This window comes from Pongo pygmaeus, chromosome 15 (genome assembly GCF_028885625.2).
Source record: "Pongo pygmaeus isolate AG05252 chromosome 15, NHGRI_mPonPyg2-v2.0_pri, whole genome shotgun sequence".
NCBI lineage: Eukaryota > Metazoa > Chordata > Mammalia > Primates > Hominidae > Pongo > Pongo pygmaeus.
This window is the reverse complement of record NC_072388.2, coordinates 55700816-55844994: the sequence shown is the minus strand read 5'-3', so window position 1 is coordinate 55844994 and position 144179 is coordinate 55700816. Positions and strand designations below refer to the sequence as shown.

The window sequence follows — 144179 nt, the reverse complement described above, 5'->3', positions numbered from 1 at the left end:
CAGTTCTACTTAACACAGGAAGAATAGAAACTTTTGATGCTGTGGCGCTTTCCAGGAAGATTGTCAGCAACATCAGAGAGCACCCATTCCAGGAATGGCCTGTTTAAGTCAGCCCCACTTTTCCCATCTGGAAACATCCCACCCATCACTGCTTCCCCACCCTCTCCTCATGCCCTCAGCTGCAGGTAACATACTAGACATTCCGCCATGAAGACTCTGCTGGCCCATATGCGAGACTCTCTGTATTCACAGCTTATCACATAATATCATTTCCTGCTCTTCACAATCTTCCTTTCAAATGCTTTAAGGCAGTACTTCATTCTTTTTTCAGACATCTTCTTACTGAACCATGTAAGATTAGCATCTCAGTGAACCTAAATTCTCTTTTCTGCCCAGGCAGGCACTAGTCTGTGACATTGGGCAAGCGATTTATCCCTTGTATGCGACAGTGTCCTACTCAGTGAACTAGAGGCATGTGTGAGAGACCTTTTTGCAATATGGTATTTAGTACCAACAAATGGAATAAAAACACCACAAAATAATTTGGAAGATAGAAATTCACATGTAAGTGTGCCTATGATAATAAGATAAGGCTCGTAATTTTGTTGCCCGTATTGAAGGAGTGGCCTAGTTTGTTGACCAAGCTGATTTTAGCATTTTCTTCAGCTCTGAACACTGACTTTATTTTGTAGTGTAACCTTAGAATAAGGTAGACAGTGAGAAGGGGGTTGAAGAAGAGAAGCAGCCAGCAGGTAATGACTGAAGAAACCTGAAGCATATTCTGCCTATCAGGTGTGTTGATGGTTTTGGCCAAGAATTCACATACAAGGAAGCCAGGTACAAAATACCACAATTTCTTTAGCTGCAGGCGGAGAGTTTGTGTCAGTTCCTTTTTTCCCCTGCGTTCATCCGTATGCAAGCAAGTGATAACATGTACTAAGTTAAATAATGCATGGTACTTCAACTATTCTTACTTTCTATCCTTTGGTTATTGTAATTACATGTAATTTTGTGACGGATTTTCTATTTTTTAAGAAATCGCACTTTTGTACTTGATCCAGCTAACAGGATTTTCTTACATTACTTCATAAAGAGACCATCTTTTAAACTTCTAATGTTATTTCTTATTCATTAGTACATTTGCCTGTGGGGTATGTTCATAAATGGGTTAAAGTTACAAAGTTATGCTTATAAAAGCTCATGGTAATTTGGAGTATCAGGAGGATTTATTAATTTTGAAATCTTAAAAGAGCAAAAGCTAAAATGAGATTGGATTAAATATATTCTTGCATGCAGTTATTCTAAACACCCTTAAGGACCAAAGACTAACTTACAGAGGACATTATGCAAATGTGAATATATCTCTAAGTGCCTCGTAGGCTTGCTGATGTAATATTTTACATGGTTAGTTAAGTACATCAAGTAAAAGGTTTGACCTTGATAGAGTATAAAGGTGCTTATTTCAAAACAACTCAGTGATTTTCCAGGCCATTGCAGAATAATCAACATAAGGTGAATGAAATCAAGAATCTCATCATCAGCATTTTAGTCGGCCAAGCATCTGATCCACAGGAAACCAAATATATTCTTTATAACATGTCCATATCTTTCATTTTGTATTTGTCATCCAAATATCACACGTGTTTGAATGTTTGCTAGGGGCCACACTGTTGCAATGTGAAGAAACAATTCCCAGGCATGGCAGATCAGAAGAATTATCTGGGGAAGTTTTAAAAAATATAGGTCTCTAGGTTTCATGAAGACTCACTTTATCAGATTTTTGAAGAGAGTCCCAAGAACTATGAGTTGTTGTTGTTGTTTTTTGTTATTATTATTTAAAAAAAAAAAAGCTTCCCCACATGAATTGACCAGCTGGTTTAGGAACCATCAGAGGCCTCACTCATTGCGATTTGAGAACCTGATGTGATATGATTGCATGTTTCCTGTTGGCCCCATCATCATGTCAATAGGGTAAGGAGTAGATACGCTTTTCTGAGATTTATAATTTCTATGTTAATATGAGAAGAACAAAGTGTTAATGTGAGTATTATGATGACTTAGATTCTAGAAACTCAAAACAGGGAGGCCATTCTGGTAATCATCAGCTCATCCATTATTAATCGGCATCTACTTGTGGGACCCATGTTTAGGGTTGGCAGAAAGTAGGGAAAGAGTTTAGGTAGGAGGAGACAGGAAATCTAAACATTCCCTACCTTACCTCTGCCTCAAATGGAATATCTTCCCTCTCAAAAAGAACATAAATAAATCCATTAATTAATCCGTAATCATTAATTGATCACTAATGCATGTAATCATTCACTTTAAAAATATTTACTCAATGCATATTTATGGAGCATTTATAAGGAACAGAGTCCTGTGTTTGCCAAGGGGTCAGTGGTTTTAGCAACTTTCTCTGTCCTACTCATTAGCAACAGGGTGAGGAGAAAGCAGAACATAAATCTGATAGGAAAACTTATTTTAGAAGAAATTATTCTGAGTGTGGGGGCCAGGAGGGATGCAAATTCCTCATTTTGAGCCCACTGCATTCTTCCCCATCTTAATAGCAAATGTTGGTATTTCTTTGTGATCATTTTAAGCATTACTAATGCCCCAGCAGACTGAAGTGGGGACCTTTGGCAGGTGGAGAAAACTGATGATGGTGGAAATGAAATGTCATTTCTTCCACTGTAAGTCTCCACAAGCTGTGTAAACTCTCCGCAGTTAAATAAACACTTTTAAAGACAAAGAGTTTACATTTTCATCCAAACACTGCTGGTAACAACTGCTCACTTTCACTCTTTTGGAGCTTTCCCAAACAGCCAGGTGATTTGCATTTTCTCTAATAGTCTCAGCAGTATGCTTCCTTCCAAAAAGAGAGAGAAAATGAAAACCTTGCATTTCCCTGAATGCTGAGTAAAATCACACAACTATATTCCAGGTGGCCTAGTGGATAAATACGCAATTACTATTATTATTTATTGATTTATATGGCAAACTTCCCAAGCATTTGAACTTCATACATTACCGGGTAAAATGACGTCATTGCCTGCGTACCAATAGGACAGACCTTAAGTCGATTTTTCACAATAGCCAGGGGACCACTGAACATTTCCTTAAATTGGAGTCAATGGGGGAAAATCCTACACCTAGAGCCAGTGAAAATGTGAAAGAAATGCACACGCACAGAACGTGGACTTTCATTTCTGGAGGGCTGTAGTTTTCTAAGCTTTACAATTGTGTTAGGGAAATAGAACATCTGAAGAGAATAAATGTGGATATTTAATTTCTACTCAATCACATTCCTAAAATGAAGCCCTAAAGTGAGCAAAATGTAAAGGAGATATATGGATTATGAGTGACAGTGAATCTGCTGGCATCTTAATCTCGGGATTTCCAACCTCCAGAACTGTAAAAAATAAATATTTGTGGTTTAAGCCACATAGTCTATGACATATTTGCTATAGCAACCTGAGCCAACTAAGACAAGTTTGATTACAAGGCATCATGGTGGCTGAAAGGAAGAACTCAGCAAGTCTGCTTTGGGGAACGGCGTTGGCAGGCACACCAAACAGCAAACAGTTGAAAAACATCTCACGGAGGGAAGGACATTCAGGTAGAAATGGCTGTGCAAAGCACAGAAAATTGACATAGGGACTTCTAGGTCATTTGGTGCCCAGAGCATGGGGCAGAGAGGAAGGAGGAGAACCTATCTGGAGAGTTTATTCTCCAGGCAGTCCTGATGAAGGATTCTGATCATGGCCCAACACTATCTGATTGGCAATTGTGAAGAATGCATTGGAGTGTGTTGCAGTCTGAGGCAGAACAGGGAAAGATCAGCTAAGATCTGATTATCTGACATGAAAACAAATTGTGTAACCCAGGGTGGAAGGAGAATAGTGGCCATCAAACTTTGCTGCATGTTGTGTAGGTGATCTGTAAGTCTACAGTTTTAATGTAGTAAATCTTAGCATTTACTATGGTCTTATTCAGGGCTTTATCTCTGGTCTGAGCAGCTGATGAGTTCTCAAGTGTGTGAGTGATCCCTTTAAGACCCACCTCCAGAGCCACCTCTTCCTCCATAAAGCCTGCCTTGGGTGGAATTGATTTCCACCTCCACTGTGTCTCCCCCCATGCCTCAGGTACACCTCGCTTACAGCACTTGCCTTGCTAGACTGTAAGTGCTTCTCTCCATGCCTGGCTTCTCTGCTAGCAGGCAAGCTCCATGAGATCAGGGGCTACAACTTATCTCTGCATACCCAAAGCTAGACAGTGGTATCCAGGACATAGCAGGGACATGGAGGCTTACTGATGGAATGAAAGCAGCCCCAATTAATCAGCAATGTATAACCACGTGTCTGTGTACTCATCAGGGAAGGACAGGGTGAAGAACCACAGAAAGGACCTCTGTTTCTCCAGCTTTATTTGCTATATTGATGAGGGGGAGGTGAAGTGAAGGAAAAGTTTTATGTGCAGAAGATGAGAAACAAGCAGACTTGCAAAGAAAGAAAACATGTTTTCAAGCATTTCAGATTCAATTACTAGCCTCCAGTTGAGTTAAACAAGAGAAACAACTAGGGGAGAACCAAAAAACAGGTACTTGACAGATTTCCTTTAATGCTTTTCCTGTCCCTTGATGTATTGTCTTCTTGTGGAAGTATCAATATTGTGTGTATACAGGAGGAAAAGCATCATCTTCAAACTGTAATGAATCTAAAATGAAAACAATCCACACAGTTGGCCAACACTGCTTTAAAATTGCACATTAAGAACACTCCCAGTGACAAACACTTTCAAGGCAAACAAACCAAACAGAAATTAAAAAATCTCTGTGGGGTATAAATATGTAATTACACTCACACAGGGAGCATTTTATCAGGTAAACCATCCCACTTTGTTAATTGAAATGCTCTAGCACTGGGCTTTTTTGACAAAGCGTCTGAATATATATGTGTATGGTGTAGACACGCTGTTTCACCGCAGCTCTTCCTAGCTGGGGTGAACTGCCTCAAAGCCATTTTTCCATGCAGCTGGGAGGTCAGTTCTGTAAGCCTTCCTTTTGTTTGTTTGCTTCTATTTCCATCCAGCTGAATGTCACCAGGATGCAAACAGGTTTGGAATTCTAAATATCAGTCCAAAACACAGCTATTTTTAAAATTAGGACTAATACTTGACTTTTATATAACTCATTTAAAATACACAGATAAGCAATTCTCTTTGGTAATTTAAAAGTGTTAGAACAACCAAAAAGAGAGATGTTCTAAGAATGTACATTAGTATGGCATAGTGGAAGAATGTCCTGAATTCGACTTCAGACTCCGCCTCTGACTACGACCATAGGTCACATTAAAACATTGCTGCCTTCGTTTTCTCATCTAAAATGAAAGTTATTTTATGATTACTAAAAATTCCTTTTTACTCCAGCAAATCCTGCGTTATCTAATAATACTGCATTTGCTTGAGAGTTTTTTGAGCAGTTGGATCATGAATTCAAGGACATCTTTGTTAGATGTTTGGAAAGTTGCTCAAATGAGGCTCCATCTCCCTCCTCTGGTGTGTTTGGGGCTGTGGCCTTCTCCAGGCCCTGGAATAGCCAGTGCTGAGCACAAGCCCCAGAGTCACTACTGCAGACTTCTGGATGATCTCAATGTCCTACCTATGAACATACTGCAGAGGTCTGTTCTGCAATGGGAGAGGCACAGTGGTGACTGGGGGGTGTCAGAGTAGAAATCCAAGTCCCAATATATGGATTCTCGTAGTATAGGTGGAACTCATTCCGTGGATTCTCTAGCTCTCCAGACCTAATGTTTCCTAGAGCTTCTGTGTAAATGACCACAAATTGGATGGTATAGAAACTTATTCTTTCTCACAGAAACATTCTTTCTCAATTCTGGAGGCTAGATGTCTGAAATCAAGGGGGCAGCAGGGCTGTGCTTTCTTTAAAAGCTCTAGGTGAGATTGTGTTCCTTGCCTCTCCCAGCTTCCATGGCTCCAGGCATTCTGTGGCATACAGCTGTATCACTCCCATCTCTGTTGACGTGGTCACTCACTGCCTGCTCTTCTGCCTTTCTGTGTTTTCTCTTCCATTTCTTACAAGAATGCTTATTGGATTTAGGGCCCACTTTGGTAATCTAGTATGATCTCCTCTCAAGATCTTTAGCTTAATTACACCTGCAAAGATCTCTTTTTCAATCTTAGTAAGGTAAGAGTCACAGGTGCCAGGGATTTGGATGTGGACATATCTGTTTAGGGACACCATTCAGCTCAGTACACCTGATCTCTGTCCCAATACTTCTAAACAGTAGCATAGAAAGTCTGGGTCTAGTTATTAAAGGCATATATAAATTATTCTGACATAATCTACTACCAAATCACCTTAGCCTCTACCTTGTTTATGAGGAACTGATGGAAAGTGGCAGGAATAAGACATGAATACCTTTGGAATTTAGTGAGGTGAGAGGGCACATGGGTACTGAGTCTGATGTTGAGCACTTCTGATCTCTGCTAGCCACCATGGGTACTACAAAGATGTGTAAGAGATGCCCCTGTCCTTCAACAACTCACAAAACAATAGAATGAACAGCCATCAGAACCAGAGATACGGAGAAAAAGCAAAGTGAGATCTATTTCTAACGGGATAAGCCAGCAACTAGGTCCCCCCTTCCTACCCCAGTTGTCAAATATTCTAAGACCCACTCTTCCCAGGTTGGGGGAGTGGAGAGGCAGCTAAAACATATCTTCTATAAAGATAATTCGATCAGATCCTGTCACAAGTAAGGTCCTCTGAGGGCAGACTCTGAAATGGAGATGAACACACGGCATGTTTATTAGGAGTGCTTTGGGGATCAACAATGGTGGAAAGGGGAGGGTGAGGACTGGGCAAGCGGGAGAAGTTAGGCTGTGATACAGTCTCCATCAATGTCTCAGGTGACCTCCTAGGAGCTCTGGAGTGAAGATGGTTCTTCAGAGTGGTGCTTAGATGGGCCAGGACCTATGAACCACACATCAATCAATTTGATATGAGGTGTCCTGTGTGGAGAAGCTCTCTTCAGCCAGGATCTTCCCAGAGAGGCTGACAGCCAAGGGCACTGTGCCAACAACACCCCCAGCAGCTGGGAGAAGAGGTTCTTCAGTGCTGAAGGAGAATCTGGGCTGGCATGTCACAGCATCCAATTCAGATCCTTGTTCAGGCTGAACAAAACTCCATGTCGCTATTCCACAAACTTCACATTTTTTGAAGATGAATCCTACCCAAAAGGTTGAGCCTATCTAGATAGGTTCCTCTGTCTGGTTACATTCATGAATTTATTAAATGAGAAGAGAGCATGACCTGTGCTGTAGAACAGGGCTATGACCAGCCAAAGGGATTCAAGTCAAAAAGAAGCCTGGTCTTTAAAAATTCTCATTGCACACATCCAAGGCATTGCCAGTTCTGCTAGGTGGGGTGATGGGACAATGCCTCCAGGTACCTCCACAATTGGACATCACTTTCATTGTGTGTTACTCTCTCTAGACAAATGCACACACAACTGGAAAATTCCCTTAACTAGGAGAGAAGGAGGGAAATTTGAGTAAGTAGTTCTATCTCTGTGTCAGTTTAGCAGAAGGAACATGGGGTGTAAGGTCAGGTGGACATGCAGTAAACGTTCATCTCTTTTACCCACTACCTCTTATCCTCATTTTGTGGAAGCAGCTTTTCCTGCTTCTCTCAGTTTTTCAATATAAGCCCCGAGGGCTTGACGTTTCTAGTTTGTTTGTTTGCTTAGAGATGAGGTCCACCTCTGTCTCCCAGAGCTGGAGTGCAGTGGCACATTCACAGCTCACTGCAGCCTCAAACCCTTGGGCTCAAGCAATCCTCCAACCTCAGCCTCCCAAGTAGCTGGGATTATAGAAATGAGCCACCATGACCTGCTAGATTTTTATTTTGTGACGTATCTGGCTACAGAGTCTGTACTCTTCCAGGACAATCTGTGTACTCATTGTCTACCAGACTATCAGGCTCCATATCCTGGCTGGAGGATTTATCCACCAAGTGCTCCTAGGCAAATTACCTCATCCCTCTGTGACATGGTTTGTTCTTGTAAAATGGTCATAATAATAACTGTGTATAATATATATAACTGACATATATTATACATGATATATCTATAATGTATATTGATATATACACACATGAAATTATATATATATATAGTTATAATATATATTAATGGAAGTTAATATGTTGATAAACACTTAGCACTATTCTCGGCTCAAAGTAAGTGCCCAATGGTAGCCATTGTCAATATCATTTCATTTTCATAATCACCAGGGTGTCCTCAGGTGTCTTCCTCTATGAGGCTGACAGTGAGGATTCCAGTCTTCTCATCTTTGCTCACTCTTTGTCATGACCTCTTCTTGTGCTCTCTCTTCCACCCTCCTTAGTGGAGACTCCCTGACCCCACTACCATACAGCCATCTTTCCCATCTCTGCAGTCCTATAGGACTTTTCTCATGGATGCCAGAGCTTGCCTCCTGTGTTGCATCATTAGTCATCATGCCACATGTGTGTTTTTGATGTATCCAGTATAAGGTAAGTTGCTTATCATCAGGTTGAAAATTGAGATCAAATATTGTCAATGATGAGCTGAGGCCCATAATACTGAGATGAGTATAAAAGAATAGGTGGCTGTTTGCAGTAAGTTCAAGTCCCCCAGCCTAGATGAATTCTATGTCAATTGCTCTGTTTTCTAAGTCGTTTCCTTCCTTGTTTTTCCCACCATAGTGCCCTACCTGCTGGACAAAATTCCCAGAAACTCTGTTATTTCCCTCCTTCCCTCCTTCTTTCTTTAGGTTCCTTTCCCCTCCTGCTCCTCCATCCCTCCTTCATTTCTTTCTTTTGTAAATATTTATTGTTCAACTTTCATGTGCAGAGCACTGGAGATCCTTTGGTGAGTAGGCTGAGTAGGGTCCTCATCCTCCTGGTATTTACAGTTCAACAGGGAAGACAAAAGTAGGTAAGTGTGGTATGACGTGGATGTTGATAAGGAAGTTTGGGAAGCCATAGAAGTACACAACTGGGACACTTACTGCTCCTCCCAGGGGAGGGAGAATTTCTCAGGAAAAACCTCAGGCTGTATAATGAAAACAAGAAATGTGAAAAACTAGAGGCATTGTAGGTAGAGATAAAAGACTCCTCCAACATCTTCCCCAGAATCTGTTTTCCTATTGTTGACCTTTTTTCCCACAGCTTTGAACTAAGTGGTACCTGCCTTTAGCTCATTCAACAAATATCCATTGAGTGACTATTGTGTGTCAGACACTACATGAGGAGCAGAGACACAGCAGTGAATAAGACAGAAACAGCTCCCTGCCCTCATGGAGCTGACAGTTCTATCCTAGGCTGGCCTGAATTTGGTGATGTGTAGGACAGTGTATGAGTTCTAAGCATTTCACCTGTATTATGTCATCTAATCCTTGTGATAGCCCTATGTGGTAAGTACTATCATTATCTTTGTTTTATTGATAAGAAAAATGTAGCGTGGAGAGGACAAATAACTTACTCAAGGTTCAATAGCTAGTTTGAACCTGGACTGTGCCACTAATAGCCATGCAACCTTGGCCAAGTTACTTAATCTTTACAACAACCTGAGTTGTCTCACCTATAAAATGTGGATGATAAGAATAGCCCCTACCTTATAAGGTTGTTGAGAGAGATTAATCCATCAGAACAGTTAGCATCGTGCCCAATGATGGGTGCTATTATTATTATGGAGGAAAAATGTAGGAGAATGGATAGGTTCCAGAAGCCTGGAGATGAGCAAATTTGGTTCCATTTTTAGTAAGAGTATGATTCTACCAACTGTAATCTGATGACCTGACATAGGCACTGGGTAAGATTCTATTACAGGTGGTTGAAAGAATTATTTGTGAGTCATTAAAAAGGTAGTGTTGAGCACTTGCATTCACAAAGAGCAAGTCTCTCCTCTCTAACTCTTTCTCACATTGCATTAAATATGTTACGTAGACATGTCTTAACAGCAGCATATAAAGTAAAACCTAGGGATTTTGTTTGACAATAGGCACAATGTATTTAGTCTGCTTGGCTTGTCGTAAAAAATCACGGACTGGGTGACTTAAATGACAGACATTTATTTTCTCACAGTTCTAGAAGTCTACCATCAAGGTGTTGGAGAGTTTGGTTTCTGGCAAGGGCTATTCTCTTGGCTTGCAGATAGCCAACTTCTTGTTGCATCTTCACGTGGCCTTTCCTTTGTGCACATGTAGAGAGAAAGAGAAAAAGAGAGCTTCTTTTTATAAGAATAGCAATCCTATTGGATTATGGCCCAACTCTAATGGCTTTATTTAATCTTAATTACCTTTGTGTAGAACCTATCCCAAAATATAGTCACATTGGGGGATAGGACCTCAACCTATGAATTTTGGGGGGACATAATTTAGTTCATAATATTCCACTTCTAGTCCCACAGAATTCATGTCCTGTCCCCATGCAAAATACAGCCACCTCATCCCAACAGCCCCCAAAGTTTTAATCCATTCTGACATCAATTCCAAGTCCAAAATGTTATCCAGAGATCATCTAAATCAGGTATGGGTGAGACTTGAGGTATGATCAATCCTGAGGCACTATTTCTATCCAGATGTAAACCTGTGAAACCAGGTAAGTACTATCATTATCTTTGCTGTCTCAAAACAAGCAAAACCAGGTAAGTACTATCATTATCATTGCTGTCTCAAAACAAGCAAAACAAAACAAAACCCAAATAGCTTTATTGTCTCATCCTGTAGAATTCCAGAAGTGCAACAGCCTTCCTTCATTCCATCCTTTTTTTCTCTCTGTCTGCTTTAGTCTCAGCTTGCAGTGTTTCTGCTGGTATCACCCCATCTACATCTCTGGCTTTTGCTGCGTTGACTGATTAAATCTGTGCTTCACATCCAAACCAATTTCCTATCAAAGGGTTGCTCAGCCTCACTTACAATGTTCTCTTCAAAAGTTATCGTCTCTTCAGAAGTTCTCCATTTTTTTTTTTTTTTTTTGTAATATGGGGAGGCCGAGAATTTTCCAGATCTCCAAGCCTGATTTATTTTTGCTTAACAATTCCTTCAATGTATCTCTCCCCTCTCATATTTTACTATAAGTGATAAGGGGAAACCATGCTGCTCCTTTAACACTTTGCTTAGACATTTTAGTTAAATATCAGTTTCATCAACCACAAGTTCTACCTCCCGCAAAACCCTAGAACAACAGTCCCCGACATTTTTGGCACCAGGAACCAGATTCATGAAGACACTTTTTCCACAGACTGAGGGGCTGGGGAGGGTTTGGGATGAAACTGTTTCACCTCAAATCATCAGGCACTCATTAGATTCTCATAAGGAGTGTACAACCTAGACCCCTCACATGCGCAGGTCACAATAGGGTCTGTGCTCCTATGAGAATCTAATACCACCGCTGATCTGGCAAGAGGCAGAGCTCAGGTAGCAAAGCTTACTTGCCTGCCACTCAGCTCCTGCTGTGCGGCCTGGTTCCTAACAGGCCACGGACTGGTACAGTCTGCAGCCCAGGGATTGGGGACCCCTACTCTAGAACACATTTCAGCCAAGTTCTTTAAAACGTTATAACAACAATCACCTTTTCTCAGTTTCCAATAACCTATTTTTCATTTTGGTCTGAGACCTCACCAGAATGGCCTTTAACATCCATATTTCTATCAACATCCTGTTCACAGTGATATATGTAAAGTTGACTGAACCTTGAACAATGCAGGGGTTGGGGCACTGACCCCCACCCCCCACCATGTTGTCAAAACTCTGTATAACTTTTCACTCTCCCAAAACTTTACTAATAGCCTACTGTTGACCAGAAGCCTTACCAATAACATAAACAGTTGATTGACACATATTTAAGTTAATAATAAGTTAAATGTATTATATACTTGTATTCTTACAATAAAGTGATGTAGAGAAAACAAAATGTTATTAAGAAAATCATAAGGAAGAGAAGCTATATTTACTATTCATTAAGTGGAAGTGGATCATCATAAAGGTTTTCATCCTCATCATCTTCACACTGAGCAGGCTGTGGAGGAGGAGGAAGAGGAGGGGTTGGTCTTACTGTCTCAGGAGCGGCAGAGGCAGAAGAACATCTGCATAGAAGTGGACACAAACAAATAAAACCTGTTATTTGGGGGTCAGCTGTACTTTCTAAGATAATAGAGGATTTTCCTATAGCTCTTCTCTTTTCTTTCTGAGGCCTCATCGGAGGCCTGTAATATCACCTTTAGTATCTATCTATCTATCTATCTATCTATCTATCTATCTATCTATCTATCCATCTATATATATATTTTTTTTACCAATAATCCCTTCAAGGCAATCTAGCCTTTTTCTAACACCACCTCAAAACTCTTTGGTATATTCCCATAACCCAGTTCCAAAACCACTACCATATTTTTAGGTTTTTGTTATAGCAGTCCCCATACTTCACAGTACCACACTCTGAATCAGCCTGCTCACTCTGCCATAACCAAATACCACAGACTAGATGCCTTAAACAGCAGACACTTATTTTCTCACAGTTCTGGAGGCTAGAAGTCTATAATCAGGGGGCCAGAAAATTTGGTTTCTGGTAGTCGCTCTCTTCCTGGCTTGCAGAGGGCCACACCTTCTTCCTGAGTGCATTATGCACATGTAGAGAGAGAGAAAGCTCTGGTCTCTCTTCCTCTCCTTATAAAGGCACCAATCCTATTAAGGTAGGGCCCTACCCTTATGACCTCATTTAAACTTAATCATCCTCATAGGTCCTATCTCAAAATCAGTCACATTGGGTGTTAGAGCTTCGACAAGGGTATACCCTTGGAAGGGGACACAATTCCATTTGTAACACACAACATTATAGTCATCAGTGTGACATAACTACAGAAAACAAAAACTCACATTTAAAACATTGATACATTATTATGTTAATAGAAGGATGGTGCTCTGAACACTATATCTTATCTCATTTGGCTATGGGTGCCTCACTTTAAAATGGGAAGGGAAAATAAACATTGAGCATATCCTACCTATGATACCTTATTTAATCCTCATGATAACCCTGTACATTGTTGGTATTAGAGGTCCCACTTGAAAAACTTAGTGAGCAATCTGTTACCTAAAATTGCCCTGGGTATCTTGCCAGGTTAGCCAGCTAAGTGAGTGGAGAAGCTGGGGTTTGAACCCCAAAAAAAGAATGATGGGAATACGGGGTCTTCTTGAAAAGAGAAACTATGAGGAAAGGTTGAAGATATTGGATGATTATTCTGGGAAAAGGGAATTTCAATAGGCTCATTTACTATGATTCCAGAAGACAGTGCGTAGATGAATTGGTGGAAATTACAGGGAAGAAGGTTTGGAATTAATATATACAGTTGACCCTTCATATCTGCAGGTTCCTCACAGAGGGATGACGATGTGAAGGCAGCCATGAAATGATGGAGGCAGAGACTGGACCAATGCAGCAGCAGGTCAAGGAGCAATGAGGATTGACAGCCACCGCCAGAAGCTAGGGAGGGGCAAGGAAGGATTTGGCCCAGATCTCAGAGGAAGCATGGCCCAGATCTCAGAGGAAGCATGGCCCTGCCAGCACTTTGATTTTGGACTTGTAGCCTCCAGAACTGTGAGACAATACATTTCTTCTGTTGTCAGTCACACAGCTTGTGGCACTTTTGTTTTTGTTTTTTTGGTTTTGTTTTGTTTCGTTTTGTTGTCATTACACAAACTTTTCTTTTTTTTTATTATTATACTTTAAGTTTTAGGGTACATGTGCACTATTAGGAGATATACTTAATGCTAAGTGGCACTTTGTTATAGCAGCCCCAGGAAACTAATATGCGGTTGGTCCTTTGTATCCATGGGTTGCACATCTGGGAATTCAACCAACCATGGATCAAAAATATTGGGGGGAGGCTGGGTGTGGTGGCTCACGCCTGTAATCCCAGCACTTTGGGAGGCCGAGATGGGCGGATCACGAGGTCAGGAGATCGAGACCATCCTGGCTAACACGATGAAACCTCGTCTCTACTAAAAATCAAAAACAAAAACAAAAACGAAAAATTAGCCGGATGTGGTGGGACATGCCTGTAGCCCCAGCTCTAGGGAGGCTGAGGCAGGAGAATCGCTTGAACCCGGGAGGCAGACATTGCAGTGAGCCAAGATCACGCCACTGCACTCCAGCCTGGGCGACAAAGTGAGACTCCGTCTCAAAAAAAAAAAAAAAAATATTGGGGTAAAGTCAATGAAAAATAACAATACCCTGCAGATACTGAGGGATGCCCATGTAAAAATTTGCTAAAATTTCCAACTCTCCAAAATAGAGCAGATCTTTCAGGCAGTGTATTATGGTGCTCATTGTTGCAAGTGTTCAAAATTTTGTTGGGGGAGACAACGCAGTGAAAACAAGCATCAAATGAACTGAAACGGAGAGTGGGCTTAAATATTCTCCACTCTTCCAAATTTTATGAAAGTTTCTGTTATTATAGAAGGAATTTCACAAGAGCAAGTTTTGGAACATGAAATTCTGAATATTTTAACTTCTGGGCAGTGGAGTAGTTCAAAAAAATTATCTGACACATAATTGTTGCTAATTGCCTTCTAAATATTTTCTTATGTGAAGATGGAGTCAATTTAGTGGGAATCTATTTGAATTAAGTTATTAGAATAAAAAACTCATAAGAGCCATTTCTATTTATGACAGCTGGAAACTATCTCCCAAGTATGCCCTTGTAATTACATTTAGAGTTGCTTATCTAGGGCACATCAAATAATTAGATGCAAGTGGTCATTGCACTAATGAAATGCTTATCTTCCTCTGCTCATCATGCTGAAGAGCTTTTAGAAATGTCTATTTGGACTCTTCTTCCACAATTAATTAATTGAATGGATATCAGGGCTCCCAACCTCTGTTAAATGAAAAGGAGACCTAGATTAATTCTGTTGCTATGTAATAAGTATGTTTGAAAGCAGAGAAAACAGTTTCCAACATACTGATAAATAGATCCAGGTTGAGATGTGTGAAGGAATAACACTCCTTCTTCCAGAGATACCTATTTTATAAATAAGAAAGCAAAAATAAGGCCTTTAAATCTTCTTTTCTGGGGAACCTAAAATTAAACTTGCATCATTGTTCTTCCAATAAGTATTTTCTATAAATTTAAGATATGTGGATTATGACAATTCTCCAGATGTGCTTGCACTCCATTGTTTGGATTTTGAATGTGTTTGAGCCTGACAGCTCTTGGTTAAAATCTCTTGTGAGCCAAAAATACTTTTGGCTGCCATGCCCATCCCACCCATCCAAATGTTTCTGGCAAATACGCTCAATGGGCAAAAGTTAAAATCCCCCAAGAGCTCCTGGCCTGGGGAAACTTTTGCCAATATTTTATTTATCCTTAGTATCAAAATAAATGCTGGCTTTAAAAAAAAGGATCACAGCAAGCTTCCCCAGTTGGAGAATACTAGCAAATAAAACAAATTTTTTTAATGAAAATTGAAGGTGATTGGACCACTAAAAGACATTCAGATGGAGTGAAAACATTTTAATTATTCAGAGGAACTTTTGACTTCCTATGGCCTATCAGGGTGCCTGGGACCTTGAGGCCACCTTTTGCTTTTCTTAGCCCTGCTCTATGTCTGAAAATTCCAGCTTCCTTTCTTGCCTTGTATCTCAAGCCTCCTCTCCCTGCCCATCAGCCCATTTCTTTATCTAAAAGAAGGCTTCAAGCAACTAGTCTAGGAAAACACTCTGCAGGGATTGCTCTGCATGGGTACTAATTATTTTAAGCCACATTCGTTTGTTATGTTTTACCTGCTGGGGTGAGCCTCACTTCCCATGCAAGCTGCCACAGGCCAGCTTTTGCTCGGAACCCAAACACGTGTTGATTCCACCATGACATGAAGACTTAGTGAGAGGAGCATGTTGGGCTGTTTAGTGTTGCCATTGCATTACAAACCAAATATGATGTCAGCTTTCGACAATTTCCTTTGAAGAACTTAGCCTTTGACTGAATGTGGAGGGAAAAATGTATACACGATTGAGTAACTCAATGCTGGCTAGAGTGCTGAGAATATCATTGACATGTGAAGAATGATGCTGGAGGGCTCTATGTTTTACTTTCAGAAATTCTCAGGTTGGGTCAAGTGTACAAGATGATAACTACCCAGACAGCAGGCCAGGAAACCTCATATATATACATGTCTGCAATTTGGTAGGGAGACTCCAGGCATAATCTCTACAAGCAAATTGCTTCTTCAGAACTGTTGTGTGAAATGGCTTTTGTCTACTTTTCTTTTGGGATGATGGGCTGAGTGATAAATCAATAATCATGCTGTTCTGTTTGTGGATGATGTCTGTGAAGTAAGCGGCTGTGTTGTGACTTTTGAGGGGCTCTGAAACTTCGTTTTGGTTCCCAGTCCCCGCAAAACATCTTCCTTGCTAATCCTGTGAGGCTCTGAAATACTTCGACTGACAACTCTCAGTGTTGGAAGGAACCTCCGAGGTCATGTACTTCTACTTTCTTCTCAGGGAAGGGAATCTCCTCTACAACAGTTTCATGCAGTTACCCAAATTTCTTACACTGTAATTATCTAAAAGATGAATCATATAAGGATGTCAAATATTCCAAACAATCGCTGTTACTGTCCCCTAATTTGCTCATGACAGACATTATCAGTGTATCTTAATCCTCTTTCCAGCAGAGCCCAGCCCCAGGGCCTTAGAAACCTTTCTCAGACTGTTCTCTATGCTGCCACCATTTATCCTTTAGTGCTGGGCAAGAGAAGAGATCCATTTTCCACTCCTGTTTTAAGGCATCAAGTCCTTCACCTACACCAATTCAATTAGCCATGCATCTAGTAGGCCTAGAAAGAAGATTTACAGGACATGTGGATTTTCCTCTCAGTATTTTTTCCGACTAAAGTTTTTGTTTCTGTTTTACATAGTTGTGGTATGTATGCACTGATTTTAATTTAACATGAGAAGTATATTTCAATATTATAAGCACTTGATACACATAACATTAAAGGCATGTATAATATTACATATACTTTGATTATTATTTACTTAACTATTTCCTCATTTTGAATATTTAGTTTCCTTTAGATTTTTTCTGTTATAAATAATATAAATATGAGGAAATTAAATTTTACATATTGAGATTTTTTTTTCATATTTGGGATTATTTCCTTAGGCTAGATTATGAGAAGTGGATTTATTGGGTCATGAGCATTTTAAGACTCTTAATAGATTACCCAGCTGTTTTCCAATGGATTATATCAATTTACACTCTAATTGTGTATTAAATTACCTGTTTCATCTGCCCCTTGCCAATTTCGCATATATCTTAAAATGTATAGGCAACAATTGAAGTTGAAGTTGCTTTTCTGGGATTTTTGACATCTGTGATTTGGTGTAGTGTGCTCACCCCTCTGCTCCATGCTGCCTTCTGCTAGGGGGCTATCAGGTCTCTGGGGCATTTAGAACCTTTCCCTAATTTTCTAGGAATTGGCCTGTGAATTTCCCTGTTATTAAGTCAGAGATTACAGTTCTCTTTGCCCTCTTTATAAATTAATAGCTTGATTCTCTGCTTCCAACATCTTCTGTCCTCACCACTAATAGTAAGAACAACAACTACTACTGCTGCTACAACTACTACTGATTGAGCTGTAGTTCTGTAGTGAGTGTGATTCTAAGTACTCCACGGGTAATATTTCATTTAGATCTTACTGTAACCCATTGAAATAAGTGTTATCATCCCCAGTCCACAAATGAGTATAGTTAAGTGAAACTTCGAGAAGCTCAGTAACTTTCCCAAGGATATTCAACTGCTAAGTAGTAGAGCTCAGAAATGAATGGGGGCTCTACCTTATTTCCTGTCCCAGGCTTTAAACTACTCTGTGTTATGCCTCAACATCTCTGAGCTACCCACCTCTAACTCAGTCTGTCCTTTGGCTCTGGAACCAATCCAATTCTGAGTTAAGGAAAATTAAGGCACTCTAGCCCAGCATCTGAAATCACTGTTGTTGCTAGACCAGCTCTGATTTTGTGTTCGATCCACACTAAATGGACTTTTGCCCAGTAATGTTGCTGAGAAGACACTAGGAGGACTAGGGTTGATGAGAACATTCACTAGAAGGCAGCCCTTGTAAACATTGAAAGAAGGTTATCCCAGGGTGGTAACACAGTTTGTGTTTCCTCTCTCAATAGTAAAATCTAGCTATACTTCAGCTTCTGCTTCTACCTCTTTCTTATGAACACATCCCGACCTTATTCCCAATTCCAGTGACTGTGCTTTCTCCTTAGTCTTGACAACTCCCTGGTAGCTTAGTTCCTATAAGATCAGCAGAGGAATCATAAGATCTGGCTATTATATGGTGGCAGGAAAGGGGGAGAGGGGAACACAAGTAGAAAAAACCTTGAGAGCTTGTGATTATAAGGTGAAACATAAGGCTACATTCATTCACATGGTGATACTCACCCATGGATCTGGGCTCAATATTGTGTCAAGTACTTATGGAGCTAGTCTAAGAGTTTACTGGGATAGTTCTTTTTTCTTTTTTTTTTTTTTTTTGAGACGGAGTCTTGCTCTGTCACCCAGGCTGGAGTGCAGTGGCGCGATCTCCGCTCACTGCAGGCTCCACTTCCCGGGTTCACGCCATTCTCCTGCCTCAGCCTTTCGAGTAGCTGGACCTACAGGCGCCCGCCACCTCGCCTGGCTAATTTTTTTGTATTTTTAGTAGAGATGGGGTTTCACCGTGTTAGCCAGGATGGTCTCGATCTCCTGACCTTGTGATCCGCCTGCCTCGGCCTCCCAAAGTGCTGGGATTACAGGCGTGAGCCACCGCGCCAGACCCGGGATAATTCTTTTACACCTGAATTTCAAGATGGCTTCTGAAATAATGTGAAGATATCAGAACTCCCTTGGCATGCAAGAAGGAGTCAGAAAGCTCAAAGGTGTGAAAATGTTAGAATAGATTTATGATGTATAAACTCACAGCCTGTCACCTGACTGTATACCCTAGCAGAGTCCAGAGAACACTTTTCATTTTGGTAAAAATAAATGCACTGGTTAGTGGGACAGTCACATCTTTGACAAACTTGATAGTAGCTGTGTTGTGTAAGCTGAGGCTCAGACTGGGGAATACTGCCATGACATTGAATTCTTTACTGTCAAATAGGGATAATGGGACTGGGCAATGGCAGAGACCAAGTAGTAACTCTGAACTGGGTATAATGGGTACCCTGGTGCTCTGCCCAGATCCTTTGTCCAGGGCCAATGCACCTTGCTATTGAGAATATTGGTTAACAGCCCACAGATGTGTCTTTCCCTGGAAAATGCCTCATACAGTTCACTAGGCATTGGTCTGAGGCTGATAACTGGAAGATGTGGATGTACAAAGGCCTGTCCCCCTTGCCTTAATTTTGTGCAACTCTGAAGTGCCATATTGGTTCTAGAGCTCTCTGTTGAATTAACTGAGGCCTCAGTGACAACTGCATTGTGAGTCAGCGTCATCCTCACCAACTCTGCCCTCTTAATCTCCCTCAGGTGCATCTCCTGAAAGCACTCCCAACAGGTCTTCCACATGCAGCTTTTCATCACAGACTGTGTTTCCAGGGAACACAATGGAAGACAATTGGTTCCACATGTGTCCTAAGAACCAGATTCTAATATGAGATTTGGGGGCTGGATCATTCGCCAGCCACCTGGCAATGAGAGTACCATCATTGATAATAGGTGAAGTATGGTTAGCCCCTAGCAAGCTGTCACAATGTGATTTTAAAACATTTCGCCAGTGGTGAACTGGGAAGGGAGACAGTGGGTGGGGATGCACTGTCGGGTGTAGTATCTCTATTGCCTAGAAGGCATGAGAGAAATTATCCTTGGAGGACAATGGAGTTGTGTGGCGACTGTGGAGTGTTATTGATTAGTTGAAGAGAAAATGTCAGGCTTGAGCAATTAATGACCAATTCAAAGCAAAATATGAAATCCAGAGGGCCTGCTTGGTAGCATTTAAGGGGACCCTAATGTCTTGCAGCCAAAGCCCAGACAGAATGGAGGACCATGTTCAAGACTTAATCATAAAAGCAGTGAAACTTCCAGTCAAAGTCAGTGTGGAGCCCCATGGTTTGGGACGGGACGGTCTGGGTGTATGTATATGAAAACCTTGAACTCCCAAATTCCCTGAAACCACTGGATCGACAGAAGGGATCCCTCCTTTTTGTCAGAAGATAATGGAACCCCTTTATTGAAGGGCATGATGAAAACTTAGATCATGTAGGTGCCTTTAAAGACCAAGCTTATCTCTCTCTTACCTGCCCACCTACCCCTCCCCCAGCCTCCCCTCCTATAACCATCTATAACCATACCAATAATAAAGATCAAATCTCAGCATAGAATCACTTAGACCCAGGAGGTGGAGGTTGCAGTGAGCTAGGCCAGCTAAGGAAGGGAGACTAAATACAGAAGGTGATACGGCCTGGAGAGTACACTTGGGATTGGTTCCTGAGAGTGCTAAATCAAGGAGATAGAACACAAAGTTGAAAAATAGATAGTTTATTGAAACGGTAGTAATCTTTTTGTGATTCAGGATTTAATAGCCTGTCAAGAACCCCAGAGCTGGTGCTAATGAGAGCTCCTGGAAGCTTCTTGGAAGCTTGATGGCCACACTAAGTGAAGAAGTACCAGAGCTGCCATGGTAGGTAGTAGAGGAAAGAACCGAAGGACATAAACAAGGGAGAATGCTGAAATGGATACACTACATAAGTTTAAACACTCCCACTAACATATTTATGTTACCTTCCGCAGGAAGGTAAGGGGCACCAGCATCCTTGAGATACTCAGTAGTGACTATCCTCTTACCCGGCTTGGGTCAGGGATGATGGTGGAGATGCTACTACAGAACTGGGCTCTCTGCAAGCAATGCAGTTTTGGTTAGCAGTGCTTAAACATCAGAAGCAAGGGAGATGCACTCACTGAAATTAGCAGTAAGGCCAGAGTTGTGCCAAGGGAGGTCTAACTTGCAGGAAGCTATGAGATAGCTAATTAGCAGGAGCAGGTAGCACTGTTGCACACAATGGGGCAAGGGAAGAATATGGTTGGTGTTCAGTATAACCACTGGTGTGGCTCTGGATTTTTTTTTTTTTCTGAGGTGGGGTCTCACTCCGTCACCCAAGCTAGAATGCAATGGCATGATCTCAGCATGATCAGGTGCTCCTCCCACTTTAGCCTCCCAAGTAGCCGAGACCACAGGCGTGCACCACCATGCCCAGCTAATTTTTTTGTAGAGATGGTTGGCGGCGGGGGTCACCCAATGTTGCCCAGGCTGGTCTTGAATTCCTGGGCTCAAGTGGTATACCCACCTTGGCCTCCCATAGTGCTGGATTATAGGCATGAGCCACCTGCCTGGCCCTGGCTCTGGATGCTTCTGTGCCTAATTTTAACAATAAATGGACAAATACAGTAGTTATAGCCTTAAAGATGAGAGTAGGGATCACCTCACCAGACAGGCTGCCTAGGCCAGCAGAATTGGTGAGGGGTGAGGCGTGCCTAGATCAACAGAAAGGTGAAGGGAATTCGAAATGGGTGGTAGAAGAAGGGGATGATGAGTATTAGTTATGGCCTCCTAATTACACTGTGTGTCAGGGGAGGAGTAACCTGACATATATTCAGGGTATGTACATAGGCTCGCGGGCCATGGAAAATAGTTTGATTGGCTAGTGAGTGTGGTCAAGAAGGAACAGGACTGGAAGACTGGCAATAGGTCAGTCTGGGTAAGAGGCATGTGAAAACCCTGTGGGAGTGGCACAAAGTGTGTGTACCTTTGAGTCCTTGTGAATATCATCCAAAGGGCACCTACCATGGAGGAGGCTCTTCACGAACAGGTGAGGAGTCTACCCATCCAGTAGAGGCCAACTAGCCTTTTCCCCTAGCCATCTTCATGCTTGCTTAGTGTCCCCATGAATTCAGTGGCCATCGTAGAAGGGATTGAAGTTGTACCTGGGCCCAATAACATGGGTATCTCTCGTTAAAGCTCATCTAGCTGCTGCCACTGCTGAGTCCAAACTGCCAGCAACGGAGACAGACACTGAGCCCTCCGTCTGCCACTATTCCTCAGAGAAACCAGCCAGCCACTTGGTGGTAGGTTATCTGCATTTGCCCTCTTTACCTGGGAGGGGTGGAATTCAGCCTTATTGTAATGAGTACATACTTTGAATGTTGATCTGCCTCGCCTGCCTGCAGGGCCTCCACTATCACCACCATCTGATCCATCCATATCATTTCTCCCACAAATGGTCTTAGGCCAAGTGACCCATTTTCTGGCAAAAGGGATACAAAAATAGACTCATGACCAAAGAATTATGGTGTGTTTCATCACCCAGAAATACAGAAGTAGCCTGTGATTAAATAGTAGATGAGTTTTTGGAAGGTTCATCTAAGGTGTGGGTTGAACTGGGGATACTTTTCATGGTTGCGGCACTGTCTTCTGGGAAATGGTATACGTATTGAACCATGGGATGGTATATGGTACTTTATCTCCAATAGCTAGAATATTTGAGAAGTAAGGGTGGAGGTTAGGGCATTTCCATTATCACACTTAATGACCCTCTTATGGAATTTGTGCTTCTTGTTACCAGAACATATGTCATAAAGCTGTCCCTCAGTTCCTGGACACCCAAGGATACCAAAATCCACGGGTGTTCATCCCTTATACAAAATGGCATAGCATTTGTATATAACCTACTCACATCTTCCTGTATACTTTAAGTCATGCCTAGCTTACTTACAATGTCTAATACTATGTAAATGCGATGTAAGTAGTTGTTATACTGTATTTTAAAATTTATACTATTTCATTGTTCTAATTGTTATGTTTTTTTGCTTTTTCTGAACACTTTTGAACCAGAGTTGGTTGAATCTGCAGATGTGGAACCTGCGGATACAGAGGACTGACTGTATTATATATTATATATAATTTATACATGTAATATGTATATGTGTATGTTTTTTATATATATATATACATATATGATGGCTGTGCTGTAAAGCATGAATTCAAGACCCTAAAGATTTCAAATATGCCTTTCATTTAAAGCAATGTGTTAGGTTTATGCCAATTTAATCTTTAACATTGATAAGAGGCCAATTATACTCTTCAAGAGTAAGATGTTTTATGAGAAAACGACAAAAAGATACATGTAATCATTGCAATGCCAGTTTACCATCAGATAGGACGTGCAATAATCCTTTTAGCAAGCTTAAGCTTTTACATATTAATGGCAACATTGGAGAGTGGGAAGATGCCTTTTACAGCATCACCGAGGTCCTTACAATGCAGAAATGTCTCTGCTGCTTGGCCTGATTACTAGCATGTGCTGGGGAGAATAATGCTGTTTTGTGGGCTCTTCCCTCCTCACTACTGAGGCCTGGGGTGGTTTTTTAAATGCAATGCTGTACAGAGATTAATAATGAGGAGGGGAAAATTCATTTAGACGTTTGACAACATCTCTGTGACACTCAGTATGGGTCTCATATGGAGTAGATTTGCCCTGCAGAGAAATGCTGGCAACACTTTATTCTTAAACATACGATTAACCAGCTGCCAGAGACAACAGAACATTTAAAACTCCTATTCCAATCGCCAAGTTACCATCTATAGGTCTCAGAGCTACTAAAATGTATTTAAAAGTGAGCCACAAGACAACATGGGTTTCCTCATGTGTAAGACACAGGGCGTGGACCAGATGAGAGCCTTGATGATCCCTTTCTGAACTACAGCTTCACCATGTAACCGTGTAAGGCAAATAAAGTAACAGAGAAAAGCAAGCTGTTGACTAAGGGAAGTGAATAAGAAACAAAATACATCAATGGTAAGTCCAAACACAAATTCTTTTCATGGCGAAACAATTAAGGCTGTTCTCATCATTTCTGAAAGCTGAGCTGAGGAGCCATCTGAAGATATTCATTCCTGGATATCTGCTGGAGGAAACATCTGCCTTTCTTTTAAGCTTGAAAATTACAGAGCAATCAACTCAAATGTCAATGAAGAGTGGCAAGGATAACTAAATGTGAAAATCTATTTGGCAATGAAAATGAGCAAGGAACAATGCAGATAACTCTCACAAATACAATGTTGAGCAAAAGAAAGACACAAAAGAATACACACATACACACCATATGGGCTGGGCACAGTGGCTCCTGCCTGTAATCCCAGAACTTTGGGAGCCTGAGGAGGGTGGATCGCTTGAGCCCGTGAGTTCAAGACCAACCTGGGGAACATGGTGAAACCCCATTTCCGCAAAAAAATACAAAGTTAGTTGGGGACGGTGGTGTGCATCTGCAGTTCCAGATACTCAGGAGGCTGAGATGGGAGGATCAACTGAGCTCGGGTAGTTGAGACTGCAGTGAGCTGTGTTCACCTCACTGCACTCCAGCCTGGGTGACAGACCCTGTCTCAAAAAAACAACACAAAGAATACACACATGCATATTACATGGGCTGCCTTTGGTGGCTCATGCTTGTAATTCCAGCACTTTGAGAGGTCAAGGTGGGTGAATTGCTTGAGCCTAGGAGTTCAAGACCAGCTTAGGCAACACAGCAAGATGCCGTCTCTACAAAAAAATTTAAAAATTAGCTGGACCTGGGGGCAGGTGCCCATGTTCCCAGCTTCTCAGGAGGCTGAAGTAGGAGGATCACTCGAGGCCAGGAGTTCAAGCTTGCAGTGAGCTGTGACAGTGCCACTGCACTCCAGCCTGGGCAACAGAGAAAGACCCTGTCTCAAAAAAATATTTTTTAAGTATACATACTATAAGATCCTACTCATTACAGTTCAGGAATTGGGACAACTGGACTATATTGTTTAGGATGAAGACATAAGGGATGGAATTCTAGGGAGAAACGAGACAATGAGCATCACAGAACTCAGGATGGCGCTTGCATGCTTGCTTCTGGGTGGCGCAGAAGGAGGTTACGACTGGGGAAGGGCCCCCACTCACGTTCTCTTTCTTGACCTGGATGGTGGTTACATTCTGTTTGTTTAATAACTGTTTTATAAATATTACAAATATATTGTATCTCTTTTCCTGTATGGGTATTATGTTTTACAATTTAAAAAAAGAGAGGTATAGAGAAAAATATACTTAAAAACAGTGTATTGTGTTACGCAGAACTATCTCATTTTAACATGTCCTTTTAAAAATAAAATAAATGGAGCCAGGCGCAGTGGCTCATGCCTGTAATCCCAGCACTTTGGGAGGCCAAGGCAGGCGAATCAGCTGAGATCAGGAGTTTGAGACCAGCCTGGCCAACATGGTGAAACTCTGTCTCTACTAAAGATACAAAAATGAGCCGGGCATGGTGGTGAGTGCCTGTAATCCCAGCTACTCAGGAGGCTGAGGCAGGAGAATCACTTGGACCCAGGAGTTGGAGGTTGCAATGAGCTGAGATTGTGCCACTGCACTCCAGTCTGGGTGACAGAGTGAGACTCCATCTCAAACAAACAAACAAACAAAAACCAAACAAACAAAAAATAAATAAAATAAATGGGCTTCTACAGATGCAATGAGTTCTTCTCCGTGCTTTCCCTTGACCCATCCTCCTTCCCCCTCATTTGAAGCAACTACAGCATGAACTTGGTGTGTATTCTTCCTGTCCTTGTTTTTATAATTTTACTATACATGGATAACATATTTTCTTGTGGATTTTTGGAATTTACATTAATTCTGTGACACATGTATTACTCTGGTAACATGTTTGTGAGACCTACCCATGTTGTACACATCAAAGGGCTCGGCTTCTCTGTGTCTCAGTTTCTTCATCAACAAATATGATGAAAATAATGGTGTCTACCACACTGAGCTGTTGAGAGGTTGAAATGAGTTAATATTTATGAAGTTTCTCATAAATAGTAAGGGATATATGTGCCTAAGTAAATGGTCTAGCTGACTAACTTCACCTGCTTTATAGAGTGCCATCAAATAAATATTTCCTCATCCATTTCTTCACTGATGAACATTCACGGGTTTCCAATATTTAGAATTATAAACAAGACTGTAATAAATAGCTGTATATTCCTGCCTTTTGAAAACATTTATTTGGCATCTTCTGCAGACCTACAGGGGCCAGCATATTTTTTGGCTCTGACTTTGATAAGAACCAGAACCGGAAGGAGCCCCAGACAAGGACCATTTCAAGTGTCCATCACATGCTGAACGTGAGCAGGGCCTCATGTCTTTGAGAGCTCAAGGGCAGTAGTTAAAGCCTGGGGCTTTTAAGGATGAAGCTCAAGAGGAGACAGGGGAGGCAGGGAATCATCAACATATACTGGGCACTTAGTGTTAAGTATTTTGTCTACTTTGTCTCATTGCTATAGATGGCACATATTGTCTTCATTTTTCAGATGAGAAAATTGAGGCTTGAAAAGCTAAAATATAGGCCAGCCATCGTGGTTCACACCTCCTAGCACTTAGGGAGGCAGAGGTGGGAGGATGGCTTGAGTCTAGGATTTTGAGACCTCCCTAATGTCGCGAGACCTTGTTCTCCACAAAAAGGCGGGGGGGGGGGGGGGGAAGACACACACAGAAAAAAGTTAAAGAATATGATTAAGAGCACACAGATTATAAGGGGAGGAGCTGGAATTCAAAATTACTAATGAAAAATTGAAGGATTTAAGGTCAGGAAAAAAATGGGTTAACAGTTTACCTCAGAGGTAATACATGGTTAATTAGCTTCATTTAGCCATCCCACGATATAGACGTATTTTGAAACATCACATACACCATAAACATATGCAATTTATCTTTGTCAAACAAAATAATAGTAAAAACTTAACCCCTCTGCAAGAAAAAAAGAGTAGAACACAGATATAAATATCCTGGGTGCATGTCATAAATATAGATGATGAAGATGAGGATGATGATGATGGTTAATACAGTTTCCACAAGGTGAAAATCTGCATCACCAACAGATAGTGTTTGGCTGCAAAATAAACCTCAAGGAATATTGGCTTAATTAAAAAAATAAAAAGCAAAACCAAACAACAAAACCAGTTTACCTCAAAAGGGGGAGTAAAAAAGAATAATTGGATCAACCCCAAAGGCCTGCATCTTGTAGCAATCCCAGCCACACTTAGGCTGGGGCCCAGGCAGGGCTTCTCTCTCCAGATCATGTTGAGCCTTGATCAGCATCTTTGCCTAACTCTGCCCTTTGCAAAGGCCCAAATGGTGCTGGGGTTTTTAAGAGGGTGGGGAGTGAGGGAAGAACTGGGGTGAGAGAACAGAAAGGGATATGCTACAGAGATGATTATTGAAAGTTGACAGCTGCCAAACACACTGTGTCCCTGGCAACACCTGTTGAGTGTGCCGCGGTGGTGGGGAGAGTGAGATGAAGAAAGACAGCTGTCTACATGCCAACAGCAGCAGGATGCTGTGCTGGGCTCGTGCTCTGCCAGCAGAAGAGGAGCCAAACTGGCTGGCCCAGATTCAAATGGCTGGGTGTCCACTGAGTTTGCCAGTGAATAAGCCCAGGGAATACATTTGCATTAACACCGCTCAGCCACCTCCCTTGCTCCTACCTCCCATCCCTCCCCCTCCACATGCAACATCGTTCTTCTTCCCAGAATGTCATCTTCAGGCTGCTTTTCAGAACCTGTATTTCAGTGAAACATGAGGTTAGGCAGATGCTGTCTTGAATTGCCTCGAAGGAAGCCAGCATCAGTAGTCGAGAGCAAGACAAAAAGCTTCATCTCAGATTTTTGGCAGTTGGCTAGAAAAATATGCTAGGTAATTTTAATTTTTTTGTGTATGTGAAAAGAAAGAATAGATGGGGTTTTACATTTTATCTCATGCGAACATTATTCTCACCCAGACCTTTCCTTTATTTGAACAACTTGAAATCTGGGGAATTCTCAGCTAAGCTGGGAGAGTTTTACAATGGCAGTGGAATGTTACTGGGAAAGTTTGGTTCTGCCTGCAAAATTGCTTCCTAAGATGGAGAAGTGTCAGATATGTCTAATTTCTTCTTATCTTTTTTCAGGGCTCAGGGAGACCCTTGAGGAATAAGAAGTCTCATATCTGGATGAGGAAGTGTTTCTCTGCACAGACCACTGTTTGTGATTTGGAAAAGAAATCTCTCTATATATGTATTATAGCATATATCATTTCAGCCACTTCATGCCAGCATGCATTAGAGGTGGTGAGAGAGATAAAACCTTAGGAAGAAAGAAGCTTTGTGGATTACTGTTCTGATAGCCTTTCTCCCAGACGTCTTAATGAGTGAGTAGGCCTCAAATGACCTTCCAACATCGCCCATGAAAAAACCCCCAAAACCAAACAACTACATTTCTTGGAAAAGGCTTTCATTTCTATGCCGTCCTTGTGAAGGAAGATAATCAACACTTACTCCTCATTCCTCTCTTTCTGAATGTAAATCTTTTTGGAGTAGCTTTTAGTTGAAATAATTAAGTACTGTTAGAAATTGTCAGATAAACAACATGCTTTGAGTAAAATATTTATTTTAGGAATTTATCTTACGAATATATATGTATATAAAGACACATGTTGAAGCATATTCACTACAGTATTTTTTTCAAATTCACTACAGCAAAAGTCTGAAGAATAAACTATGGCCCATCCATAGAGCATATTTTTTTTTATTGATAGTGCAGCCATACAAATACTACTATGCAACTGGTTAAAAAGAGTGAGTTGGTTTCATATGTATAGACATGGGCTAACCTCCAAGACATATTAAGGGCAAAATGCAAGATGTAGAATAATGTGTACAGCATGCTATCATATTTGTGTAAATAAAAAGAAAATATACATCTATGCATATGATTCATTCTCGAAGAATGAACAAGAAGCACCTAACAGGCAGTTACCTCTGGGAATGGGAGCCCAGTGATGGGAGGTGGGAGACCAAGATGTTACTGTGTATATTTTTGTACTGTTTGAATTTTTTCTATTACCATGTAATGTGTCACATTTTCAAAATAATTTTAAAAAGTAAACTAATAAAATTTATTCCTAAGCTCTAAATTGAATATTATAATTTTTAATTTCTAAGTTCTTTTGTTTTTAAACTAGTTGTGTATGATGTCACACACCATTGGCTATTACTACGTATTAGTAACTTGATTCATTGAATTTGCCTGGTTAGTGACTGATTAGAAAATATGAGCCAATGTAGTCAAAATATACATTATAAGTATAAATTGAGATGATTTTTTTCCTCAGTCACATAAATCAGCTCAGATACATTGTTGCTCACTGTCAATGAAATAAGATGGCTTTTAAGGACTTAATTGCCATAATTCTGCAATAGCATTTGAGCGCTGTGTTAGTCCATTCTCACACTGCTATACATACATACCTGAGACTGGGTAATTTGTAAGAAAAGAGATTTTAATTAGCTCATGGTTCTGTGGGCTGTACAGGCTTCTGCTTCTGGGGAGGCCTCAGAAAACTTACAATCATGGTGGAAAGCAAAGGGGAAGCAGGCACATCTTCATATGGCTGGCAGGAGAGAGAGAGAGTGAAGAGGAAGTGCTACACACTTTCAAACAACCACATCTTGTGAGAACTCACTCACTATTATGAGAACAGAAAAGGGGAACTCCACCCCCATGATCCCATCACCTCCCACCAGATTCTTCCCCCAACATTGGGGATTAGAATTCAACATGAAATTTGGGTGGAGACATGAAGCCAAACCACACCAGGCCTCCAAGTCTTTATATTGAATTTTGAAAACATTTTGATGCTTTCAGCTTGCCTTATTCTTGTATATACATACCCACCTGACTCCATTTCTAATAAATAATGGGAGGAACTGGTGAAAATTTTCATGGACTTAGGAACACACTTGTCATATTTATCTACATTCCCAGCAAAATGCTCTCTTTCGTCTCCTTCTCCCTTCCACCTTTCACTCCACAGAAAGCAAGTCAAATAAATACATTGAGAGAGGGGAAGTTTTGCCCATAGAGTTAACAAGATATCAAAATTATAATACTGTTCTTGAATCAAAGTATGTGGAACTTTAAATCAGACGTGAGCTTGTTCCCTTTGGGGGATTTGGGGTCAGAAAATCTGAGTTTCTGTCAAATTAACCTCCTTCTTCTCCTAATTTCAGTTTGTAATATAATGGTGTCCATCCATCTGATGGGAGGATCAAATGAGCTAATGGCTAATGATAGAGCCCTTTGGAACTGTAATGCTCTATTAGTTATTTTTATTAAATATCACAAACATTTTGGGTAAAAAAATAGATTGTTTCAAAGTTCTTCTGCTGAATTCAATTCCTGTATAATGCTTAGAATGAAAGGTTTCAGTATTTTCAAGGGTCTGTCTTTGACAAGGGTCTTCTCCTAAGAGAACTGGTACTGCGGCAACATCCAATCAGAGTGAGCCTGAAAAACGAAACACGATGCTTGATGGAGACAACACTTAGAAAACTGGACTGAGCTCATTGTGGTAAGTTTACGTATGCACAAGGGTACAATCCTGGAAAGTACAAATAAATTTGATGAGGTGACAATTTTACGCTTTCATATTCTTAAATTCATTCAAACAATTTTGATTTAGTCAAATTAAGTTGTAAGTGGAGTCCCTTGATTGCCTTTCTTCTTTTTCAGAAATAAAGATTAAGATTTATGACCCACTAAACACCACCCTTTAATTTCATTTGTTTTGCATTTTACTTGATAAACCACCAATTCCTAATTTATATTGCTCTCATTTCATATACAGTATTTTTCTGCCTAACTTTTTTTTTTTTTTTTTTTTTTTTTGAGACAGAGTCTTGCTCTGTTGCCTGGGCTGGAATGCAGTGGCTTGATCTCGGCACACTGCAGCCTCAACCTTCTGGGCTCAAGCGATCCTCCTGCCTCAGCCTCCCAAGTAGCTGGGACTATACGCATGCACCACTACACCTGGCTAATTTTTGTATTTTTAGTAGAGATGAGGTTTCGCCATATTGCCCAGGCTGGTCTTGAGCTCCTGGACTCAAGTGATCTGCCCACCTCAGCCTCCCAAAGTGCTGGAATTACAGGTGTGAGCCACCATTCCCAGCCACATTTGACTTGAAATGCAGTGGTTTTAAGTTAGGATGCTTCTAAGTCATTATACCCCATCTTTCAGAGCAATGGTTTTAAAAAATATTTTCTTGGCCAGGTGCAGTGGCACATGCCTGTAATCCCAGTAATTTGGGAGGTTGAAGTGGGTGGATCACCTAAGGTCAGGAGTTCAAGATCAGTCGACCAACATGGTGAAACCCTGTCTCTACTAAATAAAACAAATTAGCCGGGTGTGGTGGCACATGCCTGTAATTCCAGCTATCTGGGAGGCTGAGCAGGAGAATTGCTTGAACCCAGGAGGCAGAGGTTGCAGTGAGCCAAGATCACACCATTGCACTCCAGCCTGGGCAACAAGAGCGAAACTTTGTCTAACATATACACACACACACACACACACATATATATATATATATATATACACACACACACACAAACAAATATATATGTCTAAAATATATACATATATATCTGTCTAAAATATATATATTTATATATATCTGTTCTAAAATATATATTTTATATATATCTGTCTAAAATATATATATGTGTCTAAAATATGTATCGGACTAAAATATATATATTTATATATATCTGTCTAAAATACATATATCTGTCTAAAATATATATATTTATATATATCTGTCTAAAATATATATGTCTGTCTAAAGTATATATATTTATATATCTGTCTAAAATATATATATTTTTATATATGCCTAAAAATATATATATTTATACATATATCTGTCTAAAAAATATATGTATTTATATATCTGTCTAAAATATATATATTTATATATATCTGTCTAAAACATATATATTTATATATATCTGCCTAAAATATATATTGATATATGTCTAAAAATACATATTTGTATATCTGTCTAAAATATATATATTTATATATGTCTAAAATATTTATATATATCTGTCATATATATATATATATATCCTTAAGTGGTGGAATACTTTATTCACAGGAAGTAGTACACAAATATCCAATATGTTAAAAGGGCAAAAGTGGAGCTGGAGTGAGGGAGGGATGGCGTGTGTGTGTGTGTGTGTGTGTGTGTGTGTGTGTGTTTCTTTAAAGGGTGTGGAGGTCAGCTTACACCCTTGGGTTGACCCTTCTCCACTGCTCACTTGTGGCTGTTTCCATTAATGGCCAGTGGAATCAGATGAGTATTCTCATGACATGAGATCCTTACGCTGAGGCTGCACTGTAATAATGAGTTAGATCCACCTCTCTATCTTGCACAGACATTAAAAAAAAGAGCTGAGTGGAAATTCAGGAGACAGAAATGTATCCTGTGGGATTTCTTTTACAGCTATCTGGTCATTATGAGTCATGCCAGGATTACAAAGTTTGGGATTTGAAGACATTCATAATAGAAAATATAACAGAATTTGCAATGACTGGGCTGAGAGACAGGCTCACAGCAAAAAAAAAAAAAAAAAGCAGGTGGCTGTTACAGTAGTTAATTTCTGAACTTCTATGTACAAAGATGAAGTGAAAGCCACTCTATATTGAAAAACATTATGATATGTTCAGTTTCTTCTGCAGTTAAAGGAACTTATTTTATATTATAAGTTTCCATTTTATTTGTGTGTCATTATGTAATGACATTTCCATCTCTGGCCATAAGTCAGCCAACTTCTTATTTGATGTAATATAATAGAATTAATAGCTATTTATCCTAAAACGCATATTAAATTAAGATTTTTTATGTCCGTGCTCCTCTGCTCAAGTAAATTCAAATGTGTATAGAATGAAAGGCAATTTACATATGGCATTGTTAGTCTGCAATGTCTAAGAAAAGCATTGGAATATTTATTTCACAAAGAGAAACCAAGAACTATTGAAAGTCTTTTCTGCTTGCTAAAGGAAAAAGTAGAGTTCACTTTGTAACTCCTCTGATAGAGGACCATGTATGTCTCTTGGCATATTTAACATGAAAAAAAAATCAAGTGGCAATCTTTATTTAACTTAGACTAGGTGTTAGGAATTATCTTTCGTAAGCTTTTCATCTTAGGAAGGTGTCATATAAAGTTGATTCAAAAATCTTCGCCTACTAGTTATATCTTCGTTCTAATCATTCTATGCTTTGCATATACTTAAAGATTTTGTGCTTATATTTCATATTTTATCTTTTTTTCTTTTTCTTAATATGTTGCCTCAAAAATGTAAGGTATTTTATATGTGCATATTCTGTCTCTATAACTAGACCATTAATTCCATGAGGGCTGGGACTTTTTCAGTGTCCTCAAAGAATACCAAGTCCAGTCTTCTGCACTAACTAATCTCTGCAGGAAGTATGTGTTTATTGTCACTCTGCACATTCGTACTTCTGAATGTTCAAACACTCCCCGACTTGCTCCATCGGTTTGCACTCAGGGCAAACAAACTGATTCACTAGTTTGAATAAGCAACAGTCAATAGGAAGGTAAATCTGTTGCTACAAAAATAACAAAATGTACATTAAAGGAAATACAAGTGTTTTTTGCATTATCCATTATCTGCTGTTCTAGAATAGAAATCATTACATTCATTATGAAGATGCAATATTTCCCAATAGATTCCAAACATCCATGACTTTAGAAATGTTAAATAGATTACTTGAGCCCAGGACTTCAAGGCTATAGTGAGCCATGATTGTGCCACTGCACTCCAGCCTGGGTGACAGAATGAGACCCTGTCTCAAAGAAAAAAAAGAAAGTCAATTGTCTTGTCTCACAGGAGAAATTGGTTGGTTTGATATAGCTTTATGCATTTTTATAAAGTGCTTTAATTCTTTTCACTGTAGTCTGGCAAATCCAGAGGGACTTTTGTCATTGTTGTTTTTGAGATGGAGTGTCCGTCTGTCTCCCAAGCTGGAGTACAGTGGCTTGATCTCGGCTCACTGCAACCTCCGCCTCCTGGGTTCAAGTGATTCTCCTGCCTCAGTCCCCTGAGTAGCTGGGACTACAGGCATGCACCACCATACCTGTCCAATTTTTGTGTTTTTAGTAGAGATGGGGTTTTGCCATGTTGGCCAGGCTGGTCTCGAACTCCTGACCTCAGGTGATTTGCCCGCCTTGGCCTCCCAAAGTGCTGAGATTACAGGCGTGAGCCACCGTGCCTGGCCTAGAGGGTTTGAAGGTGGCTAGATGCAGTTTTATAATAGGCATTATTTTTATTGTTATTTTCAATTTATGTTTCACTTTTAGTATTGTTACTTTTGGCTATAATATATAAGGAAGTTGTCCTGCCTTCCTTTATTGAAGTTTGTCAGATCTTGTGGTTTCTTCCCAGCCCGTCTTCCAGCAGCAGGTTTCAACAAGAATGTACAATGTACCGGAGGGTCAGACCTGGGTTTGAGTCCTTTGCTACCCAGCTATGTGACCACGTAACACTGGGCAAGTTTCTTAACTTATTATTCTTCAATTTCCTCATCTATAAAATGAAGATAATAGAGATCATGAGGATTAAGTAAGATAATGAGTGTTAAATACTTAGTACACTTCCAGATGCACAGGAGGTACTTGAAAAATACTTGATAAACGTTAGCTGGGCTGGTTGTGGTGGCTCAGGCCTGTAATCCTAGCATGTTGGGAGGGTAACGAAGGAGGATCACTTGATGCCAGGAGTTTGAGACCAGCCTGAGTAAAATAGCAAGACCTCATCTCTACAAAATAATCATAATAATAAATTAGCTGGTCCTGATGGTGTGTGCCTGTAGTCCCAGCCACTCAGGAGGCTGAGGCAGGAGGAGAACTTTTGCCCAGGAGTTCAAGGCTGCAGTGAGCTATGATGGCACTGCTGCGCTCCAGCCTGGGTCATAAAGTGCAACCCTGTCTCTAATTTTAAAAATATAATAATAATAGGCCGGGTGCAGTGGATCACGCCTATAATCTCAGCAGTTTGGGAGGCCGAGGCAGGTGGATAACTTGAGGTCAGGAGTTCGAGACCATCCTGGCCAACATGGTGAAACCCTGTCTCTACTAAAAATACACAAATTAGCTGGGCATGTTGGTGCAAGCCTGTAGTCCCAGCTACTAGGGAGGCTGAGGCAGGAGAATCGCTTGAACCCAGGAGACGGAGGTTGCAGTGAGCTGAGATCGTTTCACTGCACTCCAGCCTGGCAACAGAGTGAGATTCTGACTTAATAATAATAATAATAATAATAATAATAATAATAATAAATGTTAGCTGTTCTGATTAGCAGATGCTCTGAAAAGTCGTAGCTTGATTCCCAGAAAGGATGGCTCTGCTCTCCAACTCCAGCTGCTTCTCTGGATACAGATCATGGAAAGTGTGCCTGTGATTCTCTCTACCTTCATTTGGTGGAAGAACCCACACAAATCTGTCAGTGAATGTAAACCAATGGTAAGGTAGGATCTTTGGAAGTACACTCATCCCTCTGTATGGGGGATTGATTCTAGGACCCCAGTGGACACTAGAACCTGTGGATGCTCAAGTCTCTGATATAAAATGGTGTAGTGTTTGCATATAACCTATTGCACATCCTCCCATGTACTTTAAATTACTCTAGATTGCTTTTTTTTTTTTTTTTTGAAACAGGGTTTTACTCTGTCACCCAGGCTAGAGTGCAATGGCATGATCTTGGCTCACTGCAACCTCTGCTTCCCAGGTTCAAGCAATTCTCATGCCTCAGCCTCCCAAGCAGCTGGGATTACAAGTATGCACCACCATGCCTGACTAATTTTTTGTATTTTTTGGTAGAGACGGGGTTTCACCATGTTGGTCAGGCTTCTAGATTACTTATAATACCCAATACAATGTAAATGCTGTGTAAATAGTTGTTATACTGTATTCTTTTAAAATTTGTATTATTTTTTGTTGTTGTATTTTTAAATCATTTTTCCCCAATATTTTTGATCCACTGTTGGTTGAATCTGCAGTTGCGGGGCTGGCAGATGCAAGCAGCCAACTGTACTTGCAAGAAATCCAACAGTGGGTTGTGTTTGAGTAGCAACAGCATTTAGCAGGAGGCTCATTGTAATGTGATGCTTGGGTTTCAAGCCATGGACGTTCTTAGAAATCAGAGAATTTTGTTCCCCACCCTGTGTCCAAGTGTTCTCATTGTTCAGTTCCCACCTATGAGTGAGAACATGCAGTGTTTGGTTTTCTGTCCTTGTGATAGTTTGCTCAGAATGATGGTTTCCAGCTTCATGCATGTCCCTACAAAGGACATGAACTCATCCTTTCTTATGGCTGTATAGTATTCCATGGTGTTTTTGTGCCACATTTTCTGTCGTGGGGTGGGGGGAGGGGGGAGGGATAGCATTAGGAGATACACCTAATGTAAATGATGAGTTACTGGGTGCAGCACATCAACATGGCACATGTATACATATGTAACAAATCTGCACGTTGTGCACCTGTGCCCTAGAACTTAAAGTATAATAATAAGAAAAAAGGAATCAGAGCATTTTACACCAAGGGGCTTTGATGCCTACTCCCCTTAGGTGATGTCCGAGGTAAATTTTCTTGCTCTGAATCCTACTCTCAAATCATTTTTCTGTAGTAAGATCTCCATGATATTTTCAGCTTTTCCACATCTTCTTGCTCATCTCCCAATTCTGGAGGGACTTCCATTTGGATGGGAGATCAGCCCAGTCCTTCTCCAGGGCATGAAGCAATACCATGTGAACCGAAGCACTCACAGATACGCCTCAAATCAGTAAGGTTGAAAAAGTCTCCAGCACCACATTGCTTGTTGAAAATCCACATCATTGAGATGGCAGTCACATGGTCAATCTCTCAGCATGAAGGTCTGACTACTGAGAAATGAAAAATGTTAAGTGATTTGGAGCAGTGCAGAGAAAAAAAACTAAAAATGGGTCCCAGAGCTTCTTCATCTTCTTGTCCTTCTCAGTCATCGTTCCTTAGCCTTAATTTCAATGTTAAATTTTAGATATTGTAAATCTTCCATTGCTGTTCACTTCCTTCTCATCTTTTTAAAAACTAAAATAGTATTTAATTTATTTTTGAAAATTAAAAAATACTGAAGTACCAAAAAGAAAAAAATTATAAATTCACTGCCTAGAAATAACAATTGTTGACTTAGTGGCATATTTGCTATTAATATTTTTAAATAAGAAAAAAATGCTGAATATATAAAAATCACCCTAAATTTGATCACCCAAGAATAGTAGTGTTAAGATTACATTGGATAAATATTTTCAGATATCTTTCTGTCTATACACAAAACATAGAGAGAGGAAGAGAGAGAGAGAGTGAAATGCTTTCAGATAACTGGGACTATATCTAGAATTTATTTTTAATAAAATAAAAACAAACTACATGTAATTTTCCCTTTATTTAATGGAAGAAAAAAGAGACTTTAGGAATTATTGAACCTGTTTTTTCACTTTAAGATTTAATATTTTGCAGCCGGGTGCAGTGGCTCATGCCTGTAATACCAGCACTTTGGGAGGCTGAGGCAGATGGATCACCTGAGGTCAGGAGTTCAAGACCAGCCTGGCCAACATGGTGAAACCTCATCTCTACTAAAAATACAAAAATTAGCTGGGCGCGGTGGTGCACACCTGTAGTCTCAGCTACTCTGAAGGCTGAGGCAGGAGAACTACTTGAACCTGGGACGGTTGCAGTGAGCTGAGATCGCACCACTATGCTCCAGCCTAGGCAACAGAGCAAGACTCTGCCTCCAAAAAAAAAAAAAGGGTTTAATATTTTCAGAAATGGTTGTAACAAACTTTGAATTGGAGTTATATATGTTTTAGTTTCAGATATTATCAATTAAGCTTTTGCTGTGAAATAAGAGGATATTAGCACTCTTATATGTGCTCTCATCTCCTGTCACCTCCCAATTTTTATGTTATTATTGGTACAAAGCCTATGTTTATAATATTGAGATTCTAATCCTTGAAAATGCATCATATTAATTCATTTAATACATGCAAATAAATATTATGCTTACTTCAGTCCTTTTACAACAGCTTCTCCAGTCTAAGTTATACATTTTGATTAATCTCATAATATGATAGATTTAATTCTCAAGTAGTTTTTTTCTAACAAGGGTATATGAATGCTGCATTTCTGAGGGTTTTTTTGTAGTTTGAGAATATCTACTGGTAGCTTTCATACAAGAACAACATTTGGCTCCTTAGAGATGACTTTCTTAGATTGCATTTTCTTTTCTTCAGAACTTTGATCTGTACGTACAGATTTGTGAAACCACCGCCATATAGATATAGAACTACATCGTCATCAAAGATCCCCTTTGTACTGGCTCTTCATGATCATATCCACCTTTCTTTTCCACCTCCATCCCTAACCCCTGACAGCCACTAGTCTATTGTCCATCTCTATAATTTTGTCATTTTGAGAATAAATTTCAAAAATTTATGTAAATGGAATCACACAGTATGCAAGCTTTCAGGCTTTTTTTTTTTTCATTCAGTATAGTGCCTTTGAGATCCAGTTAGGATCTTTTCTTTATTGCGCAATGTAGACATTCACTGGTTTTCCTTCTCCTTCTGATAAGAGCATCCTAATTTTCCTCTGGAGGATTCCTCTTCCTCCATTCTCAGTCGGCTCACGAACATACCAACCCCATTCTCCTGGGATGGTCACATGACCAAGACCTGTTCTCAATTTCCTCTCCATATGAGAGTGCAGAGGCAGGAGTGGAGTCGGGTATTATACTCACTACAATATACTGTGTTAAGTCTTCTAGTGGTGACAGTATAAAGAATGAGAGTGAAAATAATAAGATTCTGACAAGGAATTTGGAAAGCCTTCCTGAGAAAGTGATATTTAGGTTGACTCCTGAAGGCTGAGTAATTTCTTCTAGCAGAGAAAGTGGATCGGACAGTAAGTCATTATTACCGCCAGTGAAAGATTAAGAACAGAAACCCACACCCATATGTTAAAAAACATATGGAAAAACACAAAGATTACATGTGCTGTGGTCTGAAATTACCCTGCAGGTCAGAAAAATCCGTAAAGTAACCATCTAGTGCTACTCAATTTACAAAGATAATTATTTGGCCAGGCACAGTGGCTCACGCCTGTAATCCCAGCACTTTGGGAGGCCAAGGCAGGTGGATCACCTGAGGTCAGGAGTTCGAGACCAGCCTGGCCAACATGGTGAAACCTTGTCTCTACTAATAACACAAAAATTAGCCAGGCGTGGTGGCGTACACCTGTAATCCCAGCTACTTGAGTGGCTGAGGCAGGAGAATCGCTTGAACCTGGGAGGCGGAGGTTGCAGTGAGCTGAGATTGTGCCATTGAACTCCAACCAGGGTGACAGAGTAAAACTCTGTCTCCAAAAAATAAAAATTAAAAAAAAAATTTTAAACAGAAAGATAATTATTTAGCTAAGAATACTCACTTTGATTAAAGGCTATTAACAAATGAAATTATGTGTGAATTTGAAAAGAATGTTCAAATTTTATGAAATATACATATTGTATTAAGGAGCTTAAATTACTTTTGAAAACTCATTAAAAATTAAAGATTTATATAAACAAGCTGAAGTATAAAGAGAAGGATAATTAGTGAATTTATCAACTCTTCTTTTTGACCTGTTTGGTCTTTAGACATATGTGGTCCCCCATGTTTCTTTCCCTCTGTTAGCCTTGGCATGTGAATAGAAACTCTGCAGAAAGGGCTTACAATAGTCAGTTGGCAAAATAATAATAAGAATCTCTCAAAACGTTAAGTAACATTCTCCTCACTTGCAGAAGCATATACTTTGAATTGGGCCACTCAATCTTCAACCTCCTTCTTGTGTGTTTTCCTGCATCACAGAAACTAAACATCTGAAAACTATACATTTCCTAGACTCTCTGTAAGCTAGAGACTGAAATGTAATTTGGTTCCATCAGTCAGATGTGTTTGCAAAAGACATTAATATAGAACTGAATTAAGAAGAAATAAGAGCTCTGCCGCTTTGGTTCTGTCCCTAGGAATTCCATCTAGAATCTGTTTTCTTAGCAATTCTATTCTATAGGCCATTCTTTACAGTGTAATAAATCCTTTTCTACCTCAATGAACCAGAGTAGATTCTGTTCTCTGTAATTGAACTCTTACCAACATAGCTACTTTTGGACAAAGTTTCTGGATTTTATTTTTTCAATATAATAATATCACTTAAGTATGAATTAATGTGGTAAAAATAGAATTGGGTACTAAGCACTCAAAAATAAAATGTATTACTTTTTTCTTTGTTCAAAATGGAAATAGTTTTATAGCTTTTGTTTTGAAAATGAAATAAACTTGGGCTCATAATAAAAATGTCAATAAAAGGAATAAGAAAGAAGGCAAAAGTTTATTTGTAAACCATTTACCTGAGATAATCTCCATTCTTTTTCTATGCCTGGACATGTATAATGCACATATTTTAGAAAATAAAAGAAAATAAAAATATTGCTCTGCAATATGCTTTTCACCTGATATTATGAATATATCATATTTATATTTATGGCTTATCCCCTATATTGAATATGCAAGTTGTTTTAATTTTCAGCTGGTATGGACAAAGCCAAAATAAACATTTTTATAAATATCCATGCTTTTTTCGATTTATTTTGTTAGTGTGAATGTATAGTAGCAGAATTTCTAAGTCCACTTTAAAGGTTTTTAGTATGTATTGCCAGATTGTCCTTGGCAAAGATTGTATGTGTGTTCAAGGTCACCAGCAGCCATGCTAGTGCCCCTTATGTTGCATGTCACCAACTCTGTATGTAAAATGGTCCCAATAATCTGATGGGGAAACCCAGTATCTCATTTTGTGGTGGTGTTCTCTTCCTCTCCTCTTCCTTATCATTGACGCAGTATCTCATTTTGTGGTGTTGTTCTCTTCCTCTCCTCTTCCTTATCATTAAAATAACTAAACAAACTGCTATGGTTTGAATGTTTGCCCCCTCCAAAACTCATGTTAAAATTTAATTGCCATTATAACAGTATGAAGGTGGCTCAACCCTATGGATGGGATTAATGCCATTATTAAGGGAGGAGTTTGGCCCTCTCTCCCTCTCTCCCACCCTTTCACCTCCTACCACGGGATGACACAGCAAGAAGGCCCTCACCAAATTTTGGCTCCTTGATCTCAGATTTTCCAGTCTCCAAAACAATGAGCCAGTAAATTTCTGTTTAATATAAATTACCCAGTCTCAGGTATTCTGTTACAACAACAAAAATGAGATAACGAAAATGAACTAAGACACAAATAAAACAAAAAAAAACAAGAAAACAAAAAAAAGCTTCCCCAAACTATTGTTTTAGTTGTCTATATATATTTTATCTTCTCCCAAAAGATTACTATTTTATTCTTTTGGTTTCTTTAGTTCAGGATTATTATCCACACCTGTTCCTTATCACGATGTTAAATGTAAATATGGGTTTAAAGCTGCAGTTAGCCTTAAAAGGAACAAAATCATGTCCTTTGCAGCAATATGGATGCAGCTGGAGGCCATTATCCTAAGTGAACTAACAGAAAAAATATACCGCATGTTCTCACTTATAAGTGGAAAGTAAACACTGGCTACGCACAGATACAAAGATGAAAACAATAGACACCGGGGATTCCAAAAGAAGTGGGGAAAAACTACCTCCTGGGTACTATGTTCACTATTTGGGTGATGAGATCAATAGAAGCCTGAACCTCAGCATCATGCAATGTATCCATGTAACAAACCTGCACATGTACCCCCGAATCTAAAAAAAAAACAAATTGAAGCTGTAGTTATTCTTCAAGTGTTTTGAAATGTTTCTGAGGCTGAAACTGAATCAGATGGAATGTTTCACGTGTGTTTTGACTAATTTCTGTAGCATTTGCTATAGTGACACTCTTAGAAACAGAAGGGGCCAGTGTCATACCCTTAAACATGGCGCATGGATGGCTGCTCCCTGGCAATCTGTATATGGTCTGTGTCTGTGCTGTAAGTTATCAGAGCTTATTTGATTGCTACATCTGGATACACGAAGTCTCTCTTCAAACAACCACAGGGCTCATTGCTATTATTAATCTGTCTCTGTTGCCAGATTCGATTCATAGCTCCAGAGTAAGAAAATATTATCTAAGCAAATATTTAAGCAGAATTCTCTACACTGTTATGCTTCATTAAAAAAGAGTTTTCATTCAGTTTGTTCTGGAGTAAAGTGAAATGCTCCAAATAAATGTACTCTCCAGTTTTCCCCGGCATTTTTTTTTCCACAGTAGGAAGACAAGAGCTTCTCAGGAAGAAAGGTTTTATGATGATAAGTTCTCATGTCTTATCCATGCCCGTCTATCAGAATTTGGTCTGTGGCAGTAAAACACTGCGACTGAAATGTAATATAACAGAATAGTTTGTGTACACACTTACACAAAATTAAGCCCCTCCCACCATATTTTATATTACAGCTTTGTGGAATAAAGGCCATGGAGTCCTGTTCTTTGTGTAAATATGAGTGGCATTATTCTACCAATTGCCAAAGCATATGCTTTGGATTGGCCACTCAACATTCAACTTCCACCTTATGTGCTTTCTTATGCTGCAGACATATTTAGCTATTTGGCTGGATTAGGAAGCATAAAAGTATAGTACATCTGTGCAGTATTCTGTGGCAATATGGTGCCAAGACTCTGATACTAAGTCATAGAGTCTTTCCTTCTTTCTTCTACCTTGGGAGTTCCTACTTACGCCTTGGTTGAATGTACATGGTACATGTACATGGTATACAGAGCACCAGGTGTAAAAAGACTGTCAAAAAAGTTGGCTATTGAAATTATTGATATGAATAAGCTGTGTTGGTCTAATACAATGGTGTGAATTAATGCAAAAACTCTAGGAAGAAGTGTTCCTAAAGTATTTAATCATTAACTTTTTTTTTAACCTTTATTTTAAGTTCAGGGGTACAAGTGCAGGTTTGTTACATAGGTAAACACGTGTCATGGCGGTTTGTTGTACAGATTATTTCATCATCCAGGTATTAAGCCTAGTACCCATTAGTTGTTTTTCTTAATCCTCTCCCTTCTCCCACCCTCCACCCTCCAAAAGGCCCCAGTGTGTGTTGTTCGCCTGTATGTATCCATGTGTTCTCATCATTTAGCTCCCACTTATAAGTAAGAATATGTGATATTTGGTTTTCTGTTCCTGCTAAGGATGATGGCCTCAGCTCCATCCATGTCCCTGCAAAGGACATGATCGCATTCTTTTTCATGGCTTCATAGTATTCCATGGTATATACATTTTCTTTATCCAGGCTATCACTGATGGGCATTTAGGTTGAGTCCATGTCTTTGCTATTGTGAATAGTGCTGCAGTGAACACATGCGTGCATGGTACTTAATCACTAATATTTTTAAGGGTATTGGATAACTTGTCTTTCTGATGTGTTTGACATTGACATAGATGATGTTTTTTCTTTTTTTCACAGACTTTTCAGAGGTGAATAATGTTTTTCTTAAAAGCAGTTGTTTGAGCAGCAGTGTCTTTCAGCTGGTCTTGTTTGTGTCAATAAATGCCTGTTGTTCATGTTACTATTGGTAATAATCTGATCAGTGGAAGAAATGTTAATCAGTAAATGGAGAGTCCTGGAACGGTAAGCCTTTCAACGTCTGATTTGGTTCCTCTCAGGTAAGGAAAATTTGGAGGCAATAAACCAGATTCCTTCTCTCTTAATAATTTTCTTCCTTATATTTTTACATCCATGCTAAGTGTAAAAATGACTGTTGCTAGCCCCTCCCACCATATTTTATATTACAGCTTTGTGGAATAAAGGCCATGGAGTCCTGTTCTAAGTCTCCAGAAAAGCTACACTGTCAGTGTCTTCAGGCAGATGAATCAGTCCTATCATTTAGCAACTTCAATGAAAGTCGCCACATGTTTTTGTCATGGATTTCTTGAGAATCTGTTGGAGGCGAGTCGCATGTATTTTTTTTTTCAACACACATATTAAAGGAAAGCTACAGTTTATTATTTTGGATCAAAAACTCGTGTTTAGAACTACAGATAAAAATACCAAACTTTTATCTTATATTTTAAAATAGACATTTTATTATATTAAGAAAAAACATCCAGCTCTATCTTGTTATTTCTTTATCACAAAGAAACGAGAAGTGAAATCCATATTTAAAAGGCTGTGGAACATTGTGCATTTAAAGTACTCAGCAAGTTATTCCCTAAAGCACTCCATATGATATGTAAATCTTTTGATCTTTCACATAATACATGACTACTATAAAGAATAATGAGTACAAGCTTGGAAAATACAATATTGACTGTCATGTAGTGCAGTTAGCCACAATTATTATTTGCATGCCTTTGCAACATGACTAGAGGGGATACTTCTATGAATATGTTAAGAATATGCCAGTCTCTGCTAAAGAAAGATTTAATTGTATAAGAAAGACTTTTTCACCCCCTTTTCCCTTCCTCTAGTTATTTTTTTTTCAAAAACCATTTTCTCAAGATAGAAAAAAACTCTTTGGGAAGGGGTAGAATTGACTAGAATTTAAAAAGAGAAGCCCTGCTACCCCTTTGTTATTAATTACCATGGGATGAGTAAAATAACTTGGCTTTGCAAAGTATCACTCTTTCTTGCAGAAAGAATCACTCTTTCTTGCAGAAAGAATCACTCTTTCTTGCAGAAAGTATCACTCTTTCTTGCAGAAAGAATCACTCTTTCTTGCAGAAAGTATCACTCTTTCTTGCAGAAAGAATATTTAAATCATGATAAGCTGTTCTTTATGAAAATCTTAATTGAAAACTCAATTCAGCAATCTAAACAAAATTTTGTTCTGATGGTTTAGTTCAGAGAATAGTTGAATCAATGAATTGGAATGTTTTAGATATTACAAATTCTGTTTGAACTTGTTCAGTAGCATTTATTTGAAATAAACAAGCCATCATCTGTTTATACAGCAGTGAAAATTTTGATATTTGAATTCACTTGGTTTTAGTCAAAATAATGAGCTATTTTGTTGTGGCTGGTTGTGCTTATGATATGATAGGACCTGATTAGTTAATCCCGTCCTAAGAGTGCAGAACTGCTAGCTAAGAACAAATGGCTCACTGCTAGAGGCAATATAATACATGATTTTAAAGTAGCTGTACAAATGGGAAGAAAAATTGATCTCCATGATGGAATATGTGATCCAAAGAAATTAGTATCTCAATCTGCACAGGGACATGACTACATAAAACTATGCTAGGACGCATGGAACTCTACTTGGATGCATGGCTATATTGAGCCATTTAAACTTCAGGTTTTAAGAGTATATGAAGAGATTTTGATTCTAAAATTTGTGTGAAAATGTAAAAAACCTAGAATATCTAATAAGATATTGAAAAGGAAGAACAAATTTGTAGGACTTCGTCATCTGTTTTCATGACTTATTACAAAGGCACAGTGATCAAGACAGTATGGTTTTGGCATTTGGACAGATAAATAGGCAATGGAACAGAAGAGAAAGCCTCACATTTGTGGTCATTTGATTTTTGATAAAGGCACTAAAGCAGTCCAATGGGAGAAAGAAAGTCTTTTCAACAAATGGTGCTGAAATAACTGGATATTCATATGGGGGAAAAATAAGAACCTTGATTCTACATCACACCATACACAAAAATCAATTCAAGATAAAGAGTACACCTGATTGTAAAAGTTAGAACTTTTAAAAATTTCAAGAATGATAGGAAGATATTTTGCAACCTGAGTGTAGGCAAAAGTTTCTTAGATAAACAGAATTTTGAGCAATGTAACACTGTTACTTCCTTATTTAAAGACAAATGACAATTTCCTTATTTAAGCCAACGAATGACAATGGAATGATTTAGTCTTAGAAAATTGTGCAGAAATCATTGCAAAAGTTGGTAGCATTCAAACAGTAGCTGAGGCTGCACTATGAACATAGAGATTGAAATTTCAAAAATGATGCAGCAAAATCCCTCCAGTGCTTGAAACACATCAGCATTGAGCAATGATTCAATTCAAAGATGTTAACACTGAAAAGTAGCGAACTGGCAAATTAAAAACAATAATTTCTTTTTCAGATTGGCAAAATCACAGTTAATGACAGTAGGGCCCTTCTAATGACATATGTTTATTTCAACGGTGAGTGTAAATTGCAAGATGATATGTTGTTGTAAAATCTTTAGAAACTAACTATATTAGAGCATCTATTTTTGGTATGATGAATGAAACACAAGTGCCGTTGGAGACTTAGGTGTCTTGTGCTTCTGGTGGAGCTAATTCCATGATTGGAAAACATAAAGGTTTATAGACAACCTAAAAAAAGCACATCCTGAAGTTTTGCAATAAACTGCATTGTGCATCACAGAGACACCAACTGGCCTCAAAATATTTATTAGCTCAGTGTTTATCACTGTTTCAATATAGTAATTAAAACAATCAGTAAAAAGAAGTCACATAGCAAATATCATCTTCAGAGACTTTTGATAAAGAACAATATGTCAGGCTTCTTCTACATACAGAAGTCAGACGGCTTTCTAAAGGAAACTAACAAGATATGTAGACTTTTTGTTTGTTTGTTTGTTTTTTGAGATGGAGTCTCTCTCTGTTGCCCGGATTGGAGTGCAGTGGCGCGATCTCAGCTCACTGCAACCTCCGCCTCTCGGGTTCAAGCGATTCTTTTGCCTCAGCCTCCCGAGTAGCTGGGGCTACAGGCGCGTGCCACCATGCCCTGCTAATTTTTTGTATTTTTAATAGAGACGAGGTTTCACCGTTTTAGCTGAGATGGTCTTGATCTCCTGACCTCGTGATCCGCCCGCCTCAGCCTCCGAAAGTGTTGGGATTACAGGTGTGAGCCACTGTGCCCGGCCAATTTGTGCTCTTTAAAGATGAAATAAAAAATAGATTTTTAGATTTATTTTCTTTGGAAGTGAAGCCATGGATGTTAGATCCGGCTGGAAGCAGTGTTCAGTCAGCTGTGGAGGAAATTCAAATAGAACTCATTGAATCAAAATACAATGAGGAATGCAAATATAGATTTGAAAAAAGTGAAATAGCTGAGTGTGGGATCAAAATAACTAAATTTCTTTTTTCAATAATGTGATCTGAAATGACGAAAGTACTTCTTTGTTTTCTAACATCTTATATAGTTAAAAGTGGTTTTGGTTTAGTAAGTAATATATTAGCAAAGTAAAGAAACAGAATTCATATGTTCAAGCAGAGAACATTAGTATTCAACTTACTAACATCACACTGAACACTGGATTTTTAGTTAAACAACATCAAGCTTAGGTATCACATTGATTAATTCTTGGGTATATCAATTTCTTTTGTAAACTAGTTAACTTAAATGTTTTTTTTCCTCCTATCAAGTAAAAGGTAGAAGTTAAATTTACTAAATCAACTTTTAAAATTAATTTAATTTTTTCCATCGCTTAATTTTTGCTAGAAAAATCGGTTTTAAGTAATTTTAAAAATGCCTTGCATTGCTATTATTATTATATGTTAATAAATTGCTAACATTCATATATAGGTTATACATATACATATAGTAAGTTTTATACTTACTCTTTATACTTACTCTTTTTTTTTTTTTTCTTTTCTTTTTTTTTTTTTTCTTTTATTATTATTATTATTATTATTATACTTTAGGTTTTATGGTACATGTGCGCAATGTGCAGGTAAGTTACATATGTATACATGTGCCATGCTGGTGCGCTGCACCCACCAACCCGTCATCTAGCATTAGGTATATCTCCCAATGCTATCCCTCCCCCCTCCCCCCACCCCACAACAGTCCCCAGAGTGTGATGTTCCCCTTCCTGTGTCCATGTGTTCTCATTGTTCAATTCCCACCTATGAGTGAGAATATGCAGTGTTTGGTTTTTTGTTCTTGCGATAGTTTACTGAGAATGATGATTTCCAATTTCATCCATGTCCCTACAAAGGACGTGAACTCATCATTTTTTATGGCTGCATAGTATTCCATGGTGTATATGTGCCACATTTTCTTAATCCAGTCTATCATTGTTGGACATTTGGGTTGGTTCCAAGTCTTTGCTATTGTGAATAATGCGGCAATAAACATACGTGTGCATGTGTCTTTATAGCAGCATGATTTATAGTCCTTTGGGTATATACCCAGTAATGGAATGGCTGGGTCGAATGGAATTTCTACTTCTAGATCCCTGAGGAATCGCCACACTGACTTCCACAAGGGTTGAACTAGTTTACAGTCCCACCAACAGTGTAAAAGTGTTCCTATTTCTCCACATCCTCTCCAGCACCTGTTGTTTCCTGACTTTTTAATGATTGCCATTCTAACTGGTGTGAGATGGTATCTCATTGTGGTTTTGATTTGCATTTCTCTGATGGCCAGTGATGGTGAGCATTTTTTCATGTGTTTTTTGGCTGCATAAATGTCTTCTTTTGAGAAGTGTCTGTTCATGTCCTTCGCCCACTTTTTGATGGGGTTGTTTGTTTTTTTCTTGTAAATTTGTTGGAGTTCATTGTAGATTCTGGATATTAGCCCTTTGTCAGATGAGTAGGTTGCGAAAATTTTCTCCCATTTTGTAGGTTGCCTGTTCACTCTGATGGTAGTTTCTTTTGCTGTGCAGAAGCTCTTGAGTTTAATTAGATCCCATTTGTCAATTTTGGCTTTTGTTGCCATTGCTTTTGGTGTTTTAGACATGAAGTCCTTGCCCATGCCTATGTCCTGAATGGTAATGCCTAGGTTTTCTTCTAGGGTTTTTATGGTTTTAGGTCTAACATTTAAGTCTTTAATCCATCTTGAATTGATTTTTGTATAGGGTGTAAGGAAGGGATCCAGTTTCAGCTTTCTACATATGGCTAGCCAGTTTTCCCAGCACCATTTATTAAATAGGGAATCCTTTCCCCATTTCTTGTTTTTCTCAGGTTTGTCAAAGATCAGATACTTGTAGATATGTGGCATTATTTCTGACGGCTCTGTTCTGTTCCATTGATCTATATCTCTGTTTTGGTACCAGTACCATGCTGTTTTGGTTACTGTAGCCTTGTAGTATAGTTTGAAGTCAGGTAGTGTGATGCCTCCAGCTTTGTTCTTTTGGCTTAGGATTGACTTGGCGATGCGGGCTCTTTTTTGGTTCCATATGAACTTTAAAGTAGTTTTTTCCAATTCTGTGAAGAAAGTCATTGGTAGCTTGATGGGGATGGCATTGAATCTGTAAATTACCTTGGGAAGGATGGCCATTTTCATGATATTGATTCTTCCTACCCATGAGCATGGAATGTTCTTCCATTTGTTTGTATCCTCTTTTATTTCCTTGAGCAGTGGTTTGTAGTTCTCCTTGAAGAGGTCTTTCACATCCCTTGTAAGTTGGATTCCTAGGTATTTTATTCTCTTTGAAGCAATTGTGAATGGGAGTTCACTCATGATTTGGCTCTCTGTTTGTCTGTTATTGATGTATAAGAATGCTTGTGATTTTTGCACATTGATTTTGTATCCTGAGACTTTGCTGAAGTTGCTTATCAGCTTAAGGAGATTTTGGGCTGAGACAATGGGGTTTTCTAGATATACTATCATGTCATCTGCAAACAGGGACAATTTGACTTCCTCTTTTCCTAATTGAATACCCTTGATTTCCTTCTCCTGCCTAATTGCCCTGGCCAGAACTTCCAACACTATGTTGAATAGAAGTGGTGAGAGAGGGCATCCCTGTCTTGTGCCAGTTTTCAAAGGGAATGCTTCCAGTTTTTGCCCATTCAGTATGATATTGGCTGTGGGTTTGTCATAAATAGCTCTTATTATTTTGAGATACGTCCCATCAATTCCTAATTTATTGAGAGTTTTTAGCATGAAAGGTTGTTGAATTTTGTCAAAGGCCTTTTCTGCATCTATTGAGATAATCATGTGGTTTTTGTCTTTCGTTCTGTTTATATGCTGGATTACATTTATTGATTTGCGTATATTGAACCAGCCTTGCATCCCAGGGATGAAGCCCACTTGATCATGGTGGATAAGCTTTTTGATGTGCTGCTGGATTCTGTTTGCCAGTATTTTATTGAGGATTTTTGCATCAATGTTCATCAAGGATATTGGTCTAAAATTCTCTTTTTTTGTTGTGTCTCTGCCAGGCTTTGGTATCAGGATGATGCTGGCCTCATAAAATGAGTTAGGGAGGATTCCCTCTTTTTCTATTGATTGGAATAGTTTCAGAAGGAATGGTACCAGCTCCTCCTTGTACCTCTGGTAGAATTCGGCTGTGAATCCATCTGGACCTGGACTTTTTTTGGTTGGTAAGCTATTGATTATTGCCACAATTTCAGCTCCTGTTATTGGTCTATTCAGAGATTCAACTTCTTCCTGGTTTAGTCTTGGGAGGGTGTATGTGTCGAGGAATTTATCCATTTCTTCTAGATTTTCTAGTTTATTTGCATAGAGGTGTTTGTAATATTCTCTGATGGTAGTTTGTATTTCTGTGGGATCGGTGGTGATATCCCCTTTATCATTTTTTATTGCATCTATTTGATTCTTCTCTCTTTTTTTCTTTATTAATCTTGCTAGCGGTCTATCAATTTTGTTGATCCTTTCAAAAAACCAGCTCCTGGATTCATTTATTTTTTGAAGGGTTTTTTGTGTCTCTATTTCCTTCAGTTCTGCTCTGATTTTAGTTATTTCTTGCCTTCTGCTAGCTTTTGAATGTGTTTGCTCTTGCTTTTCTAGTTCTTTTAATTGTGATGTTAGGGTGTCAATTTTGGATCTTTCCTGCTTTCTCTTGTGGGCATTTAGTGCTATAAATTTCCCTCTACACACTGCTTTGAATGCATCCCAGAGATTCTGATATGTTGTGTCTTGGTTCTCGTTGGTTTCAAAGAACATCTTTATTTCTGCCTTCATTTCGTTATGTACCCAGTAGTCATTCAGGAGCAGGTTGTTCAGTTTCCATGTAGTTGAGCGGTTTTGAGTGAGATTCTTAATCCTGAGTTCTAGCTTGATTGCACTGTGATCTGAGAGATAGTTTGTTACAATTTCTGTTCTTTTACATTTATTGAGGAGAGCTTTACTTCCAAGTATATGGTCAATTTTGGAATAGGTGTGGTGTGGTGCTGAAAAAAATGTATATTCTGTTGATTTGGGGTGGAGAGTTCTGTAGATGTCTATTAGGTCCACTTGGTGCAGAGCTGAGTTCAATTCCTGGGTATCCTTGTTGACTTTCTGTCTCGTTGATCTGTCTAATGTTGATAGTGGGGTGTTAAAGTCTCCCATTATTAATGTGTGGGAGTCTAAGTCTCTTTGTAGGTCACTCAGGACTTGCTTTATGAATCTGGGTGCTCCTGTATTGGGTGCATATATATTTAGGATAGTTAGCTCTTCTTGTTGAATTAATCCGTTTACCATTATGTAATGGCCTTCTTTGTCTCTTTTGATCTTTGTTGGTTTAAAGTCTGTTTTATCAGAGACTAGGATTGCAACCCCTGCCTTTTTTTGTTTTCCATTTGCTTGGTAGATCTTCCTCCATCCTTTTATTTTGAGCCTATGTGTGTCTCTGCACGTGAGATGGGTTTCCTGAATACAGCACACTGATGGGTCTTGAGTCTTTATCCAGTTTGCCAGTCTGTGTCTTTTAATTGGAGCATTTAGTCCATTTACATTTAAAGTTAATATTGTTATGTGTGAATCTGATCCTGTCATTATGATGTTAGCTGGATATTTTGCTCGTTAGTTGATGCAGTCTCTTCCTAGTCTCGATGTTCTTTACATTTCAGTATGATTTTGCAGTGGCTGGTACCAGTTGTGCCTTTCCATGTTTAGCGCTTCCTTCAGGAGCTCTTTTAGGGCAGGCCTGGTGGTGACAAAATCTCTCAGCATTTGCTTGTCTGTAAAGTATTTTATTTCTCCTTCACTTATGAAGCTTAGTTTGGCAGGATATGAAATTCTGGGTTGAAAATTCTTTTCTTTAAGAATGTTGAATATTGGCCCCCACTCTCTTCTGGCTTGTAGGGTTTCTGCCGAGAGATCCGCTGTTAGTCTGATGGGCTTCCCTTTGATGGTAACCCGACCTTTCTCTCTGGCTGCCCTTAACATTTTTTCCTTCATTTCAACTTTGGTGAATCTGACAATTATGTGTCTTGGAGTTGCTCTTCTCGAGGAGTATCTTTGTGGCGTTCTCTGTATTTCCTGAATCTGAATGTTGGCCTGCCTTGCTAGATTGGGGAAGTTCTCCTGGATAATATCCTGCAGAGTGTTTTCCAACTTGTTTCCATTCTCCCCGTCACTTTCAGGTACACCAATCAGACGTAGATTTGGTCTTTTCACATAGTCCCACATTTCTTGGAGGCTTTGCTCGTTTCTTTTTATTCTTTTTTCTCTAAACTTCCCTTCTCGCTTCATTTCATTCATTTCATCTTCCAGGGCTGATACCCTTTCTTCCATTTGATCGCATCGGCTCCTGAGGCTTCTGCATTCTTCACGTAGTTCTCGAGCCTTGGTTTTCAGCTCCATCAGCTCCTTTAAGCACTTCTCTGTATTGGTTATTCTAGTTATACATTCTTCTAAATTTTTTTCAAAGTTTTCAACTTCTTTGCCTTTGGTTTGTATATCCTCCCATAGCTCGGAGTAATTTGATCGTCTGAAGCCTTCTTCTCTCAGCTCGTCAAAGTCATTCTCCGTCCAGCTTTGTTCCGTTGCTGGTGAGGAACTGCGTTCCTTTGGAGGAGGAGAGGTACTCTGGTTTTTCGAGTTTCCAGTTTTTCTGCTCTGTTTTTTCCCCATCTTTGTGGTTTTATCTACTTTTGGTCTTTGATGATGGTGATGTACAGATGGGTTTTTGGTGTGGATGTCCTTTCTGTTAGTTTTCCTTCTAACAGACAGAACCCTCAGCTGCAGGTCTGTTGGAGTACCTGGCCGGCCGTGTGAGGTGTCAGTCTGCCCCTGCTGGGGGGTGCCTCCCAGTTAGGCTGCTCAGGGGTCAGGGGTCAGGGACCCACTTGAGGAGGCAGTCAGCCCATTCTCAGATCTCCAGCTGCGTGCTGGGAGAACCACTGCTCTCCTCACAGCTGTCAGACAGGGACATTTAAGTCTGCAGAGGTTACTGCTTTTTGTTTGTCTGTGTCCTGCCCCCAGAGGTGGAGCCTACAGAGGCAGGCAGGCCTCCTTGAGCTGTGGTGGGCTCCACCCAGTTCAAGCTTCCAGGCTGCTTTGTTTACCTAAGCGAGCCTGGGCAATGGCGGGCGCCCCTCCCCCAGCCTCGCTGCCGACTTGCTGTTTGATCTCAGACTGCTGTGCTAGCAATCAGCGAGACTCCGTGGGCGTAGGACCCTCTGAGCCAGGTGCGGGCTATACTCTCCTGGGGCACCGTTTCCTAAGCCCGTCGGAAAAGCACAGTATTCGGGTGGGAGTGGCCCGATTTTCCAGGTGCCGTCTGTCACCCCTGGAAGGGGAACTCCCTGACCCCTTGCGCTTCCCGAGTGAGGCAATGCCTCGCCCCTGCTTCGGCTGGCGCACGGTGCACTCACCCACTGACCTGCACCCACTGTCTGGCACTCCCTAGTGAGATGAACACGGTACCTCAGATGGAAATGCAGAAATCACCCGTCTTCTGCGTCGCTCGCGCTGGGAGCTGTAGACCGGAGCTGTTCCTATTCGACCATCTTGTCTCCTCTCTTTTTTTTTTTTTTTTTTGAGACGGAGTCTCGCTCTGTCCCCCAGGCTGGAGTGCAGTGGCACGATCTTGGCTCACTGCAACCTCCACTGCCCGGGTTCAAGCAATTCTCGTGCCCCAGCCTCCCAAGTACCTGGGACTATAGGTGTGTGCCACCATGCCCGTCTAAGTTTTTTGTATTTTTAGTAAAGACAGGGTTTCGCCATGTTGGCCAGGCTGGTCTCGAATCTATACTTACTCTTTTAGTAAGTAAGTTTTATACTTTTTTATGTGGAAAGCACAGATACACATACAACACATAAACAAATACACAATATATCTCTGTTATTAAAATTTCTTAGAGTGAAGTAAATAGAAAAAAAGGGTCTAAAAAGGCTCCCTGGAAGGCTGATAATGTAAAAAAGATAGAGAAACATCGTACTAAGGTATTATAAAAGTGTTTTGAAAAATATTCGTTCAAAGTCAAATCATTACAAAACAGAAAGGAATTGCTGTCTCACCCCAAATCAACAGTTAGGGAATTGTCTCTTTCTAAGTGGAACTTATCGTTAATCTTTGAAAGGGCCTGGACTATGATTAATACATTAAATATTCAGATTATCCCAATGGGAGGCCATTTATAAACACTTACTTTAAAACCGTAATCTTTCATTTAAAAAAAATTCAACATTGGCTGGACATGGTGGCTCATGCCTGTAATCCCAGCACTTTGGGAGGCCGGGGTGGGCAGATCACCTGAGGTCAGGTGTTTGAGACCAGCCTGGCCAGCATGGTGAAACCCTGTCTCCACTAAAAATACAAAAATTAGCTGGGCATGGTGGCATGCCCCTGTAGTCCCAGCTACTTGGGAGGCTGAGACAGGATAATTGCTTGAACCCAGGAGACGGAGGTTGCAGTGAGCCAAGATCATGCCACTGCACTCCAGCCTGGGTGACAGAGTGAGACTCCATCTCAAAAAAAAAAAAAAAAATTAACATTTTTCACCACTGATTAGTTTCATATAAACGATTCATTCATAAAAAGTAAATTATATATGTTTCCCTTATAACAAATTACACGTTTTGAAACCTATTTTCACTCTATGTTTTATATACCAACGGACTGATTTTCTTTAGTAACTTACTGTAACAGACTACACTTCCACACTTACATTTTTTTAGTTATCCAGTAGTTTATGGTAATTGGCCTAGCACTACAATTTTTTTTCTGGAGGGCATGTGGGGGTGGGGTGGTGATTAGAGGAGCCTGAAGGAATTTGTAAGGGAAAAAGAATTAATTCTAAACAAGAAAAGTTTATGCATTTATTGTACTGACAAGGATGATTTTTTATGAGTTATTGTTTGCTAAGTGCTGACAACGATTGTTGGTTGGTATAAAAGTATGTTTTAGTTAGTGTATTATACATGGGCCTCCTCAGTAACTTACCCTCCAAAAGGTAAAAGAATCTTTTTTTCGAGATGAAATCATGCAGATATAGCGTATTTAAAACAAAACTTTTTTTTGTTTTGTTTTTTATATTTAAAGTTCTGGGACACATGTGCAGAACCTGCAGGTTTGTTACATAAGTATACATGTGCCATGGTGGTTTGCTGTACCCATCAACCTGTCACCTACATTAGATATTTTTACTAACAGTATCCCTCCCCCAGCCCACCACCCACCAACAGGCCCTGGTGTGTGATGTTCCGCTCCCTGTGTCCATGTATTCTCATTGTTCAACTCCTACTTATGAGTGAGAACATGTGGTGTTTGATTTTCTGTTCCTGTGTTAGTTTGCTGAGAATGATGCTTTCCAGCTTCATTCATGTCCCTGCAAACGACATGAACTCATCCTTTTTGATGGCTGCATAGTATTCCATGGTATATATGTGCCACATTTTCTTTATCCAGTCTATTATTGGTGAGTATTTGGGTTGGTTCCAAGTCTTTGCTATTGTGAACAGTGCTGCAATAAACATACGTGCGTATGTGTCTTTATAGTAGAATGATTTATAATCCTTTGGGTATATATCCAGTAATGGGATTGCTCGGTCAAATGGTATTTCTGGTTGTAGATCCTTGAGGAATCGCCACACTGTCTTCCACAATGATTGAACTAATTTACACTCCCAGCAACAGTGTAAAAGCATTCCTATTTCTCCATGTCCTCTTCAGCATCTGTTGTTTCCTGACTTTTTAATGATCACCATTCTAACTGGCGTGAGATGATATTTCATTGTGGTTTTGATTTTCATTTCTCTGATGACCAGTGATGATGAGCTTACTTTCATATATTTGCTGCCTGCATAAATGTCTTCTTTTGAAAAGTGTCTGTTCATATCCTTCACCCACCTTTTGATGGGGTTGTTTGCTTTTTTTCTTGTAAATTTGTTTAAGTTCTTTGTAGATTCTGGATATTAACCCTTTGTCAGAGGGATAGATTGCAAAAATTTTTCTCCCATTCTGTAGGTTGCCTATTCATATGATGATAGTTTCTTTTGCTGTGCAGAAGCTCTTTAGTTTAATTAGATCCCATTTGTCAATTTTGGCTTTTGTTGCCATTGCTTTTGGTGTTTTAGTCATGAAGTCTTTGCCCATGCCTATGTACTGAATGGTATTGCCTAGGTTTTCTTCTAGGGTTTTTATGGTTTTAGGTCTAACATTTAAGTCTTTAATTCATCTTTAGTTAATTTTTGTATAAGGAGTAAGGAAGGGGTCCAGTTTCAGTTTTCTGCATATGGCTAGCCAGTTTTCCCAACACTGCTTATTAAATAGACAATCCTTTCCCTATTGCTTGTTTGTGTCAGGTTTGTCAAAGATCAGATGGTTGTAGATGTGTGGTGTTATTTCTGAGGCCTCTGTTCTGTTCCATTGGTCTATATATCTGTTTTGGTACGAGTACCATGCTGTTTTGGTTACTGTAGCCTTGTAGTATAGTTTGAAGTCAGGTAGCATGATGCCTCCAGCTTTGTTCATTTTGCTTAGATTGTCTTGGCTATGCGGGCTCTTTTTTCATTCCATATGAAATTTTAAGTAGTTTTTTCTAATTCTGTGATGAAAGTCAATGGTAGCTTGATGGGAATAGCATTGAATCTATAACTTACTTTGGGCATTATAGCCATTTTCATGATACTGATTCTTCCTATCCATGAGTGTGAAATGTTTTTCCATTTGTTTGTGTCCTCTCTTATTTCCTTGAACAGTGGTCTGTAGTTCTCCTTGAAGAGGTCCTTTACATCCCTTGTAAGTTGGATTCCTAGACATTCTATTCTCATTGAAGCAATTGTGAATGGCACTTCACTCATGATTTGGCTATCTGTTTGTCTATTATTGGAGTATAGGAATGCTTGTGATTTTTGTACATTGATTTTGTATCCTGAGACTTTGCTGAAGTTGCTTATCAGCTTAAGGAGATTTTGGGTTGAGACGATAGGGTTTCCTAATTATACAATCGTGTCATCTGCAAACAGAGGTAATTTGACTTCCTCTCTTCCTATTTGAATACCCTTTATTTCTTTCTCTTGCCTGATTGCCCTGGCCAGAACTTCCAATACTATGTTGAATAGGAGTGGTGAGACAGGGCATCATTGTCTTGTGCTAGTTTTCAAAAGGGATGCTTCCAGCTTTTGCCCATTTAGTATGATATTGGCTGTGGTTTTGTCATAAATAGCTCTTATAATTTTGAGATATGTTCCATCAATACCTAGATTATTGAGTGTTTTTAGCATAAGAGGTGTTGAATTTTATCGAAGGCTTTTTCTGCATCTATTGAGATAATCATGTGGTTTTTGTCTTTGGTTCTGTTTATGTGATGGATTATGTTTATTGATTTGCATATGTTGAACCAGTCTTGGATCCCAGAGATGAAGCCGACTTGATTGTGGTGGATATGCTTTTTGATGTGCTCCTGGATTTGGTTTGCCAATATTCTATTGAGGATTTTTCGCATCCATGTTCATCAGAGATATTGGCCTGAAATTTTCTTTTTTGTTTTGTCTGTGCCAGGTTTTGGTATCAGGATGATGCTGGCCTCATAAAATGTGTCAGGGAAGAGTTCCTCTTTTTCTATTGTTTGGAATAGTTTCAGAAGGAATGGTATCAGCTCCTCTGTACCTCTGGTAGAATTCAGCTGTGAATCTGTCTGGTCCTGGGCTTTTTTTGTTTGGTAGGCTATTAATTACTGCCTCCATTTCAGAACTTGTTATTGGTCTATTCAGGGATTCAAATTCTTCCTGGTTTAGTTTTGGGAGGGTGTATGTGTCCAGGAATTTATCCATTTCTTCTAGATTTTCTAGTTGATTTGCATAGAGGTGTTTATAGTATTCTCTGATAGTAGTTTATATTTCTGTGGGATAGTAGTGATATCCCCTTAATCTTTTTTTATTGTGTCTATTTGCTTCTTCTCTCTTTTCTTCTTTATTTGTCTGGCTAGTGGTCTATCTATTTTGCTAATCTTTTCAATAAACCAGCTTCTGGGTTCATTGATTTTTTTGAAGGATTTTTTGTGTCTCTATCTCCTTCAGTTCTGCTCTGATCTTAGTTATTGCTTGTCTTCTGCTAGCTTTTGAATTTGTTTGCTCTTACTTCTCTAGTTTTTTTAATTGTGTGTTAGGGTGTTGATTTTAGATCTTTCTCACTCTTTCCTGTGGGCATTTAGTGCTATAAATTTCCCTCTAAACACTGCTTTTGCTGTGTTCCAGAGATGCTGCTATGTTATGTTTTTGTTCTCATTGGTTTCAAAGAACTTATTTGTTTCTGCCTTAATTTCGTTATGTACCCAGTAGTCATTCAGGAGCAGGTTGTTCAGTTTCCATGTAGTTGTGTGGTTTTGAGTGAGCTTCTTAATCCTGAGTTCTAACTTGATTGCACTGTCACCTGAGGGACTGTTTGTTATGATTTCCATTCTTTTGCATTTGCTGAGGAGTGTTTTACTTCTAATTATGTGGTCAATTTTAGAATAAGTGCCAAGTGGTGCTGAGAAGAATGTAAATTCCGTTGATTTGGGGTGGAGAGTTCTGTAGATATCTGTTAGGTCCGCTTGGTGCAGGGCCGAGTTCAAGTCCTGAATATCTTTGTTAATTTTCTGTCTTGTTGATCTGTCTAATATTGACAGTGGGGTGTTAAAATCTCCCACTATTATTGTGTGACAGTCTACATCTCTTTGTAGGTCTCTAAGAACTTGCTTTATGAATCTGGGTGCTCCTGTATTGGGCACATATATATTTAAGATAGCTTTTCTTGTTGCATTGGTCCCTTAACCATTATGTAATGCCCTTCTTTGTCTTTTTTGATCTTTGTTGGCTAAAAGTCTGTTTTATCAGAGACTAGGATTGCAACCCCTGCTTTTTTTTTTTTTTTTTTTTTTTTTTTGCTTTCCATTTGCTTGGTAAGTCTTCCTTCATCTCTTAATTTTGAGCCTATGTGTGTCTTTGCTCATGAGATGGGTCTCCTGAATACAGCACACTGGTGGGTCTTGACTCTTTATCCAACTTGCCAGTCTGTATCTTTTAATTGGGGTATTTAGCCCATTTACATTTAAGGTTAATATTGTTATGTGTGAATTTGATCCTGTCATTATGATGTTAACTGGTTATTTTGCCCGTTACTTGATGAAGTTTCTTCAGCGTGTCGACGGTGTTTCAATTTGGTATCTTTTTGCAGTGTCTGGTACCGGTTTTTCCTTTCCATTTTTAGTGCTTCCTTCAGGAGCTATTGTAAGGCAGTCCTGGTGGTGAAAAAATTTCTCAGCAGTTGCTTGTCTGTAAAGGATTTTATTTCTCCTTCACTTATGCAGCTTGGCTGCATATGAAATTCTGGGTTGAAAATTCTTTTCTTGGAGGTTCCAAGATGGCCAAATAGGAACAGCTCCAGTCTACAGCTCCCAGTGTGAGTGATACAGAAGACGGGTGATTTCTGCATTTCCAACTGAGATACTGAACTCATTTCACTGGGGCTTGTTGGACAGTTGATGCAGGACAGTGGGTGCAGCCCGCAGACCATAAGCTGAAGCAAGGTGAGGCATCAGCCCACCCGGGAAGTGCAAGGGATCGGGGAATTCCCTTTCCTAGCCAAGGGAAGCTGTGACAGACGGCACCTGGAAAATTGGGTCACTCCCACCTTAATACTGTGCTTTTCCAATGGTCTTAGCAAACAGCACACCAAGAGATTATATCCCATGCCTGGCCTGGAGGGTCCCACGCCCATGGAGCCTTGTTCACTGCTAGCACAGCAGTCTGAGATCGAACTGCAAGGGGGCAGTGAGGCTGGGGGATGGGCAACTGCCATTGCTGAGACTTGAGTAGGTAAACAAAGCAGCAGGGAAGCTCAAAGTGGGTGGAGCCCACCACAGCTCAAGGAGGCCTGCCTGCCTCTGTAGACTCCACCTCTGCGGGTAGGGCATAGCTGAACAAAAGGCAGCAGAAACTTCTGCAGACTTAAACATCACTGTCTGACAGCTTTGAAGAGAGTAGTCATTCTCCCAGTATGGAGTTTGAGATCTGAGAATGGACAGACTGCCTCCTCAACTGGGTCCGTGACCCCCAAGTAGCCTAACTGGGAGGCATTTCCCAATAGGGGCCGACTGACACCTCATACAGCCGGGGACACCTCTGAGACAAAGCTTCCAGAGGAACGATCAGGCAGTAACGTTTGCTGCTCTGCAATATTTGTGGTTCTGCAGGCTCTGCTGGTGACACCCAGGCAAACAGGGTCTGGAGTGGATCTCCAGCAAACTCCAACAGACCTGAAGCTGAGGGTCCTGACTGTTAGAAGGAAAACTAACAAACAGAAAGGACATCCACACCAAAACCCCATCTGTACATCACCATCATCGAAGACCAAAGGTAGATAAAACCACAAAGATGGGGATAAACCAGAACAGAAAAGCTGAAAATTCTAAAAATCAGAGCACCTCTTCTCCTCCAAAGGAACGCAGCTCCTCACCAGCAACAGAACAAAGCTAGATGGAGAATGACTTCGACAAGTTGAGAGAAGAAGGCTTCAGAAGATTGGTAATAACAAACTTCTCCAAGCTAAAGGAGGATGTTCAAACCCATCGCAAAGAAGCTAAAAACCTTGAAAAAAGATTAGATCAGTGGCTACCTAGAATAAACAGCATAGAGAAGACCTTAAATGACCTGAAGGAGCTGAAAACCATGGCACGAGAACTACCTGATGCATGCACAAGCTTCAGTAGCCGATTCGATCAACTGGAAGAAAGGGTATCAGTGATTGAAGATCAAATGAATGAAATGAAGTGAGAAGAGAAGTTTAGAGAAAAAAGAGTAAAAAGAAATGAACAAAACCTCCAAGAAATATGGGACTATGTGAAAAGACCAAATTTATGTCTGATTGGTGTACCTGAAAGTGACGGGGAGAATGGAACCAAGTTGGAAAACACTCTGCAGGATATTATCCAGGAGAACTTCCCCAACCTAGCAAGACAGGCCAACATTCAAATTCAGGAAATACAGAGAACACCACAAAGATACTCCTCGAGAAGAGCAACTCCAAGACACATAATTGTCAGATTCACCAAAGTTGAAATGAAGGAAAAAATGTTAAGGGCAGCCAGAGAGAAAGGTCGGGTTACCCACAAAGGAAAGCCTATCAGACTAACAGCGGATCTCTCGGCAGAAACTCTACAAGCCAGAAGAGAGTGGGGGCCAATATTCAACATTCTTAAAGAAAAGAATTTTCAACTCAGAATTTCATATCCAGCCAAACTAAGCTTCATAAGTGAAGGAGAAATAAAATTCTTTACGGACAAGCAAATGCTGAGAGATTTTGTCACCACCAGGCCTGCCTTACAATAGCTCCTGAAGGAAACACTAAACATGGAAAGGAACAACCAGTACCAGCCACTGAAAAAACATGCCAAATTGTAAGGACCATTCGATGCTAGGAAGAAACTGCATCAACTAATGAGCAAAATAAGCAGCTAACATCATAATGACAGGATCAAATTCACACATAACAATATTAATCTTAAAAGTAAATGGGCTAACTGCTCCAATTAAAAGACACAGACTGGCAAATTGGATAAAGAGTCAAAACCCGTCAGTGTGCTGTATTCAGGAGACCCATCTCACATGCAGAGACACACATCGGCTCAAAATAAACGGATGGAGGAAGATCCACCAAGCAAATGGAAAACAAAAAAAGGCAGGGTTTGCAATCCTAGTCTGATAAAACAGACTTTAAACCAACAAAGATCAGAAGAGACAGGGCCATTACATAATGGTGAAGGGATCAATTCAACAAGAAGAGCTAACTATCCTAAATATATATGCACCCAATACAGGAGCACCCAGATTCATAAAGCAAGTCCTTAGAGACCTACAAAGAGACTAGACTCCCACACAATAATAATGGGAGACTTTAACACCCCACTGTCAACATTAGACAGATCCATGAGACAGAAAGTTAACAAAGATATCCAGGAATTGAACTCAGCTCTGCACCAAGCAGACCTAACAGACATCTGTAGAACTCTCCACCCCAAATCAACAGAATATATGTTCTTCTCAACACCACATCACACTTATTGCAAAATTGACCACATAGTTGGAAGTAAAGCACTCCTCAGCAAATGTAAAAGAACAGAAATTATAACAAACTGTCTCTCAGACCACAGTGCAATCAAACTAGAACTCAGGATTCAGAAACTCACTCAAAACCGCTCAACTACATGGAAACTGAACAACCTGCTCCTGAATGACTACTGGGTACATAACGAAATGAAGGCAGAAATAAAGATGTTCTTTGAAACCAATGAGAACAAAGACACAACATACCAGAATCTCTGGAACACATTTAAAGCAGTGTGTAGAGGGAAATTTATAGCACTAAATGCCCACAAGAGAAAGCAGGAAAGATCTAAAATTGACACCCTAACATCACAATTAAAAGAACTAGAGAAGCAAGAGCTAACACATTCAAAAGCTAGCAGAAGACAAGCAATAACTAAGATCAGAGCAGAACTGAAGGAGATAGAGACACAAAAGTCCCTTCAAAAAATCAATGAATCCAGGAGCTGGTTTTTTGAAAAGATCAACAAATTTGATAGACTGCTAGCAAGACTAATAAAGAAGAAAAGAGAGAAGAATCAAATAGACGCAATAAAAAATGATAAAGGGGATATCACCACTGATCCCACAGAGATACAAACTACCATCAGAGAATACTATAAACACCTCTATGCAAATAAACTAGAAAATCTAGAGGAAATGGATACATTCCTGGACACATACACCCTCCCAAAACTAAACCAGGAAGAACTTGAATCCCTGAATAGACCAATAACAGGCTCTGAAATTGTGGCAATAATTAAGAGCCTACCAACCAAAAAAAGTCCAGGACCAGACAGATTCACAGCTGGATTCTACCAGAGGTACAAGGAGGAGCTGGTACCATTCCTTCTGAAACTATTCCAATCAATAGAAAAAGAGGGAATCCTTCCTAACTCATTTTATGGGGCCAGCATCATCCTGATACCAAAACCTGGCAGAGACACAACAAAAAAAGAGAATTTTAGACCAATATCCCTGATGAACATCGATGCAAAAATCCTCAATAAAACACTGGCAATCCGAATCCAGCAGCACATCAAAAAGCTTATCCACCATGATCAAGTGGGCTCCATTCCTGGGATGCAAGGGTCATTCAACATATGCAAATCAATAAATGTAATCCATCATATAAACAGAACCAAAGACAAAAAGCACGTGATTATCTCAATAGATGCAGAAAAGGCCTTTGACAAAATTCAACAATGCTTCATGCTAAAAACTCTCAATAAATTAGGTATTGATGGGATGTATCTCAAAATTATAAGAGCTATTTATGACAAATCCACAGCCAATATCATACTGAATGGGCAAAAACTGGAAGCATTCCCTTTGAAAACTGGCACAAGAGAGGGATGCCCTCTCTTGCCACTCCTATTCAACATAGTGTTGGAAGTTCTGGCAGGGCAATCAGGCAGGCAAAAGAAATAAAAGGTATTCAATTAGGAAAAGAGGGAGTCAAATTGTCCCTGTTTGCAGATGACATGATTGTATATTTAGAAAACCCCATCGTCTCAGCCCATAATCTCCTTAAGCTGATAAGCAACTTCAGCAAAATCTCAAGATACAAAATCAATGTGCAAAAATCACAAGTATTCCTATACACCAAGAACAGACAAACAGAGAGCCAAATCATGAGTGAACTCCCATTCACAATTGCTTCAAAGAGAATAAAATACCTAGGAATCCAACTTACAAGGGATGTGAAGGACCTCTTCAAGGAGAACTACAAAACACTGCTCAGTGAAATAAAAGAGGACACAGACAAATGGAAGAACATTCAATACTCATGGATAAGAAGAATCAATATTGTGAAAATGACCATACTGCCCACAAAAAAGAGCCCACATTGCCAAGACAATCCTAAGCCAAAAGAACAAAGCTGGAGGCATCACGTTACCTGACTTCAAACTATACTACAAGGCTACAGTAACCAAAACAGCATGGTACTGGTTCCAAAACAGAGATATAGACCAATGGAACAGAACAGAGCCCTCAGAAATAATACCACACATCTACAACCATCAGATCTTTGACAAACCTGACAAAAACAAGAAATGAGGAAAGGATTCCCTATTTAATAAATGGTGCTGGGGAAACTGGCTAGCCATATATAGAAAACTGAAACTAGATCCCTTCCTTACACCTTATACAAAAATTAATTCAAGATGGACTAAAGACTTAAATGTCAGACCTAAAACCGTAAAAACCCTAGAAGGAAACCTAGGCAATACAATTCAGGACATAGGCATGGGTAAGGACTTCATGTCTAAAACACCAAAAGCAATGGCAACAAAAGCTAAAATTGAGAAATGGGATCTCATTAAACTAAAGAGCTTCTGCACAGCAAAAGAAACTACCATCAGAGTGAACAGGCAACCTACAGAATGGGAGAAAATTTTTGCAATCTACTTATCTGACAAAGGGCAAATATCCAGAATCTACAAAGAACTTAAACATATTGACAAGAAAAAAATCAGACAACCCCATCAAAAAGTGGGCAAAGAATATGAACAGACACTTCTCAAAAGAAGACATTTATGCAGCCAACAGACACAAGAAAAAATGCTCATCATCACTGGCCATCAGAGAAATGCAAATTAAAAGCACAATGAGATACGATCTTACCCCAGTTAGAATGGCAATCATTAAAAAGTCAGGAAGCAACAGATGCTGGAGAGGATTTGGAGAAATAGGAATGCTTTTACACTGTTGATGGGACTGTAAACTAGTTCAACCATTGTGGAAGACAGTGTGGCAATTCCTCAGGGATCTAGAACTAGAAATACCATTTGACCCAGCCATCCCATTACTGGGTATATACCCAAAGAATTATAAATCATGCTGCTATAAAGACATATGCACACGTATGTTTATTGCAGCACTATTCACAATAGCAAAGACTTGGAACCAACCCAAATGTCCATCAATGATAGACTGGATTAAGAAACTGTGGCACCTATACACCATGGAATACTATGCAGCCATAAAAAAGGATGAGTTCATGTCTTTTGTAGGGACATGGATGAAACTGGAAACCATCATTCTGAGCAAACTATCGCTAGGACAGAAAACCAAACACCACATGTTCTCACTTATAGGTGGGAATTGAACAATGAGAAAACTTGGACACAGGGTGGGGAACATCACACACCAGGCCTGTTGTGGGGTGGGGGGAGGGGGGAGGGGGGAGGGATAGCATTAGGAGATATACCTAATGTAAATGACGAGTTAATGGGTGCAGCACACCAACATGGGACATGTATACATATGTAACAAACCTGCATGTTGTGCACATGTACCCTAGAACTTAAAGTATAATAATAAAAAAAAAAGAAAATTATTTTCTTTAAGAATGTTGAATATTTGCCCCCACTCTCTTCTGGCTTGTAGGGTTTCTGCAGAGAGATCCACTGTTAGTCTGATGGACTTCCCTTTGTGGGTAACCCGACCTTTCTCTCTGGCTGCTCTTAATATTTTTTCCTTCATTTCAGCCTTGGTGAATCTGATGATTATGTGTGTCGGGATTGCTTTTCTCAAGGAGTATCTTTGTGTTGTTCTCTGTATTTCCTGAATTTGAATGTTGGTTTGTCTTGCTAGGTTGGAGAACTCCTGGATAATATCCTGAAGTGTGTTTTCCAAGTTGGTTGCATTCTCCCTGTCACTTTCAGGCATACTAATCCAACATAGGTTTGGTCTTTTCACATAATCCCATATTTCTTGGAGGCTTTGTTCATTCCTTTTCATTCATTTTTCTTTAATCTTGTCTTCAGGCTTTATTTCATTAAGTTGATCTTCAATTTCTGATATCCTTTCTTCCACTTCATCGATTTGGCTATTGATACTTGTGTATCACGCAGTTCTTGTGCTGTGTTTTTCGGCTTCATCAGGTCATTTATGTTCTTCTCTAAAATGGTTATTCTAGTTAGCAATTCCTCTAACCTTTTATCAAGACTCTTAACTTCCTTGCATTGGGTTAGAAGATGCTCCTTTGGCTCGGAGGAGTTTGTTATTATCTACCTTCTGAAGCCTACTTCTGTCAATTCATCAAACTCATTCTCTGTCCAGTTTTGTTCCCTTGCTGGTGAGGAGTTGTGGTCCTTGCCAGCCACCTCACAAAACTTTTTATATTGTGGTTTTTAAAGCCAGTTGGTGTAGACAGAGGGCAATTTCATATACAAGTTTTCTCATTCATTAATGTTTTACAATTTCTCTTCTATTTGATGACATATTAAATAAGAGTGTCTGTGAGGATAACACAATACTATGTTATTCTTCTAAAAAGGCCAGTTCATTCCACTTTACCTTCTAAATTATCCTTAAAGAGATTTTTTTAAAACAGCAAGATTAGCAAACTTCCCCCTTCATTCTGTTAAAGTCAGGACTTTTATAACTATCGATTTCTTTCAATGCTTTACTATTTATACTATTAAGCCATCAGATTTCCTGTCAGTACAATTTCCTGTTGTAAAATCAAGTGGTCACTGGGTAAAATTTTCTATTTTTTAACTTTTATGTTAGGTTCAGGAGTACATCTGCAGATTTGTTATATAGGTAAACTCATGTCACAGGAGTTTGTTGTACAGATTATTTCATCACCCAGGTACTAAGCCCAGTACCCAATAGTTATTTTTCTAATCCTCTTCCTCTTCCCACCCTCCATACTCAAGCAGGCCCTAGTGTCTGTTGTTCCCCTTCTTGTGTCCATGTGTTCTCATCATTTAGCTCCCACTTGTAAGTGAAAACAGGCAGTATTTGGTTTTTTGTTCCTGCGTTAGTTTGCTAAGGATAATGGCCTCCAGCTCCATCTATGTTCCTGCCAAGGACATGATCTCGCTGTTTTTTATGGCTGCATAGTATTCCATGGTGTATATGTACTGCATTTTATTTATCCAATCTGCCATTAATGGGCATTTAGGTTGATTCCATGTCTTTGCTATTGTAAATAGTGCTGCAATTAACATACACGCACATGTATTTTTATGGTAGAATGATTTATATTCCTTTAGGTACATGCCCAGTAATGGGATTGCTGGGTCGAATGGTAGTTCTGTTTTTAGCTCTGTGAGGAATCGCTACTGCTTTCTGCAATAGTTGAACCAATTTACACTCCCACCAACAGTGTATAAGTGTTTCCTTTGGCAAACTTTTGCCAAGTCACTCAAAACCTAGAAGCCTAAAGAACAATTTGAATTTCTAAGCAAAATTTCAGTTATGTTTCAATCATTGAAAACATTGGGATGCTGCTGCTGACCCAAGGCCTTATTATTAACTTGAGACACATCTAGCAAAGAACTAAAAACACATGCAGAGAAAGTTTGTGCAAGAATGTTGACACTAACGTTGGTTCTTCCTCAATCTAGCTTTAGTCCTTATCTGAGAAAAAAAAAAATTCATTTGTAAAATGTGACCTTTGTTCAGTCCAACAAACTTATTTTGATTCATTTCAGAGTTGTATTCTAAAAAATTTTCTAAATAAAAATTAGAAAGAAAAGATTCAGAGTCATGAAGCCATCTTTTGAGGAACTTCTTGGACCATGTATTTGGAGCAGTATCTCCCAACTCTTTCAGCTGCTACACCCTTGAAACTAGGAGCCATAGACAAGGTAAATAGTAAGCTTTAAGGCTGAGGTCTCATGTCTGGGGTTAGAGTCTAGATTTGCTTGCCACAGTGATGGAATTTCTGCTTTCCAAAATATCCAGTTGCAAGACCTTGAGGCTGGATCTCATAAATGGGGACACCAAAGATCAGTAGCATATACGAGTCCTCTGTGTGTGTCTTGTATATTTCTATTACAAGGATCCATTTTTGTGTGTTTTTGTACCTATGCACTTTCCTGACCCCAAATCTGAAAGAAAGACAATTTAAAGCCTATTTATATCAAATCATTTGAATATTTAGAAAAATAAAATTGTATCCATTGCTACAAACTCTGGGCATGAGAAAACATTCATTCTGGTTTGTTCTGTTAATTTTAAAATGTCTCGTTATCACCGAAAATATCACATTGTAAACTCTTTCTAGTATTCGTAAGATGCAGAATACTTTCTAGAAGAAATACAAACAAATCTTATGCATGTTTATATATCACAGTGTTTTCAGGACTCAACTTCCTTTGGAGAAGCCTTTTTTTTGGTTTTGAATCAACTCATAATTACACCAACAAACACTACTTTCACTGTAGCAATGAAACAGGTGGATATCCAGATGCACCCACTGGAAAATTGAAAAAAACAACAACCAAGATCCAAATTTCTGTTTGTTTGTATGTTTGTTTGTTTGAAAAAAGACAAGGTGTTGGAAGATTGAGAGTAGAAAGTGTAAATTAGATCTCATCAAGGTTAGGGAGGAAAATATTCTGGATAAGTCTATGTTTTGCTTATGCAAACAGAAAAATTAAGAAAAAATTATATTCCAGCTTGAAACTGGTTATATTTTGATCTAATCTCATCTTTTCTGACATATTTGAAGAGTTAAGCACATCTGACAACTGATTGGGTAAAAGTTAATTGCTTTAACAAAGAAGTCTTAAATACAGAAGCTTAAAAAAGAGTGTTCTGGAGAGAGCACTCCCCGCGGTAAGATAGTTTCTATTCCATATGGTCATTCAGGAACCCATACTGTTGTTCTGCCATCCGTTAGGGTCCTTGTTTGCACAATCAAAGCTGGCTTGTGGTTACGTCCATGTTCCAGCTTATAGGAATGGGAGAGGCATACTGGGGCAAGTGGCTTGTCTTTAAAGTTGGAGATCTCAGGAGTTGCATACCTCTTATTGGCCTGAATTTAGTCACATAGCCACACCCACATGCAAGGGAGGCTGACAGTATAGTCTTTAGCTGGGCGCCTATGTGCTTGGTTTAAACCCCAGTACTGTAGAATGGGAGAACAAAATTTTGTGGACAACCAGCAATTTTTTTAGTCTTTGTGGGATACTCTGATACAAACACTATAACGCTGAGCTTAAACACATGGCTTAAGCAATGAATGGTTAAACTGTACTAATGGTCATATTGCAGAATAAGGGAAATAGAATGCAATCTATTTCAAATGAATCTTTTTCAGAGATGGAGTAATGCATAAAGATAGTAAAAGACCTAGAGCTTAAATAAACACATTTGTATAGAAGGTGATGTATTGCAAGACAAATGAAAGTCAGTTGCTTTACCATGCCTCTATCCAAATGAAAATAAGGTCACCCCTGATTCTGAGAAGTTCATATAGGAAAGGGAAAGAATTCTAATTAGGATTAAGAACATTATCTCTCTTCAAATGTCTGCAAGCGTACAATATTGGTTCTGTCTATGGCTATACCTATAATTTTGCAATATGACTTTTCTTTTAAAGGAGGAGACAATTTGGTAAACTGATAACTAATTTAGATAATGCTAATTGTATTGGGTGGAAGATGATTAGGAAAGTTATAAAAGAAACCTCCAGTGTGCTCTGCATGGGATATTATTGAAAACATGAATATTGTGTAAAGCTGTCATCCCTTCCCCAAAAGAGAGGTGATTCCTGGATGTGCTTGTATTGTACAACATGAGAAGAAAAGGAACTGGAGGCAGGGGTGGAGGACATAATTGTTATGCTGATTTGGGATACTTTGGAACCCCTCTTTAATTCTCTTCTGTGAATGGTGCATATGTGCTTGTACACACATGTGACTTAATTGTGTAACGTCATCACCTGGCTTTGTATCAAAAATCATGCTTTGCATGTGGATTGCCAGTATAAATTTACTTCTTTCTTAGTGAAATACAGATAGCCTTGCGTACTAAGTAAACCCTCTTGATTGTAGCTATGCCCACAATTTGCTGCCTTAGAATATTGTGGGACTTATATACCCTTGTTGTGGAAGAGTTGCTCTTATCAATCAGTTTTTGGAGGGCTAGTCCAATATTTGTTTCCCATTAGGTAAGCATAATGTATATGATGGTTAATTTTACACGTCAACTTGACTGGATTAAGGGATACCTAGGTAGCTGGTACTATGGCTTGAGTGTCACTGCCAAAACTCATGTTGAAATTTAATTGCTACTGTGACAGTATTGGGAGGTGGATTTTGTTCTTTTTTTTAACTTTTATTTTAAGTTTAGAGATACATGTGCAGGCTTGTTATACAGGTAACCTTGTGTCATGGGGGTTTGTTGTACAGATTATTTAATCACCCAGATATTAAGCCTTGTACCCATTAGTTGTTTTTCTTGATCCTCCCTCTCCTCCCACCCTTCACTCTCCAGTAGGCCCCAGTCTCTGTTGTTTCCCTCTATGTGTCCATGTGTTCTCATCATTTGCCTCCCACTTGTAAGTGAGAACACACAGTATTTGGTTTTCTGTTCCTGCATTTGTTTGCTAAGGACAATGGCCTCCAGCTCCATCCATGTCCCTGCAAATGATATGATCTCATTCTTTATTATGGCTGCATAGTATTACATGGTATATTTACCACATTTCTTTATCCAGTCTGTCATTGATAGGCTTTTAGGTTGACTTCAAATCTTTGCTATTGTGAATTGTGTTACAATTGACATGCATGTGTACGTGTCTTTATAATAGAACAATTTGTATTCCTTTGGGTATATACCCAGTGATGAGATTGCTGTGTTGAATGGTATTTCTGTCTTTAGGTCTTTGAGGAATCATCACACTGTTTTCCACAATGGTTGAACTAATTTACACTAAGAGATTGGGTTTTTAAGGAGTGATTAGGTCATGGGGGCACCACCCTTGTGAATGGATCAATGCCTTTATTGTGGGAGAGGGTTAGATATTGTTTTGTTGTAAAAGTGTGTTCTTTCACATGTGTATCTTCCTTACTCTTTCACCCTTCCACCATGTTTTGTTGCAGCAAGAAGGCTTTCACCTAATGCCAAGCAGACATCACTGCCATGCTCTTGGACTTCTCAGCCTCCAGAACTAAACTTCTTTTATTTATAAATTACTCAGTCTGTGGTATTCTGTTGTAGCAACAGAAAATTGGCTAAGAGTGCTGGTATAGCATTATTTGTGTGTGTCTATCTATGAGGGTGTTTCTGGAGGAGACTGGAGTATGAATTGGTGGACTGAATGGGAAAGACCTGCCCTTAATGTGGGTGCCACCATCCAATCAGCTGAGGACCTGGATAGAACAAAAAGGAAGAGGAAAGATAAATTTTCTCTCCCCTGGAGCTGGGACACCCTTTGTCTCCTGACCTTGGATATCAGAACTCCAGATTCTCCAATTCTCTGGTGCCAGAGAATTGCACCACAGGCCACCCATGTTCTCAAGCCTTTGGCCTCTCAGACTGAGAGTTACACCGTTGGCTTCCCTAGATATGAGGCCTTCGGACTTGGCCTGAGCCACACTATCGGCCTCCTTGGTTCTCCAGTTCGCGGATGACCTGTTGAGGGACTTTTAGCTGCTATAGTCACATGAGCCAACTCTCCTAATAAATGCCCTCTCATATATCTATTTATCTATATATTCTATTGAAGTTGTCTCTGACTAATACAGTGTACTAATCTCCAGAAGTATGGTATGCTATACAGAATCTCTTTGGTATTATTTGGGGTAATCATATTTTCTTCATGTCATGTTATAGTCTACAGTGAAGATATGGTAACTGTCCCAGGAGCACTCAATCAAGCAAAAGATATGTCTTTTAACTTCTAAAATTCAAATCAAACAATCCCTCTGAGCTAGTTGTTTTCTGTTCTTCCCCTCCTCACATGCTGATCCATTCTCCACTCTTTTCTGCCTTGCTTTGTGCCATGGAAGGATCATATCTCCCAAGCTCCCTTGCTCATGGACTTCTGGTTAGACTTAGCTAATCTTTGGACCTCAGGGGATGAGAGTCATAGTTCGGGGTAGTTCTTCCTGGCTCTCTCCTTCTTTCCATGCTCTATATCAGGCTACAGCTGGCTCTCTCTATGAACACAACTCCCACTGTGTGTCCCTTTTCTACTGTTTTATCTCTCATTGTGTTCTTGTAAACTTATTTCTTCTCTTTGACTTTTCAGTTTTGAGGTGGTAACAGCTTTCCACTGTAGCAAGTGTCTGAGTACCTCACCATCTATTGTTAATCCTGTAAACCACCCCATACCTCTATAAGTAATACTTTTCTTAAGGTTTCTTTATTTGAACCACTTGGGGTGAATTTTATTTCCTGCCACACCATGACAGGGAAGGTAGCAGACAAGCTTTTGTGTTGATCTCCATTCAATAGATTCTGGAAAGAGTTATCCATGCTCACTCTGTCTAGTTTCCTTTATTTATTTCTCTCTTGAACTCATTCCAACAAGTCACTGCCCCATTACTTCACTGAATCTGCCCTTGCCAAAGTCACCAAACACATTAATTAATAAAATCCAGTGGTCATTTCTCAGCCTTCATCTTACTTGATCTTTCAGCTGCATTGGACACACTTAACCATTCCATCCTCCTTGAAATTTTCTCTTCACTTGGCTTTCTAGACCTTACACTCTACTGACTTTTACAACACCTCATTAGCCAGTCTTCTTAGTATCCTTTGCTGGATCCTCCTTGTGACAGAACCTGGAAAGCTATTTACCAAGCCTGCTTTCTACTTTTTTATGGACACTTATTTAGACTGCATTTCTGAATCTCCCTTGCAGTCTAGGGAGGCCATAGAGGTACCACTTCCAGATACGGCCCCTAAAATCTAAAATCTTCTTCCATGCTATTTCCCTGTCTCCTCACACAATGCAAATGTTCATGATGACCTTGAAAACCATGGATTGAAGATGGAGGAATCACAAAATGGAAGAAGAGTCACCTACCAATCAGGAACACCCATTTTTAACTTTATATGAGTTGGAAATAAACTAAGTCATTTGGATCATTTTCCTTTTTGGTTTTGTTTGTTATAGCAGGCAGTATTCCCAAACTCTTCTACTCCTTAGCTCTCTGCCGCCTTAGTGCTGGGTGCCCAAGGCTCAGTCCTTGAGTCTCTTCTTTTTCTATGCTCTTTCCCTTATGACTTCACCCAGTCTCATGGCTTTAAATACCATTGATATTTTTTGTCAGCCTCACCCTTCCAGTTGCTCAGGCTAAAAACCATTTTTGAACCCCACATCTGATCTGCCGATAAATCCTATTGGCTCTGCCTTCTCACTATATTCAATATCTGTCCCCTTCTTACCATCTCCACAGTGATCACACTGGTCTAATACCTGCACCTGGAACACTGCAATAGCCTTTTACTGGTCTCCCTGCTTCTGTCCTTGGCTTTCCAGTCTGTCCTTAACGTAGTCACCAAAATGACTTACGGTGAAATCAGATTACGTTACTCCTCCCTCAGAACTTTTTTTTTTTTTTTTTTTTTTTGAGACGGAGTCTCCCTCTGTCGCCCAGGCTGGATGGAGTGCAGTGGTGCCATCTCGGCTCACTGCAAGCTCCGCATCCCGAGTTCACGCCATTCTCCTGCCTCAGCCTCACGAGTAGCTGGGACTACAGGCGCCCGCCACCACGCCCGGCTAATTTTTGTGTTTTTATTAGAGATGGAGTTTCACCATGTTAGCCAGGATGGTCTCGATCTCCTGACCTTGTGATCCGCCCGCCTCGGCCTCCCAAAGGGCTGGGATTGCAGGCGTGAGCCACCGTGCCCCGCCCCCTCAGAACTTGTATAGTTTTGCCTCCCACTCTGAAAAAACACAGGAGCCCTATGCCAAGCAGCCATGGTTAGTTAGCTCTTTGACCTCATTTTCTACCACTGTCCATTTCAATGCCCCTGCCATGCCAGTCTCTTTGCTGTTTCTCCTTTCGCATTCTGCAGGGCATTTTTTTCTTCCTATTTTCTTCCCCTCCAATGGTCCCTGACATCTGACGTGGGTCCCTGACCACCTCGACTCAAATCTTACCTCATCAGCAAGGTTTCCCTGACCATCCAATTAAATTGCAACCCCTCAGCACACACTCACTTCTCTCCCTTTCTTTCCATTCTTTCTCCATAGCAGTTATCACCATCATACACAGGATTTGTTTGGGTAAATTGTCTTGTTTCTTTTATCTCCCCTATGTTTCATCTCAGTGCAGGCAGGGATTTTTGTTTTGTTCCCTGCTGTATTTCAGCACCCGGAGCAGGGCTTGGCACACATAGGAGTGCTCAAGAAATATTTGTGAAATGAATGAATGAATGAGTGAATGAGTTTTCTCCACCCCTTTTAAGCCAGACAGAAAAATCCAAGTTTTAAAGTTATCCTTAAAAAAGCAGAACGCGTATCACTGCCTCCTCCTTCACGGAGGAGAAGGGCATGACCTGAGAGCACAGCCACCACCTCAGCCTCCTCAGCCAGCCCAAAAGAGAGAGATGGCTCTGGAGGCGCTACAGGGGCAGGAGGAGTTCAGCACGGGCCATGCTCCATGCTCACACAGTGGGTCAAGCACAATACTCTAGCGCTCTTTAACTGTCAGGAAGTGCCTGGGCTTCTGGATCTTCCACAGGCACTGCAACACGGTGCTGAAGGATGTGAAAAAGATGTGGGCCTAAGTCCCCAAGAACGGGAAGGCAAGGAAAAGTCCAAGCCAGTCAACAATGAGTGCTACATCTCCAAAGGGTTCTGTGCAGGGACTCAGTCATCGTGGTCCTGCAGAAAGAACCTGCTCATCAAAGCAAGTAGGCACCTTCTCCTTGCAGGCAGAACTTGCTCCCCTGGCCTGCAAAGACTGGGCTTTTGTGATGGAAATTATAAAGACCTGTGTTTTTTGTTAAAAAAAAAAAAAAAAAAAAAAGCAGACAGTACATTAAAGGAAGGAAGAGAGGAGAAAGGGAAGGAAGGAAGGAAGGAGAAAGGGAGGGAGGGAGAGAGGGAGGAAGAGAGGGAGGGAAGGAGGGAAGAAGGAAAGAAAAGGAAGAATAATGGTGGCTTTGCAATGTGACAGAAAATACTCTGCACCATTACCAAACAGCATTTTCACGGCCCTCAAAATCGAACCCATCCCAGTAATCCTGCTGACAGAGCCATTTGGAGATTGGGGTCCTCTGACCAGCATTCCAAAACTGTAGCAAGCAGGCATTTGAAGCTACTGTTGGCAGATTTAACATAGCAATATGTTAACTGAGTGTGTCTTTATTTTATGTAATAACAATGGTTATAATTTTATTGCTTTTAAAAATGGATTTTTCTTTGTAAAAATAGTGTATACTCAGTATACATACACTGGAAAATGTATAAAAAGGATAAAAGAAAACAGAGTGAGAAAGGAAGAAAAAAATAGGAAAGATGGAAGGAATATTCATTGCCACAGACATAAGCAATTAAAATACTGCTGCATGACCTACAATCTTTTTTTTCCTTACATTAAAAAAGTCCTCTTTCAATGGCCTTCATAAGTTGAATCACATCAAATCCTGAACCAGAGCTGCTCTTGTTTCTTGCTACATACACTTGGCAATCAGTTCAATCATTCTAATTATCCTGTCATCAGCAGCATTTAAAGACAGATGGGGCCATTCTAACATTATAAACAGCCCAATGTGCAGACTTCAGTTACCTGTTTTCTCCACATGAAATAACCATTCCAGTTACGTGGCAGTAATGAAACATTTCTTACTGAACAACCGTGAGAGATTAAAAATGGTTTTGGCCTTGCTTGTGAGTAATGATGTCCAATGATGTAGAGGGGTAATTATTGTGAAGACTTAATTCCTGTGTCATCAGGTATTTATAGATATACTAAGCATTCTACTGATTAAACAGCATTCAAGGTGACTAAACATTAACTGTGATTGACAGTTTACAGCTCAGACAGACTAAAAAGATTAAATAACATTAGAAAGTGGCAGTTGCCTTCTTTCCCCTCAGGGCATTTTGCCCTGTGAGGAAAACGATTGAGACTTCTAATAATATTGCTAACAAGTAAGTTCTGAACTGTTTGCTTGCAGCAGTCATATTCCAGTAAGGAATGCAAATCCTGTTATGCATCTTTTTCATCTTGGTGAGGTTGCAATGGCTATAAAAGTTAGATAGAAGGTAAAGGAAAGTATAACTTCCCTTAAGACTTAAAATACCCTGAAACATGTCCAACTTCTAGGGGCAGATAATGTTTCAAAGCTGTTAGCCAAGATCAATTTGTTTTATATCTGATACATTCTCTCTCAGAAATAGAGCCAAGATGATCCCAAATTCGGTTATTCATAATTTCAGGTAACCAACATTGCTTCTCTATAAAATTTCCCCTGTAACTGAGCCTTCAGTTACTTTACATGATTCCTAATTACATACCTATGCATGGCTTACCTCAGCCTCTGTCTTTTTCTTTTTCTAGAAGGTTCAGAGATTTTTTTTTACCATCTCCTCTTTAAGCTGGATGCCACTGCTTCCTATAAAACCATAATCATAAAAACTTACATGCTTGTGGTTCTTTGAACTTTATGAAATATTTCTTCTTTTCTTTTTTATCTCATGGCAATGGTAGTACCTAGGCATAGGGTTATCATGAATGCTAGAGGAAAGAATGCACGTGAAGTGTTTGGCAAAGTGCTGGCCCCATATCATTTGCCAAATATTGTGAACCATTTTAATGAATTAATTTGCAGTATTTCATCTTTACTATAGTCTCATAAATTGGATAAAGTAAGCAGTATATTGCTTTTGTTTAATGGATGAAAAATCTAAGGCACAAAGGTTGAGCGGCTTTCCTAAAGTAAAAAGACTTTTGAAGACCTGAGTGGAAATTAGAATCCAAACCTGCTGGTTCCCAACCTAAGTGTATTTCCTACAGTCTCTAACCAGAGGTTCCCCAATCTTTTGGACACCAAGGACTGGTTTCATGGAAGACAATTTTTCCATGGACCGGGGGAGGGAGGGATGATTTGAGGATGATTCAAGCATATTACATTTATTGTGCACCTTGTTTCTATTATTATTACATTGTAATATATAATGAAATAATTTTACAACTCACCATAACGTTGAATCAGTGGAAGCCCTGAGCTTGTTTTTCTGCAACTACATGGTACCATCTGGGGATGATGGGAGACAGTGACAGATCATCAGGCATTAGATTCTCATAAAGAGCATGCAACCCAGCTCCCTCACATGTGCAGTTCACAATAGGGTTTGCGCTCCTATGAGAACCTAATGCCACCACTGATCTGATGGGAGGCAGAGCTCAGGCACTAATGTGAGCGATGGGGAGTGGCTGTAAATACAGATGAAGCTTCGCTTGCTCGCCCACCACTCACCTCCTGCTATGTGGCCTGGTCCCTAACAGGCCACAGACAGATATTGGGAGGTTGGGGACGCCTGTTGTAGACCATGCTATTGCTCTGGAGGGAAAGATGTCCCTGGATTTATTTCTCCATGTCTTATCCCTTAAGGCTTCACTAGTAGCACAATGCTCCCCACCAGTGCTCCCACCAACCCCTTTTCTCCCTCTTCCATTTCTCTCCTCTTAATACTGTTTTGTACTCATTAAGAGCATAAGCTTTGCTCCATGGCAGATCTGGTTTGAATTCTGGTTCTGGCTCTTAATAGCTGTGTATAAAATGGACATAGGATAGTTGTGAGGATTAAAGAAAGTGAGATATTGCTTACGTAGTACCTGGCTCATGGAAAGCACCCCATGCATTATTTTCATTGTTATTATTATTATTCCTAGATAAACTACAGAGCTGTGCTGCTGTACCTGCTGCCATATCCACCTCTTAGACCAGCTGTCTCCTTGGGCTCCAGCCAACCTGGCTCATGGCCTCAATGCTCCACTGAAACTCCTGATCTCTCTGTCAATGAATACCTTCTTCTGACCTATCCAGGACTTCTCTCCTGCCTGGGATACTGTGGATCCATCCTTCTCTATTGGACATTTTTCAGCCTTGGCATCAGTGCACCCTACCTTGGTAGTTTTCCTGATACACGGCAGTGCTTCTCCCATCTCATCTTGAGCCCTGCTTGTCCCTGCAGACAAAGTCTTGGACTTACTATTCTCCTCTTCAAATATATCCTACAAGGCTCATGGTTTTATTTACCATCTTGTATTCACCATCTCTGCTTCCAGAATAATTAATTGGCTTATTCCTCTGCATATATAATTATAAATATAATTTTTTCTCTATCTCTGAAGGCTAGGAGAGAACTGAAGAAATATGATTAGCACTGTTGGCAGGATGCAAAATGAAAAATTCCTAAGCATCATCCACATCATTTTAACTACCCTTTGCAAACCTTCAGAGGTGCAGACCCCTGTGGGTCTCATCCCTTTAGTGAAGGTGTCCAGTAGCAGTATAAGAAAGCAGTTCTCCCAACCCCTTCCATATAGAGTCTTAGCAATCTCTTAAAAGGTTGGAAACTTATGAGTAAACAAGGCATAACTCCAGTACTGATGTCCCATTTGGAGTCTTACTGAAGTGGCAGTAAATTGAAACTCATATAAATGCTCCAGTCCTGTTGGGCACCCCTGGAACAAGTGAGTCATGGGCCTGTTTGAATAACCAATCTTACTGCCACTATCTCAGCACTGAAAATCATTCTTATAACTTGCTCTGTGGAATCCTGTAGTACTAAAAACCCCTTTAAAATCTCAGAACCCCCTGCCCATTCTTGTAGTCTCCCTCCCACATGTGTGTCATGGTGTATCTCACTGTACAACATGCCCTATATGTGCCATTACTCAGGGGTGTTGTTGTTTGCCCCCAGGCATTCTGAATATCCTGTTACAAAGACATAGACACAGAAAAACTATGACCATTGACACAAAGTGGTTCCAACAAGGAAGAAATTTGAGGCCAAAGGGTGGGAACTCTGGAGCCTCTTCCTGCTTCTCCAGTTTGGTGCCTGGAGAGACCCTAAGTATGGTATAGACATGCATGTCAGTGCCCTTTTACATGGAAAATAGGAAATGAATTCCAAACAATACTGGAAACAGCTGACCCTTTTAGCACAATGCTTAAATATGCTAGTGCTGAGCCAAGGCAACATGTGCAGAGTAAATATTTTAATCCCTAATTAATCACTTTGGTTAGATTGGTAAAACACAAGTCTAATGAAAATAATTTGAAATTTCCTTCATGAATAATTGCCTTGTTCGGGGAATTGTGGGAAGAGTCAACTGACTGACCTTCCATTCCTAGTCATCTGTACTGCTCTGAGACTTAATTTGTGTCCTTCAACCCCTTCCAGTCACCGTCATGAGATTACAAATACCTTTCGTGCAGTTTAGCAGCAACTATGCAATATGACAGTTAAGAACCAAGCAACTCCTTGCTTTCTCGCCGTGGAGTCTTACAGTACCCGGTAGAGGGGAGAGTGTCTTTGCGACCCTGCATTCTTTTATTAGGTTGTGAGCATGATGGATTGCTCCAGGTTATTGAACTGTTCCTGTTTCTTTTTAATTAGAAACTTGAATAATAAGGTGCCCAGGGTTTGGGCATTTACAAAGGGGAGAGAAAGAATTTTCCAGCTCCGAGTGCTGAATGCTATCCTGATTAGCACTATGCCACCAGATTTAATTACTTCTTTGAGTAAATCAAATCTTTCTCAGAGGGCAATGTTCCCGGGTGTGCAGACAACAAAGGTTAAGCCACCTTACTAGTTACCTGTTCAGACATGTTGGAACCTGTTAGATTTGGGTTGTGAGTATGTTCTATTCCATCCCGCTTGCCTGCCTATTCTTCTTCACTTTCTCCCCGGTGCCCCTCAACCCCCTTCCAGCAATGAATGTATTGCTTATCTGGTTGGAATGTCACTAGGAGTGATGACTGGCACTGTGCCATATGGCTGGTGCACTCTGGCTCACACTGCAATCATTGCTAAAAATTGCCTGGTCCACCAGTCAGTTTGGCCAGTTCTGTGGACTGTCAAAGTCCACCTGGTGGACCATCTGCCACCTCCCCCTGGAGGTTCCTTCTCTCTTTTGTTTTCCAGTCTGGTCTTCCTCCTCAATCTTGCTCTTTTATTTGGAAGATTCAAATATTTGGGGGAATTTTGCTTTTGTTTCTCAGCAATCAGGAGGACATGATGTTCTTGGGTTGCTGGAATGCATTTGGATAATAACACCTTAACTCTTTGTTGTCCTGCAGTTACCTTGCACAATAGCTAATAACTGGCTTAAGAAGCTTGGTTACAGCATAGAAAAATACTGCTCAAATGAAAAAGCATAGAGGTAGGCAACTTGTAACCCAGGTGATAATTGAGCCAAAATTTGGAGCAGATTTGGTGTCTCTATTCACAAATGGAATTAACTACATTCCATGCCAAAAGGGCTATGGAAGTCCTCCCATTTTACAGGATAAGAGATGTAGAGAATTGGAAGTCAAACCATTGGTATTCACTATATTTTTTACCATTATGGGTGTGTGGAGGGATAACTGTGAATCTACAGCATAATATGTAGTTAAATATAACCAGCTGAATGTAGCATTGTCTTAATGAACATCTTTAAAAATAACTCTAAAGGATTACTCCCCAGAAGTCCCACTGCCAGATCTCTGAATCAAAGGGTTGCCAGCAACAAGTCTAATTCAGGGGGAAATGGCAGAAAGAGGAGACTTGGCTGCAGAAGGAAAGTTTGACTGCTTTATCACAGTCTCCAGATTGGTTCCTGCTCATGACATCTACCGAGTGTTTGCCCTCTCTGGCCAGCGTACACATGCTAGGAAAAGAGCAAGAGTGACTGCTTCCTCTTCCAGGCTGGCCTGTGCTGCTGAACTACCTTTCATCCTAGCCACACTACCCTATTCGGGAGGTCTCCATAAAGCACGTCTGGGACTATTTATCTGTGTTCACTCTTGCTTTTCCTGACTTTTCTGACTTAAATGGGTTAGGTCAAAAGTATGAATATAAAAACGTCCTTTGTGGTTATCTTGCCCTGTGTTTCCAGAGTCATTGGATAGGATTTGGACTATAGAAGTTTCCCTCTGCAACTTAACCCTGCACTGGAGCATGTTCTATCTATTACCTGCAAGTCTTAATTTATAAGTGTTTTCATTTATTGGGCACCTACTGGACACTATGTATTGTGCTGGGCGCTGCCTTAGCTAAACATAGCCCCTACTCAATTTCAGCTTTCCTCAACACTACAATTTAAGTCCCTCTTCCAGACTCTTCAGTTATTTTAAGACCTACTATTCAGTAGGTCATTCATACATTTCTGCCTTCTCTCCAACACCGACACTTTAGTTTTAAAGTCCTTTGCTGGCTGTGCCTGGAAACACAGTGAAACTGAGACTACACTGTACCACTTTACAGAGGGTCAAATAGATATAGGTATGGATATATAAATAGATAAACACTTTTTTTTTTTTTTTTAAGAGTCTTGCTCTGTCCCCCAGGCTTGGAGTGCAGTGGCACAATCTCGGCTTGCTGCAACCTCTGCCTCACAGGTTCAAGCGATTCTCCTGCCTCAGCCTCCTGAGTAGCCGGGATTATAGGTGCGCACCACAACGCCCGGCTATTTTTGTACTTTTAGTAGAGATGGGGTTTCACCATGTTGCTCAGGTTGGTCTCAAACTCCTGAGCTCAGGTGATCCGCCTGCCTCGGCCTCCCAAAATGCTGGGATTACAGGCGTGAGTCACCGCGCCTGACCTAGATAGATAAATCTTTTGGTGCAAGCTGTTACGTGGCATGGCAAAACTAAATTAGAAGACATGTAAGAGGTCTTGAAGTCCTTCTCTCATAGAATTTCATAGGCTTAATGACTTACTCAAGATCACAGCTAATTGTGTTGAAGTTGAGACTTGAAAACTGCCTTCTAACTCCTAGTCATTGCTTTTTCTAACACACTATGACCTTTAGCTTGGATAACTTAAGGTCTATGTGCTGATTACTTCTGCTATCCAATCATTTAAAAAATGGGTAAAATATCAAGATTCAAAATTGAAATAATAATTAAAAAAGTATGAAACCTTCTGATTTAATCTCTCCTCAGCATACCCAAAATATATTCATAAAATGTTGGAACTTTTTACTGATTTTTCCTTGGGATAGCCATTTTAGGCAACGGCCCAGAACTTGGCTGTCATCAACACTGGAGAGAATCCAGCCCTTCCTGTCTCTTCTCCTATCCTGTTTTAATTACTTGAGTGGCACTTCTTCATCAGCTGAGTTTGTACATAAGGCTGAATACCTGGCCCAGTGCCAGGGCTACCTCTTGGACTAGGTAAAACCCCTGGGTCTGAGTTTGGAGGCCAAGTGGTGAGTCCCTCTTCTCCTCTCAGCCTTTCATAATGACAGTTTCAGGAGGAACGAAACCTTCCTCCCTTAATAAATCTACCCAATTTCCAGAAATCAGCTTATCAAACTTGAAGCCCACTAAACTTGCTTTTTTGGGCAGATATCTCATTCATAGAATGTTCCTTTTCCTTATCCATATCTTAAAGGCAGTTTCTTTCTCTTTTTTCTTTTTTTTTTTGGACAGATTCTCACTCTGTTGCCCAGGCTGGAGTGCAGTGGCACGATCTTGGCTCATTGCAACCTCCACCTCCCAGGTTCAAGCTACTCTTCTGCCTCAGCCTCCTGAGTAGCTGGGACTACGGGTGCATACCACCATGCCTGGCTAAGTTTTACATTAGGCACATTTTTGTATTTTTAGTACAGATGGGGTTTCACCATGTTGGCCAGGCTGGTCGCGAACTCCTGACCTCACAATCTGCGTGTTAAAGGCAGTTTCTTATTGATTTGCTGTTTGTTTTCATCAGAGTGGCTAACTTTTTTTTTTTTTTAAATACAGCCATGAGTTCTGAAAATAATCACATATTGAAAGCCTCAAATCATTTAGGCCTGTGAAATCAGGTCACCATTATCAAAATGTGCACACCACAGCACTCAACACGTGAATCCCACTTTGCTCTGTTTTTTTGAGTCATTGTTAGAAGCCAGGATCGGGGAGGGGTACATAACAGGGGAAGATGCTGTCAAGGTCAAATGATTTAGGCTGTGGCTTGAGGAATGGAAGGGAGACTGGATGTCAGGTGGTTTGGGGAGATTAAAGGACTAGCCCCCAGAATTAGGCTCCCTAACTATGTAATTGCTGTGGAAAATGGTAAAATTTGGTAAAAATTTCATCCTCAGAGCTGCTGCTGGTGGGGCTGGCCTCTTGGAGTTTTTAATCCTGAGTCAACTTGTGTTCCCTCTCATTCATGATAGTGCCTTTGAGGGTATCATTTTATTTGGGAAGGTCTGAGGACCGCAGAGGAAAGCAGCTCTCCTGTTTGTCTTACCCTCCATGCAGATGAGACTTACAGGGAAGGCAGGTTTGCATTCAGTACGAATAAGAACATTTTAACAATTAGTGAAGATCAGTCAGCTGAGGCGTACAATGAGCTCTCTGGCATTGGAAGTAAGAGGCTTAAAGGCTATCTTTCAAGGATTCGGAAAGAAACATCCTGCTTGCGTAAGAAGTTGGATTACATGACTGAAGATTCATATAACCAAGAGGACTGGGATTCCCTGAATATCTTAACTCTTACCAACTCTGTGTTATAGGTTTATGAATATTATTTAATTCCATCTCCAAATTGACTCATTAGTGTACATGAAGGCCAATGGCAACTGCTTCCAGGACTGGGTTTTGGGGGCCTCAGGTAGGCTCTACAGATTAGAAACATACACAATTACAGCTTCGCGCTTTTGTTTAAGGCTGTGTTCCCTAGTCAAATGCAACCACTCTGGGAGAAGCAAGCCATTAAGTGTTAACAGCCATCTAATATCCATACACTAAGGCATAATTATAGAGTTGTATGATTAAGAGAACAAATTTTTTGATGAGACTTCCTGGGTTGGAATCCTTGTGTGAATTCTGGCAAATCTCAATCCTGGTCCTTAAAATATGCATAAGAATAATGCCTACCTTATAAGGTTCCTGTGAGAATCAAATGACAATCCATGTATAGTGCTTAGACTGGTGACTGGCAGAAAGCAAGAGGCAGTAAACATTAATTATTGTTTACTCCTTGGTTTGAATGGTTTGATCCAACTCCTTCTTGAGAGTAAGTTTGGCTGTGTGTGGGTGAAGGAGGAGGGAGGATTTTTGCATAGAGAGGGAGGTTCTTTGAAGAGCTGGAGATGGGAACCAAGGGGGAAGAAGGCTGAAGAAAGCAGAAACAGAGAGCACTGGAGACAGAAACACCTGCTCCACAATTTTGTCCAGCAAGGTCCAGCTCCATCTAGTTTTCTGACTTTCCATTTTGATGAGGAAACCCCAGATAAAAAGTTTTGAGAATTCAGTTGCCCATCATCTCTGCAGACTTAAAATGCATAGAAAACACACCAGTTTTCAATCTTTAGGCTTTTCCCCTCCCAAGTTAAACAAGTCAGAGAGAATTAAAGTCTCTTAACAGAACGCATTCGCCATAAAAGTTTAATCTACTTCCTGGAAAATTATCCATGGATTTTAATTAAGTTCCCCTAAATGCCAGTGAACCCAGAGGGTTCCAAACAAAGGAAGAGAAGCAGCCTGCCAGGCTGTGTTCTCCGGTGCCTTTCACCAGCTTCTCAGAGATAAGTTAGGGGGAGCAGTACGTACTTTTGTCTTTCTCATGACTGGGCCCAGCTTTATCACAACATAAAGAAAACTCATGTCATGGTATGAAGAAAGTCTTTGAAGGCTCCTTCAGTAGTTGTTTTAACAACACAGGATACAGCCTTGCTTTTAGTGACTCCCCACTCCCAACCCCACCTCACTCTCTGCTTATGTGCGGTTTAAAAATTAATTTAGAATACAGTGAGATCAGCAAAACAAGGGCATTAGACGGTGTCCCCCAGAAATGGACTTCTTGTACTCCAACAATGTTCTTAGAAACACATGTGAGTTTCTTTGCACTCAAATTAAGGAGGATTAAAGCAGCTAGACAGTTGTTGCTCAGTTCCTTTGGATCATGTGGCCAAAGCTGAAAAGCCTTAAGTTGCTGGCATGAGCCTAAGTCAGTTGCCTGATCTCCGAATTAATTTTTGAATTAAATGATTGTCCCCCCCTCCCTTTTTTCTTCTAATTGAGACTTCCATTGAAAAATGCTTAGCAAACAGATGGAAAAACCCAGAACAAAAGGCCGTTGTGAAATAATAAAATAAAGGTCATTTGAAACAGTTTTAGGTTAGCACTAGAAGTACAATGAAACCTTACGTTTAATTATATTTTTATTAACTATAAAAATATTTTAAAATAATCAGCACTGTGGTTTGAAACTAAAGAATGGCTGGAAATAGCTTAGATCATTTAATAGTTCACTTTTGTGAGCTTCTCATCTTCCCAGAGACTCAGAACAAAGGCTCTTTGGCAGAATACTTTCATGTTTAATTTTAGAATAACAATGACATTATCTTACAAATCTTAGCGTTTTAACTATCTGAATACTTGTTAAACTTGTAAAATGTTTCAATATAGTAATATAAAAAGAGATATAATTTTAAAATTCAAAAATGGGAAACATCTACAAACTTAACAACAGTAAGGACAGGCAAGTGTTAGAATAAAGAAGTGATATTCTAAAAATAAAGGCTTATTTAAGACAAATAAACAAATAAAATGCTAACTTTAAGGATGTGCAAAAGTCTCAATTGTGCTAAAGGTTTAGATTCAAGATGTCCAGGAAAAAACTTCACACTGAAAAAAAAATGCAATATTGAGTAGTTATGCAGATTTCAAAACGTTAAAAAGTCAACTTGATCAATAAAACAGCCCTGAAGCCCCTGATATTGGCTGACAGTGAAATAAAAATAGTTTGCTCAATCAAATTTATTTAGACCAGTCACATTTCATCAGACCCATGACAAGACTTACTGCATGTGAAGAGTTTGGGGTTTTATGATTCTTGTCGTGCCAAGACCTCTTCATGAATTGAGAAGAGAAAGGAATAGATGTGAATAAACATCATTCCTTCCTTAGGTGCTGGAAAGGCTTTCTGTGGCGCAATGGACTGTAACAAAATTTTCAGAGCTCCTCAGATATGCTGGTTATACTAACCGAGGGTTAAGTTATAGCAACTTTATTAATGGAGAGCCGTGGGTTGGGGCAGGGGACGGAAGAGTAGAATAGCAATTGAAAAATAGAGTTGTTACCTAGAGTCTCCAGACATGGCTCTTTCAAGGTGCTTTAATGTCAGTTTTGAAAAGGTTGACTAAAGACTCCTTGGTGATTAACTTGTATGCAAATTCCAATAGAACCTTAATGATACACTCTTTTTCTTGCCATATTGAAGTTCTCTCTTTGCTGATCCAATTGCAGGCATAATTCTTTACCTGCTCTCCCTGCTTGCAGAAGATGACAGTCAAGCGAACCTGAGATGAGTGAAGAGATGACAAGAGAGTAGCCAGTTGTTCTAAATGAGTTAGTGTCTTGACCTTCATTCATTTATATATATATATATATATATATATATATACACATTGCATGCCTATTACTTGCCTCACATTGTTCTAGGTGCTGGAGATATATTCATTAACGAACAAGATGAAAACCCTATCCCCCTGGAGTTTACATTCTAGTGGGATTTGGAGAAAGAGCAGAAAATAAGCAAATAATTGTGTCAGAAGGTGGCAAGTGCTTTGGAGAAGAGTAAAGCAGAGAAGGTTTTGAGTGAATGGTACAGGGAAAACGATGGTGATGGCAATTTTGAATAGGAAAGGCAGGAAAAAGCTCACTGAGAAGTGCCACTTCAGCAAAGGAGTATGGGAGCCATTAATGTAGGTATCTGGGACAAGAGCTCGCCAGGCAAAGAAAACACTAAGTGCAAAGACCCTGCAGTGGATTGTGCCTGCTATGTCCTAGGAGTTAGCAGGAAAGAGAATCAGAACCTACAAACATCTCAATGGACCAACCCAAACAAGCTGGAATCTAATAGGAGTGATGAAGTGTAAGGGGTTGGTAATGAGGTTAGAGAAATAATGACGGACCTGTTTGTGTAGGCCTTTGCAGGCCATTGTGGGAACATTTTCAGGTCTCCCAGGGAAAAAGAGCAAACAATATTAATCAACCACTACCTTAGTCAGTTTGGGCAGCTATAACAAATTATCATAAACTGGATGGCTTAAACAACAAGCATCTCTTTTTCTCACAGTTGTAGAGGCTTAAAGTCCAAGATCAGAGTGTCAGCATGATCAGGTTCTTGGTGAAAGCCTCTTTCCTGATTGCAGATGTTCATCTTCTTGTATTCTCACAGAGGGGAGGGAGACAGAGAGGAAGCAAACTCTCTCATGTCCCCTCTTATAAAGGCACTAATCTCATTTATGAGGGCTTTGCCTTCATGACCTAATCACCCCTCAAAAGCCTCAGCTCCCAATACCATTACATTGGGGGTTAGGATTTTAACATATGAATTTTGGAGGGACACAAATATTCAGTCCATAACAACCATGATTGACCATGACAGAGGTAGAACAGAAAACAGGAGAGGAGCAAAAAGAGTAGAGATGAGAAATGTCTGCTGTTTAAAAGATAGAAGTAGATGGAGCCTGCAAAGTATGGACCAAGGATTGGCTTTTTCTGTAAAGGATCAGATAGTAGATATTTTGGGTCTTGTAGGCCATATGGTCTCTGTCACAATGATTCAACTCTGCCTTTGCAGTGTGAAAGCAGCCATAGACAACGTAGAAATGAATATGTCTGTGTTCAATGAACTTTATCAATGATGAGCTAGATTCAGCCTATAGGCTATAGTTTGCTAACCTGCGCATATAGAATAATAATTTGTGTGGATTTAAATGAGAAAGCAAAGAATCACTAAAACTTAGTTATTATAGAGTAGTCTTATCTCTTCATTTAGTGGTACTATCAGTCTGCTAGATTAAGTTAAATAGGGTCAATATTATGGAATTAGACTTCACCAGGACACCTAAGAAATTCTTTCCTTATTTTCTTACAAACAAGATGGAGAAATCATCTTGGATTCAAGAACAATCCATTAGTAACTGATTAAACAACCCTGCCCAAAAAGGGCTATAGCAGTCCTGGGTGTGTATGAACTCAAATCCGCTTCTTATCCTTCTGCTCCTCTGTTTTTTATCTCCAGGGCTGACCTAAGCAGGCTGTGTTTCCCAAGCTCCTTCATCAGCAGCTTCCAGCTAAGTTAGGTGAACAGGAGGAAGGCTAGCACGGCTGCATCTCCTGCTTGGCTCTGACCTTTTGCTGATGGGTTCATCTAACATTGCTCACTTGGTTATGCCAGTCTATGAGTGACAGTGGCTTCCCGCTCTTGCTGCTTTCTGGGTTGCCTTATCATTCCCTGGTTGGCTTCTCAGATCTTCCATTTTCTGTGAATCAGCTCCCCTGTATTAAATTCTCTCTGTTTTAAATGCTCAGGGTGGTTTCTGTTTTCCTGGTTGGACCTTGACTGACACAGGCACTAACATGAATATCACCCTGGAGGGAAGTTTAGACTCCAGTGTTGCCAGGCTCTCTTGTCTGCTCTTACCATTTTTATCAATAACTTGGATGATGATGTAGCTGGGATGCTAATCACATTTGCAAATGGCCTGCAGCTCATTGGAAAAGCTATCTGCTGGATGGCAGAATCAGAATTTTAAAATATCTCAATGGGCCAAATCTAACAAGAAGGAATTTAATAAGAAAAATGTAAAGTCCTGTACTTGGGTCCAAAAAATAACCCAAGGCTGGGGAAATTGTGACATAATAGCACATGAGGGTTTCAGGTATTCGTATTGACATCAAAATGAAGTAAAGGTTAACAATAAAAGGGGGAACAACAAAGGAAGTACTGGTTGCATTAATACTTTAGTGCAGATAAAAAGGGAGCCAACTGGAACTATTCTCTTTTTTCTTGGTCAGACCACTCTTGGAGTGTTATGTTTAGTTTGGGGCACAGTTTGGAAGTAACATAGACAAAGTACTTTGAGACACAGGGGAATGTCAGAACAATAAGAGGAAGTAAGAGTTATTGAAGAAAACTAGAAAGAAGCAGTCCGGGAGATGAGTGCGAATAAGATACTTCCATGTCTAAAAGTATTAAAAGGGTACCACAACAGCATTGATTCTATGGAATGAATACAATAGCTGATACTTCTGAAAAGGCAGAAATTGCTTTTTCTTCCTCTGTAGCACACTCTACCATCTTACATATTCGTATTAGAAAAATTTTTCTTATGTCTATATCAAAATTATCTTGTTCTAGTGAAAGTCCTGATGCAGTCATTGTTGAAATGAAAGCTCAGTTTTGCATTTAATCAATGGCTCAGGAATCTGAAACTTACTCTTGTTCTAGATACTTACTCCTTTTGCAGCCCTGGACAACTTTTTAACTGTGTCCATTTCCTCACCAAAAGAAACTGCTAAGGAGGCTCTGTGATACATTTAGCAAATACTGGACTTCCGGAGCTTAGTGAAACTTTTTGGTTTTCTTCCCTTTTCTGCTTCTTACTATTTATATGTTATGCAGAAATCAGAGGCACAAACAGCATGGGGTTTCTCTGCAGATGTGATGAGAAGAAATAAGTAAGAGAAAACTAGAATGAAATTAAGAATGATTGCCTTGATATTCCATAGAGGAGCTGACACCCAGCCTCGTTAGAGCTGCTGTTATTGCTGTTTATCCCGTATTTTCTTCTTTTGTTTCTTGGGTTGGGAGACTTTTATAGGCTGAATACTTAGTCTGCATTGTGCTCTAACAGAAACTTCAGGTTCTATTTTTGTGTAATTTTGAACATCAAGCTGTTTTTTCTTTGAACTCTGATTTTTAGCTGTGGGACGCCTTTGGTCTGGTCTGCTTCCTGGGTAACCACTTCCTTCTCTTGCTTCTTTGGGAAGAAATTAAGAAATTGACTGACTCTTTTCTGTTCAGACAAAAATCAACCTACTGAACAAATAACCTAGAGTCAGGAGTCAGCATTTCCTGATGTGGCCCAATAATGTTAAACTAATTAACACACTGGATATTTCAGTGTGTTTAGCACGGACAGATAAAAAAGAAATGTTGAATAATGTGTAGCCTGATATTTTGTGCTATTTTGATGTATTTAGGAAAAACCATGGGCGTTGCTGGCTTTAACATACTTTTCTTTTAATGTTTTGGGATAACATGAATTATTACACTTTCTGTGTGATACAGTTATATTTAACGCATTCTAAAATAATTCGTGGAGTTCTAGAATAAGAACAGCAGGTTTTTATAGTACGTATATTACATTATTAGTTTTAAAAATATTATAACCAGATGAGATCTTAGTGATTATTCAATTTATGTTACAGGTAAGGTTAGGTAAAGCCCAGATAGGTTAAGTGAATTCCCTATGATTTCGAGCTAGAGTTATGCTTGGAACTCAAGAATCTTGGGTTCTTTCTCTTAGGTCTGCATGCTTTCTGCTATACCATCCTTAGGAAACTCTGTTATTTCCTTACCCACAATTTCATGTGTAGATAAAATAAAATGAAGATCATAAATAGTATTATAATGACATAAAACAATACTTCTGTCAGCTCAGAATTGGGACTATCTGCAATTCTGTTCTAGTGAACAGAAAATGGATATGGATTTGTAGACATCACTTGCTTCATTTGTGCTAAGATGCATCGTTATGAAATTTTATTTTATATTTACTGAAAGTGTTCTTTTAGACTTATAGTGACACCAATTTCTATAATATCTTACCCTTGTGTATAAGTAAAAATAAAATGTAAGCAAAACTAATGGTACTTCTAATACTTGTTTATAGGCAGTGTTCAGTTCTGAATTATTTTTGGACTTGCAGTTGTTGTTACACATGTTTTTCCACCCAATATTCTCATCAAGATTATTAGTGATGAAGTATTTCTGAAAAGAGTATTACAGTCTCTGGGGCTTTTTCCTAAGCACTGACATCCATTCTGCAAGTTCTGAGGAACGTGTTCAGGTAAAGACAATGTGTTCGGGTAGAGAATGTGTTTGAGTAGTGTCTCAACTGCCATCTGGTGACAGCAAGTTTAAGATATATTCTGATTGCAGAGATGCTAAATGCTGAAAAAGTTAAAGAAAAGAAGAAAGGATGGAAGGAAGGAAAAAAGAAAAGAAAGGAGGAGAAATAGGAAGAAAAGAAGGAAGAAGTTCTAGAATGAATGAAATATGGCATGTCATTTGGCAATTCTAGTATTTCTTCCCTATTTAGTGTGTGAACATGTATGTGTGTGTGTTTGGGAACTTCTGCCAGCCATCTTCCCCAGGCCCTTTAAGGAAGGACATTTGCAAAGCAGAATGAATGGGACTCACATATAGTCGAAGGTAAATCTGAGAGACAGAATTTAAATGACATTTGCTCCTGGATTTAGCTGTACCTGAAATTACTTGAATGAGAATTCAGACTTTTCACTTAAGAGAGCAGATCAAATACCTTTTAAGGCTTACATTAGCTTGACTTGGTTCTCTTTCACTAGTACCCAACAAATCTTGACTGGTAGATTGGGAAATCTGATGCATATTAAAGGAATATCCTATAGACTTCAACATTTACGGGATAGTAAAAAGAAAGAAAATTTGTTTGGTTGCAATGTCAGATAATTGTCTCCATGAACAGGCACCAAAAAAAATATTGGGGAAACATCTTAGTCCTTTCTTGGACTAAGAAAGGACTAAAACAAATAACAAAGTTTTTTAAACAAAGCTGAAGTTTTGAAATGTAGTATGGAAAGGACACTCTGAAACCTAGCCTGTCTTTGCCAGCAGAACTAAGCCAGTGCTCCTTCCTCCTGCAGACTGCTGGCGTGCTGTGGGGCGGTGGGTGGCGGGGGGGAGGTCGCTGTGGCACTATGCAACTGAGGATGAGCAGAGGCTTACCCTCTGCCACAGGAGGCTTCCATGGACGTTGCCACTTGCTGGGGATGACCGCCCAGTGGAAACCTATCTGTCCTCCCTGGCTAACACATAGGAGGTAATGAAAAAGAAAATAAAAATAAAGGTAACACTTGCTTTCTCCCACTCCTTTCACTGTGCATGATGCCTGAGGAAAGATTAGAATCTATTCACTCCTTTTACCTTGCACAGAAACATCTATGTCCTGCCCAGGGCTGTTTGGAAGGCATTTCTTTAAGGAAGGCTAGAGTTTGGCTGACAGTAATTTGTGTGTGTGTAAGTGTGTATTCACCCAACAGCGACGGTAACTATATAATTTGTCATTACGGTAGAAGACCACAGAGGGCCTGGAGGGATGGAAAGGGTGTCATTGGATCAAGATTTCTGAGCTGGTGAAAACAGGATCGAGGCAGTAGTAAGAGGCAAAACAGAGTAGTGTGGAGGGGGTCTGGGCTTTGGGCTCTGATTTCTTTATGACTTTCCTTTAAAGGCCAGGAGGATGGCTGAGCTGGTTTCCTGGCTGAGATTGAACAGTGTTGGGAAGGTTGGGGGAAGGAAAAGATGAGGAAGCACAATTTAGAAGCAGGTGATGTTCCTTCTTGAAGCCCTCGTATCCACACTGGGAGATCTCTTTATAACATTTCTAGGTATACATTACCATAGGTGACCTTGGCTGTTAAGGCTGTTTCAAGTCCTACCTAGGCCTGCCCTTTTAGGTGAGGGTCTTGCTCAAAGCTCACCTCTCAGTCCTGCTTCTCCTTCCTCTCATTCCTTCGGCCAGTGTCACCTGCTGTTAGTCAAGTTCATTTGTATACTAATCATTTTTCTTACCTTATGAACTTATAGCTCTCAAAATGATATTATGTGAAACATAAGATATTTGGTACTAAAACAATATGAGTATTGGAGTCCCATCAACCTGGGTTCAAATCCTCATGCTCACTATATTGTTCTGGGGACGCTATCTAACCTCTCAGATTCTGCATCTGTGTAATGGGAAAACTAATGTCTATTTTACACAAAATTGTATATAAATTGCTTAGGCTAGTTGTTGGCTCCAAGTGGATGCTAAGTAATTATCTCTCTCTTTGTGTCTTTCAAATTCCTCAAAATCATAGATCATTATTCTCTATTTAATAATTAGTAGGCAGTTGTTCTCACTTGGCTGGAATTCATGTAAAGGAATGGGGTAAAGTAATTTTAAACATCAGTTTAATTTTTAAAATCAACTTCTTGGCAATTCTGCTTCAAATACATTATATTGGTTATTTGAAGTAAAACAATAGTTCATATTTAGACTTATCACTCATAGAACAAAAAATGAAATATTTTACCTGCTTCTAATAATGTTTAATATTAAAACAGTGATTGACTATGTCCTAGCATTACAAAAGGGCCAGCTGGCTGCTCTGTAGCAAAAGCTACCACAAAAACGAGGAGAGCAGTGGATTTCTATGGTTTTGTTCTTTACAGAATGGAGGTAGATCATGAATAGTAGTCACAGTTTAAGATTGTTAGAAAGTTAAAGATAGGAATAAAAAGGGATGTTAAGCCATTTATTCAAAAATGCAAAATCAAAATTCTTCAGGCACGTGCCAACAGACATAGACCTGTGGGGATCTGAACCTACAGGCCAAAGGCATCTCGGCAGAACTTGATTTTTTTGTTGGTTTGTATTCTTTCTATAACGACTTCACATCAGTAGGAATATAAGGTAATTGTATTAATAAGAACAGGGCTAAATAATCATTTCCCTAGAGAATTGTTCAGTTTACTTCTGGTTCATATCTGAGAGTTGAGAGAATCCAAGGAAAAGAAAGGAGCCAGAAATGGTTCTAGGAGGGCTGGAAGGGAGGAGGCTTTTCTCTTGCCTCTCGGCAGCAGCCCTCCCCAAATGAGGAGAAGAGAAAAGCCAATTCACTGATGAGGAAATGTTTAATGAACTTCTCAGAATACCCACCACTGCCTGAATTAACCAAATATGCACCAAGCTGATAATAGACAAACAACCCGCTTCAGCTTTGAGAAGCCTGGTTTTTGCCCCCTCATGTAAAACAATTTCTTTCTCCTTTAACACAGTTTCTTCCTGGAGAATGTTTTCAGTGGGAGATAATGCACAGAAGGTGTACAATACCACTGGTTGTCAAAGAAAAGAGGCTGGGGTCCCTTCTAGTGGGTGGTAGGTAAGAATTACTAATCCAATCTGCTTGAGTTAACTCAAAACAAGGATTAGTGTAAAGTTCCAGAATATGTTAATCTTCCTTTATAGAAGTAAACTTCGGCACTGCCACCAACCCCATGGTTTATAGTTCCTGGGAACAATGAGCCAATTAAACTTGAGAGGGAAAAAGAATCTTGCCCAAGTTTACTGATTGTTACCTCATACTTGGAGTTGCTTTGATTCTTGATTATTTGGCATTGTGTCTAAGACACAGGAAATAAAACATCATTTATTATTCATTAGAATGTTCCTAAATACAGTATACCTTCTAATTAAACACATACTCTTGTGCGCTGGTATTTTTTGTCTCCCACCTTATTAAAGAGGCTATTTAAAATGGCTTTTGTATATAGCTGATCTTGCTTTGCCAAATGTGTCCATCAATATTAATATACTTTTTTCAAAAACACATCTTTAGAGCTTACATGATTAATGAATGGAACAAATTGTTAGTTATTTGGATTTGACCCACTTGGTAGAGATTTCCAAATGGAAAAATAGGTTCTTTTTTTCAGAGTAAAAACATAGGAAAGGCTAGCAAAATATCTCCCCTTCTCCCCGTCAGTTTGACACTCATTTTGGGGAATATTTTTGCATCTAAAATTGTTGACATTAACTTAATTTTAATTAAGCTTTTGATATCTGAAAAAAATTGAAGTTATTTGCTTTCATTTATTTATTTATTTGCTTTAGATAGGTAATGACTGGCTTATTGAAGTATTGGATCAAGAATAGAAGTTGCAGAATATCAATTACTTTGATCATTAGTGATCAGATAGTTATCCAAAAACTACTTAAATCACTCAGTAACAACCAACATAATAAATACTTACTAGGTACAGGAACATCTTATATATTTCCTTATTTAAGCAATTTGAAATCATTTTTAAGGTTTAGTTTGTGCTGCTTAAAACTAATAGGGACATGCTCATGTAACATCTCAAGATATCCTAAGTTAGCTTATATGTTAAAATACCTTCTATGGAGATTTTTTTTTTAAGAGCTTGCTGGGAAATGCTAATTTTTCAATTAATGAAATTTGCAATGAGATCACTATATTTTGAAATTCTGTATCTTTCAAAGAATATATTTTCATTATTAATTTAAATTTCAGGTGCCAGAATCATTTTTTTAAAATAGAGTATTTAAATTTATTTATACTATTCAGATTTAACAACTTGATAACTTGAACCAAATTTCATTTTCTATTAGCAGGCTTTTTATCTTGTCTTATTGTTCAACATCAAATTAAAGAACTGAAATGAACATTGGAAAAGTTACTAAAGTTCAAAATGTCGATTCTCTTTTCTCATCAGTGCCCATGTATAAACTCCCCACACATCATCGGGAGCAGTCTCCCTCGAATAGGCTTACATGAATGCAGGTCAAGAACTTGGGCTTTTTGGTATAGAGAGTCTAGCAATGTTCTTGAAGATTTGGAAATTGTTTACATTCCAAGTATGTGAAAATGTCTATGTGTTGTTGTTATTGTTGTGTGTGTGTGTGTTTGTAATTTTGGGATTTTATTTTCAGTATCAGTATGCAAATATATTTATTATAAGTCGAATCTCATTGAAATGAAAATGAAAAGGCAATACTATTCCTTTAATATGGTTCACTAACCTTGTTCACACTGAGTTACTGATGCTCAGTAGGAGTTTGCCAACACCAGTTCTACTCAACCCTTGATGATTATGGAGGATTTAATTATAATTGAAAATGTAAAAAAAAAAAAACAAAAGAGTTGAAATCTAATCCAAAAATCAACTTTGCATAGAATTTAATAACAGATAAAAGCTTAAAATTCTATAACTAACAAATGAGAAATATCAGCACTAGGAAATAAGACTTTAGTTTCCAGGATCAATCCCACTACCTGTGTAGATGCATTCTGACCTCGCTTGTTTCATCAACACATGACAAAGGCATTGGTCTCACACTGAGGCATGGTAAATACATTACGAAGTAAAGACAAACATTATAAACAGGACAAACCCTGCGAGGCAAAGGCACAAACAAGGCTGCAAACAAATAGTTTCTCCCTCTCTTGTATTTAGGCAGATTTCCCTGGAACCACAGTCATTAGTTTTTAGATTCTTGTTCTTTTTTTTTTTCTTTTTTTCCGAGACAGAGTCTTGCTCTGTCACCCAGGCTGGAGTGCAGTGGCATGATCTCGGCTCACTGCAACCTCCACCTCCAGGGTTTAAGCAATTCTCCTGCCTCAGCCTCCCGAGTAGCTAGGATTACAGGCATGCACCACCATGCCGGCTAATTTTTGTCTTCTTAGTAGAGACGGGGTTTCACCATGTTGGCCAGGCTGGTCTCGAACTCTTGATCTCGTGATCCACCCACCTCGGCCTCCCAAAGTGCTGGGATTACAGGTGTGAGCCACTGCGCCTGGCCCATATTCTTGCTCTTGTGCCTGCTGTGAAATGTATGGGAAACAGTCTTTAGTGGTTGCCCAAGAAGTTAAAACAGCTCAGGAATGGTTTATTTCTCAGATGCCTCTTCTGTATTTGCCATGCACACCAACAGAAAAACCACAGGAAAGAGTCAGTGAAGTTTCCTGCATTTTTCCTTGTTTTGCTTGAATGCCTGCAATAGGGGCTCAGGAGTGTGGAGCTGCCCTCTGTTTTATTCATAATATGAACCTCCTGATACATTACAGCGAAAGTTAGCAAATATTATTTACAGTGTAGCATGTGTTTCCATTATATTTTCTTGATGCAGCAATCTGGATTCTGAGAAAGCTGACTTTTTAGTTGTTTTTTTAAGTATGGACAGTGATAAAATATCAAGATTTGTGAAAAGGCACCCACTTCAAGAAAAATTACTGCTACAATTTTAAAGGATGACTGTTGAAATTGCTGGTATGACCTTAATATTGAACCAAATTTTCCCATTAGGAGGCCATTAGGACTTTGATGACAACTTCAGTGTTCCCCAGCCAGGACTCCTCACTAGGTTCTTCTGCAAATAAATAAACAGTCCCCCTCCCCAGTGTCCTGGCTGTCCCCTGGGGAGGAGCCCCTGGCTGGTGTGCAGGGCATCTGACTCACTCTCCTTTGGGTAACACTAGTAATAATGTAACTATATTATGGTCCTGGATGGAAGGGAGCAGCGGATCATTTGCTTGAAAACACGACCTTTTAATTTAAACAAAAGGCTTGAAAAAATAAAAGTGAGTCTTAAATGCAGTTTAATCAGTCAGGCGAGAGATGTCTAATGAAGCTGCCAGACGGATTTGTAGCCAGGCTGTCACTTCGGCCATCATGTTTACAGCTCCGGGAGTGAGATTAGCACTGTGTGAAGGCACAAACTCGGTCAAAATTTCCTGTGTCTGGGATGCCTGTAAATTTTGACAATTTGACAAATTATTTTGTTGCAGTGATGATGGTTTGGAAAACCTGACATGTAAGAATTTAGTTCTTTGATCTTTGCTTCTTTCCACTGGCCCTAGAGAGCATTATATCATTGCAACAAAAAGTAACAACCAAAACCAAAACATTGATAAATGGATTTTTACATTTTGTATATATATATATATATGCTATTCTTTCATCTGGTGCTTTCAAGGAAAACTTGCCATTTTGGCCCATATTTCAGCTAAAAGTTCTTTCCAGGATTTTTTTTTTTTATGGAGGAAAATCACCTGTGTGTCAGTATGATAATATCATGTCATAGTTATTAAATAGTTCTTCTACAATTTGAATTTTCATTGCATTGTACGTTTTACCTTCAGGAAAAATGCCATCCTGTCTTGGAGGTGTTTAAGTAAGTATTGGGGAATTCAAGTCAGTGTTTTACCGTATTAGTATTCTTTCTCAGCACTGTTAGACAAGCCAAATCATAATTTTCTTTTGAAATGAATGTGCACTCAGTGTATACTTGAAAACATGCAATCAAAAGGAGTGGTCAGAAAACTTAAGAAGAATAGAAACTTTTTAATTATTGTTTTTCAGTAATTAGAAAATATTTTCCTTTAATTTTTTTTGAAAATTAAAGGAAAGGGAATAATTGCCCTGGGAAAAAAGAATGGTTGGGTCTTTTTATTTCTTTCCTTCTTTTTCGAGTTTGCCATATTTATTTGCTGCAAATGGCATGCAGTTGTGCATAAACATTAATATTATCCACTTTGTTTCCTCTTAATAACCACAGGGAAGTCTCAGCTTATTCTCTCACTCATTTCATGCCTAAAGCACGAGTGTATTGCTTTTGTTTTACTACATGTTTCATTCCATCTGTTGGGAGCCTAGTAAGTCAATATTTATCACATTTATAGATTCTGAATCACTAGGGGAAAAAATCACTTCTGGGAAAAAACGTGCATCAATCATTCTCGACTATTTTAAAGTTTAAAAGTGTTGTCTCTTTTATGTTAACTTTGGTCTTTTGAGCTAAAATAATGCAGCTTGCATTATTTTTTAATTAAAGCAATTTTAAACTACATGTTTTCAAAGTTTTTCATTTTCCCCAAACCTCTCTGTAATTGCCTTGTCATGATTATCATTTTCCTTTCCCTGTTGCTTTCTATGGAAGCCCCAGGAAAGAGTTACTAAAAATTAAATTTCATGCTTGCATGTGTTTCTGTGATCTGCAGCGTGTATGATCTCTGAGTGGAAAACTTCTCTGAAAATAAATGGATTACCCTTTTTACTACACTGTCTGATGTCTCTTCAGCAGATAGCATTGCTTCCCTGTGATCTCTAACCCACCACAATTGAAATGACAAGCGTTGAAATGGGGGCCTCACGGTGGCGCCCTCTGCCTTTGCCGGCCCTTTCTGCAGCACGGAGCGCTTCACGCCGCAGAGCACCGGTTCTCAAACTTGAATAATGCCTGGACCCCCTTGGGAAGGATAGAATCGTCTTCAGAAACCCCACAACACATCAGTGGAGTCCACTTTGAGAAATGCTGACCTAAAAATTAGAATCTTATTCTATTAAAATGGCTTACATTTGAGAATTATCACTGCAAAGAAAAGTTCCGTCTTTAGAACTGCTAAAAGGCTGAGTTTTTACATCTTTACTCTGCTATTGAAACAAAACTATTAAAATTATTTTAAATATCCTGAAAGTCTCAGATTCCTGAAAACGTGTCCATAGATCCCTGCTTGAAAAACCTGCCGGAGTACCTGCTTTTCCTTGCATTTGTTGGCAGAAGATGAGCGTTTGACCTTTTACAAACTGCTCTGTAAATATCATCATTGCCTAGTTTGTGAAAGACTAATGTGTTTCCACTAACAAAACTGTCTTTCCAGGGTTTCTGCTTTCGAGAATAATGCTTGTTTTCCTACTGGGCTTTCTGTTGCTGGTGTTTTTTTTAAAGGCAACCAAATTTGTCTAAGGGATTGCACTTTGAGGCAATCCAGGGACTCTTAATGAAGAACTGATGAGAAAGCCAAAGTCTCTGATTAAAAAAAAAAAGTGACAAAGTAGCAGATCTCAAAAATATTAACCAAGTAGATTCTCTAATATTTGATACTTTAAACGCAAACTGTTTTCTAAACAATGTTTGTGAGCAAATGTTAAAAGTATTTTTTTCCGGGATTACTGCTTCTATATTAAACAGATAATATGAACAAACGATAGAGTTGGCTTTTCTATCCTCACAGCAATCAATAAGTGTGGCCTTTTTTTAATCTTAAGAAGAAACACCGAAGTAAATGATTCCTCTAAAGGATCTAGTATTCCTAAAAGGGTGAATAAAGAAAATTTAGAACATTGATATTTCCATAACATAACTAATATGTTATTGTTTGTAACAGAGGAAGGAAATAAACCAGTTGACAGTACTATTTATAAAAGAGCTTTGAATTAACGTCTTTGGCTAGGAAAATCAAGCCATATTGCTCAAAGGTACTAGGATTCCTTGAGTCCTCCATGGCTCTTGGAATTCTAATGAGCTTACAACCACAGGTGAACCTGGCAAAAGTTGTCTATCTTTGAGCCAACCCACACACCTCGAAAACAAATATATAATAGTTATTCATGTGCTACCGTGGGAATGTACCATAAAACCAACAGAAAGAAAAATAATAAACATGTCATGCAATAATCATATGCTATGATGCATGGCTTCAGATTTTCAATAGCTGAGCTTTAGTACAATAACCACAACATGAACAGCTTTGGGAAACACAACAGGGTCAATATGTAGGCCAAAAGAATCCATCAGTCAAATGGTCTTCTTTTGAAAACCCAGCTATCTGTGTTGAGCTAGAGTTAAGTGCTTTGTACCAGAAGTCTTTGTTCATCCTAGCAGCTTCATAGATATAAATAAAACTAGTTTGCCTGGACTGAAATTCATTTTTGATATGTCATTAAAGTTTTGTAAGTAAATTATTTATTATTAATCTCAGAAAGGATTCTATTTTAATTAACCTGATATGTGATCATGCTGTATATTCTAGAAGACCCCAACTAATCTGTTATAGAAGCCTAGAAATTAGGAAAACGTGCACTACCCAAGAGGCTCAATATGCCTTTGTGTAAGAATTAGGTAGCAGTTCTTTTAGGTGGTTATTATTTGGTGGGCTTAAAATACCGCATCAAACGTGATTTAAAATTTTTATATAAAATGAAAATTATGTCCTCAATTTCCTACAGTGTTATTTTAAATTTTAAATATTCAGCAATTTTCAAAAAAATTTAACCCCTTAGTAATTTCTTATAGTTTACATATATAATCCCGCTGTGCTAATATTATTTTATTAAACCAGAATATGGTAGCTAGAGACGGGATTTTGTTTCCTCTTCTCTTGTATCCTCAGCACTTAGATCAGTGCCTGACACGTAGTAGGAACCCAATAAATATTTGTTGAACAAATGAATAAATGAATATTATGTTAAGCTGATAAAGGGCATAAATTTTAGTGGTATTAATTACATGAAGATAGTAATTATGGTTATCAAAGTAAAAACAGATACTGCCTTTTGATGTTTGCATTTCCCTAAGTGTGAACCAGCAGCACCTACCCTTTTAAAATATTCTTGCATCTAGCAGAACTGATTTATTCTTCTCTGACTTGGAAAACTTTCTGCTTCCAAAGAAGATTTTTCTTAAATGAATCCTCACCAGGGAAATGTCTATTTTTAAGCAAACCATAAAGAATTCATTAGTTTATATGATTGTTGCTTTGGCTCTTTCCCATAATATCTTTGTTTTTTGTGAAGCCAGGGAGTGTGCTTTCACCTGTGATCTACAGAATTAAAGTGCAGGGTGTGTCTGATGTGTTGGAGCCCCTACTTGAATGTCTCATATCACCTGCTGGGCATTAGCCTTTAGGTATACATGGAGGTTTTCTGGCAAAAAATAATAATAATAAATAAAGTCTGTACCAGACTTGTAAAGAAGAATTGAGTATTTACTCTTTTAGAAATTCATTCTATTAATTGAAATCTTAGCACTCAAATATGTCAAGCCTTTTATTTTTCTGTGAAGTAAAATGGCATGCATACTAGGGACAAAAGAACTATTGGCAATGATTGAAATATTTCACAGTGCAGCCGAAGTAGAGGAGAGATATTTCAACTACAAGTAACTACTGTCCCCAGACTTGCATAAGGCACTTTGGGAATTCAAAGCAGAGGAAAATAAGGGATCTGACTTAGAGGACTTGTAGTGAATTGAGGAAATAAAGCCCGCATACATGTGCAAGCACACACACACACACACACACACACACACACAAATTAATAAGAGAATAATTAAAAACAACACATGAATAATAATAATTGCAAGATGGCAAGATTAAAAGCTTATATAGAAATCCATGAGTACAAAGTGCCTTCTGAGAGTGGGAATCGTCAGGAAAAGCCCTCTGAAGTAGTGGGATTTGAGCAGAGCTTGTTAAATGCAATATTTTATGTTGCCTTTCGTTCAACAAACATTTGTGAAGTGCCTCTGTGGGTTGGGTTCCGGGTTCGCAAAAGGCTGGGATGTCAAGATGAACAGGACAAGGTTGGATTCCCAAGTTTTGCTGTTCATTTTGCCGTCAGCCCAGGCTATGTTCTTAAATATATCACGGAATTTTTAGTTCAGTATTTCCAGATCTAGGGACTGATGTTGATTTTCTGGTCACTACAAAAGCAAGAAAAATTAGAAGAACAATTGAGGCTGTTATCCAAGGTGGATCACCACAGCTGATGTGGAAAAGAAAACCCAAAAATTCTGCACTAAAAGGAGCATAACTGAGGTCTCAGGCACACGTGCACTGTGAAAACTTATCTAGCAGTTTGGCCTATTCTGTCAAAAAGTATCCAGGCCAATTATTTGCTGTTTTGCTTATAAGACTTGCTTTATTGAACTTTTTAATTAGTGGAGTAGTTGTTTATACAGATGCAGATTTAAAGGTTTCCTCCAAATTTTCACTGATGTTTTCAATCTCTAGTACTTATAATGTTATATTAAACAATTTTTAAGATTTTTAATTTTTTTCATGGAGGAAGGGTTTGTGTTTTAGCTTTTTGAATTGTCACATTTTAAAAACAAAAATTGCCTATGACACACAGTCCTCCTTTTTCTTCTAGCTGCCGTACCCACCACTGACCACCCTCTGTGAATACATTCTCTGTGTATTTTCTGGCTTCTTTTCCCCAGACGTTTTCTGGTTGCTGCCCCCTCACTTCTCTGGTCTTTTATGATTGCATTTAAATGTTGCTATCTGTCAGAGGTCTTTGCCTAGTTCTACTGATGCATCTACAGTGTATTTCAAAATCCCTACTTAGTTTATTTAGTTTTCTCATATCTCAAAACGAGTGTATCCGAAATTAGCCAGGCCTCGTGGTGCACGCCTGTAGTCCCAGCTACTCTGGAGGCTGAGGCACAAGAATCGCTTGAACCTGGGAGGTAGAGGTTGCAGCGAGCCGAGATTATGCCACTGCACTCCAGCCTGGGCGACAGAGCGAGACCCTGTCTCGAAAAAAAACCCCAAAAAACAACAACAAAAAAACAGTGTATCCAATATGGAATTTACTCTGTTCTCTTCTACACGTGCTTCCTTTTCTACTCACCCTTTCTTTGCCGGTGTTACCATTTTCCAACCTCCCCGCTGAAATGGTACCACATTTTCCAGGTTTTCTGCCTACTTTTCCAATACTTCTTTCTCAGTCTCTTTTGTCAGTCTTCTTCTGCCACTCACTCCCTGAACATGAGTGTTAGCCGGAGTTCTGTCCCAGCTTCTTCTTCCTTGTCATCCCATTTTGTTTTCCACGGTAAGCTCTCTCAAACCTGTGTCTCCAGCCCAGATCCCCAAATCAATGTGTCTAACACTGTATTCATCATTTCTCCCCAGTGCCACCCTCTCCCCACTCACTGCATGTACCTTCTTGTGTATTCAGTGGCTAGAACGAATGGCTAGGCATCCACTCCAGCAATCTGGGAATCACCCTTGACTCCTTCCCTTACTCTCTTCCCACACTCAGTCAGTCCTGTCAATCAGACCTCCTTCGTGTCTCTGGAGCATATAATCTTCTCTCAACCCCTATTACCAGAGCCTTATTTTAGGCCCTCATCAGTTCTTATCTGGATTTCCAAGATATCATCTTGGTTAATACTCATATCAGCCCATTTTCCAGAAGAAAAAAACTGAAGCTTAATGACATTAAGTAATTATTGCTTATGATGACACTTGCTGGTACCAAGATTTGAACACAGGAAGTCCGGCTCTAGGATCCTCACTCTTAAAGCACAAATTATACCAGTTCTCTGTTTTGGGAAAAGGAAGAGGGCAATTAGATGGTATATTCTATTTCTTTGTTACCCAAGTGTGGGCCAGAGACCTGCAACATCACATTATCAGGGACTTTGCTAGAAATGCTAAATCTCAGAGCCACCTAGGCCTCCTGAATCAGAATTTGCATTTAGCAACATGTCCAGGTGTTTCATGTGCTTGTGAAGCACTGCTCTAGTCCAGGTGTGGAGAGTACTGTGTAAGTGCACGTAATTAAACCCAATGCTAGCCTTCAGGCCCCCATTCTTTAATTTCCTCTCAAATAGACTTATCTGTGGTTTGAGGTAAGAATTTTTGTTGTAAGACAGAAGCACTTTTAACCATTGGCAATGCATCTTTCTAACATAGCTCAAGAAAGTTTTGGGGACACATAAGAAGAGAAGTGGGGAACTGGGGTCACAGCTGTGTGATCTGAAGAATATTTGCTCACTCCGGGGTGCCAGCTCCATGTCCCGCCATACCCTGCACTGTTTTCTATCAATGCTAACAGGGGAAGGAATACAATAAAGGCATTTCTAAGAGGGTGGCTAATATGGAGGGGAAATATAGCGCCTCCCATAGGTTTCTTACACTGGCCTGATGACTGAGTCATACTCATTTATAGTCATGAAACAGAAGAGAATAACCAAGACTCGAGTGCACAGTGAGTTGGCAATAGATATAATCATAAGACCCAAGAATTCCTAGCTCTTATTCCCTGGCTCTAGCTATGGGACCACACACGTGAAATCATCTTTTGTACTGATTATTGAGTCCTCCCTTACAAAAATCTTGCCCTGAGACTCCCTGTCTCCATCCCTGAGGCCACGCACGTGGAGGAAATCATGAATGCCACCTCATCTGCTGTGTAGGGGAAAGATTTACTTTCTGTATTTGCACTGACATCTACAGTCTGTGTCTATAGTCTTTGATGCCTCAGAACTATATCCAAAGGCTGCCATTGTCTTACAGCTTATATAAGAAAATCCTTATCTTGGCTTTACAATTAACACAGAAGTGCTACATGGCAATATTGATGAGTTTGGGAAGAGAACCAGAAATCTAGGGAAAATGTGAATGAATCTCTTTTTTCAAAAGGCAGGCTTAGTGAAATTTATACCACTGGATCCAATCCCATTAAAACGGGTTGTAAAAAAATAAAGTTTCCATGCTGCTAAGCTGCTTTTATGTGGCCTTGGCATCTCTGCACGCAGCTTGTATGTTTGGGATGCTTCAATTCCAAGTCAAGCTTGTGCAAAGGTAGACCTCAGATCTGCTGTCTGCACTTAGGCGTCTTCCAAGAGAAACACCCGCCAACTCAATCATTGTCTGACTAAGAGAACCTGGAGTCCTCAGATAGGGAAAAAGGAAAAGTTAAATCAAGCAGTTTCATACATACCTGTGACTCATTGTGAAACCCAAGCTGCAGAAAACTGACAGCAGGAACAGAGGATGCTGACCTAGTTTGCCAGAACAAAGGTAGGATTTACTTTTTGGGTTGTGAATTTTTTTTTCTTTATTAAAACAGAGGAGTTTAATGAACATTAGTTCTTAAGGAAACAGGAGGCAGACAACTGAGGGTGGAGCCGGCTCTCCTTTATCCTCCCTCTTCCCTGCCTGGCCCAGTCACTAGGCCTCAGCTGAAACCTTCAAAACCCTTATCTGCCCACTGAAGTGGCAGACTTCTTTAACCTTTGACCTAAATTGTGTTTGAACTTTCATCTTGAGGAAGCAAAGTTTTAACATTAAGCCACTAAAGACTTCAAAAGCCCTGGATTTATGTCCTGTTCTTCAGCAAGAATCCCAATACCCTTGTCTTTGACCAACAAATAAAGTGGAGCTTGTTCGTCCCAATTCTAGTAGTGATATGCTAGGTGAAGAATAATAATAAAGAGGAGGGTATTTATAGCGCTTGATGCATTTTAATAGATAAGAGCTTCCCAAGAAACAAATCAAAGGAAAGATTTCCCTAAAGTTTTCAAGACTTTTTATTTGGAGTTCTTATTTTTATTCACAGAGTAAATGTGAACATTACTTAAGAAAGACTTTCATTTCTGCCTCTCTGAGAGTATCTAAGGAATTTTAAAGTAAGTCATGTTAATATTTTGGGATCCAAATTGAGAAAGTCCAAAAGTCACAATACAATATCTCACAATCTCTTTAGAGCCAGTTGCATTTGAAAAAACAATGACTATTTTAATGGATCGTCCTTTATATTCTCGCCTAAATTCACAGAGGATTTGCATTTAGCCGTAAACATGCTCAGATGAGGACATGCCTTAAAGAGAATATCTGAAGGGCAAAGTAAGTCTGAGAGGATTAACAGCAGAATAAAACCCAGATTAAATCAGATAACCAAGGAAAAATTAGTAGAAGAACTAGAAACATTTTAATGTCTGTAACAGGGAAACACCAACCTCAGTGCCCTGAAAAAAGAGGGATGCCCAACAGATTTAAATCAAAGGCCAAAACTAACTTTGATTTATATCTGTAACTCTTATGACTTGCTCTTTTTTTTTAAAAAAAATTTTACATTAGTTTTATTTGTCCTGTCAGTTAAAGTAACTGAGGCTGCCAAAACACTGTCATTTCTTATAACTGATTACTCTCCCTTCCCATGGCTGTCATATGTGTCTCAAGTGTATTTGTCTTTGGAATGTTGTTCCTTTATTGCCTTTTGTGGGACATGTCTTGCTCTGGCATTTTTACTGTGGTAGACACATTGCTATATTACAGTAAGCCAAAGGTCATCTACACAGCCATCAATTCTAAGAATAATTTTTTGGTTAATAAAAGTAATTTTCTTAGCTGAGGGCTACTTGCTGTGAGGAGGATTTATATTTGCCAAATCACATTTTCTAGAAAGTGATAGAATGTCAACCATTGAACTATAATTTTCGATGCTATAGTAGTTTGTTAAAAACCAAATTTTCTTTCTTTAATGTGGCTTTTGAATACAGTAAGAAAGTTGAGTGAGGGTAAGTGACATGATGAAGCAAAAACGTGTTTTGGGAAAATGTGTAACAAATGTTATTTGCTTCCTGGCTTAGAAAGCATCTAGGCAGAGAGAACAGAGGGGGTGTGTTGATTAAGAGCAGGAGTTGGAGCTACAGAGATATGGAATGGAAAACTGTCTCAGCCATCTGCAGTCATCCTAGACAACTTAATTAACTTCTCTCAGCTGGGGCTTTTTCATCTGTAAAATGGGCATGGCAATAGTACCTGCCTCCTAGGTTTATTTGGAGAAAGAAATGGGATTTGCACAAAAAGCGTTTGGGTCTGTAAATGTGTATCTGCCAGGCAGGGCTGCTTATACAGCATTGACACACAGCCCCACATTCTCAAGGGCTTAAAACAACTGAGAAGCTCTTGTTGATGCTGATGTCCACTGCAGATTTGTGGGGTGCCAGTGGTCGTCTGCCCATCAAAGTCATTTAGGGATCCAGGCGATGGAGCAGCCACTCCTCAGATTTTGTTGCTTACGTGCAAAGGAGAAGTACAGTCTGCAGTTTTTCTTCCAGCAATTATGAAAAGCTCAGCCTAGAAGTGACACATATCACCTATCATCAAACTTCATTGACCAGAACCAGTCTTATGACCCCACGTACTCACACAGGGCAAGAAGGCGGATGTACCAGAGGCAGAGAGCTGGAAATAGTTGAACAGCACTAATGGAGACCACAAATATTTTTTATACATGCATATGTGGGAGGAGAGAGAGAGAGAGAACCCAATTCACTCTCTTTCTGTAGGTGAAGCAGAGAGAGTTACTCCAGATAAGTGTCCAAGTACCATGATCACAGTCAGGCAACCAGATAGCTGCAGGAGCAGGCGCCACCCCACTGAAATACCCCAGGCAATTTAAGGAAAAATGTGGATCAAAAGGGAGGAGTTTCCCCAACAACAGGGAAGAAGCCCTGCCACCATTCCTACTAGATATTTAGTGGAACAGTATTATTGGAAACATTTTTTTCAGTAAGTCATTGCAGTGCACATACAATATTTGGCAAGAAAGAGTCTGTATGAGTGACCTTATCCATCAGCCAAAACGCCACCTGGGGTGGCAGCTGTTGAGTAATGGGGCACTCAGATGCAGTTGGGGGTTGGGCAAAATCAACATCTGATGTAATACTGGGCGAGTCACTTTAACCCTCTGATCCCCAGTGTCCTCACGTGTTAAGTGGGAATAAGATTAGACTTGGCAGGAGGTTTGGGTCACAGGGAACAGATGAGATTATACTCAGAACTCCGGAAGCATGTTGGAGAGCCACTGGCACAAACAGCCACTCAACAATGTTCATTCATTCATTCACTCCATCAGAGTCACAGATCCTCCCGGTCTGCCCTCTTTAGAAAATGCAACATTCCTTTCAATTCTATTAATGCAGTCATTTTCAGAAATGGAGTTTCCCAAATGAACTCTGCCCAGTTTACGTGGCGATGTGCACAGTATGGCAAAAATGCCAAGGGCCTCAGTAGCAGGCACAGCATGTCTGAGCTTTCAAGGTATCCCTGGGCCCTTGGACACAGGTCAAAGTTGCAGTCCTAACCCAGCTGGTGGGTTGGAACTAGTCAGGGGAGGCCCTAGCTAATTGGCAATGTTGTCAATTAACCAGGGGCTCTGCAGCCCTGCCACAGTCTGAGCCATGGGCACAGCCATTTCCTTGGAGAGGTGTTCGGCTCAGAGAGCCTTGGGCTGCGTGTCAGCTGGACCTGGGTTCTGGTCCTCATTCTGCTGCTGAGTTGCCTTGTTCAAGCAACGTAACCTCTCTGGTCTTCAGTTTCCTTTGGTGTAAAATGTCTGAATCAGGTTGCTGGTTTTCGACGTTCTTTTTCCCATCTTCAGAAATAAAGGAAATCTTGCGGTTCCCAAGTTAAAACAAATACAGGCAGTGCTGCTCTGAGCGCTGAGCTCCAAGGTCTCTCCTGGAAAACTTCAGCTCCCTGTGTTTCCTTCACGCCTCCCTCTGGTGTCTGAAAACCCAAGAACATTCATTTCCTTATGTAGAGACTCAACAAGACTTTATTGGGATGGGAGAGGGAGCTCGCATTCATCCACTGTCCCCTTCACTGTGAATGAATTGGTCGGTTTGCATTTGGTCACCTCTGTAGAATTGGAGGGAGCAAGATACAGAGAGAAAAGAGTAGGCCAGGGGAACAACTGCCCAGGAGTTGGGGCAAGAGGAGAACTGCTTCCCCCCAGGGGTGTCTCACCTGGGTCAGAATCACTCATGATGGCCTCAGGGACCAGGAAGTTATGAGCAAGAGACCCTTGGTGAGGTCTACACACCACAGTTTTGCCTGAAGACGATCCTTATTTTAGAGAGCCAATTTAAAGTAGCAGGAAAGCAAAAGGAATGTTACTGAATTGGTGTCAGAGAGGAGGAGGCATCAGTAAGTATCACTTTGTTCTCTTTGGAGCAGGAGCAGTTCCCTCCATTTTCAACTGCAACTTCCTCTCTTCTTTGCTTTCCTCCCAGAAGTAGCCCATGGAGGCGACCTGCACATGGACTACACGAGGCAACTAACATTTTTTGTACACTTATTTTATATAAACTCTGTGCTTGGCAATCTGCACACATTGTTTAAGTTAGCCATTTGCAACCCTCTGAAGAAGGTTACAGGCTGTTACTCTATCTTCATCCTAACATCTCTAGCTGGGAAAACAGTGTTGGAAATTCAGTTAAGAAAATTCACACAAAGCCAAAAATTTAAACCTCACATATGTCTGACTCTAACTCCTGTGTTTTTAAATCAGTACACTCTCTTCTCTCCCAGATTCCCTCTCTCCATCTTCTCAATTTCATCAGTGCTAGAGAGAAAAATTAACTTAAGGAAAAGAAGAAAGAGAAAAGTGTGGAATTTCTGTTTTATCATCATTTTTGCCACATATTAATACATCTGCTCATGTGTTTTTCCTACCCAAACCCACTTTTGGCTTTGTATTGCCTACAAAGGAAAGTTCATCCTCCTTAGTCTCTGTTTTCCAAAACACATACAGTCTGATACCACATCCTTTCCAGATTTATGCCATGTCATCATGTACAACACCAGCCACCTAACTTCTTGCTTTTTCCCAAACACACACATGCACCGTCATACTTCTGTGCCTTCGCTCATGATGTTCCTTTTGCCTGAAATTCCCTTTCTTTGTTAATTTGTTTGTCAATTCCACATATATCAAGCTCCTACTTATGTACCAGGCCCTGGAGCTAGAAAGGTGAATAAATCCAGGTCTCTAACATTCAGCTTACAGTCTGGTGGGGCACACAAAGAGGTAAAAGGGCAATTATAATACAGTGGGAGTGTGTAAGTTATGACAGCTCACAGGGGAGACCTACCCCAGATTTGGAGGTAGGGAAGCGAGGTTCAGGGAATGATGACTTCTCATAGGAGGTAAATCCTTAGCTGGGACTTGAAAGGTGGGAAGGAGGAAGAGGTTTTCCTAGACGTGCATGAAGGAAGGAGGGAACTGGTGAATATTTGAAACTAATTTAAAACTTCCGAAAGTGGCTTGATTGACAGCAAGTGAGAGGAGGAACAAATGAAGCTGGGAGGGGCTTTTGGGTCATGTTAAAAATTTTTGAATGTTTAAGTTAAGAAAATGGAGAGCTACTGAAGGGTTTTTCTACTTAAGCGGGAAAGCGACATAATCATATTTGCAGCTTTGGGTATACCAGTCTGAAGACAGCTTAGGGAAGACGTCACAGACTTAAATGTTTCCCAGCTTTTGAGTGAAGCTGGCCCAGGGTAAGAAAACACACAGGAAAATTCTTCATTTCTTCAAAGAAAAATGTATTTCCTCCCATTTTTTAAGAAATGTGGGCCTATTGGTTTGTCTTTTATTTTTTCATTTTTAAGAGATTCAATGAATGATTAAAAGAAATATCTCACTTTCCTCTTAGCTGTAAGAGTATAACAGAAAATACTTAGATTAGTGGCAGTGCTTTACTTGTCAAAGTGTTGGGCGGAATACAGGGTAGGGGACTGTGGTGAACTGTGGTGAGCAGGCCCCGTCTAAGAGGAGCAGCCCCCACTTCACTCCAGCTGTCTGTTTTCGTGCAAGAATGTAGGTCAAATCTAGACCTTCTGCTCTTTCAAAGAAATCCAGAGATCAAATCTTAATGTAAAAATCTACTGATTTTAAAAATTGACCGAAAAACAAAAACAAAAACAAGAAGCTTAGAATTGCCAGATTTAGCAAATAAAAGAACAGGATGCCATGTGAAATTCAAATGTCAGATAAACAACGAATGCTTCTTAGTATAAGTATATTCCAACTATTGCATGAGATATATTAAAGTATGATTTGCCATTGATCTGAAATTGGAATTTAACAGGGTGTCCTGTATCTTGGCTGGCAACCCTAGATCAAACAAAATATGCACATGAATCACATTAGATATGTCAGCCACCAGTTGGCAACTTGTAGTATTGATTGGTGATTCTAGACTTTATCTGAGAAGTGTTGTCTTTTATAGCAAATAAGTCATGTCATCATTTTCATTATGCTAAAATAAAATTTATAGATACTACAACCTATTTAATCATAATATTTTAAAAGTCAACCTAAGGCCTAATTATAAAGAAGAAATGAAGAGAAAATTATTTCAATATGTGATTCCTTGGTAGCACTACACTAGTAACTGGCAAGACATCTGAGAGTTGTGAAAGACATGTGGGTGCCCCAGGTACTACAGGGCATCTAGCTCCCTGGAACCTGGCTATCAAACACTCACACTGCTTCACAATCTTTGTGATAACCAAAAATACTGCCCCCCATTTTCAAAATCTCCCTTAGGTGTGGTACCGCCTTCAGTGATGAAGAGCAGTTAGTGAAAAGATTCACAGGAAAAAGGCAGAGACTGGTACTTGAAGTTGGGAGATCAGTTTTAAATAGAGATAGGGCTGGGCGTGGTGGCTCACAACTGTAATCCCAGCCCTTTGGGAGGCTGAGGAAGGAAGATTGCTTGAGGCCAGAAGTAGCTATGATTGTGCCACTGCAATCCAGCCTGGACAACATACCAAGACCCTGTCTCCTGTAGTCCTAGCTACTCAGGAGGCTGAGACAGGAAGATCCCTTGAGCCACAGGTAGCTATGATTGCACCACTGCACTCTAGCCTGGATGGCAGAGCCAGACCCTGTCTGTAAATAAGTAGCCAGGCACCGTGGCTCACACCTGTAATCCCAGCAATTTGTAATCCCAGGTGAAGGTGGGCGGATCACTTGAGGTCAGGAGTTTGAGACCAGCCTGGCCAACATGGTGAAACCCTATCTCTACTAAAAATACAAAAATTAGCCGGACATGGTGGTGTGTGTCTGTAATCCCAGCTACTCAGGAGGCTGAAGCTGGAGAAATGGCTTGAACCCGGGAAGCGGAGGTTGCAGTGAGCCAAGATCACCTCAGTGCACTCCAGCCTGGGCAACGGAGTAAGACCTTGTCTCAAAATAAATAAATAAATAAAGTAGAAATGGCTGGAGAACCAACCAGAAGTAGGAAAAGAAAGGATGAAGGGTCAAGTGGGATCATTCAAATAGATAGGCAAGATGGGAACAGAATTTGTTTTGGAATAAATAAATCCTATTTCTTGAGTTTTAGATTTAGATTTCTGTGTGAGACCTAAGAGGAGTGGTCTGTTAGTCTGTGAAATTCGTGAGTGCTGTGGTCTGAGATGGCCGTAGAACATTGGGAGTTCGCAGCACATTGTCTGTATGTGATGAAGGTATGGGAATGGATGAGATTGCTCTCAGGAAGGCTACAGGTAGGAGGCGACGTAGTCCATGGACATAGCCCTGGGAACACCAACTTTCATGAGATGTCCAGCCTTTTTCATGCAGGAATGAAGGAGTTCCCAGAATGAAAATGGCAAATCCAGGAAAAAGTGATGTAACAGAAAGCATGGGAGGAGAAATGGGTGGGACCAACCCTGCAGAGAAGACAGATTCTCCGGGGAAGATAAACAAGAGAAGAGTTGAACAATGTCCAGTCAGGAGGTCCCTGATGAGCTGAGTGACTGCAGTTTCAGTGCAGGGGTAGTTGTGGAATCCTTTTTAGAGTTGATGAGAAAATGCAGACAGGGAGCACAGGCCACTTAAAAAGCGGCATGGCTGTGAAGGAGTATGAACTCCTTTCTGCCCTTTAGGGTCCTCCTTTTATGAGATCTCTGACATTTCCTTCACCTTCAGTATCTTTTAGGATGCCTTTGCTAGTAATTAACAGAAAAATGAACCCAGACTGGCTTAAAAAGTAAAATTCAATAGCGGATTTAGGCTACTGAAAAAGTCCAGCAATAATGTCTGCTTCAGGCATGATTTGATCAAGGCTTTAGATCCAGTTCTCAAAATTTTTTCCTATGTGTCTTAGATTTGCCCTCAGACTGACTTCCCAATTTTTTAAGTTTATTTCACAAATATTTATTGAGCACCTACTGCATGCCAAGAACTTTTCTAGGCCCTTGAGATATAGCAGTAAAGTAAAACGGATAAGGATTCCTGTCCTTGATGCTGGGTGTGGTGGCACGCACCTGTAGTCCCAGCTTCTTGGGAGGCTAAGGCAAGAAGATTGCTTGAGCCCAGGAATTTAAGGCCAACCTGGGCAACTTGGCAAGACCCTATGTCTAAAAATAAAGATTCATATCCTTGTGGAGCATATGTTCAAATGGGGAAAGATATCCTGTAAAAATGCATATACATATATATAGACACATATATAAAATCATAGTATGCGACATGGTTTGGCTGTGTCCCCATCCAAATCTCTCCCATAATTCCCACATGTTGTGAGAGAGACCTGGTGGGAGGTAACTGAATCATGGGGACAGGTCTTTCCCATGCTGTTCTCATGATAGTGAATAAGTCTCACGAGATCTGATGGTTTTATAAAGGGAGTTCCCCTGCACATGCACTCTCTTGCCTGCCACCATGCAAGATGTGACTTTGCTCCTCCTTTGCCTTCTACCATGATGGTGAGGCCTCCCCAGCCATGTGGAACTGTAAGTCCATTAAACCTCTTTTCTTTATAAATTACCCAGTCTCATGTATGTCTTTATTAGCAGCAGGAGAACAGACTAATACAGTATGTTTAATGATGATAAAGTCTATGAAAAAAGAAAAACAGTTCAGAGTACAGAGGATTGGTAATATAAGAAGGGGTCAGTTGCAATTTATAGAAGGTAGTCAAGAAAGGCTTCACCAAGAAAGTGGCATTTGGGCAGACATGAGGATATGACAGAGTGAGATGCATGAATAGCTTTGGGAAGGGTATTGCAGCCAGAGGAAACAACCAGCACAAAGGCCCCAGACAGGAGTGTCCAGCACGTCTGAACAGCACCAGGGAGGCCAATATAGCTGGGGTGGAAAGAGTGAAGGACTAGTAGTGGAAGATTAGATCAGGGAAGCAATAGAGGCCCAAATTTATGAGCCCATGGCAAGGGCTTTTCATCAGCAGGGCGTTGAGCCCAAGAGTAAATGATGCAACTCCAAGTATAAGAGGATCTCTCTGGCTGCTGTGTTGAAATGGGACTGTAGCGGAGGGAGAGTGGTATCTGAGAAACCACTCAGGAGGCTCTTTCAATAATCCAGGGAAGAGGTGATAGTGGCTGGGCTGGGGTGGTTGCTGTGGAGGTGATACAGATGGTAGGATTTTGGGAAAGTTTGAACGTAGTGCTAACAGGATTTGCTGACAGACTGGATGAAAGAGAGGACAGAAGAGTCAAGAATCACTCCAAGCATTTCTGCCTAAGCCACTATCTGAGATGGGGAAGGCTGTGGGTAGGAACAGGTTTGGGAGGAAGATCCAGACTTGAGTTTTGGACACGTTAAATTTTAGAAGCCTGTTAGACATCCTGGTGTAGCTGTTAAGTGAGTAGAGGGCTCTAGGAGTCTGCATTTGGAAGAGAAATCTACACAGGTGATATCTATTTCAGATTTGAAAGCAGACACATAATATTAAAGTCGCAAGACTGAAGGAATCACCAAGGAACTGAGAGTAGGTAGAGCAGAAAAGAAGACCAAAGACTGAGCCATGGATCCCTCAGACACTGAAAGGTCTGGGAGAAGGGTGGATTGGAAAAAGAGACTAAGAAGCCTCATAACAGAAAGAAATTGGAGTGGGAGAGATAGGGCATCTTTCAAACATAAGTCCCAGATTTCCCTCTGGCTGGACCAAATTAGGTTCCTTGAATCATTCCCTTTAGCCAGTGGAAAACAGTAGACAAAGTCCATTTTTTAACTAATCCTTTGAAAAGGTCTTGGTTTGTGCAGAAGAGCTTATACTTATGGGGACTTACCTATGGAACTTACCCCTGGAACTTATCCCCTCCCCAGGGGGGTGGTCAATTCCTCACAATCCCACCCAGCGGTAAAGCTGAATATTGGGAAGCAATGGATAAAGCAAACCCACCATTTTGCCACATATTTTCTGGGGATCAGTTTTTCTCATGTACCCACAGATCCTTTCTTTCATATTGGTAGCTGTATACTTATTACATTAAAAAACAGTTGGCTATCTCTTTGCTGATTTCTGCCCAGATTATGAGCTTTTTGAAGAAGAACTGTGTCCTACTCATCTTTGAACCCCAGGACCTAGCCTCAGTGAATATTTGTTGAAGGGAGTTAAATATGAACATGTGAGAGTGTGTAGACATCTGGTTTCTGTGGGTCCTCCTGGGTTACGTCAAGCCTCAAAGTTAAAAGAAAAACTTTAAAACACTTAGAATAGTTTATGATCCACCTGTAATATGTAATATAACCACACAGACCATCACCTTGTTAAATTGGATGTATGAAGCTATTTCTTAATAGTTGTGGCTACAAGAACAATCAGTTCTTAAATAGTTTTGAGACAGAGAAATTTAAAAGAACCCTTTGGTAATTTGGATACACACACACACACACACACACACACACACACACACACACACACACACAAACACATACAAACACACACACAGAGAACTTATAGTTGAGAGTTCATAAGACAGCCTAATGAATCTATACTGTAAGGACATATAAACTGATTGTATATGCTATGGGCTGGATGTTTATGTCCAGCCCCCTCCAATTCATATGTTGAAACCCTAGCCTCCAATGTGATGGTATTTGGAAGTCAGGACTTTGGGAGGTAATCAGGGTAAGATGAGGTCCTGAGGGTAAAGTCCTCATGATGGGTTAATGTAGTTATAAAAAGAGGAAAAGAGTACAAAGTTTCAGTTAGATAGGAGGACTAAATTCTTGTGTTCCATTGAGCAGCGTAAAGAGTATAGTTAATAATAATGTATTGTATATTTCAAAATAGCTGAAAGAGAAAATGTTAAATGTTCTTACCACAAAGGAATGATAAATATTTGAGGTGATAGATGTGTTAATTAGCCTGATTTGAATATACATCCTTCCACAATGTATTCATGTATCAAAACATCACATTTACTCCATGAATAGATGCAATCATTATTCATCAGTTAAAAAGATGATACTTTTTCATGTTTATTTTTTGAGATGGAGTCTTGCTCTGTTGCTGAGGCTAGAGTGTAGTGGCTCAATCGTGGCTTATTGAAGCTTCAGCCTCCCAGGCTCAAGAGATCCTTCTGCTTCAGTCTCTCTAGTAGCTGGGACCACAGGCACATGTCACCATGCCCAGCTAATTTTTAAAAATATTTTGTAGAGATGGGTCTCACTGTGTTACCCAGGCTAGTCTTGAACTCCTGAGCTCAAGTGATCCTCCCACCTCAGACTCCCAAAGTGCTGGCATTATAAGACATGAGCCACCATGCCCAGCCACAATAAAAATTTTTTAAAAAGAGGAGAAGAAAAGCTATGGCTTGCCCTATATGCATACACCAAGGAAGGCCGTGTAGGCATAGGCTGACATTCTGATATTGGACTTGGACTTCCAGCTTCAGAACTGTGAGAAATAAATGTTTGCTAAGCCAAGTAGTCTATGGCATTACACTGACTGAACTGACTGAGACAGTATATATAGTTTGTGAGTGTTGATTAAAACTCAAGGAATAATGTCATTGGTCAAACAAAGGATAGAAAGAAAAGCTTTAAGAGGGAAAAGGAAAGGAAAGGAAAGGAAAGGAAGGAAAGGAAAAGCTTTAAGAGGGAACAGAATGCACTTCCTTCTAAACATTGGTTTGGACAGAAAAAAAAAAACAGGCATATGCTCTGCTACAGGTATTTTCTCTATGTCGTTATGATCTTTTGTTGGACATGATTTTTCCCATAGCTTATCTGAATCTATACAGTGAGCTATATTATTAAAGGATTCTAGTTAACTTTGTGCTTGGCCACAAGTAAAGCAGCCTAGACTTTCTTAGAAGAGAATAGAAATACCAAAATATTTTTTCTGTCTAGTATTTGAGTGAAAAAAAAAAAGAATGGCAAGACATAAAGTAGAACATCCAAAACACTATCAAGTATATTATATTCATTCAGTCTATCATTGACTTTGTATTTTTTGGAAATATGTTTCCCTTGTTAACTTTTCCCATGGACATACTAGACTATATTTATCCATATGGGTATTTTTGGAAATGTAAGCACCAATGTAACTCCTTTAAATTACAAAAGATTCTGAAGGTTTGTGTGTTTGCTTGTTTGTTTTTAGAAAATGATGGGGATACCTTAGAAACAATCTTTTTGAAAATTTGAAGGCATTTGCTACACAAAAATTGTCAGTATTTAAACTTTCCCTTTGAAGGCAAGCTATTTAGCTTGCTTTATATCTTGTGGATGTTTATATATCTAAACATCCAGCCCATAGCTTTATATATTTCATATATTTAGCAATGCTTTTTATAAGATATAAAGAAACATCAGTCACAGCTATGGAATCTCTGAGCTCAACCTGGACAGGGTGCCTGACGGTTCTTGGGTTATTAAGCGAGTCACCAGTTGGGCTAGGCCAGACTCTCTTTACAGTGAAATAAAAAAGAGGACACATCTGAAAAACCAGATAATATAATGAATAAGACATTTGGTAAATAAGAGCAATTAAAAATCAAAAACAGCACACATCTGAAAAAACAGATAATATAGCAGGTAAGACATTAGGTAAATATGACCAAATAATTATGTTGTAAACCTCTACCTGAATCAGGCATCCAGGAGGCAATTCTACATCAAGTACTTTTTTCTCGTCCCTTTACTAGATCTAGTTAGACTTTTGAAAAATTAAGGTAAACTCCAGAGGTCACAAAGAAGTTGCCTTGTTGTGTTCTCTGGCCTAGAATGAGGCTGGAAATTGGGTGTGCACTTTCAGCTGGACTTTCGTTAGCACAGCTCCCTTCTCTATTTCTGAGGTGACCCAACGAAGAAGAAATGGGACAGAAGAGGGTTTACAGTGTACAAGGCAGATGCCATGGGAGATCATGTGTTCTCCCTGCTGGACAGACAGGAGACATGAGCTGGCTGTTTGGTTGGTGGGGGAGCGCTGCTTGGTGGTGAGGAGGTTGGGTCTGTTTTATGCTGTTATTATTTTCTATTCGCTTGCAGGGCTTTTGGATCTCTCTCTCTCTCTCTCTCTCTCTCTTTTTTTTTTTGTCCTTGAAAATGGCATTAAGTGATTCTGTGTGTGTGCATTTGAGAAAGCCAGTGCAATATCCTATTAATCTGCTGAGCAACTTCAACAACTTGAAAATGATCAGAGCTTGGTTGGTGACCGCATTGTCGGTTTGTGAGAGCTTTCCTGAGAGGTCACGCAAGTCATTCCATTTAAGGGATCTTCCCTTCTGTGGTCACCCATGCCTCCTTTGCCCAACAGCTTGGCGGCCTCCCTGGGGTCCATTGTAGCCATCCTTCCAGGACACTGGGTGGGTTCAGGGGGCAATTGTTGCCTTCTTCTCCCTCCGGGGAGCAACTTCTCTTCATAAGGATTCTTTTTCCCAGCAAGCAAAGATGACCTGGAAATTTGATAGTGCCAGAGTTACAAACTATACTTTCTCAAGAGAGAAATATTACCTTTTAGAAACTAGTTTTTATCCTGCTGGGAAACTGTACTGTGTTGTGGGGATTGTCTCTTATTAGAGCCGTGTGAGCTGGGGGAAGCACGTAGGGCTATCTTCCACTCACCAAAAAGGCTGCTGGAATCGCATATGACCCCGAAAAGAAACTGCCGTGGTACTTAGTGGGGAGGTAGGGAAAGACAAAAATGTCAACATAAGCCAGTACATTTCTTGCGCAGAATGAGCCTGCATACTCTTAAACACACCAGGAGAAAAGTTCTCAAGGTTTTGAAACTCCTAGTGATGGTGGAGTTCTTGGCTCACTTCCTAGAGCATTATGAGGCATTATAAACGTCCTTCGAATTCACGCAGTCCCGTAAGAACACCAACAAAAAAATTGTTATGGGGATTTTAGTATTTAATCTTCAGGGGGTCCAAAGCCTTTATTTGCCATTTCTCAATAAAAAAACAAATCTTTATATTAAGAATAGGGTAGAGGGAATTGGGAAATCATTTTGTAACAAAAAGGTACTACATCAATTAGTCAAATAGTATTCATTGAGCACTTACTATGTGCCAGGCATTGTAGCAGGGGGTGGGATCATGAGGGTGACTCTGACAAGCCTGGGCCCTATCCTCATGACACTTATATTCTAGTGGGCAGCAAAGGTGCAGAGCAAGTGTGCTGAGCTAGTTGTGTAATAGAAGATGCGAGGTTAGCTTACAGCCTCCCAATTCAGAGATCTCAAAGTACATCTTGTTGGATTTAGACATGCAGTATCCTGGAAGAGGACTGCAGCCTTACAAATGCTCCTGATTCAGCCGGTGCAGTGGCTCACGCCTGTAATGCCAGCACTTTGGGAGGCCGAGGCCGAGGCGGGCAGATCACGAGGTCAGGAGATCCAGACCACCCTGGCTAACACGGTGAAACCCCATCTCTGCTAAAAAATTAGCCGGGCGTGGTGGCGGGCGCCTGTAGTCCCAGCTACTCGGGAGGCTGAGGCAGGAGAATGGCGTGAACCCGGGAGGCGGAGCTTGCAGTGAGCCGAGATCGCACCACTGCACTCTAGCCTGGGTGACAGAGCAAGACTCCGTCTCAAAAAAAAAAAAAAAAAAAAAAGCTCCTGATTCATTCTTTCCCAGCAAGATGCTCTTTGGACATGTAGGACCTTGGGCAACACTTATTTCTTCTTAGGGGATCTGAATGTCTCTGTTATTTTTAAGAAATACCTCACTGAGAATGTGTGTTGCCTTAAGAGGCTATTATATTTTCTTCTTTGGATTTTCAGATGTACCTCTTTCCACAACATCTTTTCACAATCTGTTTTTATTCTATAAATTTTTTTTATCATCTCAAAAATCTATGTCTGTCTACAAGTTAAGCTAAGTATCTCCAGATAACTCTCCCAGTCAGAGACACAAGATCTCAATTTCTAAAAATAATAAATGTTCATATTAGCAAACTTGGACAATGCCCACTTGTACCAAAACTATGAACAGGAACATTTATTTTCTTTAGTTGAAAATCTGTGCTAATAATTTTAAGTTTACCTCTACATTTTAATTGGGGAAATTTTCAAATATACACAAAAGTGGAGAAGATAGTTTAGTGAACTCTAATGTACCCATCACTAAGCTTCAGGAGTCATTACAATTTTGCCAATTTTATTTCATTGATATAGTTTCCCCCACCAAGTGCAGACACCTTTTTTCCCTTTTAAATTTTGGAGTATCAAAATCAAATTCCAGACATTGTATAATTTCAATCACAAATATCTTAGTAGAGAGATAAGGATACTTTAACTATAACATGCCATTGCAAAACTAACAAAATAAACAAAAAAATTTTTAGTATCATGTAACATCACCCAGAATCAAGTTCCTCTGACTGACCTGAAATACGAATTTTTATAGTTTGTTCAAAACAGGATCCAAAAAAGGACCAAACATCATACTTGGTTGTTATATTTCTTAAATTTCTTTTAATCTATAATACGTCCCTCCTTCCTTTTTTTCACACCATTTAGTTTTTTAAAGGACTAAGCCTTTTTTTTTTTTTTTTTTTTGAGACAGTCTCGCTCTGTCACCCAGGCTGGAGTGCAGTGGTGCGATCTCGGCTCACTGCAACTTCCATCTCCCGGGTTCAAGCGATTTTCCTGCTTCAGCCTCCCGAGTAGCTGAGACTACCGGCATGCGCCATCACGCACAGCTAATTTTTCATTTTCAGTAGAGATGGGGTTTCACCATCAAGAGATGGTAAAGACCATCTGTTGACCTCGTTATCTCTTGACGAGGTCAAGAGATGGTCTTGACCTCTTGATCTTGTGATCCGCCCACCTCGGCCTCCCAAAGTGTTGGGATTATAGGCGTGAGCCACCATGCCTGGCATAATCTTACTGATTTTCTCACTTTCTGATTTGTCTATTAGCTTCCTAGTGACATTGTTCAGCTAATTTTTCTATCCCCCTATATCATTTGTAAACTGTTAGGTCTATAAGCTTTATTAGATTTAGGTTCCCCTTCCTTCCTTCCTTTCCTTCCTTCCCTCTTTCTTTCCTTCCCTCCTTCCTTCCTGTCTTTCTTTCTTAAAGAATATTCATTGGTAGTGCCAGGTACATCCTATTGTATCACAGTACAAGACACATAATGTCTTAATGTCTGATTGTTCCACTTTTAGTGGTGCTGAAACTAATCCAGGGGCCCAGGTGTTGCCAAACTGATACATCCATTATAACATTCCCCATCAATTTTTCACCTCATGGCTTTCATATTCTTTGATGATCTTTGCATAGATCCATTTTTTTTATCATGAATGAATTTCAATTATAATATTACATTTCATCAACCATTATTTTGAATCTCAAACTATCTTAGTAAACTTTTCTAATAGAAATATCCTACATAGTACTATATTGAATTTATAATTGAAATGTTTTATAATTAGGAAATGTGTCCACTACAGAAAATTTGGCAAATGTAAAGTATAAATTTGAAATAAAATCACCCCCAATTTTTCCACCAAAAGATAATCATTTCTATGGTTTCAATGTATTCATTTTGATCTTTCTTTCAGACAGTATATTGGAACAAAACAGGAACCGCAGTATACTCTGTTTTGTACCCTTTTTGCTCTTAGTAATCTATTTTGGACATCTTTTCATATTAAAAAATACCAGATTGACATCATTACTTTTAATGGCATATTTTAATTTTCCTAAAAATGAAACCTTGGAATGAAAGATGCTAAAAAAATTTAAGCTTTTGGTATTTATTTTCAAGACTCCTACTGGAGAGTTTTCCCATCTAAAATGTGTTATGAGTATTAATTTCTCTACATCTTTGGTAACACTGAATATTATAATTTTTATAGTTTTTGCTAATTTGATACAAAAAAATTTTCTGCCCAGTTATATGTTTTTGATTAATTGCTAGAGACTAAAGTTACTCATATGTTTGTTATTTATTTGTATTTTTCTTCTATGAATTTTCTATTTATTTATTCTGTCAATTCTTCTATCGGTGTGCTAATACTTTTTTTTTTCTATTTCAGATATTTTATTTTTCTTATTCTGACATTAGGGTATGAGACGTACAGAAGATCCACAAGTACCAAAAACTCTATATAGCTTTGTGGTAGTTAAAAAAATACAAGAGAACAAAACAATTTTTTGAGTAATAGTCATCTCTACAGATCTGAGTGACAGTCCACTTGAAACATCACTGTAAAAGTGGTAAAAAATGATTTTATTGTGATTACGTTAAAATTTTTGATGTCTCTTTCACTTGTTTTAGGAAATCTGTCTTCTGACATTTATACTGGATGGATTCTTTACCTGTATTTTGCTGAAGCCCAATTCCCTGCCTCTTCAGGGCTTCAATGATGGCACTTTTGTTTTTGCAGTCAGCTTGTGATGTTTTGTCCAAAGGAAGATTCTGATAACAACTTCAGCAGCGAGAAAAGCTGGATATAAATTTATAGTTATTATCCCTTTCAATGTAAAAAAAAAAGTTGAAAAATACTGAAGACTTTTTCTTAGTGTTAATTTCTCTTCCTACAAGGATTTAATTTCATACTCATGCTGAGGATGAATTACCTTTGATGTGTTTTTTTTCCAAAGTATTTTTAAAAAGCTTTCTTGAAAAGATGAATTCTTCTTCCTAGCCCTAGGATTCTGAGTCAAGATGACATATTGCAACAGGAGAAGTCCCGGTTTATCTTTCTACTTTCTTACTTAATAACCTGTTGGACATAGATAATTGAGATCTCCATGGATGTCCAGCAACTCTAGGAATGGCTGAAATTAAAAACGCAAAACCCAAACCGACTTTATTTAATCATAGATAATAAACACATTGCCAGAAGTTTATGGACACAAAGGCCAAGTGAACAACGGAAAGCCACATTAGAGGCTGCCTGACAGTTTAAGACTTTTTTTCCCTCTCCTTAATAAGAAATAAGTTATCATTGTCATCATCTTCCAAGCATCTCTCCTTTTTCTTCTCTTGCCCTTCTTACCCTCCTTGGGAGACTTGTCTTCTCTCGACATATGGTAATGCGATGAATGATGAAAGGGCTTGGAAGGCTTCTGGGTTTTTAAACTGCCAGGAGAAGAGTAGGTTTTGGGGCCCCAGGGAAAATCCTCATCCACTTCACGATGTCTGTCAGCCTTCCTGTGCTTCTCTCAGTTTTCATTCTTGTTCTTCGTTTCTTTTTGTGTTTCTTTGTTTTCTTGAGGCCATCTGTTGCTTTTCCATGAGGCACAGCCCTTCTTTATATCATGATGGGGGTTCTCATTTGCTGCTTTTATGTAAGGTAGCTTGGATGGCTCTGGGATATCCCCACTCCTCTTGAGTACTTTTATTTTTTGTTTTACTCTCTTTTCTCTCTCCTTAACTTCATATTTGTCATCATAGTAGCAGATGAATGGAGATACTGGAGACAGGTGGTACACTTCTCTTCATTATGGACTTGTGTCCATAATGGCCTTTTGCATGCAGTGACAGCAATATACTAAGGCTGATGGTTTTGAAGGGGTCTTTGGCTTTTTGAGTGTCCGGGTTTGGTCGTTAGGTGATATTGCCTCCAGATTTCTGTGCAAGCATCTGTATAGTGGTCTAGCATATGACATCAGTCACACTGTTTATCCCAGGAATGTCTGAAAAGACATGAGTGGTCCCACATCTTAGGCACAGGACGGTATTCGCAAAGCAGGGCTGGACAGGAATATAGGAGGTGTCCTCTCCAGGAGCACAGGAAGCAGTGACGAACTTTTCATGGTAAGGGGCAGTTTTTTGATAAATGGCCACGTTTGTCACAATTTCTACAGATAATGTTTTCATTGGCTGAATAATATCACTGGGTCCATCTTCCAGGTGATTGGTTATTAGCTATCTGGGACTCAATGTCTTTGTCACTGATGAACCAGTTTATACCATCTTCTCCTTCAGTAACAGAGTTTTTATATCCCAGAAGGTTGAGAAGGATATCATCATCTTTATCATCTACTTCACATCCCAGTAGCATCCAGCTTTCCACATTATCACCTTCTGAAATGGTGCTCTCTTCCTTTGAACTTGAACTGACCTCTATAATCATGACCTCTTAGATTACACCTGATCTTCTTCAATATCACTCTTGCATTTCTTATCAACCAGCTCGTTAGATTGAAGGAAAGCAGAAGGACCATGGGTATTTTCTTGTGCTTGAGCTCTAACATTCTTTCCTTTACATCTATAAATACTATCTTCATCAGGCAAAGTGATGCCCTCTGACCCATCTGACAGCTGGATGACCTCACTATCTGAAAGGACAATTAGCTTCTTCTGATTTGGTTTGCTACTTGAAGATTCCAAATTCCCAGAGTTCTTTTCTTCATGTTCTTCCTCCCTGATGACATAATCAAGATCTTGGGCATAATAAATTCGGCTATAGAGTTGAAATTCCACCTCACTATCAACACTCAGTTCACCAGATAACTTGTCTCGATAAAGATTATCTTTGTATGCTTCTATAGTCTCATGGCCGCCAAACATCATTAAAAGTCAGTAACCTTGATGTGCCGCGGCTGCAAACCTACTTTTCTTAATAAATTATAATGATGTAATATTAATCATTTATCTGTCATATTTCAAATATATTTTGCCAGTTTGTCATTTTTTAAATTTTGCTTAAGACTTTTTAATGTTCAGAAGTTTTAAATGTTTATGTCATCTAATAAAAAGGTATCTATTTTTTTTCTTTGTGATTTCTTCCATGGCATTAACATTCTCCATCTCAAGGTCAGTGTAAATATTTGTCCATAATTCCTTCAACAGTTTTGGGGTTTTTTTTTTTCATATTTTACTTTCAATTCCTTAGCCTATGTTGAATTTTTTGGCTATAATTTAATGTAGAGATCTGATTGGATTCCACCACCACCCTCCAACACCCCCCCATATTCTCATTTTCCCCACCTCCATTGTTTGTTTGAATAATCTACTCCAACTGATATGCTTTTTCTTTCTTTTTTTTTTTTTTTTGAGATGGAATTTCGCTTTGTTGCCCAGGCTGGAGTGCAACGGTGCTCTGCCCACCGCAACCTCGGCCTCCCGGGCTCAAGCGATTCTCCTGCCTCAGCCTCCTGAGTAGCTGGGATGACAGGTGCCCACCATCATGCCTGGCTAATTTTTGTATTTTTAGTAGAGACTGGGTTTCACCATGTTGGCCAGGCTGGTTTCAAACTCCTGACTTCAAATGACCCATCCACTTTGGCCTCCCAAAGTGCTGGGATTGCAGGCGTGAGCCACTGCGCCGGCCTGATACGCTTTTAATGCATTAGTTTCTGCATTATCTTTTCTGTAACAATGATCTGTCAGACAGTACTTATACTAGTAACACACATAAATGTTGCAGCTGTAGTATGTTTTAAGATCTGGAGAACTTTCCTTATATTATAGCTGCTTCTTAACTACTTATTTAATAGGTATTAAATAGGTATTTCTTAATACCTATTTACTGATGACTCCCAACTTATGTCTGGCTCTAATTTCCAGAGTTGTATGTCTATATATATATTCAACCTCTCCTCTCAAATGTGTAATAGACATCCATTCATTCATTCAGCAGTATTTATTAAGCACCCACTCTCTTCCAGGCACTGTTCTAGGAGCTTGGAATAAATCAGTGAATCATACAACGATCCCTACCAATTAATTAACAGTTTGATTCTTACAACAACTTTATGAAGCAGAGAAATTACTATTTCTATTATATTTCACACACGAGGAAAATGACACACAGCGAGGTTAAATGACTTACTCAGGGTCACACAGCTAGTAGGTAGCGAATCTGGGATTCAAACTCAAGCCATTTCATCCAGAGTCCTTGCCTTTAATCACTTTCTCAAACTCAACCTGTCCAAAACAGAAGTATGGATTCCTCTGTCACATTTAGTTCTCAGACTTTCTCCATTTTAATAAATGACTCTACCATTCATAACTACCTGCTTGAGTCAAAAACCTAGGAATCGTTCACAACTCCCTTTTCCCTCACTCTCCATATTCAGTAGATTAGCAAGTTCTATCAACTTTATTATCAACAAATATATTTCGAATTTCACCACTTCTTACCATCTCTTGTGCTCCAACCTAGACCAAGCATTGTCACCTTCTGCCTGTACTATTACACCTTCTAAAGATTCTCCCTATTTCTGTTCTTTCCCTTTTCACAAAACTGGCAGTGAAGACTTCAAAAAATATCAATAACCTCCTGTCACTCTCATGATCAAAATACCATCAAATTATACTATAAACACTTACAGTGGAAAATAGAAATTGCCCCACCCTTCCCTATTCATGCGACCTGTTCCCCAGCAGCAACTGCTCTATGTTCTTTTGGCTCTTTCTTCTGTCATTTACATCCATATCTCTAAAGTACATACTAATACAACTAGTTTTAAAATTTCAATTGTGGACACCATCAGTCCATTTCAATGACTTCCTATTAGCGCAGAAGAATATTTAGCTCTTCTACAGCTACCCGCGCCGCAAACACACACTTCCTCTCTCTTCCACTAATGTAGGTATATCTCAACTTTTATTATTTTGGTTACATTATTTTGACTATGCAAATATTATTCATACTTCCTTAGTGTACTAGCACTTTACTTCCTATTTTTGTAAAACTTTTTGTTTTACTTCCTTATTATAAAACTTCCTAGACTTAATAATTGCTTCATTTTTTCTTTGCTTGTTTTTCTTCCCCAGGTACTGAATACTAATTCTTATTCAAACTCTCTGGTAGAACCGTAAATCTCTTCTCAATGTAACCAGGTGTATAGAATAATCTATAAATTCATTTTTTTCCCCTGGAAAGCATCTTCCTAGATCCCTTCTTTCTCCATGATCTGCCACACTACTGTCGTTTTGTGAGTCTGCGTCATGATCTTCCTGGGAATTCTGTTGCTTTTTAACCTGTTTTTAGCTCCTCTTATCTGGATCTCATGTCTTAACTCTCATTTGGCTTAAACTCATTTCGAAGGAGTACATTTTCCATTAGCTTTCTGAGGAAGTAGGCATGAACGATGAAATAAAAATATGCTTCTTGGCCAGGTTCAGTGGCTCATGCCTGAAATCCCAGCACTTTGGGAGGGCAAAAATTAGCTGGGTGGGGTGGCGGGTGCCTGTAATTCCAGCTACTTGGAGGCTGAAGCATGAGAATCTCTTGAACTCGGGAGGCAGAGGTTGCAGTGACCTGAGATCGCACACTGCACTCCAGCCTGGGCGACAGAGTGAGACTCTGCCTCAAAAAACAAACAAACAAAAAACAAAAACCGCTTCTTGTAACTCCTCATAATTGATAATTACGGTAATTTGTTATAAAATGCTAGGTTTGACATAATTTTGATTTGAATCATTATGATTGAGTGTTCTGATGTTCTCCCAATTCTTGATCCTTTATAGCCCTTCTGCTTTTTTTCTATGAGTTTTTAGAAGCTTCTCTTTATTCCTGAAATTCTCATATTTCACAACATTTTAATCACCCTCAAAGGTTTCTTTATGTCACAGGGTAATTCATTTTTTCCTTCTCCCCCAAACCCTGTCCCTATAGATTTGGGACAAGTTTGCTCTCTGTCCCTATAAATTATTTGGCATTTTCTATAATTTTATAAAAATGGAATAATATATAAAATCACTTCTGTGCCTGGCTTTTTTAGCATAATTATTTTGAGATTTATCAGGTTTTTTTTAATGTATCAGTAGTTTATTTTCATTGATGAGTAGAAGTCAATTACATGGATTTACCACATTTTGCTTATCTCTTCACCTAGTTATGGACACTTGGGCTGTTTCCAGTTTTTGCTATTCATAATAAAGCTGTCATAACCATTAGTGTGCAATTCTTTCATTAGACATATATTTCTTTTTTCATCAGTTAATATTTAGGATTAGAATTGTTTAGTCATATAGTAGGGGCTTCTTTAAATTTTTTAAAAACTGTCAAAAGTTTTCCAAAGTTGTTGTGCTATTTATATTTTCACTGTCACCGTACGAGATTTCCAATTGTTGTATATCCTTGGCATTCTCAGTATTTTCAATTTTAGTGAATTCTAGTGGATATATAGTTCCATCTCACTGTGATTTTAAATTATATTTATCAGGTAACTAATTACTTTGAGCATTTATTTGTGTATCTTTTTTTTTGAGACCGAGTCTCGCTCTGTCGCCCAGGCTGGAGTGCAGTGGTGCGATCTTGGCTCACTGCAAGCTCCGCCTCCCGAGTTCACACCATTCTCCTGCCTCAGCCTCCTGAGTAGCTGGGATTACAGGCGTGCGGCATCACATCCAGCTAATTTTTGTATTTTTAGTAGAGGCTGGGTTTCACCATGTTGCCCAGGCTGTTCTTGAACACCTGAACAACAATGGGGAGCACAAGTTCTAATTCCAGAACAACTATATAGCCCTCAAAGTCAACATATGATGCATGAAATGGGGTATGTCCCTGGTATGGAACTGGAAAAAAATTTGCAAGGTTTAACAAGTTCCCACCAAAGATTAGGATATCATTTTTCATGGCGGCCATTGTTAAGCCTCCAGAACCTATACCTTTAAAATGGTTAACAGATAAGCCAATTTGGATAGAACAATGGCCGCTAAGTAAAGAGAAACTGGAGGCTTTAGAGAAATTAGTTAGTGAACAGTTAGAAAATGGGCACATAGCTCCAACATCTTCCCCTTGGAATTCTCCAGTTTTCGTAATTAAGAAAAAATCAGGTAAATGGAGAATGTTAACTGACTCAAGAGCCATCAATTCAGTTACACAACCTATGGGAGCATTACAGCCAGAATTGTCTTCTCCTGCTATAATTCCAAAAAATTGGCCTTTAATAGTCATAGATTTAAAAGACTGTTTCTTTACTATACCCTTAGCTGAGCAAGACTCAACAGTTTGCATTTACAATTCCTGTGGTAAACAACCTGCAGCCTGCTAAGCGTTTTCATTGTTTTACAGAAGGGTCTAGTAATGGTAAAGCTCCTTATTCTGGCTCAAAAAGCAAAGTTTTCCAGACATCCTATACTTCAGAGACTACAGATGCCCACCACTATGGCCAGCTAATTTTTTTTATTTTTTTTATTTATTTATTTATTTTATTTTATTTTTAGTAGAGACGGGGTTTCACCACATTGGCCAGGCTGGTCTCAAACTCCTGACCTCAAGTGATCCACCGGCCTCGGCCTCCCAAAATGCTGGTATTACGGGCATGAGCCACTGTGCCTGGCCTCTTTTACTAATTCTTAAGATGGGCATATTCATTTGCTAGAGCTGCAGTGAGAGATGGCTTAAACAACAGAAATTTATTTTCTCAGTTACGGATACTAGAGTCCAAGATCAAAGGGTCAGCATGTTTGGTTTCTTCTGAGGATTCTCCTTGGCTTCCAGATGGTTGCCTCTGTGCTGTGTCCTCACATGGTGTCATCCCTTGGTCTGTGTGTTGTGTGCATCCTAATCTCCTCTTCTTATAAGAACACTAGTCATATTGGATTAGGCCCACCATGGGAGCTCATTTTACCTTAATTACCTCTTTAAAGGCCCTATTTCCAAACACAGTTACTTTCTGAGATTCTGAGGGTTAGGATTTCAACATGTGAATTTTGGGGGAGATGTCATTCAGCCCATAACAATGGGTCTAAATTATTTTCTTTAAACATGAAGGAATTTGAGGCTATACATTTTTCTCTGACTATGAATTAAACTGTTTTAATATAAAATATTCAATGTGAATCATTCCCCTTTCCATGCTTTCTAGATAGCATATAATTTCAATTTTAAATTTCTCTTTGATGCTGGGGTTAAGAGAGTGTTTCTTAACTTCCAAAATGTTTTTTGTCAACATTTTATTACTTATTTCTAATTTTGTTTGTGGCCTGTGAGTGTTCTATGTTTTAATGTTTTTTAAGGGTTTTCTTTGTAGTCAAATATATATATCATCAATATTTGTACTATTTATAGTCCTACAAAAATTCACACTCTATATTGGTAGGATAGAAATTACATATGATTTTATTAATCCACTTTATTGTTATATTATTCCACTCCTCTATGTCCTTGCTTATCTTTCTGTGTAGTGAATCTTTCTACTTATGAAAGAGATGTTTCAAAAATTACAACTATAATTTTATTAGGTTTTTGCATTTCTACAAGCTCTTTTTACATATTCGGTTGCAAAGTTATTTGATGTGTATGTTTGTGACTATCATATCTCCTCTATAAACTGTTTTTTTTAATTGTCTGTATTCATGTCCTTCTTAAAATGCTACCTGGTACCAGCCTGTATGACGCAACAGTCTCCTAGTTTCGCTCCATGTCTTTGCCCACTCCTTAAATGTACGTGTTCCTCTGTATTCTGATCTTCCTCTCCTCCTCCTGTAAGCACAAATAAACATACATCTCTCACCCAAATCTCTTTTCGGAGCTCAAGACTCATACAACTCATTTCTGCCTAGATTGTTGTCTTAAATGCAGCACACACAGCTCAAAAGCAAAATTCCCCTCCTTCACCCTGAGCCTGACTTTTCTCTCTTTAAAACGTTACTTTTAGATTTTTTTCTTATAAACAAAACATTGCTCAGTTTTCTTTTTCCACTAATCTGATATTACATAATCCAAGCAAACTGCCTAATGCTGTGCCTGACAGGTTGTGAGTTCTCCAAAAAGTTAGCTACTATTATCAATAGAATCCAAGTTTGTATCCACTGTCAATTGCCACTTCATGCTTCAGGAGGTAGTTTTTTTGCGACATTACCACAGTAGGATTGGTTCTTTGGTCTTTTATGAACACAAGAAAGAAACAATTAAATCTCAACTCGCATACTGTGCGATAAAGCATGTCTTGCACTGTGCTATAGTGAGAATCAAGGAATGGGCATGGTTTAGTGCTTCTTTCCAGTGGTCCAATATTTACTTGACTCCATTAGTTGCATTCTTGGGTTCCAGTGACATGACCAATTTAAAATGGTTTTTGAATGAATCAAACAAACCTATAATGAATAGCCTAGATTTTTTGTTTCTTCTTCGAATCCTAGTTGATGGCAGAGAGCATGTTTACTCACTGATTGGGTGGTAGATTTGACCACGGTTTAAGAATCAGCTCCAGGAATTTGATCTTGCAGAAAACTTCTGGGTATATCAGAGACAGGGAAACCACTCGAACACCCACCAAGGCACTTGAGTGAAAACATTAGCATATAGTACATGGCCCAATTAAAATAGAGACTAATAGAAACTGGTAACATGAAGACGTACGCCTCTCATTATGTAAATCGCCACCTCTCACCCTTACCACCAATTACACACATAGCTACTACCACCGACAACACAGCCTTTCCAACATGGAACAAACCTTGTGTCTGAGCAGAAACTGCTTTTTAAAATCAACTAACGATCAACAAATCTGGTCACTGATTAGCCTAGAAGAATTTTTCTCCCTTTCTCGTATTTTCTGCCTTCTGTCTCATAACGGTTTTCTGTTTTGTCAACCTCACAGCCCCACAGAACTTGAAGAGCCAACAGCTCTTCATCGGTTCACATTAAAGAAAATTAGAAGGAGGAGGAGGAGAAAAGAAAGCCCTGTCATCAAGTTTATTATTCCCAGGGTGGTCAGCTTTCTATTTAAGGGAATATGCCCAAATTTCAGAATTGGTTTAGTTTATGCTCTGAAAAACATAGGCAATTATTCACCTGCCTCTTACATATTTGTGTGTCTGGCTGTGACTTTCTATAGAGGGCAATAAAAAGGAATCATTAAGAAGCCTAGTCTAGATGATGTGTTTTCTCTCTCTGAAAAAGAAGAGAGATGGCTTTTGCCTAAGTACCCAAAATTAAATACATAAGCTTTCTACATGGAAGCCTAAATAGCCTATTGAATTAAAAAAGAAATCTTAGAGCTTTACAGTAAAAACATTCTTTTTCCCATTTCTGGAAAAATTATATTAGTAAAAATTATTTGACCATAATCTCTCAGACTGTGCAATTTTAATGTAGTGAATAGAAAATTAAATACAATTTTCCACTGCAACTGGCTTTGACAGTGAATAAGACATGTCGCCATATGTATTGAAGACTCCTCCATATATGTATTAAAGTTTTTATTTATCTGTTTCTTGTGCTGTTTTGACTAGTCCTTCTATTTTGAGGAAATTTAACATTTAAAGGAATATGTGAATATACTCTAGTTTTACATTTATATTTAAAAATAGTTAAAATAGAATTTCTGAATTCAGAAGAGAGAATATCAGTAGCAAGGCTGTTTTAAATTTATTTGCTTGATGATGTTATGTAGGTCTTAAGATTTTAGGACAGCTTGGCCGGGCGCAGTGGCTCACTCCTGTAATCCCAGCACTGTGGGAGGCCAAGGCGTGTGGATCACCTGAGGTCAGGAGTTCAAGACCAGCCTGACCAACATGGTGAAACTCCATCTCTACTAAAAATGCATAAATTAGCCGAGCATGGTGGCAGACGCCACCTTCAAATTATTAGCATTGTAAGGCTGAGTTGGAAGGATCACTTAAGCCTAGGAACTTGATGTTACAGTGAGCTTTCATCGCTCCACTGCACTCCAGCATGGGTGACAGACTGGAACCCTGTCTCTAAAAAAAAAAAAAAGAAAAAGAAAAAAAAAGAAATCACTTGTTGCAACTGACTGAAGGCCAGCTCAAATGAGCTTTAGAAGAAAAGGAGGTGACTGGCATATGGAACTGGAAGAACACCAGCACAGCTGGATTTAGTAGTCCAGGTGAAGCGCCAAGCACCAAGGCCTTCACTCACACTCTCTCCAACTCTCTCTTCTGCTAGTTTCTCCTCTTTTCTGTCAATCTCATGTACTTCTGCTGAAAAAAACAAAACAGACTGACTGGAAATGGCTAGAAAGATGGCTCTGGCTAACCTACGCTGATATCCTTACAGTTTATGAAAATAAGGGAAGAAAAACCTCTTTGTTCAAACATCCATATAGGCAATTTCATGCAAGGTTGGCACAGCTAGTTTGTTAGCCCCATGAACAATCACTGTGGCTGAAGAATTGGACATAATGAGAATCATTATGATTGACAGCTCTATTAGGACCATATGGTGTAGCCAAAGAGTGCCCTAAAACAGTGGGACTCAATCCTGAGAGCCAATGGTACTCTTTTAAACAATAAACATTTTGTAACACCCCCTTTTCTATACTGTGTCTGTAAGAGTTTTATCAGAAGGAAAGCAGAACCACTGGGATACATATATTCTCTCTTTCTCTCACTGTCTCTCAGTCTCTCTCTCTCTCTCTCTCTCTCACACACACACACAAACATACAAAGCACATGTGGAAAATTAGGGATTTATTGACCTTATGAACTGTGGTATCTGGTGACAGTCTATATGAGGCTGTTGTTTCTTTAGTACTAAAACCTCAAGTCCACAGTGCAAGCAGTTGGGAAGCAAAGATGGATATGAAATAAGGGAAGTAGTGATAAACTAGAATCTATGAGGCTGAGCTGGAAACATGAGGATGGACTAGACTCCATGTTTGACTTTCCACAACCTCCAAGCTTCCAGTTCAACCCTGCAGGCATCCTGCTGAAACTGGTGCACTTTACCATGAAGCTAAACATGCACCTGGCCCAGGTATCAGGGAAGCTGAAAGAGGAAGTTGCAGGAGCTGGAGTTGCTGTGGGCTCACCAACCTGGCAAGCCAGCAGGTAAGGACCACATATGTGAGATGCGAAAGCACTCCTTTCTCTGCTTCAATCTTTAGAGGATAAGAAAAATAAAGCCGTTTTTTTTTCACTTCCATCCTTCAAATTGCTCACAAAAGTCTTTTTTTTTTTTTTTTTTTTTTTTAACTGATACTAATCTGGAACATTGCAGAGAAGAGAATTTGGGGAAATTAGTTCTAGCTTAGCTAAATTGACACAGTTCAAATCTGCCACATACACGGTGCCAGTTACAACTTTTTTCTCAACTCCAAATCCACCTTTCTGTACTTTGCTTTGTGGTACTGGATCTGGGACTCTGAAAACCACATTTCTGCATTATTTGCTGGCATCATGTTAGAGTCTGCCAATAAAGGGCACTAAAGAGAAACGATGAGGTTAGGACAGGAAGAAGGATGTTTTCCTTCCTATTTCCTGTGGACTTCCTGACTGCTTGTGCGCATCTCCCAGGCTTGCTTCTTCACCTTGGGAATGATAATTCCTTCCAAAATCAGTGGTTGGATCCTACTTGCTGTTTTGCCCAACCCTTCATCCCACTCCTGCTCAAAGATGCACGCACCAGCCAACCAGCATTATTCTTCAGAAGTTCAGTCCTCAACCCCACAAGGCTCCTCCTCCCAATGCTAACACAGCACTAGGCAGGTAGTGCTTCTTTCTCAGAAGCTGAGTTTCATCTCCATAGGGCTCCACCTCTATGTTCCTAAGTTTTATTAATTCCAAGCTCTTCTCTTTGTTTTCCCAGCCCTAGTAGTGGTAGCTGCTGCCTACAGTTGCTGTGTCTGTGAGAGGGTATATGTCTCCCTTTTTAGCTGTTTAGTTACTGAGTTGATAATTTTGTATAGCTTACCACTCTTTGTATCAAATTCTTTCTGTTCAAATAACTGGTATGGTTTTGTCTCCTGAGTGGACCCTGACTGATACATATCCTGAAATAAAACTCATAGATAATAAAATGTACTTATAAATATAATTTTAAAAGTAGAAGATCAATATAATCCCTAATAGAAAAAATGCAATACAGTCATATGCATTTTAAGACTTTCACATGTGACCAAAATGGAATAATAGGGATAGGACTTAATCTTCCACATGAAATAACTGAAAACAAAAGAAAACAGAAAAACCACCCAGATTAAGTATACAAACTAATTGGATATAAAAACACTGGTCCCTTTCTCCAGATAAGGGATGATAATAGAAAAGGAAAACAAAACAAAATATCAGGCAGCAGGTAACAAAAGACAGTGACCTCTGAGAGACAGGAAACAAAATAAATAATCTGGGCCAGGTGCAGTGGCCACACCTGTAATCCCAAGACTTTAAGAGGCCGAAGTGAGAGGATCACTTGAGCCCAGGAATTCAAGACCAGCCTGAGCAACATGGGAAGATCCCATCCTTACAAAAAATAATTAAAAATTAGCCAGGTGTGCACCTATGGTCCCTGCTACTTGAGAGGCTGAAGTGGGAAGACTGCCTGAGCCTAGAAGGTTGAGGCTGCAGTGAGCCATGATTGCATCACTGAACTCCAGCATGGGCAACAGAGTGATACCCTGTCTCACACATACACACACATACACACACATACAAAGTGATCCACATGATGGTGTCAGCTTACTGTTTGGAGAGATACTTGGACTGTAGTTTTGGATGAGAGACCCAAGCAGAGCCCCAGTTTCCCTAAGCTGCGGAGAAGGAGCTAAAAGTCTGGAGAGGCTAACGTGGCTAGAGTTCACAGGGCTGAGCACTGGAGAGGAGAAAGCTTCACAGAGAAGGAGCTCAGAAAATCTGCAGATTGTCTCCCTTAAGGCTCCAGCTGAGAAAGGATCAGCACATGAATGTGAGGAAACTGCTTGAGGCTGAGGGAAGAACCACTTAAAGGAATTATAGGGAACAATCCTCCGGGCTCACACAGGGCCTGGAATATATCCTATTCTCACCAGCCAGAGTGAAAAAACCTCATAATTCATGAACATTGGTAGGGTATTCTGAAAGGTAGTAGGGAAAAATTAGCCCTACACTAAATCCTGTTCTGGTCCCATCTAACAAAGCTTAAAAGCAAGGCCTACAAGGATTGAACTATTTCCAAATAACTTCATTCCATCCCAGATCAAAGCTCAAAAACATTTATAAAAGTCAAAGATATCCAGCATCCAACAGGTTAAAATTCGGAATGTCAGGCATCTGATAAAAAATTACCAGTCATGTAAAGAAGCAGGAAAATATATTAATAATTTATGGATGAGAAGAAAAATTAATTAATAGAAACTGACCCAGAAATGATACTAATGATGGAATTAACAGACAAGGACATTAAAACAGTTATAACTCTATTCCATGTGTTCATCAAACTACAAGAAAGATTGACATGTTAAGGAATGACACAGAGGATATTAAAAAGATTCAAATCAAACTTCTGGAGATGAAAACTGCAACGTCTGAGGTGAAAAATACATTGGAGGTAGGGAGATTAACAAAAGATTGGACATTGCGGAAGGAAAGATTACTGAATGTGAAGTCATAGCAATATAAACAATCCAAAATGAAACAGAGGGAAAAAGACTGGTTAGAAAAAGAAAAAAAAGACAGGATTGACATATCAATGAGCTATGGGGCAACTTGAATAAATTTGAAAGGAGGGGCTGAGTGCAATGGCTCATGCCTATAATCCCAACACTTTCGGAGGCCAAGGTGGGAGGATCGTTTCAGCCCAGGAGTTCGAGACCATCCTGGACTACATAGTCCAAAGAACTTTGAAGAAAAATAAAGTTGGAGGACTTACCAAAAAAATAATAATAAATTAGCCCAGCATGGTGGCACATGCCTGTGGTCCCAGCTCCTGGGGAGGCTGAGGTAGAAGGATCACTGAGCTCAGGAGGTTTAAATATGTTCTCTGATTATGATCTAATTAAACTAGATATCAATAGCAGAAAGATAACTGGAAACTTGGTGAATGTTGAAAAATAATATAACATATATCTAAATTAACCATGGGTCTGGAAATCAAATGAAGAGCCGAGTGCATTGGCATGTGCCTGTGGTCCCAGCTCCTTGGGAGGCTGTTGCAGGGGGGATCCCTTGAGTCCAGGAGTTTGAGGCTGGAGCGTACTGTGTTCTACTAGCCACTGCACTCCAGCCTGAGCAACATAGCAAGACTCTATCCCTAAATTAAAAAAAAATCAAATGAGAATTTACAAAATGTTTTGAAGTGAATGCAAATGAGAATATCGTATATCAACTTTGGTAATATGCAGCTGAGAGAGTACTTAGAAATTTATAGCACTAAAAGTATCAAATCCGTGACTTTTCTTCTACTTTTAGAAGTTTTAAAAAAAAGGAAAGTTAAGCCCAATGTAAGCATAAGAAAGGGAATCATAAAGATGAGAAGGGAAACCGGTGAAATAGAAAACAGAAAAACAATAGAGAAAATCAATGGAAGTAAAACTTAGTTATTTGAGAAAATTGATAAAATCAATAAGCCCCTAGCCAAACTGATTGTGGGGAGGTGAGGGGAGAAGACACAAATTACTGATATCAGGAATGAGAAAAGTGACATCTCTAGAGATTTTGCTGGTATTAGAAAGACAGTAGAGGATTACTATAAAGACTTTATGTCAAAAAATTCTAAAATGAACAAATCCCTTGAAAGATACAAACTACTCTATTTCTATGAAAAAAATTGAATTTACAGTAAAATTTGTTTTCACAGAAAAATCTCCAGGCCCAGATGGTTTCACTGATGAATCTGATCAACAATTAAGAGAGAGAAAAAAAATACAGACTCTATAATAAACTCTTTCTGAAAAATTGAAGCAAAGTATTTCCCAGTTCATTTTATGAGGCCAACATTACCCTGATACCAAAACCAAAGATATTATAAGAAAAGAAACTGCAGATCAATATTCTTATGAACATAGATGCAAAAAATTTCACAAAAGTTTAGCAAATCAAACAGTATATAAAAAGGACAACATATCATGACCAAATGGAGTTCATTCTACAAATGTAAGGTTGCTTTCACATTCAAAGATCAATCAATATTTTATCACACTAACAAGCTAAAAAAGAAAAACCATATGATCATCTCAGATGATACAGAAAAAGCGTTTGGCCAAAAGCTAACATCCATTGCTGATTTAAAAAAAAACAAAAAACAAAAAAAAACCCACACACAACACAAAACTCTTAGCAAACTAGAAATAGAAAGAAGCTTCCTCAACCTAATAAAAAGCGTCTATGAAAAATCTATAGCTAACATCACATTTAGTGAAGGGGTGAATGCTTTTCACATAAGATCAGGAGTTAACAGAGATGCCTGCTCTTACCACCTGTATTCAATATTGTATTAGAGGTTCTAACCAGTGCAATAGAGCAAGAGAAAAAAAAGAAAAGGCAGCAAGATTAGAAAAGAAACTGTAAACCTCTGTTTATTCGTAAATCATCTATGTTGAGCATGTGATGAAATCCACAAAAAGTTACTAGAATTAATAAGTGAGTTTAGCAAGTTTGGAAGATATAAGAATAGAATATTTTAAAACACCAAAAAGAAAATACTTACTGATAAATCTGACAAAAGACAGACAAGACCCACACACTGAAATCTTTAAAATATTCCAGAGAGATATTAAAGAAGACCTAAATAAACAGAGAGAGACACCATGTTCACAGCTCAGAGACACAAAATTGTTAAGATATAAATTTCTCTCAAGCTGATCTGTAGACTCAACTCACTTTCAATCAAAATCCCCCAGGTATTTTTTGTTTCAGAAATTCACATGCTAATTCTAAAATTCCTAGGACCTAAAATAGTCCAAAGAACTTTGAAAAGGAACAAAGTTGGAAGATTTACATTATTTCAAGACTTTAATTTTAAGGCTATGGTAATCAAGATAGTGTACTATCAACAGAAAAATGAAACAGAATAGAGTTTAGAAATGGAACCAATTGATTTGAAAGGTGCAAATGCAATTGTGAAGAAAGGATAGTCTTTTAAACATGGTGTAACAATTGGATATCCACATACACAAAAAAGATCCATACCTTGCACCATGTATTATATAAAACATAACTCAAGATGGATCATAGATCTAAATGTAAAACTACAAAACCTTTAGAAGGCAACAAAGGAGAAAATTTTTGTGACTTTAGCTAGGCAAAGATTTCTTAGATGTGACATCGAAATCACAATCCAGAAAAGAATACTACGATAAATTTGACTTCAAACTTGAAAACTTCTGCTCTTTGAAAGATATTCTTAAAAGAACATCTTAAGTACTGGTCCAGGTGCAGTAGCTCACACCTGTAATCCCAACACTTTGGGAAGCCGAGGTGGGCAGATCACTTGAGGTCAGGAGTTCGAGACCAGTCTGGCCAACATGGCAAAACCCCGTCTCTACTAAAAATACAAAAATTAGCCAGGCGTGGTGGCACACCCCTGTAATCCCAGCTACTGGGAGGCTGAGGCAGGAGAATAACTTGAACCTGGGTGGTGGAGGTTGCAGTGAGCAAAGATCGCACCACTGCACTCCAGCCTGGGCGACAGAGGAAGACTTCACTTCAAAAAAAAAAAAAGAAAAAGAAAAAAAGAAAGAAGAAAGAAAGAAGAAGAAAGAGAGAAAGAAAGAAGAAAGAAAGAGAGAGAGAGGAAGAAAGAAAGAAGAAAGAAAGGAAGAGAAAAAGAAAGAGAGAGAAAGAAAAATAAGCTAAGGACTTTGAGAAAGCATTTGCAAATTATACATTTGATAAAGGACTTACAGCTGTAATATAAGAATTCTCCAGATTGAATCATAGGAAAACAATCAGCGTTTAAATATGGGCAAAGGAGTTTAATAGACATTTCACTAAAAAAGACATGCAGATAGCGAATTATCACATGGAAAAGGAAATGAAAATTAAAACCATAATGAGATACCACCACACACCTATTAAAATGTGGTCAGAGGGAGATATGACAATGGAAGTCTGGTCAGAGAGATGCAGTACTGGCGGTCAAGAAGATAGGGGACAGGGGCCATGATCCAAGTGATGTAGGCAGCCTCTAAAAAAAGGAAATGAATTCTCTTCCAGAACCTCCAGAAGGAACACAGCCCTGCCAACCCTTGATTTTAGCCCAATGAGACCTGTATCAGACTTTTGACCTACAGAATTGCAAAATAATAAATGTGTGTAGTTTTAAGCTATGAAGGTTGTGGCAATTTATTGCAGCAGCAATAGAAAACTAATACAACAAGAATCCTTAAACATATAAATAAATTGTTCATGTGTGGTTCACTTAAAGTTGGAATAATTTTTCAAAATCCCATTAGAAAATGAAGTGATTCTAGTTTTTTGCTATTCAGTATGGTAGCCACTAGACACATGTGGTAGCCAAATGTGGCTATTGTGACTGAGGAACTGAATTTTTAAGTGTTTTTTGTTGTTTTTGTTTTGTTTTGTTTTTTAAACAGGGTCTCCCTCTGTCGACCAGAGTGCAGTGGCATAATCATGGCTCACTGCAGGCTTGTCCTCCTGGTCCCAAGTGATCCTCCTATCTCAGCCTCTCCAGTAGCTGGGACCACAGGCACATACCACCATCCCCAGCTAGGTTTCCTTTTTATTTCTTTTTTATTTTGTAGATACGGAGTCTCCCTTGTTGCCCAAGCTGGTCTCAAACACCTAGGCTCAAGTGATCCTCCTGCCTTGGCCTCCCAAAGTGCTGGGATTACAGATGTGAGTTCCTGCACCTGGCCTGGATTTTTAGTTTCATTTAATTTTAATTTACATTTAAAATTTAAAACTAATACTCAATTCAGTTACTGGAAAATTATAAAACAGTTTTAGAACAACTTGGGTTTGTGAATGTAGTTTTTCCCCCTGTAAATTTTATGAAATCTAAATGTAGATTAACTATTTCCAGTCAAGGGTGAGTGTTCAAATTGAGATGTGTCATAAGTATAAAAAATGTAAAATATTAAAAATTTTTATATTGATTACATGTTAAAATAAAAATGTTTTGGATATGTTAGGTTAAATCAAATGTACTGTTAAAATTGCTATCACCTGTTTCTTTTCTTTTTCTTTTTCTTTTCTTTCTTTTTTTTTTTCCTCTGTCATCCATCCAGGTGCAATCACAGCTCATTGTGGCCTCAACCTTCTGGGCTCAAGTGATCCTCCCATCTCAGCTTCCCAAGTTGATACGGTTTTGCTCTGTGTCCCCACCCAAATTTCATCTTGAATTGTAATCCCCAAAATCCCCATGTATCGAGGGAGGGACCTGGTGGGAGGTGATTGGATCATGGGGGTGGTTTCCCCCATGCTGCTCTCGTGACAGTGAGTTCTCACGAGATCTGGAGGTTTTATAAGGGGCACCTCCTCTTTCACTCATCACTCTGTCCCTCCTGCCACCTTGTGAAGAACGTGGCTTTGCTTCTCTCTTGCCTTCCACCATGATTGTAAGTTTCCTGAGGCCTCCACAACCATGTGGAACTGTGAGTCAATTAAACCTCTTTCCTTTATACATTACCCAGTCTCAGGTATGTCTTTATAGCAGTGTAAGAATGAACTAATTCATGAGTAGATGGATCACAGGTGCTTGCCACCATGCCTGGCTAATTTCTGTGTTTTTTGTAGAGATGGGATTTCACCATCTTGTCCAGGCTGGTCTCAAACTCCTGGGCTCAAGTGATCTGCCTGCCTTGGCCTCCCAAACTGTTGGGATTATAGGCGTGCGCCACTGTGACTGGCCTTGTTTCTTTTTACTTTTTAAAATGTGGCTATTATAAAATTTAAATTATGTATTTGGCTTACATTATATTTCTATTGGACTGTGCAGTTCTAGATTTTTTTCTACATTTTTATCATGCTTTACATGAGGATGAGAATCCAAGGGAGGGCAGAAGAACTGCCAGAAGACAGAGAGGAAGAAAAGGACATTTTTTATCTTCATTTTTAAATATACCTCAAAGTCACAGTACTTGAGCCTGATTTTCAAGAATAAATTATATTTCGACATGTTTCAGAGGACCATCCAAGTTTTTCTTTTGCGCAATAATTTAAGTCTATCCCATATTGTTTGCAATATCTGAGCCATTGGCTAAAGTTCCCTTAAATATTTTTTAATTAAATAGATTAATTTCTGCAATAGGATTTGACAGTATAGGCCTTTGGCAAAATAAATTTTTTTGGTTTGACATTTTTAAAAGTATATCCTGGCTTGTTAACAAAGAAAAGAAAATGACAACAAATCTTTTAGTTCTATTTAAAAACAAAATGTTACAGTGAACTTTAAACATCATAAATACCAAGGCATAAATGGCATAAGCACTGTCATCTGGTAGGATTCATTAACACTCATTTGATTAGAAAAATGAATTTAAAGTTTTAAGTTGAATTTCAGCAGCTTTTGGACATAGAAATCAGTGATGGCAAAAATCGTCAACTTAGAGCATCAAATGGTAATGCTATGCATAAGGGGATCATTTGACACTGAAAAGGGGGTTATAGCTAGAACTTAGCCAGAAAGGACTGCATTTTGCCCTGGAATCTGGAACTGAGATCAAGGCTTTTGGGCCTGAATAAGAAACCAATAGGACCAAGCTGTATTCCCTCTTTAAGAAATATTGTTTTTGTTACTCCACAACTTCTTGTTCTATCAGCAACTGCTCTGCCTGAGTCTCATGTGATTCTGGTGGCAGGGTTGCCAGATAAAATACAGAACGCCTGGCTAAATTTGAATTTCAGATAAACAACGAAATACTGTAGAAATAACTAAAGCAACTGTATCTGCTGGCCTTCTCAATCAAAGTGTCCTACCTACTTCTTGCTTCATAGGTGATAGGTGTGCATGTGACCCAGGCTTTGCACGTGACCCTAGTCCCTTGTTCACATTGATTGGCCTAACACATAAATATTTGTCTCAGTTAAAGCCAACTCAAGCGCTTCCATATAATTTGATCTAGGAGAGAGATGGTTACTGTTTCAAGTGGATTACAAGCTACAAGGATGCAAGCCTTCGGTAGGCTGCACCCATCTTCCTGCCATTGGTAGAGAGCCTTCCTGTGGCAGGAGAGAAGAAGGCTAAGTGCAAAGAACCAGGAGATGAAGGCAAGTGAAAATGCTCTGACAATTCCTTCTATTTGGAGGTGTTCTTGGTGTCTTGTACCAAAGTCTGATAGTGATTAAGTGCTCTATTTCTACTAGCATTAAATGAACCAGACACCAAGTTCTTACTCTACAATACACATTAAGCCAGCATCTTAGCCATAGTGCCACTATAAATCTTGATTTTCTTATCTGTTTGGCATTTTTTTCTCCAGGTTCTACTGGGCAGAATGGTAGTGTGCAGGTGTGCATTTATTCTTTGATAGTATAATTTATGTTAGTGATGCCATTAACACTTAAAAGAGAGAGCAAGTTTCCTATCCTGTAGAGACTACTTACAAGAATGCAGTGTAAAATCATGTTTTTTATTTTCTACTCTAACTCTATTACCATTCCATTCATTTTCTAAGACTGTCCTGTCATTAGACAGTAATTGCAAACTTTAATTTGTGAGCTTCTGTTTCTAGGATCCCAAAGATATGATGCTATTTATGCTGCCCTCAGAGAAAGGAGTGGCCCCCTTGCTCCAAGTTAAATTCCAGAATCTTCGGGAGTGCAGTGCAGAAGGAAAAGATTTGAGGGCAGGACTAGATGCTTAATCTGCAGAGCCCCATGCAAACATTAAAACAATTTTTAAATATATATATATATATATATATGGGTCCCCTTCTCCAAAGATGCTTGAGAATTTCAAGATGGCAATAGCAGAGCATTAAATGAGCATGAGGCCCCTCAAAGCACAAGGTCCATGAGGCCAGCCCTGCTTGAGGGTCATATTTGATCTCTTAATGCCTTAATTTCCTCATCTGTAGAATGGGAAGTGAAACTGAACATTTAGTGTAAGTATTAAATGAATTACTTGTGAAATTTGCAAAGTTCCAACCACTTTGTGAGTTTCCCATAAATAAAGTAACCACCATCTTACTCTATTGTATTAATATATGGGAGCCAGGAGTGAGTTCTCTGTGGTGAGCTGAATGTGGACTCAAAGCACTTTCTTAGGCCAATTACCCAATGTCTCTAATCCTCAGATTCCTCACCTATAAATAAGAGATAACTGATGCATCTACTC

The 144179-nt window shown here is 39.4% G+C and overlaps 1 pseudogene; it reads right to left on the bottom strand.

The window, feature by feature from the left end:
- Positions 1-123226: 123226 nt before the first annotated feature.
- LOC129013278 (zinc finger CCHC domain-containing protein 7-like) lies at positions 123227-124840 on the bottom strand (annotated as a pseudogene).
- Positions 124841-144179: the final 19339 nt, after the last annotated feature.